The sequence below is a fragment of the Sorex araneus genome, chromosome 10 (genome assembly GCF_027595985.1).
Source record: "Sorex araneus isolate mSorAra2 chromosome 10, mSorAra2.pri, whole genome shotgun sequence".
Lineage (NCBI taxonomy): Eukaryota > Metazoa > Chordata > Mammalia > Eulipotyphla > Soricidae > Sorex > Sorex araneus.
The window spans coordinates 60,743,175-60,884,432 of NC_073311.1; the positions used below are offsets into that span (position 1 = coordinate 60,743,175).

The following is a 141,258-nucleotide window of genomic DNA, read 5'->3' on the forward strand; positions in this document are numbered from 1 at the left end:
CCCATTTTTCTGTACTAAGTTAAAAATATCTCAGGGTTGAAAAAAAAAGAGTATAATTATAGGACTTTCAAGTTTTAGTGCAGTCCCCAAGACACCCTAAGAATTCACAAATGGACAATGAAACCAAATTCTCAAAGCTCAAAATTTGACATACAGATGTTTAGCATTCAGACATTCAGCATATTGAGTATTTCACAGACCTCGCCAGGCGTTTGCCCAGACTATAGGGAGATACATTCCTTTGAACCTCATTCTTTGACCCACAATTTCCTGAGTTGTTCTAAATTTTAACAGTTTAGAGTATTTTGCTCGAGCAGATGCCAGTAACGTCTCCCTCATGAGACTTGTTCAAATCCTAATTCCTACTAGATTTTCTTTTTATTCAGGAAAATTTTACCATCTTTTAAAATTCAATGACCAGTGTATAAATCAGCTGGTTTAGATCCTAAAAGTAATATCCTTTGGATTTGGAGATGCTTAGTGGGCATGCTTACTGCACATGCAAAAAGAAATAACAGACAACATGAATGAGATTGATATATGTGAAGTTCCAAAATGGGTTTCCTTTGTCTGAACACCTTAACTGCAAACACTCAACTCATTTCATTATCCAATTGTTTAATTCAATTACCAATAATTTAAGAGAAATTTTCTATATCAAAGAGGAAACATGAGACTGAAATTAGAAAGTTTCGGGTGAAATTTAAAAACATCTACTCTTAAGCTAGCACTGTAAAGAGATTAAGAAAATGAATACAGGGCTGGAGAAATGTATAGTGGGTAGGGTGTTTGTCTTGCACTCGGCCAACCCAGGTTCGATTCCCAGCATCCCATATGGTCCCTTGAACACCGCCAAAGGTAATTCCCGAGTGCAGAGCCAGGAGTAACCCCTGTGCATCACCAGGTGTGACCCAAAAAGAAAAAAAGAAAAGAAAAGAGAATGAATACACTGAGATGAAATTCATTATCTCTTCCCCCAATTTTATATATAGATATATAGATAGAGATATATACATAGCACCATAGCTATATATCTTTGTCTCATTATACTTAGTTTAAATTTCATCAATAATTTTACTCAAAAATTTCATCAATAATTTTCTCAGCAAAAAGAAAGCAATAGTACTGTTCTGTATCTATTTTCAATACCACATTGTGAGAGCATTGCAACAAGTCATGAGACAACATAGAGAGCTAACGCAAATACACTCAGCAAATAGAGGAGTTAAACATTGGATCACTTATTGAAGGACCACAGGAAAGGTAGCACTGATACCTAGCATTTAATCATGGTAATCAGTTTTTACTAACCTAATAATATTTTTATGAAATTGGTCCAAGCAGAAGAATGTGGTGACAATTAATACCATGGCGGGGCCTCCCCATCTTGTGAGTTTTGTGACTTTATCATTTTACCTGATCTTAGAATTAAAATAATTGAAATCATAGAAATAAAGTAGGTAGGAAAAGAAACGTAATATTCCAGTATTCATCATCATTATCATCATCATCATCATCATCATCCCATTGATCATCGATTTTCTTGAGCAGTCTCAGTAACATCTTCATTCGTTCTAGCCCTGAGATTTTAGAAGCCTCTCTTTCCTCGTCCTTCCCAACGGTGCCACATTCATATGCCCAAACCAGTAATGTTCCAGTATTATGCAGAATAATAAAACCCCTACATGCAACAGATAAGTGTGAGCAGGCTCTGTGCTCAGGGCTCACTCCTGACTGGGCTCAGGAGACTATATGGGGTGCTGGCACTCAAAACTAGGTTGACCATTTGCTACAAATGCAAGCACCTTACCTGGAATACTGTCGCTCAGCTATTATATGATTTTCTAGATAAACATTTGATTCTCCTTCATCTATAACCTACGTATCCTATAACCTATTTCTAAGTCACTCATCTAGCTGTTGGTCAACAAAATCAGTGGGTTACTTCTGTGAAAATGTCCCCTTAACATTTTCATCAATATGATCCGCTTGGTGTAATCTGGCTGGACCCAGTCTTCGGTCCAAGTCTCTGACCCCGTCTCTCTGGTGTTACTAGTCATCAGATGGAGAAGCGGAAATGCAACACGGCCACATGTGCAACTCAGCGCCTGACAAACTTCTTGACTCGCTCCAGCAACAACATCGGTGCCATTCCTCCATCTACCAATGTGGGGTCCAATACTTACGGCAAGAGGAACACGGGTGAGATTTTAAACAGAGAACCGCTGCATTACCTACCCCTGTAGAGGCGCTATATCCCAACTGTTCTTGTCGTCTCGTGTATGAATACTTAGTGATCTCTTGTGTCACTCAATAGTGCCTTTTGACCTCTAGTGTGGCTTTATAGCTCAGTGTGAGTGCCAAGTTTGTGGTGGTATATACAAATCATCATGTTAAGAATTGCTTTAAACTCAATACTCAATAAAGAAACCATTGTTTTAAAAGGTGGTATCTTTTAAAATGAAATATTCTTGCTATAGATATTGAAATTTGCTTAAAAAGTAATTTCTTTAGGGGCTGGAGTGATAGCACAGTGAGTAGGGCGTTTGCCTTGCATGCGGCTGACCTGGGTTCGATTTCCAGCATCCCCTATGGTCCCCTGAGCACCGCCAGGAGTAATTCCTGAGTGCATGAGCCAAGAGTAATCCCTGTGCAATGCCAGGTGTGACCCAAAAAGAAAAAAAAAAGGTAATTTCTTTATAATCAGAGTTTGGGAACAAAAGAGAAAATGGCAGCTGGCGACTTGGTAAACTAAAAACTGAGTGGAAATATATGATTCTAAATATCTGGAAATCCTGTTATTATAAGTTCCATAGCTAAGAAATGACATTTTTACACCAGATTTCTGAAGTGATATTCAGTGATGTTTTAAGATCATAGAATCTTGTACTTGACTCAGTCAAATTATTTTTAAAATTCAGTTCTCTGCTGTGCTTGCTGGTATTAGAAGTAATTTATACCATAAGAGTTTTGTTGTGTGCTATCATGAGTGTGCTTTTATTAAACATCTGTGTCCTTTATCTGCTTACGTGCATTTCAGCAAGCCTCGTGCCTATTCTTAGACAGGACATTTCAAACTCAACTTGTGTATTTGTTATTTATGCCTTGGATTAAAAGACTTTATGGAATCTACATGCTGAATGGAAGTTTATGTTCATTGCTAAACTAATCGGCCCTTTCTGTAGAGGTTACATGTAAACGATGGTCCAGATTTGAAGAAGTTGTGATTGCTTTCGGTCATGTCCACAGATGACACTGAATTTAATCACTGAATCTGTGTGATATGGTTATTGCAGTCATGGATCTTTCTGGAATCATTCCGGGGGGGCTTGGAGGACCCTATGGGATGTTGAGGATCGAATCTGGTTTGGCCGTGTGCAAGACAAGCACCTTATCCTCTGTACTAACTCTCTCTCCAGTCCCTAAGACTGCTAATTTTTTAAAATACTAAAGCAGTTCATCTTATGTCATTTACAGATTGCTTACTGATAGAAACTAAGAGTAAAACTGAATCAATTGATACATGTCATTTTATAGAAGAATGACAGGGATGTCTTTGCTTTCTGAAAGCAGTCACATATTTCAAGTCAAAGGGATTATTTCTTCAAAGGAAAAGGAAAGAAACCCAACCAACTTGTCCAAGACTGTACCTTGAACCAGAGTCTGTCAGACTCCAAAGCCTAGACAATTTCTCCACAGCATATTGTCGCACTGTCATCCCGTTGTTCATCAGTTGCTCAAGGGGGGCACCAGTAACGTCTCCATTGTGAGATTTGTTGTTATTTTTTTGGCATATTGAATATGCTATGGGTAGTTTGCCAGGTTCTGCCTTGCGGGCAGGATACTCTTGGTAGCTTACGGGGCTCTCTGAGAGGGACAGAGGAACCAAACCCAGGTTGGCCGCGTGCAAGGCAAACATCCTACCCGCTGTGCTATCGCTCCAGTCTGGGTGTATAGTAAATTTATAATTTTTAAAAAAAATTAAGCTATAGTTTTCTTATATCTTTGTATATATTTCTTTACTAAGTTGAACATTTTAAGTTAGTTCCCTAAACAGTTCCCAAATTTAAATGTTAAATTAGCTCCCAGTAAATAACACTGTTAAAACACAAAAAATGGAGGCTGGCGTATGGGGCGTGCTTAACAACTGGCCAACCTGGATTCACTCGCTGGCGCCTCCATATGGTTCCCCAAGCACTGCCAGGACTGACCCTTCAGTAGTAAACCAGGAGGAGGAGGCCTGGGGCACAGCCAGGTGTAGTCCAAAAACCATCAAACAAAACCACCAAGAATGTATCTTCTAGGGGCTGGCGCAATAGCACATCGGGTAGGGCATTTGCCTTGCATGCGGCCGACCAGGGTTCGAATCCCAGCAATCCCATGTGGTCCCCCGTGCACCGCCAGGAGTGATTCCTGAGTGCATAAGCCAAGAGTAACCCCTGTGCAATGCCGGGTGTGACCCAAAAAGCAAAGGGAAAAAAAGGAATGTATCTTCTGTAGAATAGCCCTTTGTATTTAGTGCTTAAATCAAACTTATATCGTCATGTTCCTAAGCATACCTAAGCAAAATACGTTTCTCTTCCACTGCTGATTGCTAGGCTCCTTTACCTCAGACGCTGCCAATGCACCTGTCTTCAATAAGGACAAGCAGGTTAGGTCGAAGGATAATAGGACACAAATAGGTTCTTTTAGCAAATATACAGAAGTTGGTTGGTGCTGAGTATAGTCTGTAGCTGGTATGAGATCGTTTTGCTTTTTTTTTTTTTTTTTAGTTTTGCCTTGTTAAGGGCCAGAGAGATAGTACACTGGGTAAGATACTAATTTTGCAGATGGCTAGCCCTACTTTGATCTCTGGCACCCCATACTGTTCTCTAGAACCCCGTATTGTCCCCTGAGCCCTTCCAGGAGTAACCTTCAGCACAGAGCTAAGGGTAGACCCTGGACACTGCTGCATGTAGTCCTAAAACCAGACCAAACGAAGTTTAACTTTGTTATGGTTGTTTTTGTGTTTTAAAATTATTTTGTTTTTTTGGGGGGGGGTATAACTCACAGTTCTTAGGGTTCTATGCTGTTTCTGTGCTGGTTCTATCCTGGTTCTATACGCAGAGATTTCTCCTGGAGGGGCTCAGGGGATAAATGGGGTAAGCGGATGGGTCTGGGTCAGGCACACTTGCATGTGCCTTACTGGCTATACTCTCCCTCCAACCCAAAAGTGATTTTGAAGGTTTCGGAGAAAGTTCATAAAGTCCAAAACTTTCTTTAGCATCTGAAATGAATGAAATCGTTCCAATCCTGAACGACCATGAGTCATTTAGCTGCTGAGCGCCCAAGTACATTCAAGACTTTCCAGCTGAATTTTGACTGAGAGTTTCGCTTCTTGTTCTGTGCATAAACAATGAAAAGTTTCATCTACAATGAAAGGAAACCTCCCCGCACCCCGAGCCCCCGTCCTCCTGCTGTGATGGGAGCTGCATCTGCGCCACCCCCCAGGGCCACTTCCCCCCCACCACACCCTGCAAACCCTTCTTCCTGTGGCTCGCTCACCAGAAGGCTGGGCCCTCGCTGCTTCTCCCCAGGGGCCCACTCTCTGGTTCTGCTCAACGCTCTGTCCCCCAAGGACCTGCTCGCTTCCAGGCTGTCCTCTGTGCCACCTGCTGGCATCAGCACTTCCTCCCTCAACAAGCTGCCAATGTTTTTCTTTCAGTGGACGGGCACTAGGGGTACTTTATGAGTCAGGAGACAGCGCCTGGGCTAAGGTGCCTACCTAGGACATCTCGGCATATGGTCCCAGGGCCTCCCCCAAGCTTCCTGAGCACCTCTTGGGAAACCCCTCCTCCCCTCCCCAAAATAGAATACCTTAAAAACATTCAGCTGGGGAACTGGAGCTAGAGTATAATAGAAAAAGCAGTTGACTTGACGCAGCTAACTGTGCTTCAATCCCAGTACCCTATACGTGGTCACCCAAATATCGCCAGGACTGATCCCTGAGTGCAGAGCCAGGAGGAAACCCTGAACACCAGTAGATATGCCCCGCACCCCGCAAAAAAAAAAAAAGTTTAGGATTTTACTTTCTTCATTGCAAGGGGCACACATATCAGTAGTTGAAGTCACGAGAGGTGGGAACTGAATTCAGGACGTCTGTTCCACCTCATCCCCAACCCCGTAAGTTCCTTTATCCTTGTCCCATGGTTGTCATGCTCAGGGGCTGCGTCCTTGGGGGCCTGGAGGCTACCTGGGAACGGGGTGTCAAGGCCAGGACTGATTGCTGAAAGCCCCCCATGCTTGCCCAGAACAGTTGACCAGCCCCTGTTGGCTTGATCAGTAATAGAATAATGAGTGAAGGAATCAGTGAGTGGAAGTTAACATGAAGTTATGATTTAATATTGTGCAATGCCGTTGCTAGTCTGGCATTTGTAATGGTGGCACAGAGCTGATCAACATAGAGATTCGATAACCGCTAGGAATAAAACACAGCAGGTCTTCGAATAATATCCGTGCTATGACAGTGTCAGTGGAAGGGACCAGGGAGACAGCACAGGGATTAAAGCTCTTGCCTTGCATGTAGACCCCTCACCCCAGGTATGGCCCAAGCCTCCGCCCTCCCCACAAACCCCTCTGGCCCCTCTGGAAATGTGGAGGGCACTTTCTCCCCAGGTCCCTGTCCCTTCTCTCTTGGGACTGCAGCTTTCTCCCAGGTCCCAAAGATCTGTGTGCGAGGTTCACTAGAGGGACTTAGAAACTTAATTCTGGTCTCAATGAGCCTCTAGTCAAATTGCTTTCGGGAGCCATCACTTACTTCATTCCAAGTCCTTGCAGTTTCCCAGAGCCTACCGAGAAGGTGCAGTGAGAGCTCACTGTGTGCCAAGCAGCTGGCACATCCGGGGTGCTGGGTCAGTGTCGGTAATCAGGGTCGCCCTCAAAACTGGACGCAAAGGAATCGCATCCATCACCACAGGTACTTCGTCACTGATACCCAAAGAGATGGAAGGAGTTACAGGAAGTAGGAGGAGATGAAGGCAGGCATGGAAAGTGCTCACAAAACAATGTGGGGGACATTTGCAAGACACAAAGGGAAATGGAATATTGGCAATAACCTCCCCGCATTCGGAATCGGGTCTGCTTCACTCGATACCTTTTCTAATCCCGTGGATGGAACTGAAAAGCGCCAGTCCCTCCAAGTGTATCTAGAATTACAGTATTTTCAGGATGGTTCTGAAACATCCACCCTCTTCCCTGTGGGAACATTCTTTTTGTTATTGAGCACAAAGGTGGTGATCAATGAGAAGAGGCACACAAATCCCGAAAAGGAAATAGCAGACAATACAGAAATCCCACACCTGGAGGCAGACACCTGCTACTGGTAAGCAGATTAGAAGAGAGGGAACAAGTTCTAAGACTCTACAAGGATGGAATTTAAGGAGCCAGAACTTTACCCCATAGGCAATAAACCGCATATTCATAAAGGAAATACCTTTAAAACTGGGTTGCTGCTTGGAGCCGGAGTGATAGTATAGCGGGGAGGGTCTTTGCCATGCACAGTGCTGACCCAGGTTCGATCACAAGCATCCCATAGAGCCCCCCAAGCACTGCCAGGAATAATTCCTGAGCACAGAATCAGGAGTAACCCGTGAGCATTGCCAGGTGTGATCCAAAAACAAAAACAAAGACAAAACAAACAAACAAACAAAAATCTGGAATGCTGAACCGGGTAGGTAATCAAGGGATTACACTTGCCTTGCATGCAGGGACCTGCGTTCAATCCCTAGAACTGCATAGGGTTCCATGGGCCCTACCAGGAGTGACCCCTGAGAGCAGAGCCAAAGTAATGTGTGAATGTAGCGGTGTGACCCACCAAGAAAGTTGTTTTAGCAAAATAAAATTGGAATCACGGATAAGCATTTTTATAAGAAAGTCTAATTCTATCCCCCAAAGTGTGGGTATTATGATTGCTTCATTAAAATGACTTTTAAAACAAGCTCACCCACATTAATCAGGATATTTGAAGATTCTAACAGCTGTCAGTGGCCAAAAGGGGCCAGTGTAGGATTCATCTTCAAGGGCAGAAGAAAACCTTTGGTCTTCGTCAAAAACACTAATGAAAGCTTGACCGCGGCTATTGGGAGACATGACATGTGAAAGGTATCGGTACCTTTGAGATCTCACATCTCTCCAACATGTTGCCCTTCTGCTATTATGATCCATTGCTGAATCCCATAAAATTAATAATGCTCTACTTTAACATCTTAACCCCCACCAAAAATAAAAGATAAACTTAGTCACTGTGACTAGTACTCTAAGATCCATCATTTTTCCATCTACAATACAGGGAAGCATTAGGACAGGATGTCTATGAATTAAAAAAAAATAGTCACGATTTTATAAAATATCAGACCTGTGAGTTAGAATAGAAGTTAAGGCACTTGCCTGGCACACAGCTGATCCTGGTTGATTCCTGGCACCACAGATGATCCCAAAGCCCTGCCAGGAGGGGTCACTGAGCACAGAGCCGGAAGTAAGCCCTGAGCACTGCCAGGTATGGCCCCGTATCCTCCGCCCAACACAGCTACATTTCAGTGTAAGTTTTCATCTGAAATGTTGGCTCAGAAAAGCTGGATGGTATTACTACCTGCAAGCATTTCTTTCTAACCTTTGCTAGGACTATATATTTAAAATGTTATGTAGCCTACAGAAATACCTATAAAAGTGACCAACATTTCTAGCTACAGATGAGAACTATAACAGGCTAAGTGCCACCGTTAACTTGTGGTGATAGTATGGTAAGAGTGGGTAGGGCTCTTGCCTTGCATGCGGCCAAATTGGGTTCAATCCCCAGCATCCTATGTGGTTCCCTGACAGGAGCCTGTTAGGAGTGATCCCTGAGTGCAGAGCAAAAAAAAAACAAAAACAAAAAAAAAACAAAAGTAAAATTTGTGGCTGATCAAAGTCTCAACAGGAAGACAAGCTGGTGCCCTGCTCTGGAGCCTGTTCTGTACACGGAGGATGAAGGTGCTTTGGGGGTGATCCCAGTGTAGTAGACACAAATGTTGCTTTACAATGACACACACCCGAAATATTTGATGCAATGCCATACCCCTAGCAGTTGTGATGAGGGACCAGGAAGAGAGCAGCGCGCAAGGCCCTTGTCTTGGCATGGCAGCTCCAGTTCCATCCTTAGCACCACTTATGGTCCTCTGAGCCTCTCAGGGTTCTGCTCTGGAGTCCTGCGTATCTCCAGGGTGATCCAGTAATCCCTGGCACCATGTTTTAATCTCTTAGAAAGCCAAGGATTCAGGACGCTGGAGGAATAGTGCAGCAGATGGGGCATTTGCTTTGCATGTAGTCAAACCAGGCTCGATCCCTGGCATGCCCTATGGTTCCGAAAACATCTCCAGGAGTAATCCCTAAGTGCAGAGACAGGTGTCACTGAATGTGGCCTCAAAACAACAATAGGGGCCGGAGCGATAGCACAGCGGGTAGGGCGTTTGCTTTGCATGCGGCCGACCCAGGTTCAATCCCTGGCATCCCATATGGTCCCCCAGGCACCGCCAGGAGTAATTCCTGAGTGCAGAGCCAGAAGTAACCCCTGAGCATTGCTCGGTGTGACCCAAAAAGAAAAAAAAATCAATAAAATCAGATTGTCACATCAAAATTGTAATTTTTAAGACAAATTTGTAGATGAGCTATATGCACATTACCAAACTATTTGTTATGAGAGTTTTACCTTAAACATCGTAATCAAGAGTTGGGGAAAAAATTCAAAGGGCTGGAGCATACAAAGACATGGGTTCAATTCTGGCCACCACATGTTTCCCCAATACCACTGGCAGGAGACATCCATGAGGAACACTGAATATGATTCATAAAAAGAATTTATCCATAAACTCTAAGTGTCAGAAGGTAGACAGAGCACCCAAAGATGAATGCAGACTGTGGTGGGTACCTAAAGTGCTGCATTTAATTCAAGAGATTGGCAAGCCTTGAATTTCAGAATCATTAATGTCCACCCAAGGGACAGAATGTAAATTTGTTAGAGATGGTTTTAAAACTTTTCAGTGCAATATGTTTGTAGTTAATGCAGTAATCAAGACATCTGCGTGCAGAGCAGAAGGTATGGAATAGGGAAGATTCTATTCTTTTTTTCCCCCACCGTGCCCACACTGCCCCCATCTCATGCCCCCCCAATCCTACACCACATCTGGGTGCCATTGTGGAGCCCACAAGTCATTGCTGCCCTATTTGACTCAATAGCATCTTTGCTTTTTGGGTCACACCCGGCGATGCACAGGGGTTACTCCTGGCTCTGCACTGAGGAACTACTCCTGGTGGTGCTCAGGGGACTATATGGGATGCTGGGAATTGAATCTGGGTTGGCCACGTGCAAGGCAAACGCCCTACCCGCTGTGATCTCGCTCCAGCCCCTCAACGGCACCTTTGAAGCCCAAATCATCGAAACAGACCTGATGCTGGGGACAGACAAGGGAGCCAGCATCGTGGGAGACTGCCCTAAGTTTCCTAAATCTGACTCCAAGATGACACGCCCGGATCTTCTCTTGCTCCATCCTAAAAAGATGAACAAGGTCTTTCTGCACAGCCCATAGTAAACATGGGCAGGAGTAATGAGCCGGACGTGCCAGGGCTGCGTGTGGCCTGAGTCCCAGTGATGGGCAGCTCTAAGTCGGACTCCCCTGAGTTCCAGAGTGTCCTCATTCAGCCTCGGGAATAGTCACACGAGGCGCCGCTAAGACACTGTCCACTTTCTGACCTTGTTTGTGAAAAGAAAACGACTTCCAAGATGGACGATACTGTCCAAATCCCAGAAATTAACAGGGTATCAGCCTTCATGAATCTCCACCACCAGACGTGTATATCCATCTTAGAAAGGGTCTCTCTGATGCAGGCAGGCAGGCAGATAGGGAAGACCCCCTCCCAGGGCAGCGGCAAATTTCTCTTGGGAAAAATTAACCCCGAAGTTGTGAAGCCTGATAAGACCCTCAACAGAAAAGCAGGAAAAAACAGGAGCCGAAGCCTGATAGGACCCTCAGCAGAAAACAGGGGGGAAAAAGATAAAGAGAAATATAGGAACAGACCCTGAGGCGCCTGGACCCCTACAGAAACCCCATGAACCTCAGCAAAGACAAGGACTTGAAAGTGGTTCACCGGAAACTTCAAAGCTGTTCCTTCGACACAATACTTAATCAATGCCACCTGTCAGAAAGCTCCAGGCTAAGGCGCCTTCGAAAGATTCGTATAAAAGTCAGTCCTAAAGGCCATTTCAAGGCTTCTCCATCTTTGGGGAAGCCCGCATTCTCCCTTGGGTGCGTTATTCTCTCTCTCTCTCTCTCTCTCTCTCTCTCTCTCTCTCTCTCTCTCTCTCTCTCTCTCTCTCTCTCTCTCTCTCTCTCTCTCTCTCTCTCTCTCTCTCTCTCTCTCTCTCTTTCCTCCCCTTCAAACCTCCAATCTGTTTCACTTCACTGCTTGTCTACTCCTGAAATTCTTTTCTGAGAGGTGAGACGAGAACCCAGAAAACCCTGGGTCAGGCCTGGACTGGCCTCTCTTACCAGTCCTGTCCTCCCAGCGGGGCCTGGCTGGTGGAGGCAAAAGGGGAGAAAGTGCCCGTCTTTCTCCTCCCTGATTCACATAAGTCGCCAGTAGGGCCCACCAACATCACCTCCCTTTAGGGGGTGGCCCAAGCACACTGCCAGGCTGCCACGGTCCGTGGCATTTGCACGGCCCAGGAAGACAGGCAGGCCCCAAGTCTCCTACACTCCCAGGAGTCAGAGAACCGCCCAGTTAATGGTGAAGTGTGTGTGTGTGTGTGTGTGTGTGTGTGTGTGTGTGTGTGTGTGTGTGTGTATGTAGAATCAAGGTGACCAGTCACCTAGGGACGCTGGAAGGAAAATCGTACCCTGGTGACTTTCCATTGAGAAGGCCCCGGTCTCACAGAAGCGGTGTGTTCTGGGTCTTTCCGATGGAGAGCGGGAGCAAGAGCTCAAAGGGCTCATGCAGGGACCCGGGCCCATCCCTGGCGGCCACTGCCCGGCAGAGCCCGAGCACAGGAGCAGCCCCTGAGCTTCTGGAGGGTGTCTTCAGAGTGGAAACTCCCCGCTCCGCTCCAGGTGGGCCCAGTCAAGCAACCAGGCTGGGCCCTTCTTCCTCTGTCCCATCATACATGCACTTGGCAGCCTGCCCCCCTTCACATGCTAGGCAAATACGGTTTCAGCCATGCCGCATTCCTCTCTGTCAACTTTCAAGAAAGCACACACACACATATATACACATGCATACACACACACGTACTCACAAACACATGCACACACAAACTTGCACACACACTCACACACATGCGCACAGACTCCAACACACACACACTCACACAGACTTGCACACACAGACTCTCACACACATGCATAGACACTCACACACATGCACACATACATGCATAGACACATGCACACACACTCTCACACACATGTACACACTCATACACATGCAGACAGACTCTCACACACATGTACACACATGCACACACAGAGTCCCACACACTCACACGCATGCACACACTCGCACACTACTCACACACGTGCACGCACACACACGCTGTATCCAGCATTAATACATCTAGTTCCCCTTGACCTTGAGTGAGAGCATCTTGCCTGTCCCCGGAAGCCATCGCCCTACAGTGGAAGGGTTGGTTCCAGGTGGTTCCTGGCCTTTTCGCCCCAGTCCCACCCCCTTGTCCTCCCCTAGAACACCAGGTCCCCGGAGACAATGCCTGTGGCCCACCGCCCTGGCCCCAGGAGAGCGCCCCTGCTTTGGGGTCTGCTGGGACAGCGCGGGGCAGGGAGAGACATCTCCTCCCCACGGGGGCGCCGCCCCTGCTGAGCCTCCACAGACTCCCGCACCACCTCGAGTGCCCTCAGTCTGGTTCCAAATCTCAGGGTGGGGGGTAGCCCGGCACGCCGCAGCCCCTGTTCTGTGGGCGCCCATTTTCCGGACAGAAGAGCCTCCGCCGTCTTTTCCCTCCCTGACATCGGAGTCCGGGGGCCACTGACCAGAGCTCTGGGAGCACGTGTCTCACAAGGGCGCTGCCAGGGCTGGGGGTCAGTGGAGAGAAGGTCCACTCTGTGGAGAGTGGGTGGGGGCAGCAGAAAACGCCTCCTCTGAGCTGCATCCGGTGTCTGCCTGCACCTTCTCCCAGACACACACTTTCCACGCAGCTTCCAGACCCGGCGCCCTCCAAAGCAGCATTGCCCCGGTTCCCGGCACGTGTCTTCCCAGCTCCCCTCCCAGCGGGCACCCCTGCACGCTCGTAGCTCCGTTGGCAAGCAGTTCACCTGCTCTGGGCTGGAGACAGTCCAGGGGGAAGCTGCTTGCCGTGCACACAGCAGACACAGGTTTGATCCCTGCTGCCACGCCTGGTCCCCCCGAGCCCCACCAAGAACGATCCCTGAGTGCAGATCCAGGAGAAAGCCCTGAGCACTGCCGGGTGTGGCCCAAGAGCCAAAAAAATTAAAATATAAAAAGGAAAGAAAGAAAAAGAAACTCACCTCCTGGGGTCAGCCTGCTCTAAAACACCTCATGTGTTTGCAGTGAAGCTTCAAAAACTTTTTTTTTCTCTTCAGACCAGATTGGCTGGTGTATGGGATAAGAACAAAGTCTCCTGCAAAGCCCTCCAAGTAACCAAATGCCCCACGCCTTAGAGAACCAGTTTCATTTGCGGTGCTTAGGATTAATTTTGCTCCCGCTCAGGAAGCAGAAACACCCTCTGATTCAGTAGGTGTGCATTGCAAACAGTTCCTTTCCATCGCAAGCGTAGGGGTTATAATCAACACAAATATGACATTCTCCAATACCCATCAGAAACAAATATGTCTCCAGTGGGCTTGGTGTGAGGGCAGGGGTGCAGGGGGGATGTCTGCATGTAGCAGGTATGTCTTTAAGCCAGAGCCAAGGTAGCCTACTTTATTTTTCAGTTGAGGTACAGTTGGCAGGAAATGCAGCCTCATTGCAAGGCTCCTGGGAATGAAGAAGAAGCAGGTACAACGAGGAATCCTTTGAAAGTCCCAGTGGGAGCTTTCGATACATTTCTCCGAAATTGAGAACACAAATGACTAGAATAACTGGGCAAGTTCCCCTTGCAGAGTTGTATTTGCTCTCAGTAAACTTGAAGGTCTACCCATGAGGTGATTTTTAGTACTGGAACACTGCTGGATTCTTTTTTTTTCTTTTTGGGTCACACCCGGCGATGCACAGGGGTCACTCCTGGCTCATGCACTCAGAGGACGGTGCTCAGGGGACGATATGGGATGCTGGGATTCGAACCCAGGTCAGCCGCGTGCAAGGCAAACGCCCTACCTTCTGTACTATCACTCCAGCCCCCACTGTTGGATTCTTGATTCAGAACTCTGTGGGTAAACAAATCTGGTGGCGCTGCTATCATAAAGCTCTTTCCCTGGGCTCATCTTCCTGGAAATAGTGTTTCTCAGCACGTACCCGGGCAAGTCCAGATGGGCAAGTCCACCCCGAGCCAGTCCCCCATTGGGTTTTCATCTTCTGAAAATGAATCTACCCATTCTTGGCAACTCTAGGCAAAAAGATCTTTCCTTTTTCCAGCTCTCTCTCCCTCCCTCTCTCTCTTCTCTCTCTCTTTCTTCTCTCTCTCTTTTCTCTCTTTCTCTTCTCTCTCTTTGCCTCTCTCTCTCTCTCTCTCTTTATTCAGTTGCACAGAAAATTGATCTCATGCTCCCAAAGACAGTACCTTAATCAATGGGGTAAATCAATAAATGACTTTTAATTGATAGGACTTGTTAAAATCTTAATCATGAAGGGAAAAATAATGGAGACAACCGAGCCTTAGCAAGACAGATAGCATGACCTGGTTGGCATTGAAGAAGCCCTTGCCCCCCGGGGCAGGGTCCTGGAAGGCTGATCGGGTGGTCCTGGAACATTAACTCTCAGACCACAAGGGAGAGGAGGGTCCCAGGGCTCCGTGTGGTCCACCTTTGCTGTAATGTGCTTTACGCCACCCTCAGCCCAGGAAATTTTAACAAAGGGTCAGAACTGTCACCAGCTACCCACCTTAAGATACCAACTGAGTTTCTTGTTTGCCCGTGAAAAAAGTGCTGAGCTTCTTTACTTCATTCTAGGCATTGGCTCTCTTGCTCTTCTCTCTGGAACACCTTAGGATGCCTTTTTCTAAACTTCTAAGAACAGCCTAGAAGTATGCTAGCTTAACTCCCGACAAACCATTTTTAACAAGTCTTTCAGATTTGTTAAGCATGTTTTTAAGCAAAGGCAGTGGAAAATAGACACAGTTTTTTTTTTTTCTTTTTGGGTTATACCTGGCGATACACAGGGGTTACTCCTGGCTCATGCACTCAGGAATTACTCCTGGCGGTGCTCTGGGGACCATAGGGGATGCTGGGAATCGAACCCGGGTTGGCCGTATGCAAGGCAAATCCTCTATCCGCTGTGCTATCGCTCCAGCCCCTCCCTCAGAATCTTTAAGTACTTTGAAGTTCTTTGTAACCCTTCTGTGCGTCTTCCCGTTGCTTTCATCTCTACAGAGTCCTGCATTTTGCATATTTCCAAAAACAGGGCATGCAAACATACATGCATGTGTGTGTTTGATTACTGCAAATTGGACAGTTCCCAGTAACAGTTCTCGGTCTTATCCATCAAGGCCTCTGACAGAGTCTACGAGTCGTTTGTCCCGGAAACGTTCGTCACCGCCTCCCAGAACTTATTTGCTTGATCTCCTCTCAAGGACCTTTTTCCGTCTCCTCTGGGGGATTTTTCCCCTTTTCGCAGGAGCCTTGAGCATTGAACCTCAGGACACCTCAGGACTCAGTCCTGGTGCTCCTCACCCCCACTTTCTCCTCACCTCTCTGCAGGGACTTATCCAGTCTCCTGCCTTTCAAATAATCAACGGACTTCAGACGTGTAGCCCAGACTCATCGTCTACTGAGATTGTTCGTGGGCATGTCAGCCACTTAACATCTACCGGACAAAACTGATCCCCACCCCTATGGAAAAGAGCCGAGAGGCTATAGACACACACACACACACACACACACACACACACACACACACACACACACACACACACAATGAACCAGCTGCACTGTTTAAGCAGCACCCTGGCCGGCAATCGCAGCTCTGTGACGGGCAAACTGAAAACTCTGCCTAAGAGACACCAACAGCCTCTGACCGTGTCAGTTCCCAGAGAGCGTCACGGGCTGGACTTGCAAGGATGAGTCACATAGATGGACACCAGTGTGTCAGGCTTGGACGGCAGGAAGAAGGGAACCCAAGTGTCAGCCCAATTCCTAGATTAGAAGTTGCATCGCGGGGCTAGAGTGATAGCACATCGGGGAGGGCGTTTGCCTTGCACGTGGCCGACCCGGGTTCGATTCCCAGCATCCCATATGGTCCCCTGAGCACCGCCAGGAGTAATTCCTGAGTGCATGAGCCAGGAGTAACCCCTGTGCATCGCTGGGTGTGACCCAAGAAGAAAAAAAAAATAAAAAAAAAAACGGGGCTGGAGCAATAGCACAGCGGGTAGGGCGTTTGCCTTGCACGTGGCCGACCCGGGTTCGATTCCCAGCAGCCCATATGGTCCCCTGAGCACCGCTAAAAGTAATTCCTGAGTGCATGAGCCAGGAGTAACCCCTGTGCATCGCCAAGTGTGACCCAAAAATAAAAAAAAAAAAAGAAGTTGCATCGCATCGTGCCCCTGGGGAACACCCTCTGGTTGGAAGCAGGGCTGGGCGAACTCTGCAAAAGACCAGCTGGGGGGATGGGAACTCCCCAAGCCAGGGAAGGGATCTCAGGGATGAGCAGTGGGGATAAGCATGGCCTAGTGACACGAGGCGAGAGCAACGAGCCGGTGTGTCTGTCCTTGGGTGATCCAGGGAGGAGAGCACTGAGCAACAGAGCACTAACAGCTGCCTGAACGGGCATTTCCTCATCTCCGGTAAAGGCGACTTAGAGCTCGGCAAGACCTAGCTTTAAAAGAAATTTGGCCGGGACTGGAGAGAGAGTGCCGCAGGGAGAGTGCTTGCTTTGCACTCGACTCAGCCGGATCTGATCACCATCATCACGTGCGGTCCCCTGAGCACTGCCAGGCGTGGCCCCTAGGAGTAGAGTTAAGAGTCAGCTCTGAGCGGGGCCAGTGTGCTCACCTCAAAAATATAGCTCAGGGGCCGGAGCGATAACACAACAGGGAGGGCATTTGCCTTGCACGCGGCCGACCCGGGTTCGATCCCCGGCATCCCATATGGTCCCCCAGGCACCGCCAGGAGTAATTCCTGAGTGCAAAGCCAGGAGTAACCCCTGAGCATCGCTGGGTGTGACCCAAAAAGAAAAAAAAAAAAAAAATATATATATATATATATATATATATATATATATATATATCAGTGAAGCCCAATAAAATCTTTCAAGAAGGGTCTTTCAGGGGACCCCCGGGTGTCCCGCAGTGTCCGGGGTGAGGAGATGCGAAGCCCACCCCAGCGGTACTGCCTGAGTAATCCCTGAGTGTAACTTCCTAGGAAGTAACAGCTCTGAAGTCACAAAGGCCAACCTTGCAGGAAACAGGAACTAAGGCCTGGAAAGACCCTCACCTGGCGGACACACCCAGAGGAGGCTCCACCCCGTGGCTATCTCCTTAGCAACCAACTCTGACCTGTGTAGAAGCCCCAGGTAGGGGCAGGTGGGAAGAACCCTATTAAGGCCCCCTTGAACAAATGAAGGGCGCACACATGCGACCTAAGCCCACATGATCCTTGCGCCCACCTGGCCGAGCACATTTGTGTGGCCAGAGCACTTGTGTCACTGGCATCTCCCCTCTGGAGCTGGGGGCTTTCATGCTGTCCTGCCTGATGCTGGGGGGTGTGCAGGGCTCTCTCTGCCCTTGGAGAAGCCGGGTTCTCTCTTGAGCACTTTACTCTCTCTCCCACAGCCTGTCCCTCCTTCCTTTCAAAGACCCTCCAAGTGAAATCTGTCTCACTTCACTGCTCGTCTACTCCTGACATTTGTTTCTGGGGGACAAGAACCCAGTAACACTGGGTCCCGGGTGGCAGACGCCGAATGGGAGACAGTGACTGTCTTTCTCCTCCCCGCTTCACAGGAGCCACCCGCGGGGCCCCGTGACACCAATACTGGGTCAACTCTGTGTGATGCTCATATCCTGACCAGTGGTGCTGGGACCACAGGCACAGCCGGCGGCGCTGAGGGGCCCTCCCAGTGCGGGGATAGCTCCCGGCCGTGCATGCACCCCCAGCGCCTTAGCTAGCTCCCTGCACAAGGCCCTTCAACACCGTCAGCAAACACGAGCTCCCAGCGCCGGGGATGGGGGCTGGAGCCATAGCACAGCGGGGAGGGCATTTGCCTTGCACACGGCCAACCCGGGTTCGATTCCCAGCATCCCATATGGTCCCCTGAGCACCGCCAGGAGTAATCCCTGAGTGCAGAGCCAGGAGTGACCCCTGTGCATTGCCAGGTGTGACCCAAAAAGCAAAAAAAAGAGAGAGAGAGAAAGAGAGAGAGAAGAGAAAGACAGAAACAGGGACTGGAGCAATAGCACAGTGGGTAGGGCATTTGCCTTGCACGTGGCCGACCCGGGTTCGATCCCCAGCATCCCAAATGGTCCTCCGAGCACTGCCAGGAGTAATCCCCGAGTGCAGAGCCAGGAGTAACCCCTGTGCATCGCCAGGTGTGACCCAAAAAGCAAAAAAAAAAAAAAAAAAAAAAAACAGCGCTGGGGATAACTAGGGCGTTGCACGCGTCCCCAGTCGCTGAGCGTCTCCCTGGGAGGCCCTTCCACACCGGCAGCTGCGGCGCATCCTCTGCGGGGGAGGCCAGGGCTGCCCCAGACACGCTCTCTCCACGCTCCGACAGGGCTAAACCTCGGAGCACGTGGGCGCCCCAACTCCGCAAACCAAAAAAAAAAACCACCAGGAAGTCGACCCGCGTTGGAACTCTTGCGGCCACCTTCGCTGTCCCTTTGCCTGGGAGCCTCCCTCTGCACCAGGCCCACCGCGCAGCCCAGCCGCGCGCAGCCCCGGGCACCAGCCAGCAGGGGGCGCTGCGGCGGCGGCGCTGCGCGGGCACCAAGTGTGAGCCCCCGCGGCCCCCGTAGCCCGGCCCGCGGCCGCCGCTCCCGGAAGTCGCCGCGCCGGGCGCTGCCCCGCCGAGATTCCCCGGCCGCGTCGGTGCCGCGCGCGCTCCCGGGCCAGTGCTCGGGCCCCCCGGGCGTGCATGGAGGCGGCGCCAGGGCCCGCGACGGCGGGCAGGTTCGTGGTGGTGGGCGGCGGCATCGCGGGCGTCACCTGTGCGGAGCAGGTAGGGCCCGGGGGGCGCCGGCGACCCTGCCCTGGGGGTGTCACCGCCCCAGGAGGCGCCTGCGACCCTGCCCTGGGGTGTCACCGCCCCCGGGGGGCGCCTGCGACCCTGCCCTGGGGGTACCACGCCCCCCCGGGGCTGCCTGCGACCCTGCCCTGGGGCGTGTCACCGCCCCAGGAGGCGCCTGCGACCCTGCCCTGGGGTGTCACCGCCCCGGGGGGCACCTGCGACCCTGCCCTGGGGTGTCACCGCCCCCGGGGGGCACCTGCGACCCTGCCCTGGGGTGTCACCGCCCCCGGGGGGCGCCTGCGACCCTGCCCTGGGGGGGTGTCACCGCCCCGGGGGGCACCTGTGACCCTGCCCTGGGGGGTCACGGTCCCTGGGGGCGCCGGCGACCCTGCCCTGGGGGGGTGTCAACGCGCGGGGGGGGGGGGGGCACCTGCGACCCTGCCCTGGGGTGTTACGGCCCCCGGGGGCGCCGGCGACCCTGCCCTGGGGTCACCTTCCCTGCCCCTGGGATGTCACTGCCCCCCGGGGGGGGAAACACCTGCGACCCTGCCCTGGGGTGTCACGGTCCCTGCTCTGGGGTGTCACTGTCCCTGGGGGGCTCCCGCGACCCTGCCCTGGAGTGTCACGCCCCGGGGCGCCCCGGGTCCCCCATACCGGGCAGGGCGCTCCGGGCGAGGCCCCAGCTGGGGCGTATACGCCCCTTTCCTAGCCTCTGCCCGCAGGCAGCTCCCGGGGTGTAGCGGGGGCTTTAGGGCCCCCCAGGGGCAGGGACCCCCGAGACCGACGCGCCAGGCTGGGCTGGGGGCAGCGCGGGCCGGGGGTGCTCGTGCCACTGCAGGGGGTCGGGCTGGAGACTTGACTGATGGCCTGAGAAGCGCTGGGGCCCAGCAGCGGGCGCCGGGGATGCGAGCCAGGGGGAGCCCTCGGCAGGGCCGGAGACCCCCCCATCCCTTGCAACCCCCCCCAATCCCTTCTGGTCCCTGAGAGACCCCGTGGCGTAGCCCTGAGCTTTCCTTCCCCCCCCCCACCCAGAACAAGCGAGGAGAGGGCTGTGCTTTAAGGAAAAGGAGTTCTTTTCCCTTTTTTTAAACCTAATTTAGTTTTTAAACTTCACCAGTGTATTTGCACTCCCCCACCCCAACACACACACACACACACACACACACACACACACACACACTATTTAAACATGCGGTTTACAAAGTTGTTCAGGATTTGTTGACATTGAAAAGGCTGTGCTTAAAAGGTACTTCTTTAAAAAAAAAAAAAAACCTTAAATTATTTTATTTTATTTTTTAAATTTTACCTGTGTTTCCACGCCCCCCGCCCACTCCTTTATTTGAACACCACACTTTACAGAGTTGTTCGTGATTCCTTACAGGCATTCACCGTTCCAGCACGGGTCCTGTCACTGTCACCTTCCCGCCACCATTCCCCATTAGAAGAGTGTTTCTTAACCGAAGTAACGCTGCATTATAAATCAGCATTTCCCTTTTCCACCCTTTTTCCCTTTTCTTTTCTTAGGATTTTTTCCCTTAGGTTCTTTTCTTAGGATTTTCCACAAAATGTGAGCATCAACTTTGAAATGGGGGGGAGTGATTCTTATTTATTTGCACTATTTTTTTATTGAGTGCCAGGATGTTCAGTGGTTACTCTAGTCTGCCTGCATGCGTCACTCCCACACCACACCCACACCCGGACAGCCGCTCCCGCCACCAGGGCCCAGTGGCCCCACCTGGGCCCCATGTAAGCTCAGCTCTATAGACAGAATCTTGACCTGTGCTGTTCCATGACTGTCAGCTACCATGTTTGAACTCACCTGCCCATTGGTGTCTAGTCCTTGGGTGTGTCTCCCACATTCTCTCACTGAGTAAACCTTGATGGCCTGGGCACTGTGCTGTAGGGTCAGAGGTCAGAGGCCGAGCCTGGTGACCGTGAGGACAGGCGGGAAATAGGTCCCTTCCCTGGGCTGGCCCTTAGGGCGCCCCGGCTGCCGGTGGACTCGAGTTGGAAACGCTGCAGATGCGTCTGCGTTCCCCGGTGGGCAGAAACAGACCCTTTCCAGCTGGCTCTGGGGTAGTGTCGGGGCTGAGAGCCGCTGAGCCGAGACCCCAGGGCAGGGGAGGTTCTGGGCGCGGACCCAAAGGGAAACGCGGAGACCGGAGATGGTTTCTGAGAAGCAGAGTGCTGTGACCAGGTGGGAAGGCTTGAAGGAGGGACAGTTTCGGGTGGGACCGGGGCCGGGGGCCCATCCTCAGAGCCTTAGAGAAGCTGGGAGGGCCCGTCTAGCCCGTGGCAGGGGCGGGGGGCAGGCGCCCGGCGGGAAGGAGGCGTCTCCTGGAGACACCCCTGGTTCTCCGTCATGTCGGGGTCATCGCCGTGGAAAGGTCCAGAAGGGTGGAGGCAGGGATGGGCGGCGGTCTGGGCAGGGAGCTTGAGCCAGGAAGTGTCTCCAAGGAGTTTCAAGCGAAGAGGCGGGGTAGAGCCCGGCGCGTCTCAGCTTGGCTGACGCCAGCGTGCGTGGGTCTGTCCGCAAGAGGCCCGGGCGCTCAGGAGAAGCGGGACTGACACTCTCGGTGTCTGCACTCAGACTTCGCTGTCGCCTCATCCCACGAGAGCCATGGATGCGTCTCCTGACACGGGTGGCAGTGGGCGGGACAGCAGTGGCTCAGCTGCTGTCGCAGCAGCTTGGGGTGAGTGGGGACGGTGTTCCATCGCTCGTCACGCCCAGGGGCTCTTCACGTGCAGTTAGTGTGTGCAACCCCCTTTTCGTCAGTGTCACGCCTTGCCATCTTACCTTCACACACCAACGCCTTAAGTGTGGGCAGACACGGGCTACTGGGGCCCCGGAGACGCAGACGGGTTTGACGGCCGCATTCCCCCAGTGTCCTCCCTGTCCTGGTTCCCCTGTCACTGTCACGCAAAGTCATCTTTTTCATTTTTTTCTTCCTTCTTACTTTTAAAATCAGCTGGCCCTTCAGTTTCCGTCGGAAGACATCGTCCTGGTCACAGCCTCTCCTCTCATTAAAGCCGTCACGAACTTCAAGCAGGTGAGAGCCTCTGCCCACTATCACACAATTCACGGGCTTGCACAGCAGGGAGCGTCGCGGTCACACTGTACGGGCTTAAAACCACCAGTGTCCTCCTCATCGGTGTTTTTTTTTTTTTAATTACTTATTTATTTATGTTTGCTTTTTGGGTCACACCTGGCATTGCACAGGGGGGTTACTCCTGGCTCTGCACTCAGGAATTACCCCTGGTGGTGCTCAGGGGGCCACATGGGATGCTGGGAATCGAACCCGTGTCGGCCGCGTGCAAGGCAAATGCCCTTCCCGCTGTGCTATCGCTCCAGCCCCTCATCGGTGTTTTTTTTTTAAATCAAAGCTCAGATCTAGAATTCTGCAGGTTGAGAACCAAAAGCTTTCGGAGTGATAGTTGCCTTCTTCCTGCTCGTCCAGCCATACTACATTTGTGAGCATCGTGGTATCTGTGCAGAAACTTAAATGGAAGGCCACGCGTGTCTCTTCTGTCCTTTACAGCCACCGTGTTTATCTCTCTTCCGATCCCCTGGCGGTGGGCTTGCGAGTAGGCTGTAGACGCCTGAGTCCAAGGGTTATCTTTGTGCCTCAGAGGTCAAGCACCTGAGCATCCAGGCGCGAGCCAGACGGTTTGGGGATTGGTGGGACTCGAGCACGAATCCCGGCCCTTGGGAAGAGAGAAGGATCTGTTCTCTGCCCCAGGGCAGTGGCGTACCGTGGCCTAGAGGCGTCTCCCCGGAAACCCCAGGTGCAAGGGCCCTGGGCGCTGCGCCTAGCCCAGCCTGTCGGCCTTGCAGACTTGGTGCAGTGGGCCCAGGCCTCAGGCTGCTGCACAGACGGGGCCTCGTGGCTGGGGTTTCCGTGAGCGGAGGGAGCAGGCCGGGGACTCCAGAGAGCCTCCTTTCCCCGAGACTGACCCGGCGCCTTTGAGGGAGAGGTGGGGCGGTTTGTGTTTCACCCAAGGCCACAGCCGATGTCAGGACTGAATGTGGGCAGATAGATAGCACAGATTTTTCCCCTCTTTATTAAATTAAAGCCAAACAGTAGAGACATTTGGTGGCCGCGCCATTCTCTCCCCCTCAGTTTGGAATTTTCACCAGGAGAATGGGAATCTATACTAGGAGGATAAATTTTCACCAGGACTAAGAGGAATTATTACTACTTTTTTTTTCTCTTTTTTTTGGGTCACACCCAGCGATGCACAGGGGTTACTCCTGGCTCTGTGCTCAGGAATTACTCCTGGCAGTGCTCAGGGGACCATATGGGATGCTGGGAATCGAACCCGGGTCGGCCGCGTGCAAGGCAAACGCCCTCCCCGCTGTGCTATTGCTCCAGCCCCGAATTATTACTACTTCTAAAGGAACCAGATGCTTCAGTCTTTATATTTCTACTGTAGCAGATGTCATCAGCGTCACACAGAAACTCCCCTCGGGGTTCTCGGCCATTTGTGAGATTGGAGGATGCGGCTCCTGCCAGGGCCGAGGCAGGCCCAGGGCTGTGCTCTCCACGGGCTGGTGCTGTGGTCTGTGAGGGTGGTAGGGAGGGGCGGTCGGACAAGCGTGTTTGGGGGGCTCTCCCTGCAGGAGTGCGACACTCCCAAGGAGCACCAGGGTGCCCAGCAGCGCCGGGCTAACGGCACCAAGTGTCTCCAGGCTCGGCCAAGCTGTGCCTGGCACTGAACTCAGGGTTCAAGCCCTCCGCAGCGCCTAGAACGGGTCCTGACTCACAGCGTCTCCCCTGAGTGCCGCTGACCGGCCCTTAGGGCTGGCCAGGACGTGCCTGTGGGCACACACGTGGGCAGGGACCGGCAGAGGTCCGAAGGGCACCGTCTCCCCCAGGCCCCCCTGGGACTGTGTGTCAGAAAATAGCAAAAGGACATATTCAGGCTTTCCAGTGCTGCGTGAAAAAAGTCAGAAGGTGTTTTCCTGATTTAAAATCCCTGGAAGAGGTGTCTTTTCAAGCTACGTCTTTACCTCCTTGATCTGCTACAGGTGTCCAAAGTATTAGAAGAATTCGATGTTGAGGAACAGCCGAGTACCATGTTAGAAAACCGCTTTCCCAACATTAAGGTGGTAGAATCCGGTGTCAAGCAGCTGAAGAGTGAAGACCACGTAAGAATATTTTCTTTTCCTGACCAGTATTTCCTTGTCCCATCTCGGTGAGGTGGTGGCCAGCCTGCGTTTGGCCTCGTCTCTCCACCAGCACCGGAGTTTCCAGGGGTGATACTGTAATGGGACACTGGCTTTATGTGTTTGTGACGCAGTTGATGAGTTACAGGGGCAGCACGTCTGTGTGGGTGTAAAGTGCCATGTGACGTCATAAACCAAACCCGTTTCTCATGGCACAAGTTTATATATTTCTGTTGTCTAAAATCTATTCACTTCTAGATTCTCATTCAACATTAAGGAACAAAAGCAATGAATCTTGCCAGTGAGTCCATGGGGAAATGTATAGTATCACTAATCATCAGGGACACAAATGAGAATCCCAGGAAGGATCTACCTCAGACCTGTTAGAATGACTGATCAAAGAGGGGGGGGAAATACTAGAGTGGGGGGGAGGGACGGTAACGAACCTTGGCACACTGTTAATGAGAATTAAAATTTGTGGTAACAGATAATCAGGTATGACGTGGTTAGACTCAGATCTCCTTATAATTTCTTCCATTGAGACTAGAAGTTTCACCGAGTTCCACCCTGGGACTGTGTGTCAGAAAATAGCAAAAGGACATATTCAGGCTTTCCCGTGCTGCGTGAAAAAAGTCAGAAGGTGTTAGAAAAAAGGCAGAAAAAAGGCAGAATGTTCAGTTGAGAATATCTCAAGCTACCCCAAGGTCGGCATACCCTTTCAGACGCCATTCTCTGCTTAATGAAAACTTTTGCGTGGCTGTCCACCTCTGGGCCAGGGAAGAGAGATTGGATTTCATCAGGGAGTCAGGTAGCCATAAAGTGATTAAGAATCAGGGGCAGGAGCCTCATTCTTGCTGTAACAAAGCACTGGGTGTCACCAGGAAGCACCTTTAATATGTTTTTTGCTTTTGTCTTGTTAATTTTACCTTTTTCCCCTTTGTCATATTAAATTGTGCCCACCGGTCCCTGTCTCCGCCCTGCCCCTCACTGCGTCTATTCCTGCAGTGGCTTCTCACGGAAGACGGCGGCCAGCACGCCTACAAGAAACTCTGCCTGTGTGCCGGGGCTAAGCCCAAGCTGATCTGCAAAGGAAATCCTTACGTGCTGGGGATCCGGGACACGGACAGTGCCCAGGTAGCCTCGGCCGGGTGCGGGGAGAGGGCGGTCCCTCACATGTGTCTACACTTGCGTCATATTGGGCGACCAAAGAGAGAGAAAAAAGAATTAAGTGTTTAATTCTTTTTTCTCTCTCTTTGGGTCACACCCGGCGATGCACAGGGGTTACTCCTGGCTCTGCACTCAGGAATTACTAATTACTCCTGGCGGTGCTCGGGGGACCATATGGGATGCTGGGAATTGAACCTGGGTCGGCCACGTGCAAGTCAAATTCCCTCCCCACTCTGCTATCGCTCCAGCCCCTAAGTATTTAATTCCTAAAGGAGCAAGAGAGAGGTTTCTTTCCTGAACCACAAACCAAAAATATTTGTGGTCTTTTCTGTCTCTCTGGTGGTTTGGTTTCAGCTGATCATTATTTCCTTCATGCTGGTGTCCTAAAGTCTTGCCATATTGATGCTGGATGTCACAGTTCAAATTGTGCGGGACGTTCGAGATCTGCTTTGACTGGGAGTATAGTGATTGGCACCCTGAAAGCAATGACCTTCCCTGCCAACTTCCGACTCTGCACTTGTTCCCTAGAGGACCACCAGGGGTCGCCCCTGAGCACCACTGGGTATAGCCCAGCCCTGTCACCTGCAATCTCTCAAAAGGCCTTTACAAAAGTTCTTTTATTCCAGAGCCATGACTTACAGAGCTACTCATAGTGTAGGCCTGCAGTAATTCCACCCCAGTCCCCCTGCCAGAGTAACCTTCTCCGCCAGTGTTCCCAGACCCACACCACCCGCCTCTCAGCTTGAAGTCACAAAGCTTCAGTGGCTGCAGCTTAGGCCCCGTTGGGTCTGTGTTTGGGGTATGTGCCTCTACCCCTCATTCGTGTCGCTGGTCTAACTGAGGCCCTGGTGCCTGCTCACCCATTACTTCCTGTCTCTCCTCTCTGAACACTGGGGTCGAGGGGGATCTGAGCAGCTCCCTTTTACTACGATCCGTTTCCTCATTGGATAGCCTGTGTGCCACAGATAAGGGAGATCATCCTGGGTTTATCTCTCCTCTCTGGCCGGCTTCACCCAGCATGAGACCTTCCAGTTCCAGCCAGGTGGCAGCAAAGTGTATCATTCCTTGTGGATTTTATCATTCCTTGCAGCCGCGTAGTATTCCATTGTGTATGTGTACCACATCTTCGTGGTATACATCCATTCGTCTGCTGTTGGACACCTCGTTTGATCCATATCCTGGCTCTTGTATACTGAGTGCAGCAGTTAATAATGGTGTGCGCATGTCCCGTTGAGAGTGTTTTTATGTCTCGGGGTAGATGCCCCAAAGCGGAATTGCTGGGTCATGTGGGTCAATTCAGTCCACTTTGAATTGACTTTTGTGTGAGGTGTGAGATATGGACCCAGCTTGAATTTCTTGCATGTAGTTACCCAGTTTTCCCAGCACTGTTCATGTCAGAGGCGCCCTGAGGCCCCGGGGCTGCTGGGTGTTCTGGAAGGTGCCCCCGGAGGACCAGGCTTTAGGCGGGGTGGCTGCATTGTGGCGGGAGAAGCTTCCGGTAGTTGCTGCTGTGCTGAGCTTATCTGCCTCCGGGTACTTAATCCCTTTGGGAACCAGGAGAGGGCAGAGTCGGCGAGACCCTGAGGAGCAGCAGGGAGCCGGGGGCTGGGGACCCGGGACAGTGCCCACCGAGGGCGGGAAGGGACAGGGCCGGGCTGGGGACCCGGGACAGTGCCCACCGAGGGCAGGAAGGGACGGGGCCGGGCTGGGGAGCGTCGGCCCCTCTCGTCTCCCGCGTCACCTGCACCGTTACCAAGGTCATTTCTTTATTTCTCCCTACTTGACAAAAAGCAGCTGGTGGTGGGTGAGTTATTCCCACCCGTGGGGTCTGCTGCCTCTTGCTGATCTAGAAGGGAAGGGGGATTTGCCCCAAGGGCGCTGGGGGGACGGGCTCGGGTGTCCACCGCCTGCGTGGGGGCATACACCCCCCTGGGCGGGAGAGGGGCACTCCTGGGGCCGTGCAGCCCTGACCCTGCTCTCCCTGCCCCCAGGAGTTCCAGAAGCAGCTGGCGCACGCGAAGAGGATCCTGATTGTGGGCAACGGCGGCATCGCGCTGGAGCTGGCGTGAGTGCGGGCGGGTGGGCGGCCCCGCGCCAGGGCTGGTGTGAGTGCGGACTCTTCCCATTCGCCTCCCTTCTGCCGGCCAGGCCAGCCAGAGGACCATACCGCAAAGACGAATGTCCTTGTTTTCCATCCGCTTCAGGGGGTGTAGATCCACTCTCCGCCTTAGCTTTCCTGGGGTCCGCGCCCGCGGCCGTGTCCCTAGACAGCTCAGGGGCCGTTTCCTGTCTCCCGGGCCAGACACGGGCGACACGCGTGGGGGCAGTGCTGAGAGCCAGCGCGCCTGGCCGTTAGGGAGGGTCTGTCGCGCCCACCCTAGTGACACCTGCGTCTCTCGCCGCTGTCACCCCTCTGGCCTGTGAAACACCCAGGGGTTGGTGAGTCTTCTTCCGGGCTGCGTGGTACTCCACTCTTCCTAGGATTTATTCCTGGAAGTCTGGAGACGAAGAAAACAGGAGTTCACACAAAATATTCTCACTTTAAGACAATATTTCCAGTTCAGAGGAGCAAGACGCTGCTGCCACAGAACAGTGCTGCCCGTCCTCTGGGCTCCCGGCCCCTGGCCCACACGCGGGGCCTGGGTCTTTCCCGCCGAGGAGGTCAGGCTGTCAGACAGGAATCTGCCAGAGCTGTCTCTGCTCCCCCACTCCCAGGGCTGAGGGGCCGGTGGGAGCCTGTAAGAGTTCTCCCTTGACCCGTTTGCTCTCTGCGGGGCCCCTGCCAGCCCCTGGTCCTGTCCCCCAGGGCCCTTCGGGACACTCTGCTCACTGGCAGCTGCAGCCTGCTTCAGCTCAGAGCTCGGAAGCTGCAGGGAGCCGGGGGCTGGGGACCCGGGACAGTGCCCACCTCCGTGATGTGCTTCAAGTGCGCATTCGCGACTCAGCGATCCGCTGGCCCCAGTGTCGTGGCCAGCTAGAATCCTTCCGTCTGGGGGTCACCAGCTCTGTCGTAGAAATGGAACATTTTGCTGCATGATGAAAACGGACCAGATAGCCAGGACATAGATGTCACATGTTCTTTGAGTAAACTATTAAGTTCCTTAAATTAGTTTGAAATTTTTCAAGTGCTCGCTATTCTGCGTGGACGGAGGGCCAGAGCGCTTTCGGGAGAAACTGCGTATCAGTGAATGCACTGGGGTTTAGTTTATTATTCTCCTTGAACGTTTTTGGCTGTTGCCGTATTTTGTTTTGGAGCCTTCTGCAGCAGTGCTTGGGGTCCCCCCTGCAGAACTGGGGGTGCTGCTGGGCCTTGCGTGCAGAGCTCCCACCCCGCCCATGCCCTGCACAGCCCCCCTCACGCGCGTCCCCCGCTCGCCTTCAAGGCTCCCGACTCTGCCTGAGGAGTGTCCCCTGCGGTCGTGAGTTCTACGCAGCCCAGCGAGCGGCTGCCCGTGACCGCCCGATTCCCCTAGGTACGAAGTGGAGGGCTGCGAGGTGGTCTGGGCCATCAAGGACAAAGCCATTGGAAACACCTTCTTCGACGCCGGGGCAGCGGAGTTCTTGACTTGCAAGCTCCGAGCCGAGAAGCCGGGGGCCGCGGCCACACACAAAAGGACCAGGTACACGATGGAAGGTCAGTGGGCCCGGCCCGGCCTGGCACTGGGGAAGGGCTGCGAGAGCAGGGGGTCGGGGCGTCCCCGCCCCAGCTGCCTGGGAGGTGTCCCTGGGAGAAACCCCCAGGCTTAAAGTCTTTATTTCTAAACGGTGAAAACTACTGGGGTGATAGGAGTACAGCTCACACTTACTTCTAATTCTTAGTGACTTTGTAGTTTTCCTGTGATCCGTATTATCAGGGAAAATACATAAAACTAGGAACATAGAGTAAATGAAATAAACCAATTCCTCTGCATCTGTTTGAAGAATTTGTTCGGTCTCCCCACCTTAAACTTTTGCCTTATAAAATTCAATATAAAATTTTAAGTTTGGGGAATATTATAAACTGACAATATTTTTTTGGGGGGGTCACACCCGGCGATGCACAGGGGTCACTCCTGGCTCTGCACTCAGGAATGACCCCTGGCGGTGCTCAGGGGACCGTATGATGCTGGGAATCGAACCTGGGTTGGCCGCGTGCAACCACAAACGCACTCCCCGCTGTGCTGTCACTCCAGCTCATAAACTGACAATATTTTAAAAACTTGGCTAATTTTTTAATATGAACCAGTTACTGTTATATCAATTCATTTATCAGCACTTCATATATATGACTTCCCAAACATTCGGCCCTCCAGACACTATTTGACAGGTCTAAGATCACAACGCGTTAGAATAACAAGTCACTGACGCCGTGGATGATGTGGACGACGTCTGCCTGCCCGAGAGCCCCCCGCCCCCGCACTGAGCGAGGTGGCCCGTGCGGAGCAGCTTTCCTCTGTCCTTTGCCTTCCGGCCTGAGCTTACGCTTATCTCCTCAGGAAGCAAAAAGAAATCGCAAGGTGGAGCCGGTGGCGCCCGTGCGGGTCACACGGGGAGCGCCTTGGGGCCCGACTGGCACGAAGGCTTGAACCTCAAGGGAACGAGAGAGGTACGTGCTCCCGCGCCCACGGGAGGGCCCGCACACCCGGCCCCGTAGCCCGCCGTTCCGAGGTGACGGAAGAGGCGTCGAAAACTCACTCCCAGCCTTCTGCCCGTTGGGGGGCGCTGCTCCCAGCCCGCTGGCGCGTCGTTCCCGGGGGAGTTGGAGGCTCGTGCAGTGCCGAGATCGGCCCGGTGCCTGCCACATGCCAGGCGCGACTCCATCCACTGCCCCCTCTCTGGGCCCGTCACCGACTCGCAGACTCCTCCCGGGGAAGCGAGTTTCATGCATCAGCGACAGTGAAAACCCATGGCAGCATCTAAATCACGAGTCACGAGATGCGCCTAAAAAATACCCCTTGACTCTCCTGGGTGGATGCACAGTGGGTGGGCTTGGGCTTGTTTGTGCTCGGGGTTGTGGTTGTCAGTAGTTCCTGGCCTCGGGTGGTCCCGTGTCGCACAGACGCACGCAGCCCAAGGTCCGTGTCTCTTTGCGTGTCGGCTGGCTTCAGGCATAGCTGGTGTCGGTCTGGAAAAGGGCCTTAAGTCGTTGCTTATGGAGCCTTCGGATCCCCAAGTTGAATGGCCTTAGTTTTTGTTTTGTTTTTAATCTTAGAGCTTCAGCAGTTAGCTAGGAAGACACTCACAGCGCATCCCCTTACTCAGCACCTGACTGAGGCGCTGGGCTAGAACAGGTTGCGGACACCTGTCTCCAGGGGCTCCAGTGACCCTAACAGGTGTGGCTTTGAAGAGTTAGTCCTGGGGTGCGCTTCTTGCTTCCGTGGGGCCTAACTCCGCATCCTGTCCTCTGAGCACGGAGCCAGGAGTAACCCCTGGGCACCTCCAGGTATGGCCCAGCAACAACAGAAAATGGCAGAGCAGAGATGTGGGTCAGTGTGGGACGCCCGCCTTGGCCTGTGTGAGGCCCGGGGTTCTGTCCCCGGCAAAACGCGAATATGAATACCTGATGTTATTTTCTGTATCTCTCAGTTATAAGTGAGTCTCATACTCCCTCTCACACAGAAGCCTCTGTGCTTTCTGCCCAAGCAGTGAGCACCTCGGGAAGCTCAGTCTCGGGTTTCCTGCCCTCCCAGGCTGCACGGCGGGAAGAGCTGACTGGGTACCCAGTACTTGCATTCGGGTTTTAAGAATTACTTTCTTCAGTATCATGCTAAGTGAAATGAGCCAGAAAGAGAGGGACAGACATAGAAAGATTGCACTCATTTGTGGAATATAGAACAACAGAGTAAGAGACTAACACCCAAGAATAGTAGTATATAATACCAGGAGGTTGTCTCCATAGCTTGGAAGCTGGCCTCACACGCTGGGGGAAAGTCATTCCAGATAGAGACGGGAACACCAAGTAATATGTGATTGGAGATCCTGCGCGGGAAGGGAGATGCGTGCTGAAAGTAGACTAGAGACTGAATAGGATGACCACTCAATACCCCTATTTCAAACCACAACACCCAAAAGGAAAGAGAGATATCAAATTGAAATATCCTGCCACAGAGGTGGCGTGGGGTGGGGGGGATGGAATTGGGGGGGGTGGGAGGGATACTGGGTTCATTGGTGGTGAAGAATGGACACTGGTGGAGGGATAGGCTTTCCAACATTGCATGAGGGAAAAACAAGAACAAAAATGTGTGAATCTGTAACTGTACCCTCACTGTGATTCACTAATAAAAAATAAATAAATAATAAATTAAAAAATAAAAATAAAAAAATCTTCACATCAAAAAAAAAAGGAAACTCAGCAACTATGACAAAAAAAATTACTTTCTTCTTTCTTCTACACATATCAGTGTATTGTTAGTGTGTAAGTGGATTAGACACTTTGTCCCTTTCATTATCGGTAACTTAAGTCGTTCTTTCCTGATCCTGAGGAATTTTGGTCACCAGTATTTTTATATTTCAGTTCTCCCATAAGATCCACATTGAAACTTTATGTGAAGTCAAAAAAATCTACCTTCAGGAAGAATTTAGAACTGCCGGGAAAACGTCCTTGGCTTTTCCAAGGGGCTGCCTGAATGAATCAGTCACAGCTGACACAGGCAAGTCATGAAAGGGGGGAAGTTGTTATAACTGTACTTAAGGTTTACACATGGGAGGTAAAGCTAAGGCCCCAGTTCCCTCTAGCCCGCCAGAGTGCTCCATGCTGTGGCGTTGGCAAGCGCGGGCTGGCAGTGTGCGGACTCGGTACCTGAGGCTCAGAACAGAGAGGAGCGTCCCTTGGTGCTCTCGGAGGGGAAAGCGAACACTGCAGTAGTCACGGTCTGCGTCCTCGTCCCCGCTTCCCAGGGGGCCATCATCTGCAAAGGAGCACTCAGCCAAACTATGATGAGTGCATTTTTTGAGTTTTTTGATAGGAAAAGGAGTGTTAGCTTGAATATACTCCGTCTGGGAATCACATTGAAAATTGAGAACTTTATTGCACCAAACCCATAGTGGATTCATGTTTATGAGCCTTTAAAAGAAATAATTTATAAAGCGAGAGCCGATCATTTTACTTTGCTAAGATTTCTAAATTTGAAAATATTTGGATTGCCGTCAGTTTGTTAATGGCACCCCAGACCGGAAGCTCATGCCGACCGCGTGCAGTTACTCTAGAGGCTGCCTTATAAACGCAGGAGGCGGTTCAGGGTGATCGTCTCCAAAAGGTGTTGCTTCTAGTTGCAGTCACAGAATGCTACAGACAGCGGTGGTGATGGGAGGTGGCGGCACTTGAGAATAAGACTGTTCTTCCCTATTGTTAGAGCGATGGCCTGTGTACGTGGAGCTGACCAATGGGAAGGTCTACGGCTGTGATTTCATTGTCAGTGCTACCGGCGTCACGCCAAACGTCGACCCGTTTCTCTCTGGCAACAGCGTAAGTCTGTTCCTTTAAAGAATTGGTTATTTATTCTCTTAACTCCCAAGCATCGTTTTGGTGTCAAAGTGAGACACTGCGGCGTGCATGTAGTTGATTGATTAAACTGCTCCGTAGGTCCTCGGGCAGTTCACGTCTAAGCATGATGTACCCCCCGTCCGCGAGGGGCACAGTGGCCAGTTTCTGAGGGTCTGTCAGATGCCGAGACAGGCACCTGGGAATCCTATTTATGACTCTTTCAGTGCAGACTTGATCACGAACCCTGCACGCCCTTGCAGAAGGGAGGGGGCAGGTTCGCTCAGGGGCCGTCATGGCAAGGATGCCCGTCAGGTGCCACTCGGGACAGGGTGAGGGGTGGAAGTGGTCCTTGGAGAGGACCCCTCTTGTATTTCTGTGCTTTTTTCCACTTGGACCGCGCAGACGCAGGGAGACTGGCATCACGGTGGGGAACTGCTGGGGTGGAAAGGACAGAGTCTGTGTGTGGGCCTGTCCGAGTCACGGGAGCTGGACTCCCCGAGCACTGTGCTCCGGGACCCGGCCTCCTGTTCCTCAGCCGAGTGCTTAGGAGGAACCCCCTTCAGTTTGATCTAGGGGAGGACGGCGGCCTGAAGGTGGACGGGCACATGCGCACCTCGGTGGCCGACATCTACGCGGCGGGGGACATCTGTACCGCCGCCTGGCAGCCCAGCACCCACTGGCAGCAGGTGAGCGGGTGCGGCTGGGTGGCGACTGAGCACGGAAAGGGGGGCCGCCAGCAAGCCCAGCTCTGCTCCCTCCCCGGTGCTGCTGGTAAATAGACCAAGCAAGGCCGAGGGAGCGGGGGCAGCGGGAAGGGCACCACCCTGGGTTCAGCCCCCAGCACCCCACGTTGTCCCCAGAGCCAGGAAGGAGCTGCGTCCCGCGCCACGCGGGGTGTGACCCCAGAGCCAAACACAGAATGGCACTGTCGTGCTGTGATGTTCACTGTGTCCTAACAAAACAGAGAGGGCCAGGCGGGCAGGTCGGGCTCTCCTGACCCTTCCGGGGCATCTCCGAGCTGTCCGGCTAAGAGGGGGCGTCCGCGGCTCCCGCCCAGACCCCTCCAACACCACCAGCCACACGAGTGTGCTGGACGCGGCCTTTGGCTGATGTCCGAAGGAACTGACCTGCTCTTCCCAAGAATTTAATTCGAAGTGGCCGCCCGCGGCTTCCCTACTGGAAAGTGCGCTCCTGAATCGGAAAACAAATGCTGGCACAAGCCGCAGGGCTGTGCCTCAGTGCCCGTGGAATCATTACTGGAAAGGTGGCTCCTGAACACCCTCCCTTAGTCGAGCACTCCTCCCAGCCGGTTCCTCCAGCCCTCAGGCTTGTCTGTCTCCTGATGATAAAGCAAAACTACGGCTGACCCGGCACTCGGGATTTAGGGGCCTGCCCACCCCCCAACACACCCCCGTCAGAAATGTGGGACTCAGTCGGCCGTGACAGCTTGCGGGGTTGCAGTGTGCCAGGGCCCGCCCTCGAGAACCACTGTTGGCTCGCCAGTAACCCCTAGTATTTGTTGTGAACAGAGCCTTATCGATAACAGTTAGCACATGTTTATAATGTTATCATGTATGCTTCATTTTAAAGTAATCAAGGGTATAGGCAATGCTACTGGAATGTCAAGAAAAATGAAAGTACAATTGCAGTACTGTTAACAAAAATTCCAAATACGCTTATTTTGTTTGGGGGTGGGGAGGCCATATCGGTGGTGCCTGGGGCTTACTCCTGGCAGTGCCTGGGGAACCAGAGGGGGTGTGGGGAGCAAGCCCAGGAACGCCACGTGCAAGGCCAACGCCCTGCCCGCTCTGTTAGCACTCCGGCCTCTCCAGAAGCAAGTTTCCTCACTCGATTCAAGCCAGGCTCAGACTCAGTCGTTCCCGGGGAGGCTGCCCAGGGGCCGCCGGTGACAAGGGGTGGCAGGTGAGGCAGCAGCTCTGCAGGCCGGCCTGGCCTGAGAGTGAAGTGCTGGGGGTGTCTTGAGGGGCCGCTTCCTTGGTTTTGACCTGCACAAGGAAGAGTTTTGGCGTTTGGGATTTTTTTTATGTCAGGAACCATTGGCTCACAGTACTGGGAATGTTCCAGAACTCCGGGTGCATCTAGCAGCAGGCCACACCCACTGCTGTGTGGCCGATGCCCATCCCTTCCTCTGCCCGCTGCTGGCTCTAGAGCGTGGTGTCTCTGTTTGCGCTTGTTAGTACTCCACACAAGCGAGGCCATGCTGTTTTCCTTCCCGACAGCGTGCGCAGCAGACTGCGCCCTGGCACCCCATCCTTGCGGGCTGCTGTGTCTCTGGAGGCGAGCAGCGTTCTGCTGTGCGTATTTACAGCTTCTGTATCCCGTTGGCCGTGGCATCTTGGCCACTGTGAGGGGCTGCAGTGAACACGTGCACACCTCTGGATGCTCCCACATTCTTTAGAGAGAGATCCAAGAACAGCTGCTGAATCCTCAAGTTCTATTTTTGTTATATTGTTGTGGGTCTGGGGCCACACCCGTCCTGGCTCTGTGCTCAGGAATCGCCCCTGGCAACCCTCGGGGCCCAGACAGGGTGCTGGGGATTGAGCCCCGGCTGGGCGGCCGTGTACAGGGCAAGCCCCCTGCCCGCTGTCCCGAGGCGCCTCCGTCCCGTGGTCAGTGGCTGCGGCAGTTCTCTGCGTGAGGATCAGCCCCGGGTCAGGCACCTGCAAGGCCAGTGCTCTACCCACAGTGCTCTCTCTCCAGCCCACATGCTGGGCTTTAACGAGCACGGAAAGTTAAGAGATTTCTCAGTCATGGTATGACACGCCTATTAGTGCTGCTGATAAGTGTTTCTAAAGAAGGGAACTGGTAAAAGTTCATTCTTGTTGCAGCCCCAAATATTTTAGTAATCTTTAAACGGACGCATCATAGAACCATCTGACAGTGTCGGCCTCTAGGGTCAGTAACGCACGCCACAGGTGGGGGTGGCTGTCATCTTCAGCAGCTGACCCACCGCTCCACAGACCGCCACACAGACGCCGAGTGCCTCGCACAGCCTTCGTGTTCCGGTTGGAACTGCATTATTTTAAAAGTTGTGTGTTCGATGCAACCCTACTTGTGTCTTCATTTCAGATGAGGCTGTGGACCCAGGCCCGCCAGATGGGCTGGTACGCCGCCAAGTGCCTCGCCGCCGATGCTCTGGGACATGCCATTGACATGGATTTCAGCTTTGAACTCTTTGCTCACGTAACAAAATTTTTTAACTACAAGGTACGATGAGCCGATTAACGCCTTCTTAATTCTCAAAGTCCTTCGGGGGGCGGGGGGCAGAGGACGGTGCTGTGCCACACGGGCGCCCCCGCTTACTGCTGGCTCTGCGAGGGCCCTGCTGCGGTGCTGGACTGCCCTGGGCCCAGACGTGTGCAGGGCGGGCACCTTCCCAGGGCCACCTGGCCAAGATCGTTACTGCACAATTGATTCCAAACTCATTTTGTTCAAAAGGAGAAAACTTGACAGTTTGTTTTTTTCATTTTAAGAAAAACCACTTTCCCCATTTCTTGCAAATCTCAGTGCCTCGTGTTGTTTTGAGATTCATCCTCTGAATGGGGGAGTGGCCGTGTCACCCGCGAGAGAGCTAGTGAGCCATCGGCACTGTCTTCGTCTCCTCTGAACTACCCGGGGGCTGTTTTCAAGGAGCTCGCGTACACGGGGAGATGAAATCACTTGCTCCACAATTCCTTACTCTATTTTAAAATCAGGACAGGAGGCTGTACAGAATTGCACACTTGCTCGATGGTTTTTGTGTTGCGATGTCATTTGAGTATTATAGCACCGTCCTCCGTGACAATTTATTTTTATTTATTTATTTATTGCTTCCTGGGTCACACCCGGCGATGCACAGGGGTCACTCCTGGCTCATGCACTCAGGAATCACCCCTGGCAGTGCTCAGGGGACCATATGGGATTCTGGGATTCGAACCCGGGTCAGCCATGTGCAAGGCAAACGCCCTACCCGCTGTGCTATCGCTCCAGCCCCTCTGTGACAATTTAGCTGTGAACCGTGTGGGCCTTCTCTGGGCAGTTCCTGCGTAACAGCGCACTGTTTCCTTTTCCTCCTCACGAGGATGTCTGCTTGACCCCTCTCCATGCAGGTTGTACTACTGGGAAAATACAACGCGCAGGGCCTGGGCTCCGACCACGAGTTGATGCTGCGGTGCACCAAAGGGCAGGAGTACGTCAAGGTGGTCATGCAGAACGGACGCATGATGGGCGCTGTCCTGATCGGCGAAACGGACTTAGAAGAAACGTTTGAAAACTTAATTTTGAACCAAATGAATCTTTCATCATACGGAGAAGATCTACTAGATCCAAATATTGATATCGAAGATTATTTTGATTAAAATAGACATTTCCAGAAATAACACGTTCCAGATAACATACCAAGTAACTGATTTAATGATGAGGACATTGAAGCTAGATATAGACAGAACGATAATTTAATGGGAAAGGATTAAAATTCCAATTACAGCATTGGTTCCAATCACTTTTTTTTTTTTGGGTCACACCCAGCAATGCTCAGGGGTTACTCCTGGTGGTGCTGGGGGAACCTATTTATAGGATGCCGGGGATCAAACCCGGGTCGGTGTGTGCAAGGCAAACGCCCTCCCCACTGTACTATCTCCTCAGCCCCTTCTATTTTCAATGCAAAATTGACTACCTGTGTGAGAACTGGGCCTGGTGAGTAAAGCAGAACAATTCTTTGATTGCGAGGTGCTCAACGGGTCGTGACAGCAAGAAACTGATGTATTTAAAGATGAAACAATTTGTATTGATACCTTATTCTTTCCATTGGCTTCCACAACTGTTTGTATTAACCTGGAATGGCTGCAGTTGAGCCGAAACATAATATTCTGTACACAGCAGGGGAAATGGGGCCGGAGCGGCGGCAGGCAGGGCGCTTACCGTGCAGGTGGCCACCCGCCCTCCGGGGCTAAGACCCCAGCACAGCCAGGTGTGGCCCAAAAGCCAAACAAAAAGAAGGAAAAAAATACAATTAGGTATTTCAAGGCCTAAAAAGTTTAAGATAATTGAGATAACGTTTCACATAAGCATTTTACATTTAAAGAATTTCACACAAAGATTTCGCTTTTCTGCACCCGAGCGGTAATACAGCAGGTACGGCACTTGTCTTGCACGCGGCCAGGGTTTGACCCCGGCAGCCCACGGGGTCCCCTGCGCCTCCAGGAGGGACTTCTGAGCACAGAGCCAGGAGAGAGCCTTGAGCGCGGCCAGGTGTGCCTCCCCCCCGGAAAAAAAGATTTCGTTCCCCCCCTTGTTTTAGACTACATGCACTTTATAGTTCATGATCTCAGGTTCTTCAAAAGGCCTCGATTTGGGGGCTGGAGCGATAGCACAGTGGGTAGGGCGTTTGCCTTGCACGCGGCCAACCCGGGTTCAAATCCCAGCATCCCATATGGTCCCCTGAGCACTGCCAGGGGTAATTCCTGAGTGCAGAGCGAGGAGTAACCCCTATGCATTGCTGAGCGTAACTCAAAAAGAAAAATAAAAAAAAAAGGCCTCGATTTTGTCTGTCATCAGCTTCAGAATTAAGTTTCGACATGTAGTCCCTTGTAGGTAAAGAGTGAAACTGTCTAAATTTCGATGGTGGCAGTTCTGTGCCCCTGCCCCGTGAGTCTCACGCACTGACAGTTTTCCTCTTCTTGGCTCCTGTCTGCTTAGGGGGCGGGGCCGGGTCTGCGGCTCTCTTCTGGGAGTTTCCCGAGTGTCCTTCTCTCTTCCTGTCAGCCCCTTCGGGGTGACCCGCATGGGACGGCTCCGTCTGCAGAACGACAGCAGAGTCGTTAGAGGCCCCTACACGTCAGCGCGGGACGGGAGGGAGCGGCCGGGCCTCTGGGGCGGGTTCCCCCGCTGGCCCCGGGACAGTTCCCCACCCCCAGGGCAGCGGGCGCCACCGGCTGTGACAGCCACGAGGGGTCTTCACACTCCACAGGGTGGGGACGCTAGAGGGAAGGGGCTTGGATACAGAGGGCTGGAGTGAGGCTTTGTTTGCAGGGTCCCAGATTCAGGCCCCAGCACCACGTGGGACCCCCCCACCCCCCACCACGGGGTGCGTCTCCCCCCACCAAAATAAAAACCAAAAGGTCCATCCTAAGTCTCCTGCCTGCAGACAACAAAGGCGTGCTCCTTCCCGCCCCTGGAATCGAAGGAGACCGGACTCGGGTTCCGCTGGGTCTAGGGGAGCAGAGGGATGAGCCTCCCCCAGGCCAGATCTCACTGTTTCGGTCTGGCAGTGCCGGGGGTCACACCAGGGCTCTCGACTCGTAAGGCCAGTGCTCTGCCTCTCGGCCACATCCCCCGGAACGCTTTTTGGATGTGCAGGAATTAGAAGGCGGTCACTTACCCGGAGACAGTTCTGTGCTGGCTTCCTTATCTGCATGGTGATCACATGCGCCGTGTTCTGGAGCAGATGAGCTTTGGGTCCGGTTTTCAAATAGGAAATGGTAGCATAGGCCGTGAAACTGTAATCTTCCCTGAAGAAAGAGTGTGGAGAGGTTGTGCGGGAAAGAGGACATTCATTTTAAAAATTCATTCCTAGTTACTCTTTTTTTTTTTCTTTTTGGGTTGCACCTGGAGATGCTCAGGGCTGACTCCTGGCTCTGCACTCAGGAATTACCCCTGGCAGTGCTCTGGGGACCATATGGGATGCTGGGAATCGAACCCGGGTCAGCTGCGTGCAAGGCAAACGCCCTCCCCGCTGTGCTATCGCTCCAGCCCCCTAGTTACTCTTTTTTGTTTGTTTTTTGTTTTTGGGTCACACCCGGCAATGCACAGGGGTTACTCCTGGCTCTTCACTCAGGAATTACCCCTGGCGGTGCTCAGGGGACCATACGGGATGCTGGGATTAGAACCCGGGTCGGCCATGTGCAAGGCAAACACCCTCCCCGCTGTGCTATCGCTCCAGCCCCCTAGTTACTCTTAAGCCTCTCTGGCAGACTTCTGTCGCCAGAGGAAGTCGTTTTCCGCCGTGTGATAGTGCGCGGTGGCCAAGTTGGGGCTGATTTCACGTCTGATGGCCCGGGGGCCCGGGAATGGCCAGAGGGGCCGCACATACCTGAGGTACTGCTGGAGGAGGCCGTGGACGACCACTCTCTCCATGTCTTCCCGCGGGAGCGCGGGAGGGGCCACGCCCGCCACCCGGAGCTTGGGCGGCCCCTTCCCTGTCCAGGCGTCCAGCAGCTTCAGGGGCGTGAGCCTCTCGTTCAGCCCCTCGGCCTGCTGCAGGATCCTGATGAGGTCCCTGCAGTGCTCGGTGATGTCCTTCCTTTCAGGTGCTGCGGCCAGAGAGGGGCGGGCTCACCTGGCCGCCCCCTCGCACCCACACGCCCGCCCGCTGCTCCTCGGGCTCCGAGTAAGAGGGAGGGAGTCCCCAGGGCCCCTGCACGGTGGCAGACGGAAACACCCTGGTGCCCAGAGGGTCGCGGTGTGCCCAAGGAGCAGGTGCCCAGCTGCACCTGCCCTGAGCCAGGCTGCCGGCACCGCTGCAGAAACTCCTCTGGCCCCTGGGTCCTCGGAGAGAATGTCCCGCAGGGACACCCCTGGCTCTGTTTCCGGGAGTCCCACTCCAGTTCTAGAATCACGTCAGCGCAGGAGCACTGATACGCACTGGAAGAGCTTCACTGGCTGGAAAGCTGAGACTACAGCGCCCGAACTCAAGAGGCAGAAGCAGGCCGGCACCCACCAGACCACTCGGGATTCACCACCGTCTCCCGGGCATCAAACCTCACTGAGAGAAGTCAGCGTAGGCCAGGGTGCGGGGACTGAGGGTGGGGCCTGTGCCCTGCAGGTGCTTGACCCGGGCCCGATGCCCTGCACCCCGTACGGGCCCCTAGCGCCCAGCTGGAGGGATTCCTGAGCACAGATCCAGGGAAAAGCCCTCAGCACTGCGGGGTGTGGCCCCAAACGGCAAATACTGTATTTCTAGTCAGAGGACCCGACTGTTTCCCGTCTCACTATTCCCCAAGCCTGCGGTTTGGTGGCAGCCAGCCACCGTGAACGTGCCTCTCCTCCGTGCTCAGTCCTTGCTCAAGGTGGCCGACAGGTTCTTGGGAACAGAGAAACTCGCCAACAGTCCGCGACAACCAGCGCCTGCTCCTCGCCGCAGGCCTCCAGCCCGTCCTCTGCAGCCCGGCCCTCCTCCCCCAGGCTGGCAGTGATGAGGACGTGGCCCACCCCTCCGACAGGGCTGCCCCCAGTCTCTGGGCTGTGGCAAGCCAAGGCCGGCTGTAGAGGGGACAGGCGACAAGCGGCAACCCGGGACCTGCACTGTTCTCCTCACTGGCCCCTGGCCACCTGCTCCAGCTGCCCGCCCTCCCGGCCCTGGGACTGCTGAGGCTGAGTCACCCCTTGCTTAATCTTTGTCCTCTGGGGGCCACGCGCGGCGGTGTCAGGGCCGACTCTGCACTCAGCACTCAGGGCGGCACAGGGGATGCCGCGGGCAAGGCAAGCGCCCTCGGGGCTGTGCGCTGGCTCCGGCGCCCCACGCCTTCCGCTGCGAGCGCCCTCGGGGGTCCTGTCCTACGGCGCACGCCGCAGGGAACTCACCCGTGTCCTTGCAGCAGTTGTCGCACATCCCGTCGCATTCCTCCGAGTCCCACACCTCGTCGAAGTGCTGCGCAATCAGCGCACGGCGACACCTGCAGGAGAGGCCCGTCCGCAGGCGCCCGAGTCCCGCCTGCTGCCCTGACGGCTGGGGGGAGGGCTGCAAGCCCTGCCCCGCCCTCCCGAGTCCCCGCAGGGGGCAGCCCTGAGCACTGAGCCCCGAGCACCCTGCGGCACCAAGCAGCACCAGGCTGCTGGGCCTGAGCCGCAACCCGAGGGCCGAGCACTGCGGGGAGAGACGCGTGTAGGGGCCTCGGAGGAACAGAACAGTACGGCACGAAGGCCAGGGGGCTAGGCGGGACGCCCGTCCAAGGCAGAGCCCAGGCCTGTGCTCCCATGCCCCAGTGCCCGCCTCTCGGGCTGCTGCTCTGACAGGCTTTGGACAGGCTGGCACCTGCAGCCACACCGGCGTCTGCCCCCCGGCAGTGAGCGTGCGGGCAGGGCGGGCAGGGCGGGCTCAGGGCCAGCGGCCGGGGCTGACCTGCGCATGTCCTGGCAGTACGACACCATCTCGTAGAGCTTCTGCTGGCCCACGTTCTCCATGACCACCATGGAGCTGATGCGGAAGAGGTCCCCGAAGCCGTAGTAGAGGATGCAGTCCGCCCTGAGGTCGTCGCGGCCTGCGGGGAGACAGATCTTGGACTTGCTTGAACGAAAAACATTTCAATCAGGCAAAAAAAAAAAAAAAGTATATTTAAGCTGGAAGTAACATCTAAGATCTATCACCTCGGGATTATTTCAGACGGAAGGTAAGTTTGTAACAGTCGTCTTCAAAAAGGAAAATGAGGGTTGGAGCGACAGCACAGCGGGGAGGGTGTTTGCCTTGCATGCAGCCGACCCGGGTTCGATCCCCAGCCTTGCCTATGGTCCCCCAAGCACCGCCAGGAGTAATCCCTGAGCATCACCGGGTGTGACCCAACAGCAAAAAAAAAAAAAAAAAAAAGATGAGTGAGACTTAGAAAGCACTCACTTAATGTGCCCATGGGCTTAATGGCTCCTGGGTGAGATACGACAATCTTGACTCACTTTTGTCTCAGAAACCTTGTTTGGATCATTTTTAGCCGATTATTCATAACAAGCAATACAAAATGAATTATGTCAGTTCTTCTTTGGGGGCGGGGTTTGGTGTTCAGGATGGAAATATTAGCGATATGGTGGTGGGAAGGTGGAATGGTGGTGGGATTGGTGTTTGAATATTAAATGTAATCAAATATTGTGAACAACTTTATAAAAATTAAATTAAATTTAAAAAAAGAGTTGTCCACAGTCATTTATTGCATTTGATGTTTCAATACCAAACCCAGCACCATTGCCCCTTCCCGCTACCTATCCCTAATATTTTCATCCTTTTTTCAAATTTATCATCAAATTTCATCAAATTTATCAAATTTCATCCTTTCTTCAAACTTATTTCTCATTATTTCCCACCCCCACCCAGGCCTGCCCCACTGGCAGATGCTAACTGATTTGCTCTGTATAGCTTGCCGTGAATAGTTGGAGTCTGGGTCTTGTGTGCTAATATATATATATATGAGTCTGCAATTTACATAAATTGCAGAATCATATATATGTACAAAAAAAATCACATATTCTTAGTTTACTCTGCCCTTAAGGTTATGTATTAGTCCTTTCATTGCATTAAATCCTAACTAATCTGAAAAAAGAAAACTGTGCGGCTCTGCGTGCAGGTACCTGCGCGCCCACTCTCCTGGTAGTAGTTCTCCATGGACTTGCTCATTGAGTGGTGAAGGACGAACCTCACGTCCGGCTTGTCAATCCCCATGCCAAACGCCACGGTTGCCACGACCACCTAAGACATGTGAACGGTTTTCGTGGGTTTTCGTTTTTTGAGTGTTTTATCTCAGGGGGTGGGTCACACCCAGCAATGCTCAGGGGCTACCTGGCTCTGCACTAAGGAATTACTCGGGGGGGGACCCTCCGGGACGTGGGGGATCAAACCCAGGTCAGTCGCGTGCAAGGCCAACGCCCTACCCACTGTGCTACAGCCCCCAGCAGTGCTGAGTCCTGAGCGCTGAGTCCTCTCTGGCTAATCTGGACCAAACGGGCAGGTGGGTCAATGTAAGGCCCGGGCCGCCGCATGGAAGATGACCCGGGTCCAGTGGACGCTCAGGGAACCGGACACCGGTGCCAACAACCAAACCCGGGTCAGGCCCATGCAGACACCCGCACCCACCCTCAGTGCTCATGAGCTCCCGGCCCCTCTCAGTGATGACCGTAGGGAGAACCGGATTCCTAGGGCAGAGAGATGCTTCACCTGGACCTCGTTGGCTGCCCATCTTCTGTGAACCCGGCTCTTGTCTTCGGGCTCCATGTTGGCGTGGTAGGCTCCGGCCCGGACCCCCAGCTTCTGCAAACTCATCGTCACCTGCTCCGAGTCCTTCTGGGAGAAGCAATACACGATCCCTGTGGAGAGCCAGGCTGTCAGACGGGCGTTCCCAGGGGTGGTGCCTGCCACACGCGCGGGGTGCCCCGGGCCTGGGGGTGTCAGCCTGGGGCCCAGCTGGCCTCCGCCCTCCCGCCCCGCCTCGCCACACGACAGGGCAGGGGGCTGTGGGAGGGGCTGTGCGCAGGCCAGAAGGAGCCTTGGCGCGCGGAAGGCAAACTGGCTCAGCCCTCAGTGCTCGCTGGGGCCGTGGGCAGCTGCAGGAGCACAGACGGCTGTGGACCGACTCCATCCGACCCTGGACCCTTCACAGCGGGCACTGTGCCCGCCCAGTGCTGCGACTCAGACTCCGCCGAGGCAGTGCTCGTCCCGTCCTTAGTCACAGGAAGTGCAGACCCAGGGAAGGGCCCATCGGTCTAGTGTGCCCTTGACTCGAGGGCGCCGCCCAGCCTCAGGGGCACGCGGGTGTGGACTGTAACCCCGTCTAAGGCGCGACACACACGGTGCCCCCGGGGCCACTCTCTCTAGGCTCACGGTGCCCCGGGGCCACTCTCTCTAGACTCACGGTGCCCCGGGGCCACTCTCTCTAGACTCACGGTGCCCCGGGGCCACTCTCTCTAGACTCACGGTGCCCCGGGGCCACTCTCTCTAGACTCACGGTGCCCCGGGGCCACTCTCTCTAGACTCACGGTGCCCCGGGGCCACTCTCTCTAGACTCACGGTGCCCCGGGGCCACTCTCTCTAGACTCACGGTGCCCCGGGGCCACTCTCTAGACTCACGGTGCCCCGGGGCCACTCTCTCTAGACTCACGTGCCCCGGGGCCACTCTCTCTAGACTCACGGTGCCCGGGGCCACTCTCTCTAGACTCACGGTGCCCCGGGGCCACTCTCTAGACTCACGGTGCCCCGGGGCCACTCTCTCTAGACTCACGGTGCCCCGGGGCCACTCTCTAGACTCACGGTGCCCCGGGGCCACTCTCTCTAGACTCACGTGCCCCGGGGCCACTCTCTCTAGACTCACGGTGCCCGGGGCCACTCTCTCTAGACTCACGGTGCCCCGGGGCCACTCTCTAGACTCACGGTGCCCCGGGGCCACTCTCTCTAGACTCACGTGCCCCGGGGCCACTCTCTCTAGACTCACGGTGCCCGGGGCCACTCTCTCTAGACTCACGGTGCCCCGGGGCCACTCTCTCTAGACTCATGTGCCCCGGGGCCACTCTCTCTAGACTCACGGTGCCCCGAGGCCCACTCTCTCTAGACTCACGGTGCCCCGGGGCCACTCTCTCTAGACTCACGGTGCCCCGGGGCCCTCTCTCTAGACTAACTGTGCCCCGGGCCCTCTCTCTAGACTCACGGTGCCCCAAGGCCACTCTCTCTAGACTCACGGTGCCCCGGGGCCACTCTCTCTAGACTCACGGTGCCCCGAGGCCCACTCTCTCTAGACTCACGGTGCCCCGGGGCCACTCTCTCTAGACTCACGGTGCCCCGGGGCCACTCTCTCTAGACTCACGGTGCCCCGGGGCCACTCTCTCTAGACTCACGGTGCCCCGGGGCCACTCTCTCTAGACTCACGGTGCCCCGGGGCCACTCTCTCTAGACTCACGGTGCCCCGGGGCCCTCTCTCTAGACTAACTGTGCCCCGGGCCCTCTCTCTAGACTCACGGTGCCCCGGGGCCACTCTCTCTAGACTCACGGTGCCCCGGGGCCACTCTCTCTAGACTCACGGTGCCCCAAGGCCACTCTCTCTAGACTCACGGTGCCCCGGGGCCACACTCTAGACTCACGGTGCCCCGGGGCCACTCTCTAGACTCACGGTGCCCCGGGGCCACTCTCTCTAGACTCACGGTGCCCCGGGGCCACTCTCTCTAGACTCACGGTGCCCCGGGGCCACTCTCTCTAGACTCACGGTGCCCCGGGGCCACTCTCTCTAGACTCACGGTGCCCCGGGGCCACTCTCTCTAGACTCACGGTGCCCCGGGGCCACTCTCTCTAGACTCTCGGTGCCCCGGGGCCACTCTCTCTAGACTCTCGGTGCCCCGGGGCCACTCTCTCTAGACTCACGGTGCCCCGGGGCCACTCTCTCTAGACTCACGGTGCCCCGGGGCCACTCTCTCTAGACTCACGGTGCCCCGGGGCCACTCTCTCTAGACTCACGGTGCCCCGGGGCCCACTCTCTCTAGACTCACGGTGCCCCGGGGCCACTCTCTCTAGACTCACGGTGCCCCGGGGCCACTCTCTCTAGACTCACGGTGCCCCGGGGCCACTCTCTCTAGACTCACGGTGCCCCGGGGCCACTCTCTCTAGACTCTCGGTGCCCCGGGGCCACTCTCTCTAGACTCACGGTGCCCCGGGGCCACTCTCTCTAGACTCACGGTGCCCCGGGGCCACTCTCTCTAGACTCACGGTGCCCCGGGGCCACTCTCTCTAGACTCTCGGTGCCCCGGGGCCACTCTCTCTAGACTCACGGTGCCCCGGGGCCACTCTCTCTAGACTCTCGGTGCCCCGGGGCCACTCTCTCTAGACTCACGGTGCCCCGGGGCCACTCTCTCTAGACTCACGGTGCCCCGGGCCCACTCTCTCTAGACTCACGGTGCCCCGGGGCCCTCTCTCTAGACTCACGGTGCCCCGGGGCCACTCTCTCTAGACTCACGGTGCCCCGGGGCCACTCTCTAGACTCTCGGTGCCCCGGGGCCCTCTCTCTAGACTCACGGTGCCCCGGGGCCCACTCTCTCTAGACTCACGGTGCCCCGGGGCCACTCTCTCTAGACTCACGGTGCCCCGGGGCCACTCTCTCTAGACTCTCGGTGCCCCGGGGCCACTCTCTCTAGACTCTCGGTGCCCCGGGGCCCACTCTCTCTAGACTCACGGTGCCCCGGGGCCCTCTCTCTAGACTCACGGTGCCCCGGGGCCACTCTCTCTAGGCTCACGGTGCCCCGGGGCCACTCTCTAGACTCACGGTGCCCCGGGGCCCTCTCTCTAGACTCACGGTGCCCCGGGGCCACTCTCTCTAGACTCACGGTGCCCCGGGGCCACTCTCTAGACTCACGGTGCCCCGGGGCCCTCTCTCTAGACTCACGGTGCCCCGGGGCCCACTCTCTCTAGGCTCACGGTGCCCCGGGGCCACTCTCTCTAGGCTCACGGTGCCCCGGGGCCACTCTCTCTAGGCTCACGGTGCCCCGGGGCCACTCTCTCTAGGCTCACGGTGCCCCGGGGCCACTCTCTCTAGACTCACGGTGCCCCCGGGGCCCACTTTCTCTAGACTCACGGTGCCCCGGGGCCACTCTCTCTAGACTCACGGTGCCCCGGGGCCACTCTCTCTAGACTCACGGTGCCCCGGGGCCCACTTTCTCTAGACTCACGGTGCCCCGGGGCCACTCTCTCTAGACTCACGGTGCCCCGGGGCCACTCTCTCTAGACTCACGGTGCCCCGGGGCCACTCTCTAGACTCACGGTGCCCCGGGGCCACTCTCTCTAGACTCACGTGCCCCGGGGCCACTCTCTCTAGACTCACGGTGCCCGGGGCCACTCTCTCTAGACTCACGGTGCCCCGGGGCCACTCTCTCTAGACTCATGTGCCCCGGGGCCACTCTCTCTAGACTCACGGTGCCCCGGGGCCACTCTCTCTAGACTCACGGTGCCCCGGGGCCACTCTCTCTAGACTCACGGTGCCCCGGGGCCACTCTCTCTAGGCTCACGGTGCCCCGAGGCCCACTCTCTCTAGGCTCACGGTGCCCCGGGGCCCACTCTCTCTAGACTCACGGTGCCCCGGGGCCACTCTCTCTAGACTCACGGTGCCCCGGGGCCACTCTCTCTAGACTCACGGTGCCCTGGGGCCACTCTCTCTAGACTCGCTGAGGCGAGGCCGCACGTCCCCCAGAGTCTGTCCCCGCAGAGCACGGAGCAGCTGGCCTCCACGAGCCGGGCACCCCTGGGTGCTCACGGCGGGGACTCACTGCCCCCGCGGGCGGGGCGCTGCAGGTACCTGACTGGCCTTTGTATCGGCCGTTGATGAGCCTGACCACGTCCTCGATGAAATCTTCCGCGCTGGAGGGTTTCTGCCGAACCTACGGGAAGCGGCGTGACGGGGAGAAGAGGAGCAACGCGGCCCCGCCCCCCCGGCCCCTGCCACACACGCACACGCGTGAACCCCCCACCCCCGCCAGGGACCGGGCCCCTCTGCCCCAGACGGACGGTTCAGTCCCTCCGGGGTGAAGAGGAAAGTGAACAGCGGCTTCCTGGAAGCCGCCTCCCAACATACGAGAAGGGGGAGAAGCAACGAGTCAGGAAAGCTCAGGAGACGCGGGAAAGCTCAGGAGACGCGGGCCGGTGCGCAAGGGGCCCAGGGAGAAGGAAGAAGCTGCCGGGTTGCGTGTGCAAGGCCCAGAGCACTCCCAGGGCGCCTCACTGAGCCCGTGTGACCGCGTCGCCGGGACAAGAGCAGCCGGAGGATGCTCAGAGTCAACCCCACACCGGGACGCGTGTGCGAAGGCACCTGGGTGGGCATCCCTGCGTCCCCGAGGACCCCCCACGGCTGCCCACACCCCCCCCAGCACCCCCCACGGCCCCCGGCCCCGCCTCCCTCTCCCAGGAGCAGCCAGGGGCCGCACGAGGCCACGCACCTCGTAGAAGAGGTTGGGCCGGTTGAACGACGCCGTGAAGGTGAGGCAGTGCTCCACGCAGAGGATCTTCTGGGCGTCCTTGAGGACGTGGTTGGTGGCCGTGGCCGTCAGCCCCATGAGCGTGGTGTCGGGAAACTGCCGCTTTAAGATGCCCAGGGCCTTGTAATCTGGAAGAGACACACGCCGGCCTCTTCCTCCTCCTCTGCCCGCCAGCTGCCCCCCGGCCTCCGCTCCCGTCGGGCACCGCCCTCCTGCCCAGCTGCAGCGGCTGCTCGACCGACGGGGACGGGCCAGCCAGGACCCTCTGACCCGGTTCCTCGGAAACACAGCCCTGGGGGGCACGGGTGGGCCCCCAGCATCCGAGGCACGCCCCACGGCGACTGCCCCCCGCCTGGGTGTTCGTGTCTGTTCCGGCTGACGGGATGGAGACCCCCGCAAACCCGACCGTCCTGGGCCCCCCGCCCTCCTGTCCTGCCCCCCACGCCGCCAGACTCGCTGCCCAGACGGTCTCCCCCTGAGCTCGTGAGCGCTTCCGAGCAAAGGGCAGGCGCGACCAGGAAAACGCAGAAGAGAAGCAAGTGGCAGGGACGGGAGGGGCCTTCGGGTGGGAGAGGAGGTCTTCAGGAGGACTCAGGGCCTCTGGGAAGGGAGACGGACCCCCTGGGCAGAGGAAACGCCCACACCTGGGCCCGGGCCGAGAGGGTAGGGCTCGGGAGGGGGGTCTCGGGGCGGCTCCGGGAGCGGAAGCCAGACTCCCCGAGCGGTGCCCACTGGGTGCTGGACAGAGCAGGAGCCACGGCCTAGACGGACGTGCCGGGCACAGCCAGTGCCGCCTGCTGCCCCCTTGGGCTGGCCAGCAGCAGCGGCCCCGGCGGCTGCAGAGGGGAATCCCGAGGCTGACGTGACAAGTACGGAGCGAACACGGCACAGACAGGCCAGGAGGGGACAGGCAGAAGGCAGGTGACCGTCAGGCGCCTGGTCACCAACTGGCACTTGGGCTGGCGGAAGAGGAAAGCTGAGAGCACTGGCCTGAGAGCACTGGACCAGGCGGGGCGGGGGCTGGAGGTCTGGGGGTCCATCCCACCACAGTGACTGAGCCCCACGGGGCCTCTCGAGTTAGCAAGAAGTGAGGGACCCAGGGCTGGAGCGATAGCACAGCGGGTAGGGCGTTTGCCTTGCATGCGGCCGACCCGGGTTCGATTCCCAGCATCCCATATGGTCCCCTGAGCACCGCCAGAGTTAGTTCCTGAGTGCAGAGCCAAAAGTGACCCCTGTGCATCGCCGGGTGTGACCCAAAAAGCAAATAAATAAATAAATAAATATTTTTTTTTTTAAAAAAAAAAGGAACTGCGGGACCCGAGAGGCAACGAGGGCCACGGAGCCTGCCCTGCGTGGGGACCCCGGCACCCCGTATGCGCCCCCCAGGCATCCAGGACGCTGGGTCCCAGCGCTGGCACCGCCTTCCGGGATCCCCGGGCCTCAGTGGGCGACCCTGCAGGGTCACCACGACGGGCAGGGAAGGGCCGGGGAGCCAGAAGCGAGAGGGGACAGGGCTCTGCGGGGGCCCAGCAGGCCGCCGTCCCGCCTGGACTGGGAGGGGACACTGGCGTTCAGGCAGTGGCCACGCTCCCCCGTCTCACGCTGCCCCGCTGAACCTCCGGCGGTGAGGGCCAAGACACAGCTGCCCGGGACGCGTGCCCCAGGGACAAAGGCCTCGGCTGTTCCTGGACGGGCTCTCGGCACCAGCAAGGGTCCGTTTGCTTTTTGCTTTTTTTTTTCGCTTTTTGGGTCACACCTGGTGGTGCACAGGGGTTACTCCTGGCTCTGCACTCAGGAATGATGGTGCTCAGGGGACCCTAGGGGATGCTGGGAATCGAACCCAGGTCGGCTGAGTGCAAGGCAAACGCCCTGCCGCCGTGCTATTGCTCCAGCCGCCCCCAAGGGTCTGTTTTCTGACTCTAGACTCTGCATTTCTATAGGCCAAGAGGGGAAACATGGAGCCTGAAGCAGCTGCAGGAGACTGGAGCAGCGGGGGGAGCTAGAGACTCATCTGCCATCCACTGAGCGAGAGCAGGAACCACCAACAGCGCAAGAACACTCATCCCCGCGCCAAAGAGCGGTCTGGAAAGAGCTCCGTGCCAGTGGATGTTCAGGTGCAGTGCGTTCTGGCTGCCGTGCTGTCAGACGCTTCTCTCTTTCGTTTAAATTTCAAATCTCATTTTTCTATGGAAGGTGCGAGGCTCTTCCTTGACTGGCCTTCCACCCCGCACGCTGGTCACCTCCGTGATTAACTGTCTGCGTGTGTCCTTCACCGTCGGCCTGGGGAGAGCGGCCCCGCCTTCCGGTTCCACAGACCACCCTCACCCCGGGGAACGGGCTCCCCGTCCCCGTACCGGGTCTGAAGTCGTGTCCCCACTGGCTGCAGCAGTGCACCTCGTCCACGGCGATGCGGCGGAACCTGCGGGCCTCGTAGGCCTTCTCCAGGCGCGACATGAACATCTTGCTCTTGGCGATCTTCTCCGGCGTCACGTAGATCAGCTTGAGCTGGGAGCTCTTGTTCACCATCTCGGCATGAACCCACTTCACGTGCTCCTAGTGAGAGGGAAAGGCGGAGGCCCGGCGGGGTGTGATCCCCGGCATCCCACACGGTCCCCCTAGCACCAACCGCCAGGAGTCATCCCCGGGTGCAGAGCCAGGAGGAACCTGAGCCTCACCGGGTGTGACCCCAAAGCAAAAACGAGCGAACACGAAGGGCAGAGAAACTCTTCGGAGCTCCTTGGCCAGGGGAAAGCGGGCTGAGGGCAGGAGCTCGCTGAAGAGCCCAGCCTGTCCTCCCGGCAGAGCCGTTCGCTGCCCGTGCGCAAGTGTAGAGGCCACTGGACTGTAGCTGAGGCTCATCTCAGATGTGCTCAAATGTGTTCGTTTATCTTACATTAAACTTTTTCAAAAGCCGCAGAAGCATACCTTTGAGCTAGAGGCATTCAACATGGTGGCTGATACTCCTAACTGCTTTAAGACCATCAGCTGATCTTCCATAAGCGATATCAGTGGGCAGATCACAAGTGTGAATCCTAAAGGAGAGGAGAGAGAAAAATCAACCGACAGCAAGTCATCTGAAACAAAATTTTGAGTCCCATTAGAATACAGATGTAAAAGTAGATGTTACCATTCTAATTTTTAGCTTACTTCCATTTTTTTAACAACCAGTATTGGGACTCTCAGTAAAGCCAAACACTGTCCAGTTCTCTCTCTCTCTCTCTCTCTCTCTCTCTCTCTCTCTCTCTCTCTCTCTCTCTCACACACACACACACACACACACACACACACACACATTCTCACACAAGCACACATTATTTCAAGTTTTCCAAAGAGGACACAGCAACCTGAAAATTAGTAATAGTTGCTTTTCTACTTGTCCACTAGATTAATTTATTTTGAAGTCACTGAGCAGCTCATTGGCAAAATGAAGTCCTGCTCCTAGTTTCCCCTTCTCTCCCGGGGAATTGCCCACAGCCACAGCAGAGATTCAAACACTGTCCAAAATCCTGGGTCAGAGCCACCCCCACCCCCACCCCCACCGCCGCCCTGTCAGCTCATCCATTAGCCCAGCTACAGAGACTCACGATGAGATCTCGAACGAGATCAACCAGCCACAGTCATTTCTCAGAGACCCAGCCCGTGGCCGAGAACTCGGAGGCGACCTTGGCGGGGTGCAGGCCAAGTTCCTGCCCTGCCGAAGCCCCGGTAGCTGCTGTGATGCCTCCGGCCGGACTCCTCCTGAGAGAGGTCGGCGGAGATGCCAAACTGCCAAAACTTGCAGGAACCCGGGGGTTTTACTGGCTGAGATCTCTGGGTCTTCTCAGAGCAGGGGTAGGGGGTGGGCTACCTTCCCCCACTTCCCTGTACTTTGAGAAGCCCCTGTGGCCCCACACCCACAGTCCATCACTGCTGGCACACAAGCTCACTGCCCAGTTAAATACATCTGGACTCTCTGGAGCAACATCTCCAAAATCTATAGTACTATCTAACATCCCAGTAGTAACACACCAGCCTGGATGGGAATCTACTGCAGAAGCCAACGAGCTCGACTCACAAGAACATCGCCACAGGAGGCTTAACTTGCAACAACGGCTTAGGAAACCTCAGACAAGGACTTAGTGTCCCCATGGTGAAATATAACAATTGTCACAGATTCTGTCTTACTGAAGTATTTTTTTTTTTTTGGTAATTCCATTAGCCATTTAGCAGTAACAAGCAATAGAAAATAAATTATTGTGGGCCTGCTAGAGGGGCTGGCTTGAGAGGTGGCCAGAAAAATGGGGACGACGGTGGAAGGAAGGTGGCAGTGGTGGTGAAACTGGGGTTGGAATCCTGATCGCCTGTAACAAATCATCAGGAACAACTGTGTAAACCGCACTGTCTAAATAAGGTGGGAAAAATTAAAATTTTTTAAATTAATTATTTAAAAAATCCTATGCAAGGGACTGGAGTGACAGCACAGTGTGTAGGGCACTTGCCTGCCCCGTAGTTAATCCAGATATAATCCCAGCACCACACATGGCCGCCAAGAAAACAAAGCCAGAAATCAGCTCTGAGCATCACTGGGTGCGGTCAAAAAACAAAACAAAACAGAACAGAACAAAGCCTTGGTGGAGCCTTACGTTTCCAAAGTGGGTTCCTTCAGATAACCTGGGCAGTCGCTTTAAAAACACACTGGCACCTTCTTGTTCACGCGCAAACACAGTCGAGACTCTCCCACTTCGAGCAAAGTCTCCAGAACCAACTCGGGGCCCCTCCCTGCCCGTGACTGTCACTCTTTCAGGCAGTGGCCATTTCCCCGCCCACTTCCCAGCAAATCTCACGGCCGCTGGGGCGGAGGGACCCTCCGACATCTGTGGGCCTCGAGGGCACCCACACATGCTCCCCGGGGCTTGGCCAGCACCTGCGGCCACGGCTGACCTCCAGAGAGACGAGGGCAGCCGGATCCTGTCCTCGCCACTTTTCCCTCCCCGTGCGTTTTCCTTGTATCAGGGACCATGTCAAGAATGACTTAAGCCCCGCCCCCCTTAAATCTAATACCCGCTCCCTCCTAAGGGAGCCCTTTAACTAGTGAGGGAGAATAAATCGCAGTGGACATTACAGACGAGAGCACGGCGACTGGTGTCTGAACGTAGGAGCAGGCCACGTCAGCACGTCACCAGGAACGACTTTGGAAGCCACACTGTTTAAATCAAGCCGGTCAACTTTTCTTCAAAATTAAAAATTGATTGTTAAAAATGCTGTGTGAGGGACCGGCGGGATGGCGCCGTGTGTCCCGGGCCTGGCACGCACCATCGTCGCACAGGGCGGGGAGCTGGTAGCACAGGCTCTTTCCCCCGCCCGTGGGCATCACCAGGAAAACCTCCTTCCCCGACATGGTGGCGTTGATGGTTTCGAGCTGCAGCAGCCGGAACTTCTGCAGCTTAAAAACGTTCTGCAGCACATCCTTCACTTGGCCGGACCACGGGAAATCTGGAGGGAGGAAAAGAAGTTCAGGGTTCCAGACTGTTCCGGATTACAGATGGGACGCACGGAACAGGAGAGACTGCAATGATCATAGAGAGGACTGAGGTTGACTGATCGTAGTTGGGACAGATACAAGCCTTTACTACACTAATGTTGAGCCTAGTTTAACTCACTAAAAGAAAGGAAAGGAGGTAGGGAAGGGAAGGTAAGAGAGTGAAGGGGAGGGGAGAGAAGGAGAGGGAAAGGGAAGGGAGAAAGGGAGAAATAGAATGAGGAAGAGGAGAGGAGAGGAGAGGAGAGGAGAGGAGAGGAGAGGAGAGGAGAGGAGAGGAGAGGAGAGGAGAGGAGGGAAAAAAGAAAGAAGAAAGAAGGAAAGAGATAAAGAAAAAAGGAAAGAAGGAAGGAAAAAAGAAAGAGAAAGAAAAGAAGGAAAGAAAGAGAAAGAAAGGAAGAAACAGAGAGGGAAGGAAAGAAGGAAGGAAGGAAGGAAGGAAGGAAGGAAGGAAGGAAGGAAGGAAGGAAAGAAAGAGAGAGAGAGAGAGAGAGAGAGAGAGAGAGAAAGAGAGAAAGAAAGAAAGAGCCCAATTGTATAAAACAGTACATCAGAAAAAAAAATGAGGGGCCAGAGCAATAGTACAGCACAGAGGGCATTTGTTTTGCACGTGGCTGACCCAGGTTCAATCCCCAGAATCCGATAGGGTCTCCCTTATACCACCAGGAGTAATTCCTGAGTGCAGAGCCAGGAGTGACCCCTGAGTATCGCTGGATATGACCCAAAAAGACAATAAATAAATAAATACATGAATAAATAAAAATCTTAGAAAGGAAAGGAAGAAAGAAAGAAAGAAAGAAAGAAAGAAAGAAAGAAAGAAAGAAAGAAAGAAAGAAAGAAAGAAAGAAAGAAAGAAAGAAAGAAAGAAAGAAAGAAGAAAGAAAGAAAAGAAAGAGAGAAAGAGAGAAAAGGAAAGAAAGAGAGAGAGAAAGAAAGAAAGAAAGAAAGAAAGAAAGAAAGAAAGAAAGAAAGAAAGAAAGAAAGAAGAAAGAAAGAAAGAAAGAAAGAGAAAGAAAGAGAAAAAGAAGGAAGGAAGGAAGGAAGGAAGGAAGGAAGGAAGGAAGGAAGGAAGGAAGGAAGGAAGGAAGGAAGGAAGGAAGGAAGGAAGGAAGGAAGGAAGGAAAGAAGGAAGGGAGGGAGGAAGGGAGAAAACACCTGCCAGGTGAGAATGACGCAGAGAGGAGGTAACTCTGGGCCGGGTCTTCTGCTATTCGGTGACCCCAGGGCCACACATGACGGTGCTGGGATGAAACCTGGGGCCTCTCGCATGCGAGTCACGTGACCTATCACGAGCGCTAGTGCCCACGCTCTTTCACGGTCTCATCTTAACTACAACCTTTGCTTAGAAATAAATGTCTTTCCCCCCAAGCAGGGACTAATGTCGCTCTTTGGAAAAACTACTCAGAAAAGGAAGAGTCAGAGCCCGGTCCCAAAGGCCCCCTCCCCTGCGGGCAGCACTGGCCCCGGGAGGCCGAGTCCCGAGGGACGGACACACCTTCCTTACTCCAGGCGGCGGGCGCGGCGTCCCCGCGGCTGCCCTCCCCCGCCTCGCCGGCCTCCAGGCTCTGCCGGATCCTCTGGCTCAGGCTGCTCTTCCTCTGCAGAAGCTCCTGCTGCCTCTCCAGCAGCTCCTGGATCTGGATGTCCACCGCGTGCAGCTCGCTGGTCACCGAGTCCAGCTCCTCGGTGAGCGCTGGGCGGGCGGGACAGGACGCGGTCAGTGAGCAGCTCCCGCCAGCGTGCCACCTCCCCCCGGCCCTCTGGGGTCTCCCAGGTCCCGCCTCATCGGAATCGCTTCCCGGGTTCCTCAAGTGCTTCTACGATTCCTAAGACCATGGTCGGGGGCCAGACCCTGGGGACAGTGTGGGGCGAGGCCCAGCGTCCGCAGCGTCAGGCCTGTTCAGGTGACCCCGGGGTACGTTCGGCCTGGAGGAGCAGGGCACGGGTCAGTGACAGGAGGATGCACGGTCCTCACCCAGCGGGAGGCCGGAGCCCCGCTGTGCTGCTGAGAGTCCGTCTGAACGGCCAAGGGATGCGGCCTCAACTTCTCCTTCTCTCAGATGGAGATAATACCTGTCTTTGCTCGCACTGTCACACACAGTCAGGCGAACGGGCGTGGGGGGCACGCCACGAGAGGGGGTGCTGGAGGAACACGGTATGCATGAAACTGCGCTACCCCCAACAGTATAAACCAGGAAGGGGCAATTCATGATTACTATGTGATTTTGACCTGTGTAAACAAGAAAATTAAAATCACACTTAAAAATACAATATTTTTTTAAAATGCAGCATTTATAGTAGAGGCCTCGGACATATCACTGTGCTTAAAAAAATAAAAAAGAAAAAAAAAGAAGTTGCTGGTGCCGGAGTGGCAGTACAAAGGGCAGAGCACCTGCCTTGCCCGTGGCCAGGCCGAGCTCAATCCCCGACGCCCCATATGGTCCCCTGCGCCCACCAAGAGTGATCTCTGAGCACTGCCAGGTGTGGCCCAAAAGCAAAACCAAAAATAGCTGCCACTGAGCCGACATCCTACCAGCCTCGGGAAGAAATCCCGCAGGGGGCAGCATGACGCGCCAATCGAATTCCAGGCTCACAGGGTCATTGATGAGAAATGACTAATTGGGTGAAATTATCTGGGTGGACCGCAAGGAAGCAAGCCACTAATGGCCAGGTCTCTTGTGCCCTTCCTCCTCACCTGCTCCCCAGGTGGACGCTGCCCCAGGGATGCTAATCTCCCTGACCTGCCCTCCCCACCACCCCTCGGTGCTTCCTCCAAGAAGTCCTGGAGGACGAGGGACAAAAGAGTGACCCAGGAGAAGGCAAGAAACACCGCAGGAGAGATGCAGAGCCGGGGAACAAACGTGGGAGCAAGTCCTGAGAACCAAGTCAGGACGGACAGGATGCGAGAGGCTAAGTTGACTGATACTGGCCGTTTGACGTTCTAAATTTAGTGTGCCACATGGGCCAAGAATGTCATCAATAATTTTTCTTGAGGGGTGGGGGCGTGTTTGGGCCACAGCTGACTATACTCAGGAATCATTTCTGTTTCCGTACTCATGGACCACGTCTAGTGGATTCGGGGGGGGGGGGGGGGGGGCAGAAGGGATGCCGACATCTACAATGAAACGGGGAGCGGTCTTTAAAAGCTCCGTTACAGAAGGCATGAACCTCCAGGAGATGAGACAAGTGCCCGACACAGAAGCACACTGTCAAGTTGCACTCCTGTGACCATGCCACCAAAACTACAGTAAAAATAAATTAAATTTAACAATCAAATCAATGTACGGTATTCACCTGAGAAGTGAGATTAGAAGTGACTGAACGGTCCTTCTTTCTGATTACTCAGATTAGAGAATTCTCCAAGGATTTTTTTCAAAAATTTGACAAAGTCTTTGTCAACATTTTCAAAATTTGTCAAAATTTTCATCCATCCCCAAGTTGCTGTGGGTTGCAGGTAGGCGTGTAAAGTGGTGCCGTCATATGGAAAACAGCACCAAAACATGACACAGACTCGCCAGGGCACCAGCAGGTCCATTTCAAGGTAATGACCCCACTCGGGTATTTGAAATCCACTCAGGAATTTACACACAGTGTTCGTCATTCTCAGTAGCCAGCTGCCCTATGTGAAACCCTGTTCCACTGAGGAGCGGGTAACCAAAGGCGGCCGACACCTACAGTGAAATGGGCAGCAGGCTTTAAAAGCTCCCCTACAGGATGGACAGACGTGCGGGAGGTGAGGCAAGTGCCCGACACACGAGCACACACTGTCAAGCTGCACGCTGATGAGGTGGAACTCTCCAGAAACAGAAAGCAGAACCGTGTTGCCGGAGATGAGGGTAACGGAGGGACAAAGTCACAGTTTGACCACTACGGTTTCGGTCTGAATTGATGAACATATTCTGAGGACCGATCTCGGTGGTTACTGTGCAGTCACCGTGTGACTGGGGATCCGGCGGCTCTCTCTGGCCACCTGCATTCGGTGGTCTCACGGCCGCTTCCCCACCCGGCACGGCCAATGCCAAGGGCAGACGAAGGAGGAAACAGGGCCAGGCTGGTTGGTGATCAGCTGCCGTTCATTCCAGACTCCCCATGCGCCTGTTCCAGTCTCACTAAGCCCCCCATTCCCGTCTCCTCCTGTCTCCTTTGCTCATCTCTCTGTGCTCCCACTCTCCGCCTGGTCTCTCTCTCCTCTCTCCCAACTCCCCAGCCTTGGGGGTAGTACCACACCCCTGCTGGTAGCACAATCAACACAGGAAAGACCTTCTTCCACTCAAGGGCAAAGTACCTCTTAGACATGTTTCTCCTCTCCTTAGTCCAATAATTTAATTAATATCTTAATTAACATCTTAATTCTACTTCTTAATATTAGTTAATTTGTAAGGACACAGTAAGAGGTACATTAAGCTTGTAGGGTGGCTCTCCTGGGGACATCTTGCATATTTTCAAAGATGACACACCACTGGCCAAGCAAGTGAAAACAGAGATAAAGAAATGGGACTACCATAAACTGGGGACATCTTGCTATACACCTCAGGCTCCAGTGCTCAGGCTGGATTAATCTTTCCTAACCCTAGCAGGGTTCTAATCTAGATGTTACTTTTTGGATCGTGATAGAATTTGTCCATGACCATGCTCTTAGCTTATAGTTAAGTATTATGGTGCTTTGGCCTGGCCCATTTTGATGCCAGGGTACCAGGGTAGCTCACAGTTTGCCCTGGGTCCATCCAGTCCCCCATTGGGACCCTGCTTTTAGGGTGCTAGAAAGTAAGGATAACTAAGGCTTAAGTCAAGAGAACAGAGGCCCAGGACTGAATATCATCCGGAGTCAATTAACTCCCAAGTTACAAAAGCATAGCATTACCTGTCTTCCTGTGCCTATACAAAAAGGACATTGCTCTGAATTAACTATGCAAAGAAGAGAAAAGCAGTATTTACAAGTTAACAGAGTCTGATTAGGAGATAAAGGTGACTGACCTGTTGGGGAAACAGAGCACAAAGAAAGGGTTTACAAATAAACAGAGGTGTGGGAGCACTGTGATAGGAGTAACCCAATAAACCTAAGCTCCCTGTGGCAAGGCAGAAAGGACAAACCAATGTCATCCTACAGTTACTACACAACCATGTCAATTCACTTAAAGCCCCTGAATTACGTAGTCAAAATTTAACTGGCAGTTAAAAGTTTCGCACCGCCTGGTCCCCTGTCCCCTGTGGGAGTGACTTCCAGGCCCCAGGAAGGGTGGTCCCCAAATCCCCCAAGCAGTAACAACAAAACTTAAATAATTCCAGTAATACCACACTCCTTGATATCGATCCCAAGAACACACAAGAAAAGAACTTATCTGCATGTATGTATATATGCACACCCATATTTTATCGCAACACTAGTTGCAGTAATCAAGTCCTGGACACACCCCAACCACAAATAAGTGAGTAAAGAAATTCTGGACTGGGGCGGGAGTGCCCACTCCACACGAGAAAGCCGTGGGGTCCTCCCTGGCACTGCACCATCCCACAGCTCCGCTAAAAGCCGAAATCCCTCGAGAAAAAAAATTGTGATATAAAAGCGCAATAAACGGAATGCTACTCAGCTACAGGAAAAGATGAAATCTTGTGTTTTGCTACGTGACGGCTGGAACTAGAGGGTTCAGTGAAGGACGTCAGAAGAAGGAAGACAACTACGGGACAACGTCTGGCGGGATATACAGCAACAGGAGGGAGTGCGTGCGAGTGAACAGGGCACATGCAGGGCAACTCTGTGTGCATGCAGGAGGCCGGAGTTTCAGCCCTGGCCCTCACGGTCCCCTAAGCAACACTGAGTTTCTTCCCAAAACCAAAGAAAGGGAAGATGCAGAGCAACGGGAGAGATCGTGTCCAGTGAAAGCAAACTCTACACGCTGACAAGGGAACTGAGTTTAGGAGAGGGAGAGGGGGGGAGCAGAGGAGAGGGAACGAGGGAACGAGGGTACGCAGGCCAGGGTGAACGGGCTACGAGCAACATCAGGGACCATTGCTGCCAACCAGGTTACCGCAACGACAAAACAGTACAGGACTTCTGAAAGAATTCCATTTTATTATGTACATTTCGCAATGAAAATGGGAAGGCATCATCTCCATGATCAGAACTTTTAAACAAATACATGCAATCATTTTTGATTCGAATTTTTAAGCATTTAAAGTTCACAGCCATACTGAAAAGGAGGAAAAAAGGTGTCCCCCCCCCCCAGAACAGGCAATTAGAACAAACTCCAAAACATAATCATTCCCACTAACCTGAAACCGACGCCATTCTAACATTGACTTGGAAATCCAAATTTCTTTCTAAAAACAGAAAAATCAGAGTGAACCTTTAAAAATACCGAAGATAATGCTCAATCGATGATGTCACTACTAAGTACTAAAAAGTTAGAAAAGTAGATTATATACTTAGTGACTTTCAAATTAGGACTCCCAAGTTTTTCCCATGCTAATTTTTACGGGGAGGCGGGGCGGGGGGAGAAAAATCTGTCAATTTCACAGAAATTCGCAAAGTCAAGTAGATAAAACAGCAGGTACAATGTCAGTAACACTTCATGAGCATCAGCTACTACAAAATGGTATGTTCACAAGAGCCACAAAACTTTGTGGGCCCAGGATGTGGTCCAGTGGTAGAGGACACGACTCAAATGTGTAAAGCCCAGTACCAACCCACGCCCCCCAAATCTATTTTTGGGGGTTAAATAGCCTTAACGCCAAATTATTGTGTGACTTGAACCAAGCTACACACCTTGTTCCCTTCAGCCCTATCTGGAAGACCGGGATAGGTCCCAGATTGGATACTCCAAACATCGCAAATTAGACAACATTCTGCAACACGCAAATTAGACAACATTCTGCAATACATGACATTCTTTTAGAATTTCCACTGGGCTCCTGCTTTTGAGAGTTAGATTCGGGTTTAATCTTAGAGCCAAGAATCGATATCGCAGGGAGGGGTCAGACTTCACAAGGGGAGACCGTGAGGTCGAAAAGGGCCTTATACACGGTTTGTGTGAAGGGCTAAGACAGGTGCAAGTGGAAAGACATCAGGCTTCGGGCGGGAACTTTGCATCACCCCTAGACCCCAGGAGCTCTGAGGTACACACTTCCAACCCCAATGTAGAATGTTCTCCTCACACAGGTTCAGCATCACCTTAGCCTCCTGCAGCCTGGGGCCTGGTACCCTGCGCAGTGAGCGGAAACATGGGCTCGGGCTTTCTGGGTTACTGATTTGCTTATTTTGTCTTTGAAGGGACTTGGAAGTGCCACTCCCAGCTAAGGGCACTTTGGTATGCTTGTCTCTTCCCTGTATCATGTCACTACTTCAAGGAAATGGGAATTCTGCTCTCGATTGCTGGGGTCTCCAGCTGCAGGGCAGAGGGTCAATCTCTCCAACATGTGAATGTTATGCGTTCACATAACCTAGCCGAGTCCTACAACATACAGGCTCGGGCTGCTGAGACTGAAATCAGAGGGTCTCTGGTCCCTTAGGTGATAATTCCATCTTCAACCACTTTCCACTCTATTGCGAACGACCCCTTGGATTATGCCCCTTCAAACAAACAAACGGAAGCTTCTACAGGGCTGGGGTAGAAAGCTCAAGCTGCTGAGCGCAAATTCTGCAAGCAGGTTTGATTCCCCAAGGTCTGCTGGGAGTGAGCACAGAGCCTGGAGTAGTCCCTGAGCTCTGAAGGGTGTGCCCAGCCCCCTCAGCGCCCCCCTACAAACACACATACACACGCATGTGCGCGCACACACACCAAAGCAAACACTACAGAGCTTCTAAGCTCTTTCACCAAATGATGTGGCTTGATAGTAAAAGATCTCTCAACTTCATATGTGTTCGGAAATTAGCGGGCGTCATACACAAACACAAGCTAAAACCCACAGGGGAAGTGCTGGGTCACAGCTAAGTATCGAGGTGCTAACATCCACTTTGAATGGTAAGTCACAAACACCGACACATACATACATACACACACCACACCCCTAGTTAGAAAGAGGTGCAAACATACACTTTGAAGACTACGTCAGTCAGAAACAGACACACAGACACACACACCCCACACACACACCCCTAGTTACTAAGGAGCAAACACACACTTTGAAGGCTAATACACAAACACAGACACACACACCTAGTTAGAGGTGCAAGGACACGCTTTGAAGGCTAAGACACACACAGACACAAACACACACACACCTAGTTACAGAGGTGCAAGCACATGCTATGAATGCTAAGACACACACACACACACCTAGTTACAGAGGTGCAAGCACACGCTTCAAAGGCTAAGACACAGACACACATACACACACACACACACACACACACCTAGTTACAGAGGTGCAAGCACATGCTCTGAAGGCTAAGCCACACACAGACACACACACACACCCCTCGTTACAGAGGTGCAAGCACATGCTTTGAAGGCTAAGACACAGATACACATACACACACACAGAGACACCTAGGTATAGAGGTGCAAACGCACGCCTTGAAGGCTAAGACACACACACAGACACACACACACACATACACACCTAGTTACAGAGGTGCAAGCACACGCTCTGAAGGCTCAGACACACGCAGACACACACAGACACACACACACCTAGTTACAGAGGTGCAAGCACACGCTCTGAAGGCTCAGACACACACAGACACACACACACACACCAAGTTACAGAGGTGCAAGCACACGCTCGGAAGGCTCAGACACACACAGACACACACACCTAGTTACAGAGGAGCAAGCACACGCTCTGAAGGCTCAGACACACGCAGACACACACAGACACACACACCTAGTTACAGAGGAGCAAGCACACGCTCTGAAGGCTCAGACACACGCAGACACACGCCCGCTCCTCCCTGCCCCGAGAGGCTCGCAGCCTCCCGGCCACTGAAGCTGCACAGGCGTGCAGGCCACTCCACGGGCGGGGCCGGCCCCGGGCTCGGTGACCAGCCCCTGCGTGCAAAGGCGGGCAGGGGAAGGGGGGGCGGGCAGGGTAAAGGGGGCGGCGGGAGGGCCCACGAGCCCCTCCGAGGCCGGGCACCGCTGCCCCGCGGTGCACGCCGGATGCAGACAAGGGCTGTCCTGCCTCGCCGCCGCGGGCCCTTCGGAGGCAAGCACGTGTCCCGCAGGGCCTAAGCGCCACGCCCCCTGCCGAGCGGCCCCGACCCCCCACCCCGAGCGCCGGGGTCCGGGCCACTACGCACCGCCTCGCAGCAGCTCTGAGACAAAACTTCCCGCCAGGAGCCGGTCCCGGCGGCCGGGTCCCCCGCATCCACCCTTCCGGGTCGGGCCGCTCGACCAATCACCGGCCCGCCTCTTCGCTGATTGGTCCGGGGGTGTGGCCGCCCGGCGCGTCACCGAACAAGACCCCAGCCCATTGGTCGATACTGGGAGCGGGTTGGGCCAATGAGCAGCCGCCCTGCGCCCGGGCTCGCGGTGGCTGCGTGTTTCCGGAAGACGTGGCGGCTCTCGCCTGGGCGCTCTCCCGGCTCCTCCGCTCGGACTCGCCTTCCCCGGCTCGGGCCCCGACGTGCCGGCCCCGGCGCCCCCTCGGCCGCAGCCATGATCTCCCTGACGGACACGCAGAGTAAGGCCCTGCCCGCGCCGCCCCCCGCGCCCCGCGCGCCCCCGAGCCCGCCCGCCGCCGCCCGGCAATGAATGGGGCGGCCTGCGCGGCCGGCGGGCCGGGGGCGGGGCGGGCGGGCGCGGGGGCGCGGGGACCTGGGGACCCCGGGCGGGGGGCTGCCCCGCTGTGGGCGGACGGCACGCGGACACACACGCGCACACACACACACGCAGCCCCCAACACGCACACACACGCACACACACACTGCCCCCAGCACACACGCGCAGCCCCCAACACACACACACAGCCTCCAACACACACACACAGCCTCCAGCACACACACACAGACTCCAACACACACAGCCCCCAACACACACAGCCCCCAACACACACAGCCCCCAGCGCACACAGCCCCCAGCGCACACACACAGCCCCCAACAAACACACACAGCCCCCAACACACACACACAGCCCCCAACACACACACAGCCCCCAGCACGCACACACACAGCCTTCAACACACACAGCCCCCTAACACACACAGCCCCCAACACACACAGCCCCCAACACACACAGCCCCCAGCGCACACAGCCCCCAGCGCACACACACAGCCCCCAACACACACAGACAGCCTCCAACACACACAGCCTCCAAACTCACACACACAGCCTCCAAACTCACACACACAGCCTACAACACACACACAGCCCCAACACACAGAAGCCCCCAGCACATACACAGCTCCCCAACTCACATATGCAGCCCCCAACACACACACAGACCCCCAACACACACATACAGAGTCCCCCAACACACACAGCCTCCCAATACACACACAGCCCCCCAACACACACTCACACACACCCCGCCTGCGCTCCCTGTGTGAGCGTGCTTGCTCTGGGGCTTTGGGTCTGGCCCTCTGCCACCCCGGAAGCCGCCTTTGAAACTCCCCTTCGAAACTCCCCGGGGACCCTCTCCGGGTTTCAGGTTGCAGCCTGAGAAAAGCCCATCCGGGCTCACGGAAGCGCTTGCTTCCGTTGCCGGTGTAGACGGGGCTTTGTTTTCCCGACTTGAGCATGTGTTTCCGCCTCCCGGCCCGCGCGTCTCTAAGCTAGACCCCTGTAGACCCCTGTCCTCTTCTGCTGCTCCTTCCCGCCGCTGTGCCCCCTCCCGGCCAGCTTGGCTTTCCCCCACCCTCAGCTTCCCACCGATTCCGGGTGCTGAAATGGGTCTGGGTCTGCTTGGGGGTTTTTCCCAGCGCCTGTCCCTTTACCCACTCACTTCGCTTTCTGTTAACTGAACTTGAATTTCTCGAGATGTTTAGGAAAAGTAAATAATCGAGGGGGACGGAAATGGCACTTCCTTTCCAGTGCCCTAGAGTGTAGTCCCGGGGCTGGGTGCACAGACCTGCGGCTCGCACCGGGCGCAGCTGCCCAGGGCGCCTGCCCACACGCGGATCCGCAGTCGGAGTCCCTCCCCGCGGAGACCGGGGCTGCCCGAGAGGCGCTCGTTTTTATCTTTGGCCTCGCCAGTTCTAATCAGAAAAAATACCCGTGTTGCCCTTTTGTTGTTGCCGTGCTGTTAGGATGAGACTCACAGTTGTTCGGAAGCCTCTTTTATTTTACCGAGTAAAACCAATTCTGCATTCATAAGAGCCCTGTGGAGGGCAGGTGTATCTGACTTTGATACGTTACTCGACTGACAGAATAGTTCCGAGTCTGGTCATAAGGAAAGTGAGAGAAACCAGGCTTGTTCCCATGTTGGCCGACTTTAAAGATCTTTGTTCTGCGCACTGTTTCCAGCTAGCCTCTAAAGAGGAAACTTGGTAGAAACGTTGAGATCAGCCCCAGAATGATGAAATTCTTCCTTAGAATAGAAGGCTGTGGCAGCGAATACCCACTGCTTACCTGTAGTATCAGGCATCAGCTGGTGACGTGAGAGGTTTGTGTGGGATACAGAGAGCTACCTTTTTGTCTTTATGGTACACAGAGCCGTATTCTTTATTGAAGCCCCAAATGGAAATTAGATTGTCCAGGGAAATTTTAAGAATTGTGTGCCCAGTTGCTTGAATTTATTTCAGGTTCTAATTACTCAAAAGAAGTATGTAGTCGCTATATGGTTTTCTAATCAAATATTAGAGTAATTCCACCTGTCCTATCTGATTATGTTAATATTACATGTAAATAAATGACTGATGGGAGGCAGAGGAACCGTACAGCAGGTGGGGCACTTGCCTTGCACGTGGCTGATCTGGGTTTGATCCCCCGCGCCCTGGAGTGATCCCTGAGTGCAGTGCCGGGAGGAAGCCCTGAAAACAGGCGGGTGTGCCCCCTCCCCCCCAAAAAAGAGTAATGGAGCCTGGAGAGGGTACGTAGGTAAAGCCCTTGTCTTGCACACCTGCTGTCCCCGGCTCCATCCATGTATGGGCCCTGAGCACAGAGCCTGGAGTAGCCTTGAGCATCACTGTGTGATTCAACCCCCCCCCCCCCTCCAAATTATAGAGTCAGGGATATCGCTCAAGTGGGATCTGTGGCTTGGTTCCCAGCACTGGGCGGGGCACGGCCACTGGGAGTGTCCCCACAGCTGACACCGTGAAGTCAGTTCTGCATCCTGCGCATAGGAGACTGCGCTGTGGCCATTCTTAAAGGGACAAGTGCCTGGTTTCTGTCCTTCCGGAACCCCCAGGAAGGAGCTTGGCTTAGACTCTAGGCCAGATAGGAATGTTTTCTTCAACTCACTCCATTGAAAGGAAGATGAAATTGTCTCTTTGTACCTCTCTTGCCAAAAGTTGCAGGAGCAGTTGATTAGGATCCAGAGTGATGAGTGAATTGAAAGCTCTTCGGATTTCAGAAGGTGTTTGTGGGTGCATGTAGCACGGGGAGTGGCCATCAGCCCAGATGTATCCTAAGGCTCTGGCTCCGGGGGACGAGGGCTAAGCACTGGTCAGAACGGAGTAAAGAGAAATGAGTGCTTGTTTTGAGGGAAGTCTGTAATAGCCCCTCCCTGAAACCTACGTGCACCCATTTTTCACTTGAAGGTGCCTCTGAACCTTTCTAAATCGTTATGTAACATTGCCTAAAATTCTGCCATGACATTTCATTGAATTTAGTTGACACTCAGTTCAGTTCTTGATGACATTTTATGTTTTCTTTGCTTTGGTTACACCCTGCGGTGCTCAGAGCTTATTCCTAGAGGGGCTCAGGGGGACCGTATCTGGGGCCCCGAATCAAGCCCTGGTCGGAGTATGCAAGGCAAGTGCCTTACCCACTGTATGTCTCTCTGGCCCCATTTTGTGGTTTTTAAAGGCAGTAGTACGAAAGAAATGCTGTTTAGCAGTTTTTTAAAAATACAACACCCAAATGTGAACAGTGATTAATCCAGGGTCGCCGGACTAAGCGTGTGTTTTAAAGGCTCCCTGAGCCCGTATGTCTCAGCCAGGTTAGCAGGCCGTGCTTTTACAAGCTCTCTGCTTGGGGCTGGAAGAGATCGCCCGGGATCTCGGTGCTTGCTGTGCTGTGGCCGCCCTCGATTTGACCCCCAGCACTGTGGTCCCCACCGAGCACCCCCGAGCAGAGCCCAGAGTACCCGCAGGCCCTGCCGGGTGTCGCCCCAAGGAAGGAGCATGAGCTCCGCTTGCGTGTGCGCACCGTGTGTGGACAAGAACAGAAAGGGGTTTCCCAGCATGTAGCTGGGGGCGGGGCTGCTGTGTGCGGGCCTTTCGCACCCGCGCAGGCGCAGGGAAGGGCCTTGTGCAGATGAGGGGGCGCCGAGGGGCCCCGGGGAGGGGTGGGCCCCGGTGCAGCTCCGCGCTGGCAGTTTGGGCAGAGATGCCACGGGCCACTCCTGCGGGACGCCAGGGATGGAGTCTGACTCCCGCTTCCCGAGGGGTGGTGGGACGCAGGGGCAGGACCCCACGGCGAGCCCAGCCTGACCCCACCCCACACGCCCCACAGATGCCCCCACCGCTGAGCAGGGGTCCGGCCCGGACTCTCGGCTGAGGCTTTATTTGCCTTCCACGTAGAGAGCAGATGGGCTTCATGGGCAGCGCCAGCCGGGAAGCCAGACGCCCTGCCTCTCCCCCCTCCACCCCTGCCCGCAGCACACACGGCCCGTGCTACTCTTGACCTTACAGTTTTGAGAAAGGGATTCAGAAGATGTTTCTAGAAAGGCTTCATTTAACCCAAAACCCTCCTCGGACATTGCTCCTCTCTGCGGCAGTGCATGTGTTGTTTCAGCACGTCCTAAGCCAACGGAACCGACCGCGGGCACTCGCCCCAGATGGCAGGGAGAGGCCAGTGGCCCTGGGTGTCACTTAACCAAATACAACCTGGGGGGGGGGGAGGCCTTTGGAGCAGCAGGGTGGCATGTGGTTAAGATCGCGGACTTTGGAATCAAATACAGCTGTTTAGGTGCTCACTCAGAGGCGGGACTGGAGGCAGAAATTAAGTCCGTCGCCGTTTCCTCCAGCTCTGAGATGAATGAGACTGACTTTGCAGTTTGCCGGGAGGGTTCCGTTGCTGAAGGTCTGGAATGTGCCTCCCAGTGGCTGGCGCTCAGTGCCCCGTCCTGACGTTCCTCCAGAACGTTCTTTCTCACCGACACGCTTCCCCTCAGCCATCTCCGGCGGCGTCATTTGTGCAGATAGAAATAAGCAGAAGTGACTGCTCCCAATAATTAAATCCTGACCGGTAATAGTTCCTTAGTGGAATGTAACTCGTTCTTTCATCTATATTCTCCCTTGGAAATGAGGTCTGCCATCTGTAAACAATTATTTTAGTAAATTCTCTGAAGGCATTCAAGCATGCAAGTATCTGCGTCATGTGTCCATAAGAGTTTGTGTCTGTGGGGTACATTTTCCAGGGGATGTGTAGGTGTGCGCCTGAATTCTTTTTGATGAGCCGTGGGGGGAAAGGCCTCTGCAAGAGGAGACGGTCGTTGACTATCAGTTGAGGAGGCTGTACGAAAAGGTTTAGGCTAGAAATTTTCAACTTCTCAGAACATTTTATATGGCTTAAAATATTAAGAATCTGTGACCTAGATTTTAGCTTCCTGGAACCGAGAGGAAGTTAAGCAACAAATGAGAAATCACTAATGCCGTATTTTAAAATTGTGTTTCCTCAACTACGGTAGTTTCTGCTCTGACTTATTTGCAGGTAGTGCTCAGGGTAAGGCACAGACTCGTGGCTGTCACTCTGAAAGCGGCGCTCAGCTGACCGGGGATGTGCTGTTTGTGCCCTGAAACTCTGGCCGTAACCGCGGCCCGGGCTCAGTCCCGGCAGTGCGTGGTGTAGGGCACCCCCACGGGAAAGACAGAGGGCGGGAGACTTAGGAAAGGACCGTAGCGTTGGCCCCGTGGTCGGTTCCAGTGGGCGGGGGCAGGCTTCAGAGCTCCCAGAGTCCATAGTGGCTGGCGTCTAGGAGTTGGTCTTCTTGTTGTTCTTGGGTTTTGAGTGAAAGATAAAAACCTGGAGTGTTTCTCCTAGCTGAAACGGTCCTCGCTGACACTGGGGCGAGACGTCGGGTTTCCGGCTAAGGGTGCGGACAGTTGAGGTGGATCTGGAGGAGATACAGCTGTAATAAGCCGCCCAGAAGCTTGGAGTGTTTCCTACCGTTCTGCAAGTTGAATTCTCAGAATGATCCTTATTCCTTGGTGGGGAGTCACACCAGTGCGTGGAGTACCCTCTGCTGACCTAGCCGCACTGTCGTGGGTTCGAGAAGGAATTGGCTTTCAAGGGAACAAAGGGCTGCACACAAGCCGGATAGTGGACTGCGGAAGGAGATGATTAGTAGAAATAATCCCTGTATCTGGGTCTGAGGCCAGAGGGACTCGTGGGAGGGAGGGAAAAAAATAATAATCAGAAGTTTCGGATGCTGACCGGTCTATCTCTATGATGGGTATGTTTCTTTGTGATAAATATTGCCAAGAATTCAGATGAGAAATTTCTCTTTCTGTTTGTTCTTAAGTAAATTTGCCAGTGTTAACCAGATTTTGTTAAACAGGTTAATGGATGTCATCATGTTAAACTTGCCGTGTTTGGAACCTCTTTTTCTTTATCAGCCCACGGGGGTAGTAAAGATAAGCTTTAGTGTCTGCAGCTCTAAATGTAGCTTTCATTTTGTATCTCCCCTTAACTATGTCGTTTATATTTGCAGAAATTGGAATGGGATTAACGGGATTTGGAGTGTTTTTCCTGTTCTTTGGGATGATTCTCTTTTTTGACAAAGCACTACTGGCTATTGGAAATGTGAGTATTTTTCATACGTATTTTAACAAAATGTATAAGGAAACGCTAACTACAGATCAGTTCTTGCCTACTGTTAAATTTGCGGGAAGTTATTCACACATGTAAAGATTCCTATTATTTCTTGTTTCCCTGTAATGAAAATCTTTCCGGATGCATAAAAGATGTGTGCTAACGGCGGTGCTAATTCTTAAGTTCTCTGGTAAAGGTCTGGTAGGCGATTTTGCAGTGGGTGAAACATAGACCGCCTGAGTCCGGGGGAGAGGGAGAAGGCTTGAGGCCGAGGGGAAGGGACAGGGCTTAAGGCACAGCATCTCAGGGCTCTGTCCTGGGGGCCCTGTGCACCTGACACCCACTGCAGTCCCAGCACCCCTGCCTCCCAGCGTCTCGGGGCTCTGCCCTGTGGACCCTCAGCACAGCTGACCATGGCCCTGGGGCCTTCGTCCTCCCGCTTCGCAGTTTGGGGGCCACCCAGGCAATCCTTCGTCCCGGGCATTGTGGGGCAGGCCCAGGTGCTTGCATTGACCCTCCCGAGCCTCTGGCCTGTTTGGCCAAGATCCCCCGCGGAAGGGGCTGCTGGAAGCCCCCAGGACTGCTGGTCTCTTTATCTGGACTTCAGACTTCTCATTTTTTACAGTTGATTCAGTGGCATCGAATAAGCAGACTTAAAAAAAAAAACCTTCAAACCTTTAAGGCTTATATCTCATCTGTATTCATAGTTGACTTGGAAAGGCGAGTATGTGGTCCCCTTGGAATGTGCCCCTCAGACCAAAGTTTTAGGAATTACAACCTTTCCGAGGGAACGTGGGACACTGAGTCACGATGAAACATATTGATGTACCCTTTACTTTCAGGTGGGAATTGGGAAATAAAATGGATGATGGAGGTGTTCCTTACTGATGCTATAAGCGTCGGTCACATAGACTGTCCACCTTAACCATTACGCTCCTTATCTACGGGGAAGGTTCTCCATGTGGAAACACTGGCGGTACTTGGGCACAAGACCAGGGGGCCATCCCTGCTTGGGTCCGACATCCTCCCTTGTCCGAGACGTGCCGGGCATGTGGACACTTGTGCGCCCTGGACTCCATATTTCTTGCGGTGCTGCCTGCAGCTGCCCCGGCCTTGCTGGAACTAGGTCTAGCCCCCCTCTCCGCGGGGGTGTCTGCTCAGCCCGACCGCGTCCAAGTTTTTCTCCCACGCATAGGAACCCCTGTAGCCTGGGGAGCCGCCGGGGTGGCCTGTGCACCCGAGCCAAAGCGGGCCCCGCAGGCGTCGGTCTTGCTGAGTCTTTGCTTCTCGTCTGGAGCATGAGGTGCACCCTGCGGCCTCGCCCCGCGGCTCTCTGGGCTGTGGCTGGCTCTGACCCGGCTCTGCGGGTGCCTGCTGCGCGCTTAACTGCTGTTTCTACTTGTTTTTGTGTTTGTTTTTTTCTCTCTCCCTCCCAGGTCTTGTTTGTGGCTGGCCTCGCTTTCGTAATTGGTTTAGAAAGGACTTTCAGATTCTTCTTCCAGAAACATAAAATGAAAGCAACTGGGTTTTTCCTGGGGGGCGTGTTTGTCGTCCTGGTGGGCTGGCCGCTGATCGGCATGATCTTCGAGATCTACGGGTTCTTCCTCCTGTTCAGGTAAGGCCGTCCTCTCACGCCTTCTCTTGCAGTACACCAGGCAGTTACGCATTAAAAATACACTTGTGGGGGCTGGAACTGTAGTACAGTGGGGAGGGCGTTTGCCTTGCACACAGCCTGCCTGGGTTCGATCTCCCCCAAGCACTTCCAGGAGTGATTCCTGAGTGCAGAGCCAGGAGGAACCCCTGAGCACTGCTGGGTGCAGACCAAAAAGCCAAAAAGTGAAATAAAAGAAATATATATATATACATACATATGTGTTTGTATTGGCAAGAGTAAGGAAGACTTATTTTCTTAAATGAATTTTTGTTTACACTGACTTTTTCTTTGCAGCTTAGTAAACCCAACCAGCTCTAGAATCTCTCCCAAATGCCCATGAGTGCCCATGCCAGGGCAGAAATTTCCCTGGAGAGTATTTTCAGTGCATAAACTGCCTTTTCGCTTCTTTATTAACTACATAGCCACAAAAAAGAAAAAAAATAAGATGGAGTGTTTTTTTCAGGCAGGGGGTGTGGTTGGGTGGGGCGTCCCGAGTCTTGCTCAGGAGGGCTGGGGGCCTCACAGCCATTCCTGGACACCCAGGGCCCACTCTGCAGCGCAGGGGCCCCAGGAAATGATGCCGGGGAAGCCTGTGGCGCTCAGACTCGACCCCAGGTCGGCTGCACGCTGAGTACCTGTCCTAATTACTGTCCTCGCTCCTGGCCCCAACGGAGCCTTCCGGCATTTGGATATGTCGAACCTGGTGCTGTATGAATACTTCCACTTAGTAACAACGCCCTTAGTTTGCACGTGCGCGTTGGACATGCCCTTCCAAACACAGGGTGGGAGAGGGTACTCGGCCCTCTGCCAGTGTGCCGAGCTTCGTGAGTGATGGAACCTGATATGTCCGTACCAGTTACCAGACGAGCAGTGGTGTGCAGGAGAGACCCCCCTGAGTCGGGGCGGCGTAATGCTTTATTCTGAAAATGGGCCCTTTGTCTCCTGTCTCCCACGCACCACGTTCTCTACTCGAAACAAAAATGAGCCAAGTGCCAAGTCTACCTCAGAAGATTCCTCATGTCTGCTCTGGGAAGTGGGCTGTGAAGTTCCCAGTAGGGTGGTCGTAATCCTGTTACAGACCTGTCTCCGGAGTAATATCGGAGCGTGCATCAAGAAGGGGCCCGGCGCAGGGAGAGGGGAGGAATGTAACTGAAGTGGGTGGTCAGACCTTGGGGTCAAGCCGTCCAGACCCTGGGGGCTGCAGAAACGTGCAGGAGGAGCCTTGCACCGCTGCCGCAACCCTGGTTCAACCCCACTGCCACCCAGAAAGTCCCCGAGTACCACACAAGGTCACTCCTGATCACGGAGCCGGAAGTAGCCTCTGAGCAGCGGCCGGAGTGGCCCAAGTCCCCATCCCGTCCCCTCCAGTACTAAAGATAAAACGTCGCCCTTTTGTAAGTCACCGTGAACTACAAAGCTATTCCTAGCTGGGTTTCCGGCTGACGGTGTTTCTGCACCAGCCCCACCACCAGCCTCAACTTCCCTCACCAGTGTCCCCCGGTTCCGTCCTACCCGGAGTCTGCGTCCTTGAGGCACGCTTGTAAGTCTGGTTGTTGTGGTCAGGGTCTCCTGCCCTCGGTGTTGCCAGTAGACAGACCACAGCTCTAGCTCCCACCGTCCGAGGTCCCGGTGCCACTCCTCTTTCCCCCTGTCCTCAGGTCTAGGATCTGGGGACCAGGGTGACCTAGAGAGCCCAAAGCATCAAAGCATCACAGATTGTAGCAGGGTCCACTCACCTGACCTGGCCGGTGGGGGGCTTCCTGGAGAATGTGTGAATTCTGAGCACTTCCCCCCTCTGCAGGGGCTTCTTTCCTGTGGTGGTCGGCTTTATCAGAAGAGTGCCAGTCCTGGGATCGCTCTTGAACTTACCTGGAATTAGATCAGTAAGTAACCCTGTATTTGGCACGGTGCTTCCTAACCCATCAAAATAAAGACTCTTAGATGCTCATCTAGAAATTTGAGTGATTGATGACTGATTTAATAATACCTTTCTCCTTCTGATCTAAACGACACAGACAAGATCATGCTTACCATGAAAATTGGAGAAAATGTCAGAGCTGAAGCTATAAAATCTGCATTTTCTTTGACCATCTGACCACATCCATTTTTGATCTCGTTCATTCTGTTCCACTCTAACACCAATTGCTGTGCTGTGCCACCTTTCTCTTTCAGATTTCAAGACACTCTTCCAGCTTTCTGTGACTAGAAGCCCCACACAAAGAGGACAGTAGGATTCTTATAAATTCTGTCTTCTGCCGTTTTGGCAAGTGGATCCCGCCAGGGAGTTAACAAAGCGCTGTCAGCGCTGGAAGTCGGGTGATCAGATTCCATCCCGAACTCTGCCTGCGGTCTCGGCAGCCCTGCCAGGTCTCTCCGAGACAGGGCAGGCCGCGTCTGCTGACAGTTGCTGGAGATTGTTGTAGACGTTTCTAGAGAGATGGTCCATAGCATCTCTTGAATTCTCGGAGAGCGCAGGGGTGACTTCCCTCCTGGCGTTCGCCATCCTTTCCCTTCCCAGCCAGTGTGGAGCCAGACCGCATCGATACCTGGCGCTGCCTTTGGAGAGGAAGTGTCTTTCTCTCGACCTTAACTTTCCTTGAAAATGCTCATGAATCCATAAATACTATCCAAGCAGCACGTACTGTCACCTACTTGTCATAATACAAAATTTCAGAGCCTGGGCTTATAAGGGGCATATTCTGGTTTCCTTTGCACTAATCTCCAAACTCAGTTTATATCATTTCAAACTTAGTATTGTTTATATTTTAAATGGCTTCTGAGTTTGCAGAAACTACGAGTTTTAAACCTACAATCATTACTTGTTTTTTTTTTTCTTTTAAGGATTCTTCTTTATGTACATTAATGGACACTCAATGTTATAAATTGTTTCCCAGTCTTATTAATATATACTAAGTAGTGTGGATGGTGAAATAAAAGAGATTATTGTTATATGTTGATCATTTTAATACCTTCACTAATAACTTTGTTTCAAGATTTGTGTATCCATCTGGAATGCTGAAGAAAGCCCTGTTACTCTATACCAGGGGTGAAAGTAATCAAATGAAGCCATTTACATTCATGTTTTTTTAAATTTATGCTCAGTACTTAAAAATTGATGCTTGCATTCATCATCATCCCGTTGGTCATCGATTTTCTCGAGCAGTCTCAGTAATGTCTCCATTCATCCTAGCCTTGAGATTTTATTTTATTTTTTTTTTTTTAATTTATTTATTTTTAATTAGAGAATCACCGTGAGGGTACAGTTACAGATTTATACACTTTTGTGCTTATATTTCCCTCATACAAAGTTCGGGAACCCATCCCTTCACCAGTGCCCATTTTCCACCACCCGTAAACCCAGTGTCCCTCCCACCCTCCCCAATCCCATCTCCCCCCCACCCCACCCTGCCACTGTGGCAAGGCATTCCCTTCTGTTTTCTCTCTCTAATTAGCTGTTGTGGTTTGCAATAAAGGTGTTGAGTGGCCGCTGTGCTCAGTCTCTAGCCCTCATTCAGCCCGCAACTCTCTTCCCCCACATGGCCTTCGACTACAATGTAGTTGGTGATCGCTTCTCTGAGTTGACCTTTCCCCGGAACGTGAGGCCAGCCTCGAAGCCATGGAGTCAACCTCCTGGTACTTATTTCTACAGTTCTTGGGTGTTAGTCTCCCACTCTGTTATTCTATATACCATAGATGAGTGCAATCTTTCTATGTCTGTCTCTCTCTATCTGACTCATTTCACTCAGCATGAAACTTTTCATGCCCATCCACTTAACTACAAAATTCTTGACCTCCTTTTTTCTAACAGCTGCATAGTATTCCATTGTATAGATGTACCAAAGTTTCCTCAACCAGTCATCCGTTCTGGGGCATTCGGGTTTTTTCCAGATTCTGGCTATTGTAAACAGTGCTGCGATGAACATACATGTGCAGATGTTGTTTCGATTGTACTTTTTTGCCTCTCTGGGATATATTCCCAGCAGTGGTATTGCTGGGTCAAATGGGAATTCAATATCTAATTTTTTGAGAGTCGTCCAAATTGTTTTCCAGAAGGGCTGAACCAGTCGGCATTCCCACCAGCAGTGAAGAAGGGTCCCTTTCTCCCCACATCCTCTCCAACAGCGGTTGCTTTTGTTCTTTTGGATGTGTGCTAGTCTCTGTGGTGTGAGGTGGTATCTCATGGTTGTTTTGATCTGCATCTCTCTGATGATTAGAGATGTAGAACACTTTTTCATGTGCCTTTTGGCCATTCGTATTTCTTCCTTGGTAAAGTTTCTGTTCATTTCTTTGCCCCATTTTTTGATGGGGTTGGATGTTTTCTTCTTGTAGAGCTCAACCAGTGCTTTATATACCATTGATATCAACCCCTTATCTGATGGGTATTGTGTAAATATCCTTTCCCATTCTGTGGATAGTCTTTGTATTCTGGTCACTGTATCTCTTGCGGTGCAGAAGCTTTTTAGTTTAATGTAGTCCCATTTGTTGATCTCTGTTTTTACTAGATTGCTTAGTTCCGTGTCACCTTTGAAGATACCCTTATCTTCAATATCGTGGAGGGTTTCGCCGACCTTGTCTTCAATGTACCTTATGGTTTGTGGTCTAATGTTGAGGTCTTTAATCCATTTTGATCTGACTTTTGTGCATGGTGTCAGGTCAAGGTCTAAACCCATTTTTTTGCATGTGGTTGTCCAGTTGTGCCAGCACCATTTGTTAAAGAGGCTTTCCTTGCTCCACTTCACTTCTCTTGCTCCCTTATCAAAGATTAGATGGTCATACATTTGGGGTTGTGTGTAGGGATATTCCACCCTGTTCCATTGGTCTATGGCTCTGCCTTTGTTCCAGTACCATGCTGTTTTAATTGTTACTGCTTTGTAGTAAAGTTTGAGGTTGGGGATGGTGATGCCTCCCATCATCTTTTTCCCAAGAATTGTTTTAGCTATCCTTGGACGTTTGTTATTCCATATGAATTTTAGGATTGCTTGATCCATTTCTTTGAAGAATGTCATGGGTATATTTATAGGGATCGCATTGAATCTGTATAATGCTTTAGGGAGTATTGCCATTTTGACAACATTGATTCTCCCTATCCACGAGCAGGGTATATGTTTCCATTTCCTCATGTCCTCTTTGAGTTCATGGAGTAGCGTTATGTAGTTTTCTTTGTAAAGGTCTTTTACTTCCTTGGTTAAGCTGATTCCGAGGTACCTGATTTTCTGGGGCACGATTGTGAATGGGATTGCTTTTTTCATGTCCCTTTCCTCTGCTTCATTGTTTGCATATATGAAGGCCCTAGCCTTGAGATTTTAGCAGCCTCTCTTTACTCGTCCTTCCCAACTGTGAGGCATTGGAGGCTCTATCAGGGCCAGGGGAATGAGACCATCATTGTTACTGGTTTTGGCATATGAATACGCCACTGGGAGTTTGCCAGGCTCTCCCATGGCGAGAGATGCAAATCAAAAACAACGAGAAGCCATGTCACAGAACAGAGGCTACTAGTAAATCCAAAAGAACCACAACCCAATGTTGAGGTAGATGTGGGGGAAGGGATCCAGCCACTGCTGGTGCAAATGTCGACTTCTCATGCTTGCATTATTGAATTTATTTTTAATGTCTTTGCTACTTCAGTCTGAAGTTCAAAATACACGTTTAGTTACTAGCTACTGTTACTTACTGAACTTAATGGTTCAGTCTGTTTGTCCAAAGACCAAATAGGCCCAGAAGAGATGCACAGTGATGGTCAGTTGAAATATCTTTTTGGGTTTATTCATGCATGATTGGCTGACATTACAGCTTTTTCTTTTCTTTTTTCTTTTCTTTTTTTTTCTTCTGGTTAAGCTAGCAGTGTTTAACTTCATTTTATCCAATATTTTGATTGTTGTGTTGCGTTTCTCATGTTGCACCCTTAAAGTCATATATATAACATTTTATGTAAAAACAGCTTTTAGAAAAACAAGTGTTTTAGTACACATTCAGGTGGCGGAATATAGTGGTAAGTAGCTTCAGATTAATCATTGTCAATCGTCAACTTTTCACAAGCCTCTTACAAAGCTGGTCTTTCAAAGCAACATGTAAGGCTTGGTTACCATGTTTTATACTATAGGTGGAGTAATTACCTCTCTGTCTTCTCCTTGCAGTTCGTAGATAAAGTTGGAGAAAGCAACACTATGGTATAACAGCAGTGACTAGAAGACTCATTTAAAATATTGTGTTATTTATGAAATCCTTTGAAGAATACTCAGCACAAAATTAAGTTACATGAAATAGCTTGTAATGTGCTTTACGGAAGTTTAAAAACGTGTAGCGTACAACGTACCAAGAGCAGTTAACAAAGACGCAGTGAGAACGGGATTCTAATCAAGTCATCTATGAAGAAGCAAGAAAGTGAAGGCGGTGACGCGTGTGTCCCGACGCATGTGGGAACTCTTGAGGGTGACTTTGGTCTCCATCATGCGCTCAGCACGGCCCTCCCTACAGCGCAGTGGCGCCTGTTCCTTTGTGTTTGTGCCGGAAAGGGCAGCAGTGCCCAGAGACGTGCTTTTTAAAGACGTCCACTGTGCTGACAGAACTGTTTCCAGTTGCGCTGTGTTGCTGCAACTGACACATGAATTAGATTGGATTTGTCTCTTCAGTGGATTAAAACCAAGGAAAACCCAGTATTGATGTAGGAATCACAGCCACCCCCTCCTCCCGCCCCTTTTGGGTAAGCATAAGGTTTCAAATTAATTTTTTGTAGTTCTTATGAATTAGTATTTTAAAACCAGGTGAAAATCTGAACTGCATAGTGTGTTGGAATATGCGAAGGTCATTCTTTATTAGCACGTAACTCTGGATTAGAGCTGTCCCCCTCTCTGAGTCAGCAGCGTGCCCTCGGGACACCCCCACTTCCTGGGACCTGACCCAACTGTCCGCATCATTTGTTACCCGGAAGCGCTTAACTAAAGCATTCTTGGCCATGACTTAGTCTGTTACATAGCTTGTTTCATGATCTTTTATTTAAAATATTAAATGATGCAAACCAAATGGATTTTTTTAATGCCATGACGTTTTCCCTTTTTTTTTTTTTTAATTTTGCCTTTTTTTTTTTCTTTCCATAACGTATCTGTTGGTAACATTTACTTTTTAGGTATGATATGTGAAAAGGTTAAGTTGATAGCTTTTTGTAAGGGCTATTCATGTAAACTGACTTTTCCCTCATTTTCAGCCTTTTCATCAAAAATCAGCATGCAATGGCTGCTTGCATTATCTGGTCACTCTTCATTTTGGGTTCAAGGTGAAAAGACCTGAGTCTCGATGCTAAAGTTATTTTGCTGTAATAAAACTAATGGTAGTTTCTTGAAAACAAAACACTAAAATAAAGATGATGTTGTGTGTGTTTTATTTTTCTACCATCACTGCTTGCCAAGTTGTAAGAATCAACGGTTGTTTCTCCATCGGATTGTGTTCTGAGACGGCAGCTTTTTGTGATAGACGTTGGAACACATCTCACCGGCCATAGTACTATTTGTTTTACCACTAACAATTGCATTATTTACTTTAAAGAAAGAAAAGGAAAGGAAAAAAAAACCTGTTACACAGCTTTTTAATGTTATAAAATCATCATTTAAAATTTGTGATTTTTATTTACAAACACGTCTGCAAAATAGGTCCCAACTTCAGTTATTAAGTTAAATCTCTTTGTGTGCAGAGAACTCCCAAATTCGCTCATCTGAAGAAGCAAAGATGGTCTGTAGCTAATGGTTCTGTCTTGCGGGTCACGATTTTGTTCTTTATTGGGGGGAGGGGGGGAAGGGTGGTGCTTTTTGGTACTAGCATTTGACTTATAATCTGTGAAAATAGATGATATTGACTAAATGAGACTCCTACCTCAATAGTTCATGGAATCACAAGAGACCTATTGTTGTGTCTAATGTTCTTCAAAAAAGTAATATCCTCACTTAGAGAGTGTCAAGTATATATATATACATATATATATATATATAATTTGGGGGGTTGACTGTACAAGTTGCCCTGTAGAACTCTGTTACATATATTTTTGACTAACCCATCTTATTTACATAGCTAGGCAATTCTACCTTTATAGAGCAAGAATAATACCTGTTCATATAAGGAACATCTGTATTATTGAACTCTTTTGTAGACATGACTTTCTATCAGAACGTCCTTTGCACTCTTAACAGAGATCTCTTTTCAGTTTTATTTTAGAAGCCATTATTAGAAGCACGTAGAAGGGTTCCATAACCTCCCGGTCCTTGTACGCTAAGAGGCTAAGCAGATTTTAGTTTTAAGTGAGTCCCCAGTTCCTCTCAAATGTGAACTGCGTGGCAGCATTGCACGTTTCTCACTCAGAGCCATTGATCGGGCTCTGCTGTTCAGCAACTGAGTCTTCCGACAGAAAGCACTGTACATCCCATGGTTTCTTCCTTTCAAAAACGAGCCTTCTGTCTCCGTGACAAAATGTACTCTGATTCTTGCTGTAAAGATGGAGGGAAAGGTCTAGTACTCTTAGCCTTAAGTGTTTTTGGCATTGTTCAAATGTATTTTCTGTAATAGAAACCGATTTGGAATGTTTTTCTTTTCTCCTTATAAAAAATCATAATTTCCGGAAAACTGCTGCTTTAAAAAAAAAAAGTCTCACAGATTATATGATCTAACGAACTGAATATTGTAAATACACTTGTCTTACTTCTCAATAAAAGGGTACTTTTCTATGTATCGGTGGTTTTCTTAGCTGCTGTCATGAAATTCCACACACTGCACGCCTTTCGCAGGATTTGTCCCTCACAGTTCTGGCTCTGGACAGTCAACAGTCAGGTCACCGGCAGGTTCCGTTCACAGTGAGGGCACTCCTCAGCGGGTGGTGGCTGCTCTCTTGCTCTGAGCTCGCATGGTGGACACACAGGGCCCTGGACCCTTAGGAGGTCACTCAGCCCCTCGCCTCAGGAAGGACCGTCTTCATCACCTCCTCTAGACCTGGTGACATGTCAGAGGCCTGCAAAGACCATCTTATTGGGGTTCAGGGCTTCCACATGAATGTGGAGGTCAGGGAAGGGTACACATCCTCCCGTATATATTATAAAATTTTTAGAATGTTTGAAGTATTTGCACATAATCCACCTTGGTTTTTTAAAAACAAAATAGCCACCTATGCTGGTTTCTTTTCTACAAAATGGCTATCACCTCTTTGTTTTGCAAGTTGTTTAAAGGTATCCAGTCAAAATCCAGAGAGACTACAGTGGGAAAGAGTTTGCCTTGCATGTACTCTCCCAGGGTTCGATCCCTGGCACCTCATCTGTCACTGTCACTGTCATCCCATTGCTCATCGATTTGTTCAAGTGGGCACTAGTAACGTCTCTCATTGTGAGACTTACTGTTTTTGGCATATCCAATACGCACAGGTAGCTTGCCAGGCTCTGCTATGCGGGCTCCATACTCTCGGTAGCTTGCCGGGCTCTCAGAGGGGCGGAGGAATCGAACTCGGGTTGACTGCGTGAAAGGCGAACACCCAACCACTGTGCTATCACTCCACCCCGGCACCCCATAATGATCCCCAAACACTTCCAGGTGAGTGCAGAGCTCAGAATAAGCCCTGAGCACTGGCAGGTGTGGTCCGAAAAACAAGGTTTTCAATCATAAATTTGAAATTGGACCCCTCAAAAATTGTGAACTTAGTAGATAGGTGCTTAAACATCTCTTAGAATAGAAGAAATCTATAATACGGAAGCAAAAAAAAGTCCCCAGCCCAGTCTACTGCCCTTTAAAGTATCCGGGAAGCAGGTTTGGAATCCTATAAGGGTGAAGACCCAGGAGATGAGTGAAACTGGTTACGCACCAGCGTGTCCTTCAGGCATCCCTCCTCCTGTATCTGAGGAGAGTGGACTTAGAAATGCACGCAGCAGGGGCCAGAGAGAGAGTACCACAGCTAAGGCGCTTGCTTTGCACACAGCTGACCCGGGTTCTACCCCCACACAGCCTATGGTCTTGAGCCCTGCCAGGAGTGACCCCTGAGCACAGCACCAGGAGTAAACTGGGTCACAACTGCTTATGGCTCAAACAGAAAATGAAACAATATGCCCCAGATCTTAAACTGACATACACTACCTCAACTTTCCCTTTGCAAGATCCCAAGACCTTAAAAGGTTGACTTCTACTGGTGTCACAGGCATAGTACAGCGGCTAAGGCATTGGCCGACATGGTTCAGTCATCCCCAGCATCCCATATAGTCCCTTAGCATCGGCCAGGAGTAATTCCTCAGCATCACCGAGTGTGACCCAAAAAACCAAAAAGTTACCTCTACCTGACTGTTCTTGAATCCCAGGCCAAAAGAGCTGATTCTCCCCTCATCCTTTCATGGAACTACACATTTATTGTCATTTATTTGGTTATGGAAGAGATTCTTGGGGCCCAATGTCTTAAGTAAAAGGCAGGTTGTAAAGATGATGGCCAGTGAATGGGGGAAGTTTTGTTTGGACGAAGCCTTGGTGCTCCTAAGGCTCTTAAAGCTTTCACACCTTGGGAGAAATGGTTCTTTGCCTGTTGGTGACACCAAGGGCTTGGAGTGGGGGCCGGGAACAGACTCACCCTCGAACAAGATTAATCCCAACTAGAAGTTTGAGCCCCACAGACTCATTCATCTGACACCAAATCCTCTGTAATCTGTCATTAAGGAGGGAAGTCGAATATTTTAGAATGGCAATAGTCACACTGTCCAGGTAACCTTACACAAGATAAAACCTGTTTTCTATGTCAACACAATAGTTGCAGACTGCGTGAACGCAGTTTAAACAGTGGCAGTCTTTTTTTGTGTAACAGAGCACCTTCCAGACAGAAGAATTCGGCTAACATCTGAGGCACAGGCAAAAGGTCTCCGAGTACTGTTCAAAAGGCTCCGAGGCCTGGAGTAGAGCTCAGTGGTGGAGGACTTGCCTTGCTGGGCCAGGCCCTGGCTTTGTCGCCCAGCGCTGCAAACAAACACTTAAAAAATGACAAGGTTTGGGGGCTGGAGCAATAGGATAGCGGGTAGGGTGTTTGCCTTGCACGCGACCAGCCCTGGTTCGATTCCCAGCATCCCATATGGTCCCCTGAGCACCACCAGGGGTGATTCCTGAGTGCAGAGCCAGGAGTAACCTCTGTGCATTGCCAGGTGTGACCCAAAAAGCAAAAAAAAAAAAAAAATGACAAGGTTTGCTCTCTGCGTCCTGGGCCGGGTGGCGGCAGGGTGGCTAAACGCACCAAGAAGGTGGGGATCATGGGCAAGGACGGGACAGGACGAGTTACGGCACCTCCCTCCGGAAGATGGTGAAGAAGATCGAGATCAGCCAGCATGCCAAGTACATGTATCCCGTGCTTCTGCGGCAAGACCAAGATGAAGAGACGGGCCGTGGGCATTTGGCATTGTGGTTCCTGCGTGAAAACTGTCCCCAAGGGCGCCCGGACCTACAATACCACTTCTGCTGTCACAGTCAAATCTGCCCTCCGAAGACTGGAGGGATTGAGAGACCAGTAGATCTGCCGTCTGAAGCTTTGCTAGCCTGTAATAAATGGGTTTATTAAAAAAAAAAAAATTACAAGGTTTGGGATCCGGTTGGTTCAAGGCCCACTACTTGATTATCATGTCAATAAAATTCAGTAATTCAGCTGATTTTTATCAAATATCTTTTCCTAGCCCCTCTTAGGTTTATCCGGGTTTAAAAAAAAAAATCTTTACAATTTTGTGATAAAAACGTTGTAGAGCCTGGAGAGGGAAAAGCAGGAAGGGCCTTGCATCTGGCAGACCCAGGTTTGATCCCTGACCTCCAATATGGTCCCCCAAATCCCACCAGGAGAATTTTTAAGTGAAGAGCCTGGAGTAACCCCTGAACATCGCTGGTTCTGCATCACCCCACCAAAAAAATTTTTAAAAAAGCATTTTTGGGGGAATCAGTGCTGTTTTAGATCAAAATGTGGGCTTCCAACTCTTGACAATCAGAGTGCAGTATTGGTCATATGTCAAAACCATTCTCTTGGTTCCACTGAAAACGGCTTTTGTGTGAAAGTTCCGCTTGTATATTTATCACCTACACTATTATGACTAAACCACATCCCTTTAGTTTTCCTGGAAATTGTAAACCCAAAGCAGTTTTGTTCACAGCTCATTTTCTGTTCCTCTTTCTAAAGCCCCTTTGGTTAGTCTAAAGAAAAGGAAACAGCATTTAGCTTGTTTGTTAGGTAACCAATACCTGGGCTTTCATCTTTGAATTCATTTAAAATAAATACATCACACTTTATTTTATTGCTCCTGGAAAGAAATCACAATATCCCAATACAAAATAGTCCAAGGGCAACTAAAATTGTATTCAGATCCTGTTCATGTTCAACTTATGATCTACCTTCTGTCCCCCATCAGATTCCTGGCACCATGTACATTTTCTTGGCTTGTGTCAAGCACTACCATTTAACATCACTGAATATTCTGACTTCCAGAACCTTCTTCCAAAGCCTCTTTGTCTCCTGGAATGTCTCCTTTCTCTGTAAGAAAAAAATTGCCTCAGAATTTAATCTCACCATTCCTGCCTTTAGAAGGAAAATATTTGGGGGTGAGGGGAGTCACACCCGGCGATGCACAGGGGTTACTCCTGGCTCATGCACTCAGGAATTATGCCTGGTGATGCTTGGGGGACCATATGGGATGCTGCGAATTTAACCTGGGTCAGCTGCTTGCAAGGCAAATGCCCTACCTGCTGTGCTATGGCTCCAGCCCCTAGAAGGAAAATCTTGAGATTCTTGTTCTTTATACAGTTTTGCACTTCCCATAGCTTATTGCATATGCCTTTCTGGTTGTCAAATATACAGTTCAGCTGTAGCATTCCAACTGGTAAACATTTTAATGGATTAGAAAATCTACCCAATTTCGGTCAATGACTTCATTTTTCACCTAGTTAGTGCTTAAGTTCAGGATGTCCGAATCCCCCTTGATTTGCTTTTCTCAGACTCTCATTTCCTTCAAATCCTACATTCATTCTATACCTTCAAAATGTATCTCAGATTCCTTAGAGTATCTTTTTTCCTTTTGAGCACCACTCTCATAGAAATCTTAGCTTTTTTAACTGAGGAAAAAGTTGCAGGGTCATATACGTGAATCTGGAACCCATGGGGGGGAAAAATTGGCAAGAGGAAAAGATTTCTGAATGCACAAAGACCAAAAATTAATTGAAAAATCAATGTCGTAATAAATCTGAGGTGATTCTGACAGCTTGCCAGACACATTTCTCAGGGAAAGGGTTCAAGCAAAAGTGGGAAACATCTGAGAAGCGTTGGTTGGACTAAATCATGACTGACCACTTCTTTCCCTCAGTACAGAGCACCCCTTACCCTGACCTTGCTCCCCACGTGACCCTGGCTCCACTGGCCTCCTTTCTGGTCCTCAAACAAGCCAAGCTTGTGGCCGTCACAAGATTTTGCTTTCAATCCTTCTGTCAGGAGGAGCTGGAGCACTCATTTTCACCCCAGCTTCTCTGAATTCACCCTTCCAGAATCTTCTTTGCCTTCCCTAAAGTAGCTCACCATTGACTTCGTCACCTGGCTTCCTTTCCCTTTGTAAAATGTAAAATATTCCAGAGTTACCTGGAGCACCTGTGAGCATTTCCGCCCCAGTGAGAAGATGAACCGAACAGAAGCGGAGACCGTGTCATTTTAATGCGTGACCGTGTCCCAAGCAACAACAGTACAAATGTCTGACACGCGGGCGACCTTCGATAAATACTGGTTAAATAACGGAATGAATAATGAGGCGGAAGGCTGTCGTCAAGTTCCAGTGAGAGCCGCTAACCTTTTCATCCATCACACCCAGTGATTCATCCTTAGTCACCGGCGAGGGCTTGGGGCCAGTTGTCCGAGACAGGTTTGACTCTATGCATTTATTCATCCTACCTGGGCTACCTTTGAGGATGATGACAATGCTGGTAACGCTGGTGGCATGATAATAAGGGCCTGAGCAGTACCTGGGAGGGCAAAGGCAGGATGCACAGACACAGGCGTTATTTCTGGTCCATGCCGTCAGTGTCCAAACAAATCAGGCCAGTGCTCATCCATCAATCACTCCTGGAGCCTAATGACCCGAGGGGAGAACTCCCACCTCCTCACGCTTGAAGACTGACAAGAAATCCCTGGGGGCACTCTAGCATCACTGAAAATGGGGCGGCGGGGGTCTGGGCACCAGGTATTTAAAAGCCCCACCTTCAGAGCAAGGCTCAGGAACTCGGAGGCAAAGTCACCCTTTGCCTTTTGTCATCCTCGCCGGCTGCCAGCTCTGGAGAGGAGCGGACCATGAAGGTAAGGAACGGTTTCACGCCTTTGAGTCCAGCTGTTCTCTAAGAAGCTTTCCAACTGTTGATTGATCTAGTTTCTACTATTTTTTGGTTTGGGGGTCACACCCGGCGGTGGTCAGGGCTGACTTCTGACTCTACACTCAGGGTCCATCCCTGGCAGGAACCAAGTTATCGTATGGGATGTGGAGGATGGAACCCAGGTCAGCCTGGGGAAGGCAGGCACCCTGCCGCTGAGCTGTGACGCACGCACCTCTGCTTTCCGTTGAAGCAACGTTTTAGAACCTAAAGGATATTGAAGAAGTCTAGTATTGAAAATGGCAGAATCATTTTGCGAAGAAAAAATATATTCCCTTATTCACCCAATTTCTCATTGGGGAAGAATGAGAAATGAGTAAGAGAATAATAAAACTAAGGTGTTAACAACTATCTTGTAGAAGAGAGGCCTTTGGGAAGGAGCTCCACGGGATCTTGGGAGTCTCTGAATCCCCCAGCAAGTGAGGGACAAAACAGGGCCGGGGTGGAGGGGGTTGGGGTGGGGAGGGACAGGGAAGGACGCGGTCCTGACCCGTGTGTTTCCGCAGGGCCGGTTGGCGGCCACCCTCACGCTCTTCCTGCTCTGTTCGCTTCTGGGACACCCCGGGGTGGCTCCGCAGGTACGTGCAGGGGGCGGGGAGGCTGCAAAGGGGGGGGGCTCCTCCCTCGGAACCCCACATTGCTGGAGACTGTCCCCTGACCCCTTCCTCCTCCCAGGAGCTGGCGACTGTCCCCTGTCCCCTTCCCTCTCCCCGGACCTGGTGACTGTCCCCTGACCCCTTCCTCCTCCCCGGCGCTGGTGTCCACCCCCTTGCTCTTCCCGAGGGCCGAGGCGTCCCTGACCGCCCTCCGCTCCCCCGCAGCACCCCCGGGCCCCCCGGAACTGGACCCCCCAGGCCATGCTCTACCTGAAGGGCGCGCGTGAGTGCGGGACTGGGGAGCAGGGGCGCGGGACTGGGGAGCAGGGGCGCGGGGCTGGGGGCATCCAGGGAAGCCCAAGGGGCGCTTGGAAGGAGTCCCGGTGCTGGGGGCGGGGGCTCCTGCAGGGCGGGGGGTGCGCACTGGGGGTAGGAGGCGGGCTGGGCGCCCCCACCTCCCCCACCCCTGGTGCCTGCTGACCCCGTCCCCCCCCCCCCCGCAACCCCGCAGAGGGGCGCCGGTTTCTCTCCGACCAGAGCCGCGGGAAGGGCCTCTCGGACCTGCCGCCAGGTGAGTGCGGGTCTCGCGGGCGGGAAGGCCGGGGTGGGGTCGGCAGAGGCTTCCCGGGGCTGGGGCTGGGACGTTGCAGACCCGCGCCCCAGGGGGACCTGGAGGCCAGTTCCGGTGGGAGCGGTGTAAGGGGGGGTCCCTGCCCACCCGCCCTCTGCTCTTCGCCCAGGGCATCCCCTCAGAGGGGAGGTTTAGTACTTGGGGACCACTGAGGGCCTCACCCGATGCTCCCCAGAGAAATAAGTGCTCCTGCGCGTTTGCGGAGCGCTCCGGTGCCAATGCAAACACGCCCGCCCGAGAGTGCAAAGATTGCACTCATCCGTGGGATATAAAGTTAAATAACAGAATAGGAGACTCACACCCAAGAATAGTAGAGATAAGTACCAGGAGGTTGGCTCCAAGGCTTGGAAGCCGGCCCCACACGCTGGGGGAAGGGGCAGCTCGCATAGAGAAGGGACCACCAGGTAAAGTGTGGTTTGAGGACCCTCACGGGAGGGAGATGCGGGCTGAAAATAGAATATAGACCAAACACGATGGCCACGCAGTGCCTCTGTTGCAAACCACAACACCCAAAAGGAGAGAGAGAACACGGGGGAAGGCCCTGCCACAGGGGTGGGAGGAGGGGGTCAAGTGGGGGCTGGTGGGGGGCAGGGGAGAGGGGGGAGGGATACTGGGAATATTGGTGGAGGGGACTGGGCACGGATGGAGGAATATAAACAAAATGCAAATATGAAAGTTCACAAGTTTGTAACTGTAACTCATGGTGATACACTAATAAAAAATAAATAAATAAAATAAAATAAAATAAAAAAAGGAAACCCCCTGGGCACGAGGCTGCAGGTCCTCCCAGCTCCTTGGCTTCCTGCGCAGGTTGATTTCCCGTCTCAGTTGCCCTGAGTTTAAACTCAGGGTTGACGTTAACTCCAGATGTTTTGTCTTCTGTCTGCTTCCGTGGGGACCATCTGTGATTCCTGCCACCAAATAATGCTCGAGCCCTGGTCTCCCCGCACCCACGGGGATATAGACCCGGGGGAGGTATGTGAGCGGAGTCACTCCCAAGTCACAGGGGCAGACTGCTTTCCTTTTGTCTTTGGGTTTGGGTTGGTGGTGGTGATGGTTTGGGTTGGGAGCCACCCCCAGCGGTGCCCAGGGGTTACTCCTGGCTCTGTGCTCAGGGGACCATGTGGGTCTGGGAACCAACCGCAGGTGTCCTGTGTGCAAAGCATGCGCTGACCCTGGGAGTCCTCTCTGGCCCTGCAGGGTCCGAATGGGCTCTCTGTCCTTACACTTGGGACATTGGTATTCACCACGGGCTTGAGATTCCTTCCTACTCTAACACACAGTGGTGGTCAATCTTTTTGCACTCGAAGGCTGGTGGAAATTGGAAAAGTATTTCATGGACTGCTGAGGCAGGATTTTTCAAATATTACTTCTAAATAAGCATATCTCCACATCAATATTTGTAACAGTGCCCGTGACATGACGGACATATCCTGTGCGGTGACCGTCTGAAGGACTGGCCGGGCCTTCCTGCACACCGACCCCAGGCTGTGGGCATTTGGTTGAAAACCTCTGCATTTTGGTATTCACCACAACCAATTAATTTTTAAGTCACACCCAAGGGAAGTACAAAATATTTCTTTGAGGAGTTTAAAAATTAAAAACAAGAGGGCTGGAGCAATAGCACTGTGGGTAGGGCATTTGCCTTGCACACGGCCGACCCGGGTTAGATTCCCAGCATCCCATAGGGTCCCCCGAGCACCGCCAGGAGTAACTCCTGAGTGCAGAGCCAGGAGTAACCCCTGTGCATTGCCAGGTGTGACCCAAAAAGAAAAAAAAATTAAAAACAAGAAAGTCTTCCGTGTTTTAGCCTTGTCTTTGACTAAGGGATCAGGACTCTGTTTCACAAAAGTATTCCCAGGATTGCCTCAGGCTGGACTGGGCTTTCTCCACAGGAGCGTTGTAATCTGATAGACGGTGTGTATATGTGTTTGGTTCTCCAGACCGACGAAGCCCCAACCCGCAGCCGCTAACTCTCCCGGAAGTGGCAGCGCTCTTACTGGCTTCCTTGCAGAAAGCGCAAGAAGGTAGGGACACGGTGACTTTCCTCCTGCTGGATGGGGCGGGGGCCTCGGCTACTCTGGGACATTTGTATTTTGTGGCACAGAGTTGCCTTGGCTTACTCCTTCAATGCCGCAGTGCTCAGGAGCCCACCCTATATCACCTGTGGGGACCGATCCCCACACCTCCTTGGGCAGGGCCTGAGCTCCAGCCCTTCGGGCCATCTCCCTGGGCCCAGCTGGGCTCCCTCTCGTAGATCTGGGTCAGTTGTGACTCCCAGCCTGTGTGACTTTCACTGCGTTCGGAACTCCTCCCATCTCAGTGCAATGCAGGGCAGCCACTGCGGCCTTGGCACGAGCTCAGGCGTCCAGGGAAGAGAGGCCCCGAGCTCGCTGCATTGGAGTGGGAGGAGGACAGGCACGCCAGGCATAACAAAGGCCCCAGCTGGCACTGTGTGCACCTGCGTCTGGGTTTTCTTGCTTGTAAGCGAGACCACGGCGTTCCCCATCAGGTTGCTCAGGCGCTGAGGCAGGTGGCTGTGACTTTTAGTACAATTCCCAGTCGAGGTCTCAGAGCCCAGCAAGCAGGCCTAGAACTTTCCTCTCCAAAACTGCGGGGAAGGGCCCCGGCGACGGGACACAGACAGGAAGCCTGGAAGGTTGCAAACTCTGCTCCCATCCCTGGCACCGCATGTGGTCCCTCTTGCACCTCCAGGAGGGACCCCTGAGCTCCCCTGGGTGTGGCCCCTGCACGCCCTTCCCAAACAAGGGAGGGAGGCTTCTTTCCTGAGTCAGGTGACTTAGAATGCAACACGCGGGCTGGGGCACATAGTTTGCGTGCAGGAGGCATCAGGCGCCGTCGCAGTAAGACGTGGTTCCTCCATTCCTGCCCCAGCAAAGGGCCGGGAGTAGCCCCCAACCACCACCTGGTGTGGCAACCCCAGACAGAAATGTGGCGTGTCTCGAAATGGCAGTGGTGTGGGGCCCACGAGGCAGGGTGCTGGGCCCACATCGTGACCCTGCCAAGGGCAAGAGAAGAGATTCTGTGGCCCCAGGAAACAGTCAGAAGACACTGGCTTTGGGGCTGGAGCGATAGCACAACGGGGAGGGCATTTGCCTTCATGCGGCTGACCCAGGTTTGAATCCCAGCATCCCATAGGGTCCCCTGAGCACCGCCAGGGGTAATTCCTGAGAGCATGAGCCAGGAGTGACCCCTATGTATCACTGGGTGTGACCACACACCACAATGAAGACACTAGCTTTGTGGCTCGGGTAGCGGCTTCAGTGTGGAAATATCGCTGAGCAGCAGGTGGAGGAGGGGAGGAAGACGGGAGGCTCTTGTGGGGGAGGGGGTCAGCACCCCTCCCGCTGCAGGGCGGCACTGCGGTGTGCAAGGCGGAGATCCAACAAAGCCAGGGCTGGGGGTGCATGTCCACAGCTGCCCACACGCTGCCTGATGCGCCAGCGGGGTCTTGGATGAATACTGGGCATCCTCACGCCCCGCCCCCCAGGATGCAGCTCACTCTCCTTGCAGGACAGGGGAAGACATGGAGACCCCGAGTGCATGAGGCTGGTGGGCTGCAGCTCCTCTGAGAGCCAGTAAGCTGCCCCCTGACTTCTCAGCAGAGCGAGGTCCCCAGGGCGCCCTGGGAGGCAGGAGGAGAAGGTGGTTAAGGACCCCGGGAAGGGGGTTGGGGGGCGGGTGCATCTTATCTGGAATCTCAGAGATTAGGAAAAGCGCTTTGCGACATCCTCTCCCTACTCCATTTTTGTCCGCCCATCTGAGAGACCCAGGACCCTAATCATCAAATTTGGTTCTCTCTGCCTTGGGGGCTGGAGCTCAGTGGTCATGGCCACTCGGCTGCCAGGATTCCTTCTCATGTCACGCCCTCCCCAGGCCTCTAGTTCCGCTGAGAAGAGAAAATGTACCTGAGTGCATTTTGTGGGGGAGGGGGAGAAAGACGGGAGCATCCTTCCAGAGCATCCTTCCCGGGGGAAAAGTGCTCCAGCCAGAAACTGATGCAAGTGAATGGTCCTTAGGGTGGTTTTAGACACGGACGGACAGACCTGAAGCGAGACATGTGACCTTTCCAATTTCCAGTAGACGGGGCCAGAGGAGGGGGCTCAAGGGCTAACGCACAAACTGCCTGCAGGAAGCCCAGGTTGGAGCCCCAGAACCATTCCCCACCCCCACCCCCCAGCACGATTGGGGGCAATTCCAAAGAATAAGTTGGAGTTGGCAGGACCTGGGATGGCCCCCACCATGACACCCCCCCACCAGGCAAACTACCCTAAATTTCATTCATTATAAAGGGAAAAGTGTGAATTCCCTGAAATGCCCCAGGATGGGGGAAGGCGTCAAAGTGAAGTCGATCCAAATTTGAGTTGGGGCATTTTCAGTAAGAGAGTAAATGAGTTAATGGAAGTCTTGACGGAGCTAAATATTTGTATTCCAACTTGTTCTTTCCAGTGGAGCTACCTCCCCACCCCCTCACCTCTTATGCCCCAGGAGGCGTGTTTATTTTACATCATTTTTGTCTTTTTCAGTTAGAAAAGAAGACTGAGGAAACCAGGTTCCCGGAAGACACTCCATGACAGCCCCTGTGCTTGGGGACAGGATTCACGTGACTCAGAGCCTCCGGCCCTTTTCCTTAATTTGTTATCTTGGCAACATGAACTGCTAGTTGTGTCTTGTGATTGCTGTTTTGTTTTGTTTTGTTTTGTTTTCCAGAAACCAAAGTAGAGTTCTTAGGTGAAAGGTCAATATCATCAGGTTGTCTCGCCCTGTGTGCTTTTAAAGCATTTGTAACACAGCCAAAGACGTGATCTTCCTTTCTGTTACAAGTCCCTGTGTTGATCTCAAAATGTTTTGTTATTTTTTTCATTTGCCCTGTCTGTCATTCCACAGCCACTTGCCCGCCTCTCCCCCGAACCTTGCTGGTCTCCAAGGAAGACTTGGGGGAAATGACGGGAAAGAAAAGAGTAGAGGGATTCTTAGAACAACTCTTCAGGATTGTGGGGACTAGCAGGATAGGACAGCGGGGAAGGCACCTGCCTTGCACGCAGACAATCAGTGCTCCATCCCTGTCACCTGGGTCCCCAGGAGTGAGCCCTGAGCACAGAGCCAGGAAGCTCTGAACACAGCTGGGTGTGGCCTCAAAACAAACAGAAAACCCATAAACAATGCATTGAGGACAGACCAGTTCTCTTTAGGGACAGTGGGAAGGGGGTGACAGGTGAAAAGCCCTCAGATTTCAAACTTCAGTGTAAGAAGTGACTCCAAAGTTTTCAATTCTGCGGAGAGACGGGACTGCAGCTGTGGCTGGCACTGATAGAAGGTCCCTGTGCATTTGGGGACCTGAATTCGCTCTAGGAGCCTGGTGGAAGTTACTGGGAACTAAGCAGGTAGAGACACCCTCGGCTCCTGGGGATACTGGATGAGCCTGTTTTTCAGAGGTGACTTGTTCTCCAAGACACAGACTCAGCTAATTGACCACCAGTGCTCCAGGCTTTGCTTGACATGAAGGCATCCAGCAAAGCAGTCTCAGAACACTAGTGCATGGCAGTTCCTAAGTTTGTTTCTTTCCAAATCTTCTTGGGTGAGAGTTCTGAAACACACACACACACACACACACACACACACACACACACACACACACACACACACACACACTTCCAGCAAGTATTGGAACACTGATCTGGAGTTATGATATAATGGACCTGTGGAATACTTTCATTATTTTCTATCGTTACTGATACATGTGTCATTGTGGAAAGTATTATTTATATTATTGTCTTTTTTTTTTAATTAAGTTCATTAGTAGCTAAAAGTACCTTTCTGTAAATGTGTCTGTACATTGGAATTATAATTTCTCTGTGTTACAAAATCAAAATCCTGTAAGACTTGTCTCGGCTTTGTTTCATAACTGCATAATGAAACATGCTCAAGTTAATGCAACAATGCTCTCTGCCCCCAAAATGATATGCGCATTAAAAACTATGTGGCATTATTATAAGCATGATAATTGTTCATGATAATTTGGTTTTATAGTGGGTTTTCAAGACAGTGCCTATAACCCATCCATTGAGCTTTATTTACTCATCTGATAAAGAGGTACATTTTGACTAAATATTAAGTCTATTCTAAGAACATTTTTTTTTTTTTTTTGCTTTTTGGGTCCCACCTGGCGATGCTCAGGTGTTACTCCTGGCTCTGCACTCAGAAACTGCTCCTGGTGGTGCTCAGGGGACCCTATGGGATGCTGGAAATCGAACCCGGGGCGGCCACGTGCAAGGCAAACGCCCTACCCGCTGTGCTATCGCTCTGGCCCCCTAAGAACACTTTTGAAATCTTTCATTTTGACACAATTCTTCCTACTACTAATTAGAACAACTCGTGTATTTCACATGAAAATCAAACTTTTTAAAATGACGAGGACTGGTTTGACTAGTCCCACTGCGACATGGTCTTAGTGTCCTAAGCGTAGCTGCCTCGACTGTTCCCGGGCCACCCTATGTGCTAGCGCAGCATTGCCTGGACCCTCGCTGCCCGTTGGCCTCAACTTGCCGTTTCCCTCAGGGTGTCTGTGCAACTGGCCTTTCAGGACTGGAATAAAGGCACTGGCCAGTGGGCAGCTCTTTCCACACTGTGCTTCTAAGTGCAGAATTTCCCCTCCGGTGCAGACCACCAGTGTCTGTGGGGGCGGGGCGAGGGGGCGTCCCCACCGCTGCCATACACCCGCTTTCTACTCTTCCGTCCAGTTCCTGCCCCTCTCATCCACCCCTCCCTGGGGCGGCCACTGCTCCGCTGGTTTCCCCACTGACGGTGCCTCCACCTCCCGCGCCACTGGGCTGGCTCTGAGAAAGGATTGGAGGCGCGTTCAAGGCTGCTCCAACCCGCCTCCCGTCCTTAGCTCGCAGTGTCCGACGTCGGTGTCAGGAGACGGACAGGAGGGTCGGGGATGTGGCTCGCCGGTCTCCACAAACTGGACTGTGAACTGCCGCAGGAATTTAGCAAGAATTCATCACTAATTCGGTTTGTTCTTTCAAACCACTTGTGGAGGGGCGTGACTTCCACTGTCGGGAAGGAAGGAGGGGCTGCATGATGCAGTCAGGCCATGCATGGGCACACATGCATACACACAGACACAAACATACACACAGGCACACAGGCAGACACACACAGATACAGACACACAGATGTGAACATGAACACACAGAGACACACAGGCACACTCAGAGACAGGTACACAGATGAACACAAACACAGACACACAGGCACAGAGAGACACACACAGACACACAGAGACATACATGCTCAAAGAGACGTGTAGACCCATACAGACAGACACACAGACATATATAGACACAAACAGGCAAACAGAGACATATACAGACAGACACACACATGGGCACAAAGAGACATACAGAAATAGAGAGACAAATAGACCCACACACAGATACACAAGCACACAGACACACACAGTGACAGAGACACACAGACATACACACAGAAAGACACACACACAGGCAAACAAAGATACACACACAGAGAGACATACACAGACACACAGGCACACACACACACATAGAGACATATACACAGACAGATACAGACACAGACACACAGACAGACACACAGAAAGGCACACACAAGCACACATAGGCACACACAGACACATACAGATACACATACAGACACAAGCATGCACACACATGCAACCATACATGTAGGCAGATAAACACACAGACAAATACACAGAGACACCTCTACAGAATCACAGACTCATATAGACACAGGCACACGCACACGCGCAGTTTCTCCAGCTCCTGGTGTCCACCACAGGAACTGCGCATTGCACCAGCCTGGCCTCCTGCGGACACCACTCACTCCCGCTCGGGGAAGCAACCCACGCACTGGGCAGGGTCACCAGCTCACGGGCTGATTTGCTGCTCCTGGCCGGGCCTTGTTGATCTTGAGGGAGGGAAATTCCAGGTCAGAGACAGGGAGGGAGTGAGAGGCAGGAGGTGTCTGGAGAGGCCCCCCCACCCCAAACTGTCATTCCCACGGAGACCACCTCCCATCGACAGCCAGTCATTTACTTAAAACACTTTCACTTTTAAATGCTTTAAAAGCCCTGCTGTGGAGTTCCTACTTCCAAGGGGACAGCCAAGAGTCTCGTTTGGACACCCACATGTCCCCTTTAGTACCTAGGGGCTACACTTTCATCCTCTATGGAACCCCCTTTTCATCATGTGCTCTTTCTGGCCCTCATCAAAGGATTTTCCCCACCAGTGCTGGGGATCGAACCCGGGACCTCACACACCAAGTGTCCTGTTTTCTGCACTGAAACCCACATGCATGTCGTACTGTGTTCTGGTCTCTGATGCAGAGCTCTCCAAACTATCACGTGTGGATTTCTTGGTCTCCTCCTAGGTAATTCCCTCCTAGGGAAATTTTCCAAGGGTTAGGTTTGAGGAAATTCACTTCCGGTCTTGCCCTGCTCTAAGTGAGGTTCCCTGCAGTCTGCCGGGAGTTCCCGAGGTTCCTCAGCTTCTCCTTTAACGGGGCAGCAGGGCCTCGGGGCACTCAGGACACCGCCATCGTTACCTTTCCTCCTTGCGATCAGCACCCGGCACTGAGCACTCCCCAAGCCCGTTTAGAGCCTCCAGCAGCCCAGACCACCTGACACGCCCACCATCTTCCCCAAGATACAAAGGTAACAAAAGTCACTGGGGAGGGGTGAGGGGGAGGGGAATCCCGCATAATTCTTTCTCTTCTTGGTTTCATTTTCTAATCAATTTAACTCTAATTATGTGTAAAACATAAATCTGTTCATTATATTCAACAATGCCTTCAGGAATAGCACTAAATATGTTAGAGACATTGTTATAATAATTAAGTAGACTATTTAAAGATACTTTTTGCTAATTTTTCTAAAAGGTATCACTGCATCACTGTCATCCCGTTGCTCATTGATTTGCTCAAGCGGACACCAGTAATGTCTCCATTGTGCGACTTGTTGTTACTGTTTTTGGCATATTGAATACCCCACAGGTAGCTTGCCAGGCTCTGCCATGCGGCCGGGATACTCTCGGTAGCTTGCCGGGCTCTCCGAGAGGGACAGAGGAATCGAACCCGGGTCTCCAAGTGCAAGGCAAATGCCCTACCCGCTGTGCTATCACTCCAGCCCTTTTTTCTAAAAGGTAGTTTTATTATTTGTGGGTACCTCCCAAGCACTGTTCGAAAGAGGTAGGGGGCACCGAGGTCTCTGCCCAATTTCCAGGCCACCACTGTGACCTTCACAGAGCCTTGGGGTGCCAGGAATTGAACCAGGTAAACCACATGCAAGGCTGGTTCCGCACAAGGTCATCTAAAATGTAATTCCTCATCAAGCACTATTCTATGACAGGTGGTTTACACATAGTTAACTAGCAAAGAGATTTTTTAACAAGACATTCATTGTCAATGACAATTAAATCTTTAAATGTCAGTTCATTTATTCATTTGGATTCACTAACTTAATAGCAATGGAAGACTGACCAAGATCTCAAAAAGATTCCCATTTAAACAACAGGATTACAGAGTCAGCTGGTCACATCTTTTTTTTTTATCATTAATATATGAAGCACCTTATAAATATGCATTATTATGCTTTCAGATATAAATCTAGGAGAACTATTTTCTTATGAATTTTGATTGCCCTCAAAACTAGATATAAACCCATGGTTCTGGCTTGTGAAAAATAAAATTAGCCACTAAATACCAAATTATTCCAAATATATAGGTAGTGCTGGTCTAAAATTAGTATCTTTTGGGGTGGGGGATAAGATACTACTTGGTATGGCTTAAAAATTGTATAAATACTGTGACGGGTAAAGTGATGATAATTATTTAAAGTTGTGAATTAAAATTCTTTGAATTAAACATCTTAAATGTGCTCTTTCTCTTTTCTTGTTTTTTGCTCACACCCAGTGGTGCTCAGGACCTACTTCTGGCTCTATGCTCATGGATCACTCCAGGTGGGGCCCAGGGACCAAATGGGATGTTAGGAATGAAACCCAGCTAAACTGTGTGCAAGTCAAGTACGCACTGTACTATTGCCCCAGCCCCTCTGTACTGACACCTGGCCCCTCTAATCTTCTTTTTTTTAAATGAATCAACAAATTTTTTGGCTTTTTGGGTCACACCCTTGTTCTGCACTCCGGAATTACTCCTGGTGGTGCTTGGGAGACCATATGGGATGCCGGGGATTGAGCTGGGGTCAGTCCTGTGCAAGGCAAATGCCTTACCTGCTGTACTATCACTCCAATCCCTAATCTTTCTTTCAGTGAATATTTTCCTTCATGCTTTATCCTATGTTCTTGAAAGAAAGGAATTAGGGAAAATGACTTGGATTCTTTTTTCTAAATTATGAAACTTTCATTCCTAATCTCCAGTTATAGGCAGAGAATAAATTTCACAAAATACTTGGGAGAAGAAAAATCAAACTTGGGACATTGTTGTTTCCTTAAATAACAACTCTCACCACCTTCCTACTAAGTTAACTTTGTTCCACGGCATGTTCAGTTCTTGTATTCACCATGCAGCTTCTTCTTCCCAAGAGGAACGGTCCCCAGAGAAAACGGCGACTTAATATTTAGCCGATCTCTCTCTGCCTCCTCTTCCTCATTGTATCTCTCATCCTCATCATCATCCTCCGCATCACTGCTTTGAAGGCTGGAGACTTGAGAGCCCGAGGGGGAAGGTGGCACCGAGGAGGGCCTGGGGAATTTAAATCCTTCTGTCTGCCAAAGACAAAAAATGGAATAAACATGATTTTCAATGATGCAAACTCTCTGCATGGGACGTGAAGGAGGAAAAAACGTGAGCAACTTCTAAGGTTTGTTCAATGAACCAAAAGGAATGTTTTATTTGTTTTGCTTCTGGTACCACCAAGCTCAAGATTTATTAAATAAGTAGATTTATGGAGCATTGGAAAGTGCCAGGTGTCACACACACACCACACCCTACACACACACACACACACCACCACCACCACCACCACCACCACCACCACCACTACCATATAATCTTCCACCCACTGTGATAAGTGAGACCAAGGCTTTGATGACTAAATCACCTTTAATCCCAGCCGCCATGTCACACTGATACTAGCAATCTCTGAGTCATCCTTCAGATATGTTCAGTGGACATAGGTGGCCTAGACATGTCTTGGGCAGTGACCACTAGAAAGAATTTTGATAGCCAGCCCACTTAGTTGACCATGAAGTCCCACCAGTTGCTATTATTTCCAGTAGATATGCAGTTATCACTGTTTTTTTTTTATCTTTTTGGGTCATATCCGGCGATGCTCAGGGGTTACTCCTGGCTTTGCACTCAGGAATTATTCCTGGCAGTGCTCGGGGGACATATGAAATGCCAAGGATCAAACCCGGGCTGACTGCATGCAAGCAAATGCCCTATCCATTGTACTATCAGTCCGACCCTTATCACTGGATATTTTTTCCATTTATGTTTCTACCTCAGTTTCACTGAATGAACTCACTTGGTGAATATGGAGGGAGCACCAAAAATGGATCGGGCACCACCACGCCACTCAGCCAACAGAGATCCCAAACATGATCCCTCCCCTAGCGTCCATCTGCTTAGGCAAATTGCACAAAATTCTAACAGCATTTGTCACTCTAAGTTTCAGGGGTGTTGACATTAGTATGTCATACACATGCCTTTCCTTCAGAATTCATATCCTTTAACTAAAGCAGTAGAGCGTAGGATCAGCTCAGAGTGGGTGCTCAGAACTTAAGTAGATGAATGGATGAAAGAGCTGAGCTGTTATCAAGTGGCGCCTCCATCTCTAAATAACTAGCCATTAACACTGGGTGCAACCACTGGAAATGTGGAAACTGGAATTGTAGAGGAGAGATTAAGGACACTCTTCCACTTTGGTGGTGAATTTGAATTCGGTCTAATCAGTCTGTTTCCTCTGGGTGCCTGGCGCAGGTAGAATGCAAATTGTATTACCAAGCAAAGCTGTTTTTGGTAGAAATGACACTTGAACTCAGTAGGACCATAGATACTTGATGAGGATCCCTCGCTTTGGGGAATCCCTACATGAAAGAACTCCTGTGGGCTCTTGTGTATTCAAAAAGTAAAATATCAAGGGCCTCAGTGGCTCTCTCTCTCGCACCTCTGTGGTCTCGCGCCACTTCCCCCACCCCGGGGAGGTCAATGACGAAAGCAGGATGAAGGAGAGAAGGAGGGCCAGGCTGGTTGGTATCAATTGCAGTTTATTCCAACCTCATCTCCATTCTCCTCTGATTTTCCTGTTTCTCTCTCTCTCTCTGGATCCCCCTCCTTCATACTCTCCCCTGGGTCCTGCTCCTTCCTCCTTCTCCTTCCTGCTTTTGCCTCCCATCCTTCTTCATTCTCCCTCTGGATCCCCCTTTATTCTCCTTCTCCTCTCTCAGCCCACTCTTACAGCCTAGTTAAGTCCCCAAGCATGAGGGGTTGGGGCTTACACACAGGTGTGGTCAGACAATCAACAGAGGTAAAGTCCTTCCCTCGGGAGAAGCTTTTTCTAGGAGAGATTCTCACCCAGCAAGACTACTCTCCCAAGACTGAAATTCCAATTATGGGTGTGTTTCTCCTTTCCTTAGCCCAACAAACATACATGTATAATATTAGTCATCTTGTATGGACACAGTAAGAGATACAGTAAGCTTATAGAATTGCTCTCCTGGGGCCATCTCCCTATAGATTTCAGACTACAGTGCTCAGGCTAGATTAGTCTTTCCTGACCCTAGCAGGGTCCTAATCTCATTGTTGCTTTTTGGATCATGACAGAATTTGTCCATAACCATGTTCTAACTTATAGTTAAATATTATGGCACTTTGGCGTGGCCCATTTCAATGCCAGGATAGCTCACAGTTTGCCCTGGGTCCGTTCAGTCCCTCGTCAGGACCCTGCTTTTGGGGTGGTAAGAACTAAGGGCAACTGAGGCTTAGAGAAAGCAGATGCCCAGGAGTGAAAATTATTCGAAGTCATTTAACTCCCAAGTTACAAAAGCATAATATTAACTGTCTTCCTGAGTCTATAGGAAAATGACATTGCTTTAAAGTAAACTATGCAAAAGGCATAAGGAGAGGAGAAAGGCAATATATAACTTACAAGTTCCGTGTCCTTAGAAATATCTGACCTCACAAGTTAACAGAGTCTATTAGGGGGAAAAGGTGATACACAAGCTGGGGAACAGAGCACAGAGAAGAGTTTACAGAGAGCAAAGGAATGGGAGTGACTCAGGAGCACTGTGGTGGGTGTAACCTGATAAACCTGAGCTCCCTGTGGCAAGGGGAGAAAGGACAAACCAATGTCATCCTACAGGCTCTGTTCCGGGGTCCCCTTGCAAGCTTGGCTGTGGAGACTGACATGAGACGCTGGTTCTGGTGGGACATGGAGCCCCAAAGCTGATAATGGGTCTACAGGGTCACTCTTTCTTACACATAAACTGTCCCCAAGTAGACATGATACCATGAGGAAAAGAGAGGTACCCTCGTGCTGGAATTCACTTTATATTGCACACATATATCCATATGAACATCACTGTCACTGTCACTGTCATCCCGCTGCTCATCGATTTGTTCAAGCGGGCACCAGTAACGTCTCTCATTGAGAGACTTATTGTTACTGTTTTTGGCATATCCAATACGCATGGGTAGCTTGCCAGGCTCTGCCATGCAGGCTCGATACTCTCGGTAGCTTGCCGGGCTCTCCGAGAGGGGCGGTGGAATCAAACTCAGATCCGCCGCGTGAAAAGCAAATGGCCAACTGCTGTGCTATCACTCCAGCCATCCATATGAACATATATAGATTATATGTATGTACATATATGTCACATATTAATCAAACAGGTGATCATACAATACTTTAGGAGGCCAGCGCCTTACCCAATAGGCTACTGGAGAGCCTTGTATTTAATACTTCCTTGAATAGTGAATTCATTTCCTATTACGCTCATAGGATTGTTACTCAACAATCTCAAAAAGCCGGATGTCCAATGGAGCAGCTTCAAGCAATAAGACAAAGAGCACTGTAGCAAAGAGGTGCTTCTTCAGTAATGCAAAGCAGGGGCCTGAGCAATAGTATAGGGAGGGTGTTTGCCTTGCTCTCAGCCGACCTGGGTTTGATCCCCAGCATCCCACATGGTCCCCTGAGCACCACCAGGAGTAATTCCTGAGTACAGGGCCAGGAGTAGTCGCTGGGTGAGGGCCCCAAAACAAAAACAATAATACAAAGCGACTAGCTGCACATTCTGAAATAAGGCTCACTTCCGGGTTTAAATCAGTCTAGTTTGTCAGTTCTCTTAGCCTTTGACAAAACATTTATTGAAGAGTATTCTAGTGTGTGTTCTTAGGTGTCTTCAAATAAAAGGTATCTCTTGGACTCGTTTTAATTCAGAAATTTAGTTTTTAAAATGAACAATACATAGATATTTACCGTTGGTGGTGATGTGGGTTCCATATGGAATTTGTCTGGAAAAGCTCGGCTTAATGTCAGGTGCCTGGCGTGCTGATAATACTAAAATAGAAAATTAATTCACAGGTATTAAAAACAGGCTTATAGGTCTTAATTCAACCAAGTTATTATATACCATATCCTCCTAGCTATGAAATGGACTTTATAAAAGTGTCATGCCCAATTCACCAGAATCAGAAAACAAAACCAGTTATCATTTCATCCCCGTTCTGGGCACAGATGAAGAAATGCTCTCAGAAGCTGGAAGGAAGCTCCGAACTAGCCTGACTGAGTTCTGAACGGATCACTTAAGTCACCAAAAACACAGTACGTAGAGATTCTCAGCCAATGGGAACAGCTGTCACTTGGGGGAGCTGAGTGGTCTCCCTGAAGATGACATGTGAAGACAAAGCTGACTCATTTTATTTAATAATCCGGTGCAAGATATGTGAGCATCTCAATGTAGATAAATGCGATGTGCATCTGAAAGGAGTTGTGTCTTGGACAGAGCATGATGCAAACACTATTATTTCCTGTATCCCCAGTATTATTACTCCCGGGAGCTGAGCAGTGTGATGGCATTGTCTTCCTCAAGTGAAGCTAGACAGGGACTTCTGCTCTTTCCCGCAGATTCCTCAAACACTCCCGTGGTCCTACAAGGACACCTAGAACCAGCCAGATCCCACTAGGGCTCGCAGGAATAGGCTCAGGCTCGATGTGAATTTAAGTCTTGGAATTTAGGTCTTGGAAAATTTATCTTACATAAAAAAAAGTCTGCATGGAAACGTCACTGAGACACGGACAGTTACGATCCTGAGCTGACTTGACAGCTTCGCCCAGGAGGCTTTCGCAGGTGTTTCTCTGCAAATAGCACAGACTTGCTTACTCTGCCCAAGTATCTCCAGTCCAAAAGATCTGAGAGCCTCTCGGTCCGGTTTCTTTGGATGATTCTTTGGCGGCGTGACTGTTTGCAAAACCCGTAGAGAAACTGAGTCAGCTGATTGCAAGAGTCGTCTGGTGAGCGGAAGCGCCGGTCCACAATGTAGATACCTGTCAAGGCACAGAAGCAGAGACGGTTGGGAGCTGGGCTCCCCTGGAGCGCTTCCCCGCGGCTTCCCATCACGGCCTCTGCCTGGGGCAACCCCCGATTCTCCCGCTGCCCTCAGCTTGTGTTTCCAAGGCTCTGCTCTTCCTGCCAGCTAAACGGTTTACAGCTGCAAGGACACGGAGAAGGGGTCTTGCTGAAAGCCACTGGCAGTGGAGGAATATAACCAGCATCTCTGGGATGACGCTTAAGTATCAGTGATTTTTTTTTTTTGGCTTTTTGGGTCACACCCGGCAATGCACAGGGGTTACTCCTGGCTGTGCACTCAGGAACCACCTCTGGAGGTGCTCAGGGATGAGCCTGAAGGTGCATATGGGATGCTGGGATTTGAACCCGGGTCAGCCGCGTGCAAGTCAAATTCCCTACCCGCTGTGCTATTGCTCCAGCCCCGGGCATTGGTGATTTTTAAGGTCCCTGTGGTTCCGAGGGAACAGGATAGTGACAATGTTCTTTGAAGACCAGGAAACTGACCTTGTGGGCAGACTCTATCCCATAATAACTTTCCTTAATGGACATATATATGTATATATATATATGTATATATATATATGGGGATATGCAAATTATCCTGCCATCTTACAATAAGTTCTTTCTGCTAACATGGAACAGAGCTTTTAGATATTTATGCTAACCAATATTCAGACTCAAAGGTGAGGGTGACCACCGCCGGATCTCAGAGGGCTAGCCCAGGTCAGGGAAAGGAGCGAAGGGTACGAGAGTTTTGTCCAGACTTAACCTTCCTTTTGTAACGGCCTTCAGGCAATAGCTCTGATGTCGAGAGTCTTTCCTGAAGGCCACACAGGGTCACTTTGAGTGAAACAAGAAGCATACACAGTATCATCAGGACAGCTTCAGAGTCAAGCTCCATAAAGACCCTTCTCAACGAGTTAGATTAATGGGGAGAACCTTACCGTACGCAGTAGGGTCAGCCACGTGCTCTTGCATGAAGCAGCCGAAGCCAGAGAGGTTGGTCGTCACGCTGGGGATACCCATCACGGTGCATTCAGCTGTGGGGGAAGGGACAAAGTTCAACCTGCTCTCTCTTAAGGACACCGGGAGAAACGAGCCCCCAGCCAAGTGGTAACAACAATGCTTAGTACCTAAGGGATGAAAGTGGAATAAGGTGCTTGCCTTGCCCATGGCAGACCCACGTTCAATCTCCAACACCTCATATGATCGCCTTAGCCCGCCAGGACTGGTTTTGAAGCACAGATAGAACCTGGGTGCGGGAGATTGAACCTGGGTTGTCTGTGTGCAAGGCGAACACCCCACCCGCTGTACTAACGTTCCCACCCAACACCAGATATGTCTTAAGGAACATTTCTGGACCCAGACACTTTCCTTTAAGGCAGCTGACCCCGGCTCAATCCCTGGCACCCCATGGTCCCTGAGTACCGCCAGGAGTGACCCCAAGCGCCCCTCTCCCCAAAACTAATATTCCTACTCTCAAGAATATCTGCATTTTTTCAAGGTGCAATCACAGACATTTTCCCTTTTTCTTTTCCTTCTTAATGTTTCCCAAATTTTTTAATTAAAAACTGTCATTTCAACCCCCACCCCCAGTCTGCTTCTATGCCACTTTTCTCCTCTCTCTTCCTCTCTCTCTCCATTCCTCTCTCTCTCTCTCTCACACACACACACACACACATACACACACACACACACACACACACACACACACACACACACACACACACCCTCTCTCTCTCCCGCTCTCCTTTTGGTAATTCTGCAGTGGGGGGGGGGGTGGAAGGAGGGAAACTGGAGACACTGGCGGTGGGGAATGTACACTGGTGAAGAGACAGGTGTTGGAACATTATATGACTGAAACCCAATCATGGACAACTTTGTACCTACTTAACTCACAGTGATTCAATTAAAACATTTTAAAAATATGACTTGCCATTTTTTAATAAGACAAAATACTAAAGTTCATTTTAAAATTTTTGCATATTTAACAAGAATTTTTTTTTCTCTCATCACCTGCGTTTGATGGTCTCGGGCCGCTTCCCACACCCTGAATGGCTGATGCCAATGGTGATCAGCTGTGGTTTATTCCAATCTCGTCTCCCTCTGCCTCCTTCCAGTCTCACCGTCTCCCATATTCCTACCCTATCCCCCTCGATTCTCCTCCTCTACCCCCCTCGATTGCCCTTCTCCTGCCCACTCTTACAGCCTTAGATATATCCCCAATCATGAGGGGTTGGAGTGGCAATTACACAAAGGTGTGGTCATACAATCAACAGATGTAAAGTCCTTCCCTCAGGGGAAGCTTCTTCTAGGACAAATTCTCATCCGGCAAAATGACCTGCCTAAGGGGAAAATACCATCAAGGGGTGCATTTCTCCTTTCCTTAGTCCAACAACCATTTAAACATGCATCTTAATTCTACTTCTTAATAATATTAGTTATTCTGTATGGACACAGTAAGAGATATATTAAGCTTATAGGGTGGCTCTCCTGGGGACATCCCACTATAGATCTCAGACTACAGTGCTCAGGCCAGATGAGCCCTTTTTAACCCTAAGTGCTTGTCCAATTGTTTCTCTTTGGATCATGACAGAATATGTCAATGGCTGTGCTCTTAACTTATAGTTAAGTATTATGCCTCTGGCCTGGACCGTTTCGATGCCAGGGTAACTCAGAGCTTGCCCTGCATCCATACAGTCCCTTTGTCGGGACACTAATTTTGGGGTGCTAGGAACTAAGGGCAACTGAGGCTTAAGTCAAGAAAATACAAAATTTATGCCCAGGAGTAAATGTTATTTGGAGTCAATTAACTCCCAAGTTACAAAAGCATAGCATTAACTGTCTTCCTGTGTCAGTACAAAAAGGACATGGCTCTAAAGTAGCTATGCAAAGGACATAAAGAGAAGAGAAAAGCAATATTTCACATACAAATACAAATCCAGAGTCCTTAGAAGGATCTGACCTTACAAGTCAATAGAGTCTGATTTGGGGATAAACGTGATTGACCGGTCAGTTGGGGAAGCAGATCGCGGAGAAGAGGTTAAAAACAAAGACAGGGGCTGGAGCGATAGCACAGCGGGTAGGGCGTTTGCCTTGCATGCGGCCGACCCGGGTTCGATCCCCGGCATCCCATATGGTCCCCCAAGCACCGCCAGGAGTGATTCCTGAGTGCAAAGCCAGGAGTAACCCCTGAGCATCGCTGGGTGTGACCCAAAAAGCAAAAAACAAAACAAAACAAAACAAAAACACAGAGGAATGGGAGTGCTTCAGGAGCACTGTGATGGGTGTAACCCAATAAACCTAAGCTCCTTGTAGCCAGAGAGGAAGGACAAACCAATGTTATCCTACAGTGGTGGAGTAAGAAAAATTACCCATGAAGAAATACCCATGAAAATTACCCATAAAAAAATACCCACGAAAATGCATCAGTGAAATTTTCCCTGATTCACAAGAATTTCCTTTGTATTCTTAAAGAATATTCCTATTCTTTAGCGAGGAGGGAAATGGGACAGGGGACTACTGACCTATTATACAATCTGACATGAACTCTGAAACTACCTCTTGGACAACTCTGCGTCAATCTGTGCACACAAAATCTCATCCACAGAGCCATGGAAGTTCACCGATTCTTATTTTTATCAAATAGTCACTAATACACAAGTAGTAAAATGCCAGGTACCATTTAAGTGTGTCTCCACATGTTCAGTCATAAATTTAATAAAACAGTGCTTATATTCATCAAATTTTCTCAAAACACAGACTTTATTACTTTCTGGGAGAATCATACATAGCATCGTGTAAAATATTATTTTAAAATTAGTTATCTAATGTGGTAATACAATCAAAGGTCTCCATTATTTCTGGAAATACAGGTTAGATGACAAGTGTCCAAGTTCTGGTTAATTTAAAACAGAGTAACTCATTTACTATGAAGTTCTTATCTTAAAACATGAGATATACTCCCCTTTATCATTTCCTGATAACTTTAATTTTGTCATATAAAAGGATAGTTTGGTGAAAAGTTGGCTGCAAGTTGTATAAAATTCTCTTTACTCAACATAAAGTACTGCCCAATTTTCTCAGTCATTCATGTCTTGATTTAGGCAGCTCTATCCTTGAAATATTCTTGACAATTAGGTATGCGACTTCCTTGAAATAACAAGAAAAGGGGCCAGCGATGAGGTATGAAGTTCATCAGTGATGTATGTTTTATGTTTCTCAAGTAATAAAGCTCCATTATAGGTAATGTGGGATAATTGTGTGGGCAGGTCATTAAAAAAGAGATACCACATCACAAAAAAAAAGTGGAATCGATAAAGTAGCAATTTTTAGAATCACAGAAATGTCCTTCCTTTCTCTCTCTTTTCAAATGGTGGGTATTGAACTCGGTTTCTCATAGATATCATCTACATGCTACCACCGAACCATCTCCCTGCCTCTTCACCACTTCTCCATATCAGGTGTCAAAATAAGACTGCCTATTTACACCAAAAGTTGTAATTTTTTATAGCTTCTGGCAAATTGTTTTTAGTGAAACCCAGATATATCAAATTGAACCTAATGACACAAAGACACTGAGGGTTCCAGTCACTTCTATTGCATCATTGGTAAGTTTACCCATAAGACACAGAGAATTTCTAAGTGTTACATTTAAAATCCCAGGATCAGAAGTCAAAGATTAGCAACATCCTTTCCACAAGGCACTCTGTGATTCCCTAACCTTGACCTCTGCCTTCCCTTACTTGGAAAATGATAACACTGAGATTTATAGAAGGCAAAATTTGTTCATTAAAAACAAAAGCACTTTTACTACACTTGATCTTAGCCAAAAGGCCAAGAAGCGATAAAACAAAAGCACTTTTGCTTTGTTCTTTAAAAAATATATATTGATGGGGAGCCAGAGAGACCGGATAATAGGTAAGGCACTTGCCTTGCACGTGGCCAACCCCAGTTCAATCTCCAGCAACACATATGGTCCCCCGAACAACTTCAGGAGCATAGTGTCAGAAGTAAGCCCTGAGCACCTTTATGTATGGCAAAACCCCAATATTAATATGATATTAAATAATAAACGGAGTCATATTCAAGCTGTAATGAAAATAAATCTCTGATTGTACAAGAAGAGATGGAAGTTCAGTATAGTATCTACATTGGTATGCACTTAAAAGTGTTTCCTTTTTAATTAGGCATTTCAATACAAATCCAAATCAATCATTCTTGATGCCAAGAAATAGTGGATCCTAGTATCTATGATCTGTTAAAAATAAGGAAAGTGGGAAGGGTGGGTCAGGGTGGTCACTGATCACAACACCTACCAGTGAGTATTTTATTTAAGATAAAACACTTTTTATCTTAAATAAAACACTCACCTCTCTCGAGGGTAGGGTGTGAAGAAGATATTTTATTTCTTATACTATTTGATTTTTTACATTTTTTGTTTATTTTTAGACTATTTGATTTTTACCCTATTGGATTCTCTATTTTTGCTCTGTTTTGTTTTTAGACTATTTGATTTGCTATTTTTGCTTCGTTTTGTTTGGGACCAGACCGTGTTGACCACAGAGCCAGGCTTACTCCTGTCTCGATGCTTATACGTCACTCCTGAAGGTGCTCTGGAGTCCCAGGGGCTGAATCTGGGCTACATACTAAAAGTTAAATCTCTCGGTCCAGGAAAATAGCACAGAGGTCACAGGAGCACACATATGTGGGACCAATCCCTGGCCACAGCATGGACCACCAAATACCACCAGCAATAGCATTGAACGACCCATCCCAGTTGACTGGAGCCAGAATCGCTCCTGGCCTTCCTAAATACTGCTCAGAAGCACCCACCTCTGGTTAAAATTAAACAGAACTCTTTTTAAAGTATTCTGAAAATTTTGGAGAACCACTTTGTTGGGAATTGTTTCTTATTATAACTCCACTTGCAGAGTCACTTTCTCCCGACATTTGCAGATGGATTGTAAATATAAATGAAGTTAACTAAACTATGTATAACCTTTCCAAACATTCTTTTTCTTTGGAATGCAGTTAGGTGGTAAGTGCTAAAATATGCCCAACCATTTCCTGGTATATTTACATAATCTTTGTCCTTATTCTTAGGTCAGGATCGACAGAGCATAAAATTAACTTCTGAGCGATATCCAGCCAAAACCACTTTGAACACAAAGTGCAAAACTGAAGCCTTGGTTGGTGTTACAGCTCAGCACTGGGTATTATATCCACATGTGTAAAAGAAAACGATGATGAAATTCAAAACATTTCACTGTCGGTACATGTCACATACCTGGAGTATAACCCCAGGGCTCGTAGTACGATGGAAACACTCCGAGATGACAGCCTCGGACAAACTCTTCATAATCCATGGGTAATAAGGGACTGGTGGAAGAGAGGAACTCAGGGTGTAAAATCACCTAAAAATATAGAAAGAAAGAAAAAGAAAAGTAAAATTTCAATGAGGAAATTCTAATTTCTAAAATTGTAATGTTTTGCATGCAGGAGCCCTGGGTTGGAGCCGTAGAATTGCATGATTCCCCAGGGCTGCCAGGAGCTCCGGCTAGCTCAGAGGTGAGAGCACTGTCACTGTCACTGTCACTGTCATCCCATTGCTCATCAATTTACTCGAGCGGGCACCAGTAATGTCTCCATTGTAAGACTTCTTGTTACTACTTTTGGCATATTGAATATGCCACGGGTAGCTTGCCAGGCTCTGCTGTGCGGGCGGGATACTCTCAGTAGCTTGCTGGGCACTCCGAGAGAGGCGGAGAAATCGAACCCGGGTCGGCTGCATAAAAGGCAAAGCCCTACCCGCTGTGCTATCACTCCAGCCCCGAGCTGAGAGCAGCTCTTGAAAATTAAAGTAAAACAATTACCTACAATTTGCGGAATTGGGAGGAATTCTAGATTTAGGGGGGATCAAAAGAGACAAGAAAAAGGGGTTAGGGAGATAGTACGGTGGGTAGGGTGCTTGCCTTGCACACGGTGACTGGCATTCAGCCACCTGTCCATCTGGGTTCAACAATTGCACCAAAAGTGCTGAGGCAAGATTGGAAAAGTTGCAGAGACTGAGCATGTGTGGGTGCAGGGAGCATGTGGGACCCCGATACTTTCTGTGCAATGTCAAACAAAACCAAGGTCCTCAAAGCAGAAAGTCTAGACGACAGAGAGGACAGCAGGAAGGAGACGTGCCTTGCACAGAGCTAACCTGGGCTCAATCCCTGGCACTGTATGTGGGCCCCAGGGCCCTGCCGGAGGGATCCCTGAGAGCAGAGCCAGGAGTAAATCCTGATCACAGCCAAGTGTGGCCCCCAAGCCAAAATAAAACATTTTCTACATAAACATGTATGTTACTCCTTCGTGTAAATTCTCTATTGATTCTCCTAAAATGTTTTCATTCATGTTTGCTAAGATCTTGTATTTGTAACTGGTTTAAGTTGATGACTAAATGTAGCTCTGAGTTAGTGCTGGTTATTCCTTTGTTAATTAGTAAAAGAAAGGAAATACAGAATAAATGTCAGTATTTCATAGCTTCATCAGTATCAGCAATACGACTTCTACTTTTTGGGGTGGTGCAGAGCGATGATCACCCCAAAAAGTAGAAGTCATATTGGGATGCCGGGCTGACCCTGGTGATGGACCAGGTTTATTCCTGGTTCTGTTCTTAGGAATCACTCCTGGCAGTGCTCAAGTGACATATGTGGTACCAGGGGTCAATCCAGGGTGGGCACGATCAAGGCAAGTGTCTTTTTTTTTTTTTTATTGAATCACCATGTGGAAAGTTACGAAGCTTTCAGGCTTAAGTCTCAGTTATCCAATGCTCAAACACCCATCCCTTCACCAGTGCACATATTCCACCACCAGGAACCCCAGTATACCTCCCCACCTCACCCCACCCCCCCACCCCCGCCTGTGTAGCTGATAAATTTCACTTTACTTTTCTCTTTACTTTGATTGCATTCAATATTTCAACAAAAAACTCACTATTATTGTTTGGAGTTTCCCCACCACCAGCACAAAAGTCAGACCTGTTGAAAAGGAAGCATTTGATAATTTGTTTTCCATTGCTGACAATGAAGAGATATGAGGTCACGTGGCCACAATAGCGGCCGCGCAGTTTTGGATTTCTGTATTTTAGTAACTAAGTGCAGGGAAATTTCTGCCAGAAATTGCATCACTGCAAGATCGTACCTCCCTTTTGTGGTTGTCATAAAATGGCGGCTGGGGCTCAGTTCACAGTCTAGAGACATTTCTGCAAGAAGCTGCTGGTGCCCAAAGTAGTTTAGCTGGGCTCCGGGGCCGCGGTCGTGCAGCAGCAGCCGCCGGGCTTATATCTCGGTGGAGGGCCCAAGGAAAGTGGCTTAACCCTTTCATTATCTCTCCAGTGCTTGCTTGGACATTAGTTTTGCACACTAGAAAAGTATGCAAAGTATATAAAAGTATACACACTAGAAATTTTATTTCATTAATCTGTTTTTTTTAATTTGGTGGTACCTCAAGGTTGAAGGGTCCTGTCAACTCTGGCAATTTCAAGCCCTTTTGTAGTCCTCCAAACCTCGGTCCCACTGTAGAACATGAAAACATCAGGACTCATTTGTTTTGTCCCCAGCCAAGCAGAATGACAGCATAGCTAAAATAAGAAAGCAGCTGCTCTGGGTCCAAACGCGACAGTCACAGGGGTCGGGGGAGAGTGAAAAACTAGCAGAGGTCAGGCCAAGGTTGGAGAGAGAGTCCAGCGAGGCCTTTTACAATGATAAGTTGCTTCCTAAACACACCACACACACACACACACACACACACACACACACACACTCTTTCTCTTTTCCTCTTTCTCTTTTTCTTTCTTCCTCTCCACTCACTTCCTTTCTCTCACTTCTCTCTCCTCTTTTTCATTCTTTTTCTCTTCTCTCTCATTCACTCTCCTTTCTATCTGTTCTCTCTCTTTCTCTTCTCTGTCTTTCTCTCTCTCACACACACATACACACAGAAAAAAGACACAAACACACAGACACAGAAGCACACACACACACACACACACACACACACTTGCTCACTGTGGACTCTAGATCAGTAGGGGAAACAACAAGTAAACACCACAAACCTTGTCTAACTGTGTTCAACCAAGAAGTTAGCTGATTTCACAGGTGACCTGGAATCTGCGGACCACACACTTTTTTCTCCCTACCACACAGCGATAGCACAGTGGGTAGGGCATTTGCCTTGCACGAGGCTGACCTGGGTTCGATTCCTCTGGCCCTCTTGGAGAGCCCGGCAAGCGACCGAGAATATCCCACCTGCACAGCAGAGACTGACAAGCTACCCGTAGCAGATTCGATATGCCAACAACAGTTACAGCAAGCCTCACAATGGAGACATTACTGGTGTCTGCTCCAGCAAATCAAGGAACAACGAGACGACAGTGCTACAGTGCTACCACACAGACAAGGCAGGATACAAGATTATGCCAAATTTAAACTCATCTGCGTGGTGCTGAGTCAAATGGCCATGATCAGAGAAAACCGTGTCACCCTTCCACAATAAGAATCATGAAGGCATGATTGCTCTGTATTCTGTAACTGCACAGGAGGTCAAAAAGGCACTTGCAGGAACAGACCCCGAGTTCGTCAAAACTTTCATTTTTCCTTCTTTGAATTTTGTAATTTTTATGAATTTTTGTTTATGTATAGGCCATACCTGATGGTGCTCTAGGCTTACTCCTTGCTCTGTGCTCAGGGATCACTCCTGGCAAAGTTCATGCATGTGGTGCTAAGGGTCAAACCAAGTTGGTGACATGCAGGGCAAATGTCTTACCCGCTGTAGTAGCTCTTCGACGTTTAGTCAAGTTTTTAGAAGATAGAGTTTTAATGAAATACTTAATTCAAAATGACTTTTATTTCAGTGGTTCAAATGTGTATTGTTAAAAAAAAGGGTACTCTTCTAAAATTTATTATGTTTTTATTTGTTTAAGAAAACCATCAGTGAGGGCTGGAGTGATAGCACAGCGGGTAGGGCGTTTGCCTTGCACGCGGCCGACCCGGGTTCGAATCCCAGCATCCCATATGGTCCCCTGAGCACCGCCAGGGGTAATTCCTGAGTGCATGAGCCAGGAATGACCCCTGTGCATTGCCAGGTGTGACCAAAAAAGCAAAAAAAAAAAAAAAGAAAGAAAGAAAACCATCAGTGAGGGGCCAGAGAGATAGGACAGCACAGCAGGTAGGATGCTTGCCTTGCATGCAGCCAATCTGGATTTAATCCCAGCACCCACTGATATAAGTGACCCTTGAGTGCAAAGACAGAATAAGCTCTAAAAACATGATGGATATGGACCCAAACCTGAAAGAATCAGTGAATATATCAAGACATACGTGAGTTGAAGTGCCTGTTTAACATAATTGGTGTCAGAGAGCTTCTCCAATTGCTTGGCATTACACTTTCATATTCCCGGGATTTCCATTGCATCTGCTGCTTCTCCAGTCTGCCGAACCCTACCTCCTGTTACCTGTAGAGCCAGCTGCCACTCATATGTCCAGACCCAGCATACAAGTCATATTATGCACAGAATATATTATAATGTTTCATCCTTCTACTCAATCAAAATACTACTCATCCTTACCTTCTTTGGGGGATTTGGGGTAGGTGTTCAGGGCTTACTCCTGGCTCTGTGCTCAGGGATCACTTTTGGCTGGGCCCGGAGGGTCATACATGCTGCCGGGGGTTGAACCCAGGTCTGCAATGTGCTAGGCAAGCGCTCTGCCAGCTGTACTATCTCTCTGGCCCCACACCTCACTTCTTTTGGGTTCTATTTTGCTTTCGGGCTCTGTTTTGGTGGGAGGTTGGGGCACACTCAGCTTGGGACCTACGCCTGCTGTGATGCTTGGAGATTCCTCCCAGTGGTGCTCAGGATCTCTGCGTGTTGGGGATCAAACCCAGGGCTCCTGCATGCAGAACATGTACGCCAACCTCTGAACTGCCTCCTGAGGGTAATTTAATATTCATCACAGGCTATGTACAAATTAAAGCAAACATTTACTAGGCACTTACTAGGTGCCGAATGCAGTATTAAGTGTGAAGCTCATTATTGAATTAATTTCACAGTGGTTCTCAGAATAAACCAAATTTAACACCATTTTACAGATGAGAAGACTGAGGTCCTTGCAGATTATGTAAACATAAAAACTGATTAACTGGCCGATACCTAAAGCCACACGATGTAAGTAAGGAGAGTCTTCCAATACAGTATCTGCCTTCTCTACAGTTACTGCTACCTTCAATGTGCCTCTCACTTTTCTTTCAAGAGAGCCTAGCCCAGGAAGCTTGACGGATAGCCCCTTTGTCTGCCCTGCTGACCCACCATGGCAGCTTCTGGAGAGAACTGGCAGGGCTGGGTATGAGTGCCAACCCACTCTGCCCAGCAGAAGATCCTTGGACCAGGTACCTTTTGTTGAGAAATCCCTACTAGCTTTATTGGTTCCCTTTAAGAGCCGTGGCATTTGATTGTTTGAAGAATCAGGCACCTATTTCTCTAAATAGATTTCTCACAATCTAAAAAGTTTTGGAAAGAAAAAGTTACATATCATGGTAAACATTTTTTAAGTTTGCTAAATATAGGAAAACAGGGCAGGTAGTAATAGATTTAAAATATGTTGGGCTGGAGAGATAAGACATAGGTATTTGCCTTGAGTGTGGCCGGTCTGGGTTCAAACTGTGGCATCCCATATAGTGTCCCCTGAGCACTGCCAGGAGTAACTCCTGAGTGCAGAGGCAGAGGTAAGACCTGAGCGCTTGCCAGGTGTGGCCCGAGAGACAAACAAAGATACATATAATAAAATACGTTAACTAAACAAAAACACATCTTCTGTATGAGCGAAGACAACCCTGGAAACTGATTCCGTATCTGTGCTGTCTGCAGGTAGTGGCTCGGTTCAAGCCCTGGGTGTGTTTCTTCAGGTGCTTCAGTGGGCCTGGAATGTGATTTGCTCCTGTTAGCTGACAGGTCACGTTGCGTGGTCTTGCGCCACAGATTTATGAGTTTCAACGATGACTATGACATCTGGTTATGTGATTATGCAATACTTGCATGTGTGTGTTTCATGGACCTGCTAATTCTGTTTGCAGAGGGGCAAACACGAGTGGTGCTCCCACAGTGCTAGCCTCCTGTGCTCAGGGGACCGAGCTATGCACCAGGCCAGGACGGAGCCTGGGGTTTCTGCATGCAAAACATGTGCTCCAGTCCTTGGATTAATGGTTTGTTTTTGTTTTTGGTTTTGTTTTTGTTTTTGGATTTTTGGATCACACCTGGCAATGCACAGGGGTTACTCCTGGCTCTGCACTCAGGAATCACTCCTGGCGGTGCTGGGGGACCATACGGGATGCTGGGAATCGAACCTGGGTCGGCTGCGTGCAAGGCAAACGCCCTCCCCGCTGTGCTTTCACTCCAGCCCCTCATGGGTATTTTTAAAAATTAATTCTCTCTTCCATTCACTTGTTTGGGGGGGGCCATACCTGGCATTCCTCAGGGCTTAGTTGTGACTCTGAACTCCGGGATCACTCCTTGCAGGGCTACGGGGACCATATGAGGTGCCGGGGATCGAACCTGAGTCAGCTACATGGATGCCAAGGCTCCTGTTCTCTGGATGACTGCTCTGACCCCTAATTCTCTCTTTTAATGAATTACATGTAACTTTTCTTTCTATTAAAGTATGATATTGGGGGTGGGGGGGCTGGAGCCATAGTACAGATAGGGCATTTGCCTTGCATGCAGCCATCCCAGGTTGGACTCAAATCCAAAGGCATCCCATATGGGCCCCCGAGCACCACCAGGAGTAATTCCCGAGTGTAGAGTCAAGAGTAACCTCTGAGCATCGTCGGGTGTGACCCAAAAAGGCAAAAGAAAATAAATTTTTTTTAAAGTATGATATTTGGGGGGAACTGGGTCACAGCCTGAGGCTGTCTTTTCTTTCTTTGAGTTTTTGAGGTCATGCCAGCATGGTGCTCGGGGGACCAGGCAGTGAGGGGAATTGGGGCTCCAGCAGGTCAAGCTGAGCCCCAATCCTCCAGCCACCTCTGGGCCCCATCCCAACCACCCCCCTCTCATCTAGCTGCCCCTCCCTGCCTGCGCCTGCTTTCATCTGCCATGTCCTTCACCAAGGATGTTCCTGTCCAGTTCTCTCTGGGCCTGTTTCTCAGAGGATGCCTAGATCAAGGGCAAACCAGAAGATGATGAACAAATTTTAAAAATAGGCAATCTGGTCCTCAAAGTTTTTGACAGAGAAGAAAAGGAAAAGCAGAAAAACTTTTTTAAAAAATCCTGCCTAAAGGAGATAGGATGGAAGTAAAGTGTGTTTTTCCCATGTGAAGAAACGTAAGCAACACGGGCAAATCTCTATGGGATGAAGTGAGTAAATCCACAATTTCAAAGAGTTATAAAGCAAGTTCCCTCGAATGAGGGAGAGAACGGGATCCTTGAACTGCCCTTAGAACTAGGAAAAGAAAAGTATGCAAAAATACAAAATGATCTCTCTTACATGGGATAGAAAAAAAAACACAGTAGAGGAATAATGAACGTTCCCAAAGGCAATAGGAACAAAGATGAAGAGAACCTGTGTCCAGCCGGAAGCTGACCACTGGGTGGGGGGAGGCCAGGGAAGGCTACATTAGGACATTGGCTGCAGGAAGTGGTCGGAAAAGGAAAGAGTGCTGAAAGGAGGTGTTAAGTGCCGACCGCAGAGGCAGGTTGGGGGTAAGAGGGTAACTGGGGTCCCTGGGGGACAGAAATAGACACTGGTGAAGGGATCGGTGTTGTAGCATTGTATATCTGAAACTCAATCATGAATAAATTCATAATTTTGTAATTCATGGCGATTTTATTTTTTGAAATCACTTGTATCACTTGTCTTCCCATTGATCTTCAGACGCCCAACCCTACCCAAGCCAGATAAATACCCCACCAGTCGACCCCTGCTACATCCACTACCCAGCCACTGCCATGCTCCAGGCCGCTCTCCGGACACTGGGGCCGAACCTCACGCACGAGTGAAGCCCCACAAAACCAGGTAAGCAGAACTTTGCAACCTTGAACTCTAGGCTCAATGAGACCCGGAAACAAGATCCTCTGTCTGCCTCCTCCAATCTCCGGCACCTTAGGGAGGCGGGTCAAACCCATTTTTTGAAAATGGCAAAAAAAATTTAAAATCTCTATTTGAGGGCCAGAGAGATAGCTCAAAAGACTGAGCACATGCTCTACAGGCAAGAGACCGGGGTTTAGTTACCAACACCGCATGGTCATCTGAGCGCCACCAGGCACAATCCAAGGAGCACAGAACCAAGAGTAGTTCCCAGAGCACTGCCAGGTGTGTCCCCAACACTGCGCCCCCAGCAACTCTCTACTGGACGGACAGTGAGGGAATCCACCCACAACTCTGTCGATAAGGGAGTCAATGAAAAAAGAGAAAGAAGAGAAAGCGAGAGGTGGGTACAAAATTGCTGCCACCTTAAGACACTTTGGCCTTAAAGACTAATGGGTAGAATTGAGCAAGGGTAAAGAATTTGCTAATACAAAAAATTTGCCCATTAGCCCTAGCCCCGTGCCCAGAACACAAGGCTCTTAGCAAACACAGAGACAGAGCTCCCGGTAGCGAAAGCTGTTTCACTCACTGACGCTGTGCCTTGTCAATCTAACACTCGATCAAAGGAACGAACTGGTCCAGAGAAAATTATACTAAAGCATCTCAGCCACCTTCCCTGAAACTGGAAACTTCCCCTCTTACCTCTTATCCCTGTAAATTGAATTTGTTTTTTTTTTTTTTTTGCTTTTTTTTTTTTTTTTTTTTGCTTTTTGGGTCACACCTGGAGATGCACAGGGGTTACTCCTGGCTCTGCACTCAGGAATTACTCCTGGCGGTGCTCAGGGGTGCTGGGAATCGAAACCGGGTCGGCCACAAGCAAGGCAAACGCCCTACCCGCTGTGCTATCGTTCCAGCCCCTGTAAATTGAATTTTATCAGGAAACATTCGTGTTCATCTTGGAGACTCACTCATTCAATATTTCAAGAATATATTTGTATCATGAAAATTTAAGAAATTCCTTTATGCTTGCTACTAGTTAGATGCAAAGAAAATATTTATGCTGACTGTAAGAGGCGAAGAAAACAATGCTAAAATTATGACACAGACTCATAAGTATCCTTCAGTTTTCAAGAATGTTACTAAAATAGTCATTGGACACATAGTACCGAAGTCAGGAAAGAATTAATTTTCATTGTTGCTGTTGGGGGCAGTGCTCAGGGGCTATTCCTAGCTCTGCTCATGGCTTGCCACAAGGGCCCAGAGGTCAAACCCCGGCCCCCTGTGTGCAGAGCCCGAATTCAACCTACTGAGCTATTTCTCTAGCCCAAGACCATCTTCTCTTTAGAAATGTCATTTGAAATGTTTTAAACAGATGTCAACAGGGATTCCTGAACTTCTGTGGCCCACCACACCCTCTTCAGAAAAACATTGTTTCGTGTCCTCAGGAAATCTACCTTTAAGTGAATGACCAAAACAATGTCCCCTCCCTCTACTTTCTCCTGCAGTTCCTGCCACTGCCCGGATGGTTGCAGCTCACTTTCCCCAGGGTGGTAGAACCCACTTTAGAAAACACAGTTCCAGTCTGTAAGGAAACCTGCTCCAAAAAAAAAAAAAAAAGAGAGAGAGAGAGACAATGGAGGGCGGGGGAGTTTGAGCAAGGGCTGGAGCTCATGCTTTGCACACGGAAAGTGATGATGATGATGATGATGATGATGATGATGATGATGATGTGTGTGTGTGTGCGCCTGCGCATGCAGGCGGAAAGGAGGGGGGGAAGTGGGGCGTGGACAGCACATCACCAGGAGTAGCCCCAGGGCCACGCCAGGAAAATAACTAAATAAGCAGATTCCGTGTCACGTGCCCGCCCCCGCCCGGCGCCTACCTTGACTCTGTCCGTGCGGCTGTTGAACAGCCCGATGCGGCGGATGGTGCTGAGGATGGGGTCGGTGGAGTCGTCGATCATGTTGTGGGTGGTCACGGGAGGCAGGGAATGCCGCTGCAACCAGAGAGGGGAGGACGGTCGGGCTGTGGCTCACCTCGCCCACGGCTCACAGGTGGCGCGGCCCCGCCCCCACTGTTGTGCTGAGACAGCAGGGACCCCGCCAATGACAAGGGTTGGAGAACTCTGAATGCAGCCCCCCGGGAGGGAGGCTTTGACTTCCCACCTGCAGCCGCTGCCCGAGATGCCCAGACCTCTCACTGCTTCTGGGACTCAGGTGGCCCCGGGAGTCAGAGTGCGGGTTTCAGGATGGGGTTGCTCCTGGTTCCCTTTTGCAATTCTGCTCTAAGGCCTGGTTCATCCCATGACAATTCCAAGCAAACCTTCAAGAGCATTTACCACTCTTTTTGAGTCGTAATTACATATGACGAGAAACACAGTTTTGCAAATTCTATGCTTTTTGAAGAGTTTCAGGATGATATGCACAAATACAAAATGTATCACTGGTATTACTGTCATCCCGTTGTTCATCGATTTGATCGAGTGGGCACCAGCAACGTCTTCATTCGTCCCAGCCCTGAGATTTTAGCAGCCTCTCCTTACTCATTTCTTCAACTGATTGGAGGCTCTTTCAGGGGAATGAGACCTGTTATTGTTACTGTATTTGGCATATTGAATATGCCATGGGGAGCTTGCCGGGCTCTGCCATGCGGGCACAAAATGTATATATTATATTATATTTATATATGTAGTTATCTTTGTAATCATAGAAATTTTATATATAAAGATAAATTTTATGAGATTTTTTAAAAGAAGTTCTGAAAACCACTCATACGAAGCTGTTATTCAGGTGAATATTTTAAGAGCGCCTGTTCTTACTCAAGGTTTAAAAATGTCCCAAATCCATTCCTTTGAATAAGTCAAAATGATGGTTTAAGTAAGTTTAACCACTAACAGAAGAGGTGGGCACTTCTGCCATTATTACCTGAGTTGAAAAGATGGCTCTTTTCATAATTGTTAGATCATCTCGATCCAAAATATTGTTCATGTCAGGGACTTCTCCTCTGTGGGGAAAAGAATCTTAAGAATAAATTCTCTTAAAAACTAGCTGCATGTTCCCTAACGGGATATCAGAGACCATTTCAAGCACCTTTCAAGCACCAACATACTTTTCTAATGAAATTCAAAAACTCCTACTGTGTAAAAAAGTTTGATTAAAAAAACACACATTTGACAGAATGAAAAAATAAAATTCATTTTAATTATTTATTATTGTTACTATTATTATTATATTATTTGTTTCTTGGACCACACCCGGTAGTGCTCAGGGCATACTCCTGGCTCTGTGCTCAGGGGATCACATGCCTTACTGGGAATAGAACCCCGATCAGCTAGGTATAAGGCCCTACTTGCTGTACTATATCTCACTGGCCCCTTGAAATTCCATTTTAAAGTACTGATGTTGACCATCAGGGGGACTCTCGCATGGTATTCTGCTTATTCCTGAGGGCTCTGTTCTGAAGAAGCCACAGTTATCCATCTATGTTATGCTTTATAGGTAAAAGAAAGATATATATCAGACTCCTGGGCCAGAAACCAAAACAATCTCTCTAAGGTCACATATTATGAAGAGAGCACTATAATACATTATGATTTGATTTAATTATTTAGGTTTTATTCATAAATTTTATTTATACATGTAAGTATCTTTTATTATAATGAACAAAGTTTGCTATTTAGTAAGTAAATATAATACTATTCACAAATGGTGTTAATATAAATGTTCTATATAAGAATCAAGGCATATTTAACTTGAAATAACGCTCAGGAGATATTAACTATTGACAAGATTTTCCCTGAATTCGAACCTGTCTGCACATACAAATATTTTCTGGCAACTATTTACAACCAGTTATCAGACAGAAAGAAAGGGAGGAAAGGAAACCTGGTCACATGATGTGAGGCATCTGCAAAGACCATAAATTTCTTTTTTTTTTTTTTTGCTTTTGGGTCACACCCAGCAATGCATAGGGCTTACTCCTGGCTCTTCACTCAGGAATTACTCCTGGCGGTGCTCAGGGGACCATATGGGATGCTGGGAATCGAACTCAGGTCGGCTGCATGTAAGGCAAATGCCCTACCCGCTGTGCTATCGCTCCATCCCCGAGACCATAAATTTCTTAGTATTTGAAACAAAACAAATATATATTTGTGTCTACACTGTGAGGTCCCTGCACCTACCTTAATAATGCTTCATAGAGCTTCTTCCCAAACTTTTCCTTCAGGGTATGTGCAGTGTCCCTGTACGAAGAGAAGGATTTACAACAGAAACAGGACCACAGTTTCAAATTCATTAGCTACGACAATACTGCTTCATTCGTGGAAAGCCCGATCTCTTTTGCACGGTCTCTTGTAATGTTTTCCTGTTCGTTTCCATTCAAACTTGATTGAGTTCAAGTTCAGTTTCAATTCGAACCTTTGTCTTTTCAATCCACTGTCTCCTCAGAGCGAAGAGAGTGGGACACTCTGGATGGATTAACAGGGGCTCAAGGGGGGCTTGATAATCAGGGGAGAGTGCAAGGCGCAGACGGTGAATAGATGGAGGCACAGACAGAACAAGACTGGAACTGACTGGTAATTACTGAATCTGGGCTGGAGTCGTGGAGGGGGTGATACTAATCTCCTTGCTTTGGCATATGTCTTCAGATTCCCACAATGAATGAAGAATACCACCCACTGCGTTGGAATTACGTGCATGCAAAATCATTATTGATGATATTACAAATGACAGATTCTCAATAACAGATCATTTTTAAATAAGTAAAATTAAAAACTAAAGATTCCTACAGTGGCCTTATCCTTCCATGTTAGGTCATTTCCATTTTTTTAGTAACATTGTTTCATAAGGCATTAGATCATCATTGGCCATTGAGAAGAGAACCCAGGAGTATTTGTGTGGTGACAATCTTTTCTTTTTTGGAGGGGGGGACAAATTAAAGAGCTACATCAGAAATCATTCCTGTAAGAAACAGCCCTTTCCACTCCCCGCTAGAGAACGTTTACAAAATGTGACGTTACCACAGCTGCTTGCGCACTGCCTGGCCTTTCAGAGTTTCCACATTGAAATTATTTGTCTTGGCAGGCATAATAAAAAACACCACCACCGTGACGTCATTTTTATGCATCTAGTGAGGGATCAGAAAACACAACAGAATCAGTTATCCAAGAGAAAAATTTAAAAATGGGTCACAAAAAAACCCAAATATGGTGTTTGTAAATATTTTTGAGTGAAAAAGAATATTTTATGATTCACAGAGAAATTATGCCCCACTTACTATAGCTTTCTTTTCAGACTAAGTTAAATCTGGATTTCAATCAAGATCTTTCCAAGAAATCCAAATTTCAGACCTAACATTTATTTTTCAGCACCAATCACCTACGATATCTTAGAATCACTACTGATATCACTGTGCTTTTTTAGGATTTAAAAAGGAAAACAAATCAAAACTAATATAGAACAAGACCCAAATCAGTTCTTGCAGTTTTTAGATTGACAATTAAAGGAGGGTTTATTTTTAGTTTGTTCTATTTTTCCTAACTTACTCACATGATTTGCACAGATAGATCATTTGCATTTTTACGTAAACATCTTTATGCTCATGGCATTTTGTCTGTTGAGTCCTAACATCACGCTGCTGGGGACTGGTATTGGAACACAGAACTCCTGAAATAATGGCATGATGAATAACTCTGTAAACCACAGTGTTAAGTAAAAGTGTTTTAAAGAGGGGCTGAAGTGATAGTACAGCAAATAGGGCGTTTGGCTCGCACGCAGCCGACCCAGGTTTGATTCCCAGCATCCCATATGGTCCCCTGAGCACCATCAGGAGCCCATAAGCCAGGAGTAACCCCTGAGCATCGCCGGGTGTGACCCACATCTGGGGTTACTCCTGACTCTGCACTCAGGAATCACCCCTAGTGGTACACTCAGGGGACCATATGGGATGCTGGGAATCGAACCCAGGTCGGCTGCTTGCAAGGCAAACACCCTACCTGTGGTGCTATTGCTCCAGCCCCCCCCCCCCGCAAAAAAAATGTTTTAAAGAGAACAAATGTATGGTAAAGATTTTTGTTGTGGCAGCCACTGCCCAGATACTTTAAATCTATAGGGGACCAAATCTCAACAACCATGCACTGTTGCCTTCAATCTTCTCATTTCTAAAGTCAAAGGAAGGCATGAGTGGTTCCACATTTTCTCCGAACGTCTGTAACAGGCTCTTTGTAAGAACAGTAAGAACATACCAGGTCATGTTTGCTGGAACACAACTTGGTATGTTCTTACTGTTTAGGGCCAGAACAATAGTACAGCGACTGGGGCTGGAGCGAGATAGCGAGATAGCACAGCATGTAGGGTGTTTGCCTTGCACGTGGCCAACCCGGGTTCGATTCCCAGCATCCTATATGGTCCCCTGAGCACTGCCAGGAGTGATTCCTGAGTGCAGAGCCAGGAGTAACCCCTGTGCATCACCGGGTGTGACCTGAAAAGCCAAAAAAAAAAAAAAAAGAAATAGTATAAAAACTGAGGTATTTGCCTTGCATGAGGCTCACCCAGGTTTGATCCCCGGCCTCCCATAGGGTCTCCCGAGCCCTGAGCACAGCTGGGTGTGGCCAAAACCATCCTCCTACCCCCAAATAAATTAAAATAAAGCCTGTGCTTTATTTTACTCCTTCTGAAAATACTGATGGTCCACATTTCTCAGAAGGAAATGACGTCAAGCTGCTGTGGGAAAGAGGAAATTAATGCATTTAAAACTGTGAACATAGGAATTCTCACATATTCTGGCAATGACCATCTGCAGAGTGAGTATTATCTGTGGACTTTGCACTCTATGGCTTGACATTCTCTTTCGAAAACAAGTGTATCAAATTTTTAGAACAGGAAACCCATCCCGGGAAAGCCAAAATGCAGTCAAAAAACACAAGTACAATGTGAAAAGAGAACAGCTTTCTAGCTTCTGCAAGTGCTGTAATGACCCTCAGTGCCTAAAATGATAGTAAATGGCATTTTTTGTGCATCTAAACTTAAATCCCAAGCGAACACTTAATAAATCTATAAACCAATTTATTGATAATGTCCCTAACTATGATACATGTTGTGTGGTAACAATCTTTGGGGGTGGGGGGAAATCAAAGAGATACATCAGAAATCATTCCCTTTATAAAGTCTAACAATATGAAATAAGATTCACTGTCACTGTATCATTGTCATCTGGTGCCCATTGATTTGCTCAAGCGGGAACCAGTAATGTCTCCATTGTGAGACTTGTTGTTACTGTTTTTGGCATATCGAATACACCACGGGTAGCTTGCCAGGCTCTGCCGTGCAGGAGAGATACTCTTGGTAGCTTGCCGGGCTCTCCGAGAGGGGTGGAGGAATTGAACCCAGGTAGTCTGCATGCAAGGCAAACGCCCTACCCACTGTACTATCCCATCTTATTACGGAAGAATCTTTCCAATCTTATTTTGCAAGTTTTGTTTTTACTAGTGTGTTCTTTTCTTTTTTGGTTTTTAGGTCACACCTGGGCTGGAGTGATAGCATAGCGGTTGGGCTTTCGCCTTTTACACGGCCAACCCGGGTTTGATTCCCGGCAAGCTACTGAGAGTATCGAGCCTGTGCTGCAGAGCCTGGCAAGCTACCCGTGGTGTATTCGATATGCTAAAAACAGTAACAAGTCTCACAATGGAGACGTTACTGGTGCCCACTCGAGCAAACGATAAGCAACGAGATGACAGTGACAGTGAGGTCACATCTGGTTGTGCTCAAGGCTGAGTCCTGGCTCTGAGCTCTTAGTCCTGGCAGGGCTTGGAGCCCCTGGGAAGCTGGTGATGGAAGCCAGCTTGCTCGCGTGCAAGGCAAGTGCCCTCCCCACTATACTATCGCTCTGGCCCCAAAAGTGTTGTTTTCTTATTAATGTGACTTTAATAGATCTTTTCCTCTACTTAGTCACAATGTCTGCTCCACCTATGTACAAGAAATAAAAATAACTACAGAGTTGCACCGACCTTAGGAATGCTTAGATAGTCTAAGTATTTCACTAAGATTAAAATTTTACAATGATCTGCAGTATTTTATTATTTATTGTACGTCCTTATGTTAGTATAAACTGGTATCTTTAGCCAACTTGTGTAACATGGCCGTTTTCTAGTTATTCCTATGGACATAGTGTGTGTGTGTGTGTGTGTGTGTGTGTGTGTGTGTGTGCGCGCGTGTGTGTGCGCACATGTGTGCGTGTGCACACACATGTGTCTGTGCACATGCAGTGCATGCTCTCTGGATTAACCGGAAACCTGTTGAAAATCACATCTTCCTTAGCATAACATGATCGGGGAGTGAAGTACCAAGTTTCTGGAGGCGATGTGGCTGGTGACTTGGGGGAAGAACAGAGTTTGTCTGTATCCGGCAGTCCCACGAGAATAACTACCTGGCCGTCAGCCACGGTGCTGAGTGCTCCCCCGAAGGCCTGTCTCGTGCCCGTGGAGCACGGGGAGGGTGGGAGTAGAAAATACGTGTAATCACCTGGTTCTGTGTTAAGAATTCTACCCCTACGACACACACAGGCCACCGAATTCAATATCATCATTATGGGGTTTTGAAAAGGTGAAATTTTGTGTCCGTTTGCTGGCGTCCTGTTATCTTTCAGTCGGGTACAAGACCTTGTGGGGTAAGGAGAGGGGATGCTATCATGTCATCTTTAAAAAGAGCAGATACCATCAATAAGCTTGAGGCTCTCAAGCAACATAATAGGCACCATGTGACAACCTCCAAGTGTACAGAGAAGAACTGCGGGCCCTTTTTACGCTTCACAGCAGCCAAATACACGCTTAGGAACTATATAAGAAAGAAGCCAGAAAGCTCTTCACTTCCGTGGAAGCAAGTCCTTCACAAAAGCCGCGTCCTGAGTCCTGGAGTTTTCTTACCCTCAGCAGGAAATTGAGCCTGGATAAAGATTCTAGGAAGATGTCCGCTCCTTTGTTTGAAAACTCATACCTCCCAGCAATGAAAAAGAACAAGGTCTTCTCCAGATCAAAGTCCAGGTGACTAAAACAAAACAAAACAAAACAAAACAAAACAGTTTCAGGAGAAACAGCGAGACGGCAACAAAGTGTACAAATGTATTCCCTTCAAGTCCAGAAGGGGAGGAAAGATAAACATTTACCTGTTTCTCTACACCAGAAATTCCTAAAATCACATGGCAGTGTTTTTGTGTGTGTGTTTAAAGAGTAGCTTACCCATAAAAATGACCTCGAACAAAATCTTGGATCTTGGCTTTGTACATGGCGTGGAGATTTTGGAACTCATGCACGGCTGAAAATTTCTTAACACTCAGGCCGTTTGGAGTAACCACATCTAGAAAAGAAAAAATAAATCATCACAAAAATTCTTTAGAGAGAATTTTTCTTTAGAATATCATTGTAGAAAGCATTGTTTTTTAAATGTATAACATGAGATGTCTAGTAATGTTTCTATTTTATGACTATCACAGATTTGAACACTCATAAAACTTCACAAATGCATTGTTGGAATAAGAAACCAGGGGTCCTGGGGCTGGAGCAATAGCACAGCGGGTAGGGCGTTTGCCTTGCACGTGGTCGACCTGGGTTCAATTCCCAGCATCCCATATGGTCCCCTGAGCACTGCCAGGAGTAATTCCTGAGTGCAGAACCAGGATTAACCCCTGTGCATCGCCAGGTGTGACCCAAAAAGCAAAAAAAAAAAAAGAAGAAACCAGGCGTCCTTTTTAAAAATTTATTTTCAATTTTTCAAAACTATTTGATTTTTTAATTGAATCACCGTGAGATACACAGTTACAAAGTTATTCATGGTTGAGTTTTAGTCATACAATGTTCCAACACCCGTCCCTTCACCAGTGTATGTGCACCGTACATTTGCATGTGCACCAGTTGTACATTTCCCACCACCAATGTCCCCAGTTTCCCTGCTGCCACTGCCCGCCCAGCAACCAGCCCAGGAAACCAGAAGTCCTTGGCTAGAAAAATTAAACTCAGTGATTGGTACAATGGAATTGTTTTATTCATAACTGTAGCACTGTAGCACTGTTGTCCTACTGTTCATCAATATGCTCGAGCGGGCACCAGTAACATCTCCATTGTGAGACTTGTTACTGTTTTTGGCATACCAAATACACTACGGGTAGCTTGCCAGGCTCTGCTGTGTGGGTGGGATATTCTCGGTAGCTTGCCTGGCTCTCCAGGAACAGAGGACTTGAATCCTGGTTGGCAAATTCATGATTATTATACTTTCTATTTTTTTTTTTGGTGGTCTGGGGGTCACGCTATTCTCTGCTCTGTGCTCAGCTGCTCCCTTTAGAGCTCAGAGCACCATGAGGTGTGGGGATCAAACCTAGGGGTCCCACATGCAAAGCACGCGGGTAGTTCCATCCTGTTGAACTACTTATGACTTCAGTCCCTAATTTTCTTCTATTGGTTACTTACTGTGCACCAGGCACGGCTTGATGTACTTAACAATGTAACCCATTTCGTCCTTGCAAAGAACTACGGAGCATGTGCTTTTATCTATATTTTCCAAGGCAGAAACTGACACTTAAGGAAGACATGCAAGATGCAGTATTCCACAGCTAGTTAAAGGTGAGATAGTACCACTCGCCAACAAAACGGATGGATGTCGGAAAATTATGCAGAGGGGCAGGAGTGATGACGTAGCAGGCAGGGGCCTTGCCCCCGTGGCTGACCCAGGGTCGACCCTGACACCACATAGGGTCCCTGGAGCATTGAGTACTCTGTGACACCTGAGTGCAAAGCCAGGAGTAAGCCATGAGCAATGCCAGTGGCCCCAAAGCAACAAAACAACAAAATAAATATTATGCTTGGTGAAGTAGGTCAGAGGGAGAAAGATAAACAGTTTCATTTCACTTACATGTGAGAGATGAAGAAACCCAGCCACCAACAAAACAAAGCAAGAGCAAACAATCAGATTCTGAACCGTTTCGAGTCTAAAAACAGGATCACTGTACCCCGTGACCTTCCTGCGAAATTACTCACTGGCGAGTGTTTGTTTGGGTCGGCACTAAGTTAAACGTCAACTTTAGCTCACTTACCTGACTCACCTTAATTTGACATTACAAACCCTGTATTATTGTTGTTGTTGCGGTTGTTGTTGTTGCTGCTGCTGCTGCTGCTGTTGTTGTTAAGGTGATATACTATACTCGTGTTCATGTTTATAGTTTTGATGTACAGTTATCACACCTCACCACTCCAAAAGTGCTTGAGACCCTGCACGACTGTCTTTATGTTACTTCTAGTCCTCTTTCTCCCACACTCTCTTACTCAGTACCCCCAGTTTTCCAATTCTAGGCCAAGTACAAACCCTATATTAAGGAACATTCAATCTTGTAGAGTTTAGACAAATGGTACACTTCTGCAAAAGAGTCAAAATAGTCTTAAATTACATTTACTCTTCTAGTTAATTACATCTCTAGACACAATGGAATGGTTCTATACAGAACCATAGAATCGTGCCTTCAAGTGTCTCACAAGGACAAAATAACCAAATGGTAAAGGGGACCATTAAGTGACTTTATAGGCTATGTGAGCGCATAGGCTGCTGTTGGATTAGAATTACGCACTTGTGAGAATTTTTACTGTTCCCAAGTAGAATAAAAACTCCTTAGTATATAGTCCAAAAGGGAAGTTGTTTTGGTGTATGTCATATTCAAGATTCAAATCAGACTTTGTATTTAGCAGGGTATTTGTAATCAGTAAATTTAAAACCCCATTTTTTTTTTTTTTTTTTTTTTTTTTTGCTTTTTGGGTCACACCCGGCGATGCACAGGGGTCACTCCTGGCTCATGCACTCAGGAATCACCCCTGGCGGTGCTCAGTGGACCATATGGGATGCTGGGATTCGAACCCGGGTCGGCCGCGTGCAAGGCAAACGCCCTACCCGCTGTGCTATCACTCCAGCCCCTAAAACCCCATTTTTTTAGATATATTCAACAGCATATATACATCCTTCCCAAATCTGAAATGATTTGGAGTTGAATTTATGGGCACAGCACAAGAATATAGTCATAAGTAGGCCTTTGGTAACCAGATTAAATATATCTGGTTCATTTTTTCACATGTGACTGACCAGTTTTCCCGGTACCATTTGCTGAAGAGGCTTTCCTTCCTCCTCTTCAAACTCTTACCTCCTTTGTCAAAGGTTAGATGATCACAGACTATGGGACCAGAGCAATACTATGATGGGTATCATGCATGCCTTGAGGCAGCCGACCTGGGCTTGATCTTTGGCATACCGTTTGGTTTCCTGAGCCCCATCAAGAGTGACTTCTGAGTGCAGAACCAGGAGTAACCCCAGATCTGGCCACCAAACCAAACCAAACAAAGCATCATGGGCATTTCCATAAAGCACTCAATCTGTCAAGTGCTTTGGGAAGACTGCCATTTTCACTCAGACGCTTTTCTCGTAGCACAAAATCAGTTCAAGATGGATTAAACACTTCCCTTCATACCCTGAATCCATAAAAAATATCAAGGAAAATATAGGTACAACCCTTCATGACACCGAATATAAAAGCATCTTTAATGATTTAATGCCATCAGCCAAGCAGATGGAAGCAAAGATAGGCAATGTATGAAATTACTACAAAAGAAACAACCAGAATACAAAGACACCCTATAGATGGAGAAAATATATACCCACCTAGTATCCAAAATATGTAAAGCACTTGTAAATATTAACAAGAAGGAACAATTAGCCCCACCGAAAGACAGGAAGAAAAGATGAGCAGAAGCTTCCTCAAAGAAGACATACAGGTGGCCAATAAGTATATGAAAAAATGCTCTGCATCACTTATTGTTAGGAAAGTGTAAATCAAAACAATGATGAGCTATCATGGCAGAAAGTCTAGATAAGAGATAGTAGTAGCCCACGATGCAGATAAGGAGCAGAGAGCTTCAATGTTTACAAAGCCACGCCCCTTATAAAATATGTTCAACGTCAAACAGGTCCTGAATTCAGGTAGTTAGACAAGACATAAAACCCACACTTCTCACCTCTGCATCTATCTAAGTTAAATACCAACAGTTTAGTAAATAAGTGTATAGGGAAACAGGATCTGGAATATTATCTTAGAAAATGCCTGCTTTTAGTGGGAGGTGACATGCGTTTTTATTTTAGAACAGGAAAAGACAAGGCATTTTCATGAACAGGACACCATAAACAGAAGACAATGAAGGTCCAATAAAATAAACATGCATATTGTTGAAGTAGACACAGAGGCACAAGATTTAGAATTCAACTGAATCGAACAGAATCTTTTGAAAGAAAGAAAGAATACTTAGGATCCTTATGAGGCCTTTATTCAAGTTGTTTGAATTCTCTTTTTAAAGAAAATTATCTAGCACTTTGAAATAGGTATTTGAAGGAAAGACAAGTAAAGCCAAGATGATAGGGCTTAAGCAAGAGGAATATAGTAATATGAATAGTTTGATTATAATAAACAGAAATGTACTAAGTGGCTTAGTTGTAATAATGAGGAATTTATTAACAAAATTCTATCGGGGAACTGGAACAACTGCATTAACAGCAGGTAGGGCGCTTGTCGTGAATGGGAAAGACCTGAGTTCGATCTCCAGCATCCCATAAGATTCCCCAACCACTGCCATGAGTAATTTCTGAGTGCAGAGCCAAGAATAATCTCTGAGCATTGCTGGGAGTGACCCCAAAACAAAACAAAAAATAAGTAAGAAGCTAACAGGGCTTAGATGTTGCTCTGTGAACTTGCTTTGCATGTGTGAGACCCTGGGTTTAAAAACTAATAATAATGATGATAACAATAAACATTTAACTACATGTCAGGAATCTATTTAAGTTATGATCTAATGGAGAATCTGAAAAGTTGCTCCATTAGATCATAACTTAAATTGATTCTCTGTCTGTCTTTCTTACTAAATAAAAAATGGACACTACAGGTTTCAACACATTTCTGTTATGCAAGAGGGCATATAAACCGGAATTTATCTATTTAGAATCTTTCCTGTGGAGTGAGGATTTTGATTGGTGTGACTTATGTCACGTGTCTGCCTCTGGACCAATCAGCTCTAGGAATATGAATATCCCTCTTGGCATTGCAACCTTTGCATGGTTCTGGAGACAGTTCTTGCAAAAACTTGCAAGGAAGTTGTGAAGAGAACTAAAACAGGTCTCAAATAGGATCAGTGAGTCCTGGTTACAAGGTGTGTTGGGTTGTTTTTTTTTTTTTGAGCCACACCTGGTGGTGCTCAGGAAATACTCCCAGTTGTGTTCAGGAGACCATATGGGATGCTGAGGATCGAACCCATGCCGGTGCATGACAAGTACCCTATTTGCTGTCCTATCGTTTCAGTGTCAGACAGTGGTGGTTTTACGTAATATTTGCTGTACTTTTCTTTTCTTTTCTTTTCTTTCCGTTTATTTTTAGGTCACAACCGCTGTGGTCAGAGCTTACTCCTGGCTCTGCACTCAGGGATCACTCCTGGCAGTGCTCAGGGGACTATATGGGGTGCTGGGAATGAACCCAGATGCATGTAGGAACATGTAACACAAGAATCCTACCAGTTGTGCTATCTCTCTGGCCCTGGACTCTGGTTTTCTCAATACAGAAGACAGCTCCACATGTTAACACCCAGAGAACAAGTCACTGTGAAAATCTAGCTTCAATCCTGCAGCACTGTGAGCCCAGCCGGTTTATTCTCTAAGCTCAGACTGAACAATACTATGTTCCAGCTAGCGCCTGCTGCTTTTACTGAGAATCTACGGAAATTGAAAAAATTTAAATATGTAATGATTTGGGACATAATAATAAATGCATTTTTCCAGTAAAAACTAATTAACTATGCACTGGGCCCAGGTACAGAAGTATCTCTAGGTGTATAGTGGTGAGCCAACCAAGCACCGTTTCACCAGCTCAGCATCTAGTGAGTGAAACAAAGACCGAAGGACTTCGTGTGTGGAACTGTGTTCGTATCTATAAGGTTGGACAGCACACAGCTCTATGCTTCAGCCTCGTCCACTACGAACATAGAATCCTCTTCTTTGTGAAATTGAAAAAGGAAATTTTTAATTTCAGTAGATTCTCAGCTTTACTTATTGTTTTAATAATGTCAGTGAGTGCAATGTTTCCCCAATCATACTTTTTTTTAAAACTATCATCAGTGAGTGCAATGTTTCCCCAATCATACTTTTTTTTAAAAAAAATATTTGCTTTTTGGGTTTGGGAGTCCTACCTGGCAGTGCCTGCGATATAGTCCCGGCTCTGCGATCAGGGATCCAGCCTGGCAGTGCTCAGGGGACCCTAGGTGGTACCACGGACCAATCAGGGGTCAGCTGTGTGCCAGGCAAGTACCCGGACTGTCTCTGGTCTCATCCTTTTTAGTTTAAAATTTTCCTGACAGCTCATGTCACTTTGAACTGGGAGGCTGGCGCACACACGGGGACAGAACTCACCAGGCTTTCTCTTCAGCATATGCTCTGCCTCGATGGCCGTTATTTCCGAGACGGTGGTGAACACGTGGGCACAGTGCACAGACGCTCGCTCCATGCAGTACCGGTGGTAGATCTGTCTTTCTCCCGCCTCCTTGTCGATGTTGAACTGTTAGAGACAGAGCACAGCACGGGCACACTGGCGCGGGGAAGAACATGCCACGCCTTCCTCCGCAGGCTCTCGGCAAGACCCCGAGAAAACGCAGCACCGCAAAAAGGAAATGATACGTTGATTTCATCCGATTGCTAAAATGCGTACTTCTGAGCAACAAACCTGCCTGGTAAATCCTCAGACAGCAACACCACTGTGAGATACAACCATGATCACAGATTGACTCTTGCTGATCGAATTTTGGTAATTCCATTGGCCTCAGTGTTGTAATAAATAGCACTGTAGCACTGTTGGCCCAATTTGCTCAAGCAGGCACCAGTAACGTCTCCATTGTGAGACTCGTTGTTACTGTTTTTGGCATATCGAATATGCCACGAGGAGCTTGCCAGGCTCTGCTGTGCGGGAGGGATACCCTCGGTAGCTTGCCGGGCTCTCCGAGAGGGACGGTGGAATCGACCCCGGGTCAGCCGCATGCAAAGCAAATGCCCTACCTGCTGTGCTATCACTCCAGTCCACTGTAATAAATAATATAAAGTAAATTTGCTTGTTTCTGAAAGGGGCAGGGTGAGTAGTGGGGGGGAGGCTGGGAGTACAGGTGTAGGGAAGGTCACCCTGGTGATGGCATTGGTGTTGGAACAGTTAATGCCTGAAACAACTAGATTATGAACAATTTGGTAAACCACAATGTTACAACAAGAAAAAAAAATTGCTTTAAAAGAAGGTGTTACTTCTGTGAGATTAGTTTGGGGCTCTTCACAGAAATGAGACCTCGGGGTGCTTTATTTCTACACTATTCTTTAATTGCCTTCTCTCAAGCCAATATTTCCACTTAGCAAGGATCACACAGATTTCTTGATTTTTTTAATTCAAAATATATTTTTACGTATTCCAAATTTTCGTCTGACTTAGAACTGAGCCAGAGGTCAGGAGCCTAAGTACAAAGGCTAAGGCACTTTCAGTCATTTGGCTTTAGATATGACCCTGGTTCGAATTCCAGCACCAAATACACAGAGTACCACCAGGAGTGGCCCCTGAGCACTGTCAGGTGTGACCCCAAAACTAGAATACACACACACACACACACACAAACACACACATTCCTTGGTCCAGAGAGATAGAACAGGGATTAAGGCATTTATCGTGCACAAGGCTGGCTGTAGTTCAATGTCTGGCACTGCACGTGGTTCCCCTGAGCACCACCAGAAGGGATCCCTGAGCACAGAGCCAGGAATAAGCCCTGGGCACTGTTGGATGTGGCCCAAAACACCACCACCACCACAACAACAATAACATAATAATAATAACTTAGGAAAAAATAAAAATTCATCAAATAATTGTCTATGGTTTCTTTTAGCGTTTGGTAATCCTAAACAACCCTGTCCAGACTTTTGTCCAGAAAATTCTCTAGCCATCAAGAAAAGAGAGGTTTAAGTACAAGCAGCTTCTTTAAAAGCATTAGTTATTTGGAGAGAAAAGGACTTCTGTGGTTAAAGGCAGCACTCACCAGTCACCAGACTTAGAGGGAAGAACTTGGAAACATCTTTATGGAGGGTCTTCCAAAATTCACATATGGCTAAATGCGGTTAAAATACTATTATACTGGCTAATAAGTTTAGATAAAAATTTAAACCATTATTAAGGTCCTTGTGAACTGGTTGCCAAGAAAGAGTGGTTTTATGGCTGGAGAGACAACATGGGGTGAGCCTCTTGCCTTGCACCCCACTAACCACAGTTTAAATCCCGGGGCCACATAAGCTCCGCTGAGCACTGCCAGAGGCCACTCCTGAGAGTCAGGCGCAGCCCTGAGCACTGCTGGGTGTGGCCGAAACCACCTCCCCAACCCCCAAGAAGGAAAGAAAAAAGCGCTTTCATTAACAACTTGAGTAAAATAGTTCCGATATTTCTTCTTTAATAAAAGTTGAGAATTTTTATTCTCCCTCCCTCCCCCACTCTCTTTTCTTTTTTGTTTTTGGGTCACAGCCGGCAATGCTCAGGGGTCACTCCTGGCTCTGCACCCAGGAATCACTCCTGTTGGTGCTTGGGGGGCCATATGGGATGCTGGGGATCTAATCCAGGTCAGCCGCATGCAAGACAGCCCTACCCACTGTACTATCGCTCTGGCTCCAAGGATTTTTTATTCTTATAGCTCCATGATTATTCGTCTAAGTCAGACTTGTGCAGAGGTCTGCATCAAAAACTAAATTATGATCACGATCACAATCACAAAATCCCGTTAATCATTGATTTCTCGAGCGGACTCAGTCACGTCTCCATTCGTCCTTTCCCTGAGATCCTAGAAGTCTCTCTCCACTCGGCCCTCCCAAAGATGTCGCACTGGAGGCTCTTTCACGGTCAGGGGAATGAGATCCAGCTTGTTACTGGCTTTAGCATATGCATACACCATGGGAAGCTTGCAAGGCTGTCCCATGTGGGCAGGAAACTCTAAGAAGATTGCCAGTTTCTCCTAGACGGAGAAGTAGGCTACAAGATATCGCTTCTGGGAGCTTGCTTTTAAGTCTCTGGATGTTGGCAGCTGATGGGATTACACACACCTGGGTTCCTCTGCCGGTACCTTCATGCATGAGGCCTGTCTGAACGTGTGGAGAGGGGCCTTGAGTATGGCTGTAGCTAGGTTCTGGTGGTCTTCGGCCGCCGAGAGCTCTGCTCGGGGTGGGGAGGGAAGCTGGAGCCCATCCCCTCCGAGGGGCCAGGGGAAGACATTCTATACATTTCTTATATTGAACTTTCATTGTCACTTGCATAACTCTTGTGAGCCCCTCACACTCTAAGGCCAGGGTGAGTATGGGGTCTGCTGGGAAAAATGAGGAGTTAAGCTGTGGTCAGCTGATCACCTCCTACCCTCTGTGCTGGGAGGAGCACTGGATTCCAGCAAGGAGATGCGGGCTGACTCAGCAGAATATCCCCCTCACTGTACGACCTTCAGCTGGGAAAGACAAGATGACGTTTGAACAGACTAAGACACAAACTCTAGCCCTTGATGGACAGGGTAAGCTGTGATGTGTAATGATATTACACCGTTAGGGTCCAGTGTCCATGATTTCCCCCGCTCCAAACGGCACGAAGAGTTCAGCCAGGAATGCAACACACAAGCGGAGTTTATTAAGCCAGCTAGCCGGGGTCAAGCTTCTAGGCATGCAGGCCCAACAAGACCCTGAGCCAGGGAGAAGCTGCTAGTTCTGTGGTTAGTGCTTACATCATAGCCCGCGCTTACAGATTCAAACAGAAACGTGAGTGAAAATTGCAGGTTTCACTACTCAGCTCCAACAGTACAAACAGTTACAGAGGGTCACTGTGACATGTTTCAGACCAATCTGGCATTTGTCCTGCCCGAGTCTAGGTGGCTTCTAGAGATAGCGGCTAGCGGTGATGAAGCTTTTTGCCAAGGCTGAGTTTCCAGTCTGACTGTACTTCCCTCACAGGTGGCCAGGGGAGAGAAGCGGGGTTTTAAGAAAAGCAAAAAAGGTTTAAGTAAAACAAAACGTGAAGCAGGAACCAGGCATGATGGAGTCGCTCCTGCCCCACGCCCTGTCCAACAACACTTGCTCCTTCAAAACTGCTAAATTAAATGGGGAAAGAGCATAGAAATAAATATAAATGTACTTGCTTATTAGAAAAAGGGGGCACGTAGTATCGTTCAGGGACTACTCCTGTCTCTGTGCTCAGGAGTCAGTCCTGGCCGTGTTTAGGGGTCTCATGTGACATGCCGAGGGTAAAACCCGGGTCAGCCTGAATGCAAGGCAAACACCTTCATATTTGTGCTGTTTCCATCCTTAAATCCAAATTGTGAAAACAAAATGATATAAAAATAAAATAAGTTATAGTACCTAATACATGCTCAAGGCCACTCTCCACGAAGGAACCAGTAGAGAAACCCAGTGTGTGGGACCCGGGGCGAGATCTCCAAGGCTGCTCGCATCAGACTAGGCCTCTTTCACCCAGATTCCCCATTTTCCAGTAGTTAGGCAGTCACACCCAGAACTGCGCCCCCCCCCCCCCCACTGCAGCCCTTCCTCGCCGCGCTGTGTAATCCCATCAACAGCCAATATCCAGAGACTATAAAACCAAGCTCCTGGACAGCCTAGTTCTGATAACTTAGTTCTCCCTCTTGGAGAACCTGGCAAGCTACTGAGAGTTTACTGCCCACACAGGGGAGAGCCTCGCAAGTTCTCCGTGGCATATTTATATGTCAAATACAGTAATAATGGTGGGTCTCATTCCCCTGACCCTTGAAGAGCTTCTAATGCGGCACCATTGGGAAGGATGAGTAAAGAGAGGCTGCTAAAATATCAGGGCTAGGATGAATGGAGATGTTACTGGACCCACTCGAGCAAATTGATGATCAAAGGGATGACAGTGATACAGTGATATAGTGATACCTAATAACATGAGTAGTTTTGAGTCGAGAAAATACAGTGCTCTTCAGAACCAGAAGATCAGTTTCCCCACAAATGTCCAGATAGGTTTTTTTCTGAGATGTATGGAACAAGCTTTCCCCAGCCTATCCTTTGACAAAGGGGGGCAGGGGGGGTGTCGGGCAAGGTCTGGGGCAGCTCTGTAGGCCTCAAGAAGACTCAGCACTACCTGAGTAGAACGAAGACTGCACTGTGCTGGGTTTCCTACTGTTTTCTGCATTTTCTGGGTTTCCTGCATCCTCGTCCAGGGCACAAAATTTCTCTTACAGATAGGACTCTGCCTTATCTCTCGCAATCATAAATGAAACTATTTACTACACACACACACACACACATACACACACACACACAAACGATGATTCCTGAGGTTCCAGGTCTTCGCCAGAAATCATCCTTCATCAGAGAAACCTATGCTGAGGAGGGCTTAGGTGAGGTGTAACACTGGGGTGTCCTCTCACCTAAAAGCACCAGGTCCCTTTCCTAGTCCTAAGGTCCAGACAGATACGTGCAGAGAGGTCCATCCCTCTAGATTCACAGTCATGTTGAGTCTCCCTACATATGCAATTAAATTTGTTTATTTTTTCCCTCTGGCTAGTTTGCCTGGTGCTCCTGAGAAGGACCAGAGAGAAGAATTCTCCCCGGAACCCCCAGAGTACTCAGAAGTGAAATATTCAAGAAGTCTCTCTAATATTTTCATTCAAAATGTCAAAGTCAGCTCTTGGCGAGGAAATGACAGCTCAGCTTACCACAGGTCACTGGCTCGCCCTTATTAGTCTCCCTGCATCATTGCTCAGAGGAAATGTCCCTGGTCTCTCGACTTTCTGAATTCCCTGGTGACTTTCTTTTCAAAGGTCTTATGTTTACAATTTGACCTTTGCGGTAGACTGACATCTGGAGAGGAAAACTCTCACGTGGACCAGCCATTGCTTTGCAAATGCGAAAGTTTGTCAGAAAGAACTTTCCTGTGTGGGTGTCTCTGAGAGGGAAACAGAACTTCCCACCACCATTATTTAAGCCACATCCATGCTTTACACACAAGAACAGACTGAAACTTTTCAACACGGGAGATTCCTTAGAAATCAGTATTTCAACTTCCTAATGATCTTGCTAGTGAAACAATATTAAGATGCTAAATTGGTTGGATTGGCAAGATAGACAACAAATACGCAGCGACCTTGACCTTAAGGGTACTCAAACACTTTGTTGATATGTTTGTTTGTTTGTTTGTTTTAGGCCACACCCAGAGATGCTCAGGGCTTACTCCTGGCTTTGCACTCAGGAATCACTCCTGGTGGTCTTCTCAGGACCATATGGGATGCCGGGATAGAAACCAAGCTGGCCATGTGCAAGGCAAGAGCCCTACCCACTGGACTATCATTTTGGCCCCTGTCGACATTTTTGATGTGAGGAACTAAAAGACTTCTTTCTTGTGCATCTGAATTAACTGAGGGCAAACAGGAGAAATCCAAACTGAATGACAGATCCTAGATCCCAGCAGCCTTCCCAGAGAGTCCTGCGCAACCTCATGGCATGGACCTACCTCTTTGTTTTGTTTCTTGCTTTCACAGGGCCTAAATTTGAACCTAGGACTTTCCACATGGAAGGGACGCACTCTGCCTGCTTCTGAGTCACCCACCCAGCCCCATATTGCTCTGTTTTCAGGTAAATTGTTTTGCTGGAACCCCACAGAAACTCTTCTATACACTTGCAAAGCACTTTGGAGAAATCCATTCACTTGGAGGCTGTGGGGAGGCAGGCTCAGCCAGCCTACTGTTCTAGAACCATCCATTTGAAGAGGGGGAGAGTCAGAGCAAGCCCCAAGCCCAGCTTCCATGGGACCTGGGCCCCTCTGTCCATTCAGGGTCTTAGCCCCACCGTGCCCACTCAGATTCGGATCTCTGGTGGGGAGGAACTGCACAGCTGAACGGTGTGGGCCCGCTGTCCCCTCCTGGGAGGCTTGTCACGAACATCAACCCGCTCAAAGGGCACCGCTGTCATCTGGCTGGCAGGTGAAACGCACAGATCAATACATCCCCGCCGTCTACGCCAAGGCTCAGGAAGGTGGGGAGGCGGGGAGGGGGAAAGCGGGTGCTTACCTCATCGAGATGGTTGTAGAAATCGATGTTCGCTGCGCACAGATACCTCCCGAGCAGTGTGGCGTGGGTGGTGAATATTGTGGCGATCGGAAGCTTCCGGGCTCGAGACAGGATTAGTCCGGTCCCGGCCTGCCACTCGTGGAAGTGGGCGATGACGTGTCGCCCGTCTGCGTGATCTGTCACCTACATCAGGAAAGGAACATTCGGAACAAACGGGTGGTGATAGATATTGGCTCTTGCTTATGGCCCCAAACAATAGCTATCATACCTGCAAATGATCACAACTTGAAGGGTCTACATGTGGGGCACATCTGTGTGTTATTAGGACTCCAGGGCATGTTTCGAAAGTTTATGTATTTTTTATGTGTTAATTCTCACTTTTGGTGGTGAATCAGATTTACTTCTTTTATTTGCATGAGCTTGGGGATGCCAAAAATAACACCCAATAAATATTCATGGACCTGATGACAAGTTATGGTGATAACAATGTCTTAAGGTCAAGAAAGTAGCTGTAGCTCAGTGGAAAAACACATGTTATGTATGTACAAGATGGCCTGAGCTTCATCTCCCGTCCCATCCTCCACAAATATTAATAATAGCATCCTTGAAGATGCTGAATCAATGGGGACTATCTAGTTATCTTTATACATAAGCAATAAATGACCCCAAATTTGGAGTCAGTCTTATCTGAATTTTTCTATTCCTTGAAGCCAAAAATACTTAAACTGGTATTAATAATGTGGGATTAATACCAGTTTAATATGGGGGGCCAGAGAGATATCCCAGTGGGTAAGGCGCTTGTACTGCATGAAACCATCCCATGTTCTATCCCCTGCATCACATAGTGAGCCCTGAGCACAGAACCAGGACTGAGCCCTGAGTACTACTGGGTGTGGCCTTAAAACAAATCAATGAAAAAAGAAAATAGGATTGTGGGAGGAGCCAGAGAGATCGTACAGGGGTTCAGGCTTTTGACACGAGTGATTTCGAGCATAGAGCGAGAGGACCTGCTGAGTGAGCATTGCTGGGTATGGTTCAGCTCCCACAAAATAAATGTTTCCCCACAAAAAAATGGAATTGGGGATAAAGAGACTAATAAGTTGCACAGAAAAGGAATTTGTAATTTAGTAACACACGGAGAACCATGTCTAATGGAAAACCAGGAAGGGTTTAGTGTCTGCCTTAAAATTGTCTTGGCCCACCCTTACAAAAAGTTAATATTTACACTCCACTCCCCTTACAACTGCTTCCTCCGTGGGGAGCAGCACGGGTAACGCAGGACACTTGTGTTCAGGAAGTCTGAGTGGAGGGAGAACTGGGAAGTCTGGAGAATTCACCCATGGCAGTAGTTCTCTCACTTGGCCCACATCGGAATCATCTGGAAAGCTGGGGGACACTGAGGTCTGCATCCTGCATCTCAGGAGGCGTGAGAGAGTGCAGGTTTGACTCAGAGACTTACGAGAGTACAGATTTGATTCATTAAGCAAGGTCTGTTTCCAAATGTCCCAGTTTCTATTTTTTTTTTATCCCAAGAGGATAGTTTACCTCTCCAGACTCCAGCCGTTGAGATGACGTCAGTCCCATACAAGTGATTTAAAAAAAAAAAAAAAACTAAAACTAAAAAAGATCTCGAAATAGCACTAGTACTCACACATTTAAAACACACACACAATCGCATGTGCACCCACGCATGCATGCACACATGGGCCAGAGAGATAACACAGTGGACAAGAACTCACTTGTCTTGCATGTAGCTGACCCGTGTATCACATACAGTTCCCTGAGCACAGAGCCAGGAGTAAACCCTTTCATTAGGCGTGACCTCCAAACCCTAACAACTACAAATAATTCAAGTGCTTTTCTATTCCTGAGATTCTAAAACTCACACACATAGGCCATGACGTGTGCCCATTCCCCCCCCCCGTAGATTATTGTGTATATTATGGCAGGCATTGTAACTGGGTGTTGTGTACACATAGTGCT

At 50.0% G+C, this 141,258-nt stretch overlaps 6 protein-coding genes and 2 pseudogenes across 7 annotated transcripts in view; 5 read left to right on the forward strand and 3 right to left on the reverse strand.

Moving 5' to 3' along the window:
* IAPP (islet amyloid polypeptide) overlaps positions 1–3,132 on the forward strand; it is a 6,413-nt gene extending 3,281 nt beyond the window's left edge. For both annotated transcript variants that reach the window (XM_055118511.1, XM_055118512.1), the window contains one exon: positions 2,057–3,132. In XM_055118511.1, coding sequence (XP_054974486.1) covers positions 2,057–2,246 — 190 coding nt within the window. In that variant the 3' untranslated portion in view covers positions 2,247–3,132. The remainder of the gene's footprint in view (positions 1–2,056) is intronic.
* A 16,035-nt stretch (positions 3,133–19,167) lies between these two features.
* PYROXD1 (pyridine nucleotide-disulphide oxidoreductase domain 1) lies at positions 19,168–37,635 on the forward strand. Its single transcript, XM_055118252.1, has 12 exons — positions 19,168–19,344; positions 22,323–22,403; positions 24,383–24,502; positions 25,526–25,654; positions 27,679–27,752; positions 29,161–29,321; positions 30,163–30,272; positions 32,181–32,316; positions 33,019–33,131; positions 33,713–33,835; positions 36,240–36,377; positions 37,259–37,635. Exons 1-12 carry the CDS (start codon positions 19,261–19,263, stop codon positions 37,505–37,507), a joined length of 1,518 nt encoding a protein of 505 aa, XP_054974227.1. The 5' UTR covers positions 19,168–19,260; the 3' UTR covers positions 37,508–37,635.
* Positions 37,636–38,775: 1,140 nt separating this feature from the next.
* On the reverse strand, positions 38,776–63,662 carry RECQL (RecQ like helicase). Its single transcript, XM_055118251.1, has 15 exons — positions 63,605–63,662; positions 60,637–60,684; positions 55,862–56,059; positions 54,141–54,320; positions 51,774–51,880; positions 51,203–51,401; positions 48,810–48,976; positions 48,173–48,254; positions 44,062–44,210; positions 43,479–43,596; positions 42,268–42,406; positions 41,730–41,821; positions 40,240–40,459; positions 39,529–39,658; positions 38,776–38,946 (listed from the first exon to the last, which is right to left on the reverse strand). The coding sequence occupies exons 2-15, from the start codon at positions 60,650–60,652 to the stop codon at positions 38,803–38,805; spliced, it is 1,941 nt and encodes a 646-aa protein (XP_054974226.1). The 5' UTR covers positions 60,653–60,684; positions 63,605–63,662; the 3' UTR covers positions 38,776–38,802.
* A 180-nt stretch (positions 63,663–63,842) lies between these two features.
* Positions 63,843–80,585, forward strand: GOLT1B (golgi transport 1B). The gene is made up of 5 exons (XM_012933383.2): positions 63,843–63,987; positions 70,121–70,212; positions 71,658–71,836; positions 73,677–73,758; positions 78,010–80,585. Exons 1-5 carry the CDS (start codon positions 63,963–63,965, stop codon positions 78,046–78,048), a joined length of 417 nt encoding a protein of 138 aa, XP_012788837.2. The 5' UTR covers positions 63,843–63,962; the 3' UTR covers positions 78,049–80,585.
* A 268-nt stretch (positions 80,586–80,853) lies between these two features.
* LOC129399104 (60S ribosomal protein L37a-like) lies at positions 80,854–83,379 on the forward strand (annotated as a pseudogene).
* A 2,674-nt stretch (positions 83,380–86,053) lies between these two features.
* SPX (spexin hormone) lies at positions 86,054–93,445 on the forward strand. Its single transcript, XM_055118518.1, has 6 exons — positions 86,054–86,183; positions 86,761–86,832; positions 87,076–87,133; positions 87,362–87,421; positions 89,425–89,508; positions 92,029–93,445. The coding sequence occupies exons 1-6, from the start codon at positions 86,178–86,180 to the stop codon at positions 92,043–92,045; spliced, it is 297 nt and encodes a 98-aa protein (XP_054974493.1). The 5' UTR covers positions 86,054–86,177; the 3' UTR covers positions 92,046–93,445.
* Positions 93,446–97,301: 3,856 nt separating this feature from the next.
* The window catches only part of GYS2 (glycogen synthase 2), a 57,453-nt gene continuing 13,496 nt past the window's right edge, over positions 97,302–141,258 (reverse strand). Inside the window, exons 4-16 of the mRNA XM_012933382.2 lie at positions 139,276–139,458; positions 132,599–132,743; positions 126,361–126,478; positions 126,049–126,169; positions 122,149–122,255; positions 121,312–121,371; positions 120,056–120,134; positions 119,014–119,127; positions 109,358–109,484; positions 104,013–104,108; positions 102,883–103,046; positions 101,979–102,059; positions 97,302–98,268 (exon numbers count right to left, since the gene is read on the reverse strand). Coding sequence (XP_012788836.2) covers positions 98,047–98,268; positions 101,979–102,059; positions 102,883–103,046; positions 104,013–104,108; positions 109,358–109,484; positions 119,014–119,127; positions 120,056–120,134; positions 121,312–121,371; positions 122,149–122,255; positions 126,049–126,169; positions 126,361–126,478; positions 132,599–132,743; positions 139,276–139,458 — 1,617 coding nt within the window. The 3' untranslated portion in view covers positions 97,302–98,046. The remainder of the gene's footprint in view (positions 98,269–101,978; positions 102,060–102,882; positions 103,047–104,012; positions 104,109–109,357; positions 109,485–119,013; positions 119,128–120,055; positions 120,135–121,311; positions 121,372–122,148; positions 122,256–126,048; positions 126,170–126,360; positions 126,479–132,598; positions 132,744–139,275; positions 139,459–141,258) is intronic.
* On the reverse strand, positions 107,819–107,916 carry LOC129399260 (U2 spliceosomal RNA; annotated as a pseudogene).

What these genes read in the sequence shown, in the direction of transcription:
- PYROXD1 (XM_055118252.1), top strand. Translation starts at nt 19,261, where the DNA reads ATGGAGGCGGCGCCAGGGCCCGCGACGGCGGGCAGGTTCGTGGTGGTG. An exon ending in GCGTCACCTGTGCGGAGCAG is followed by an intron (nt 19,345 to 22,322) that starts GTAGGGCCCGGG and finishes TTTTAAAATCAG; the next exon opens with CTGGCCCTTCAGTTTCCGTC. An exon ending in CAAAATTTTTTAACTACAAG is followed by an intron (nt 36,378 to 37,258) that starts GTACGATGAGCC and finishes CTCTCCATGCAG; the next exon opens with GTTGTACTACTGGGAAAATA.
- GOLT1B (XM_012933383.2), top strand. Translation starts at nt 63,963, where the DNA reads ATGATCTCCCTGACGGACACGCAGA. An exon ending in GGGTTCTTCCTCCTGTTCAG is followed by an intron (nt 71,837 to 73,676) that starts GTAAGGCCGTCC and finishes CCCCCTCTGCAG; the next exon opens with GGGCTTCTTTCCTGTGGTGG. An exon ending in ACTTACCTGGAATTAGATCA is followed by an intron (nt 73,759 to 78,009) that starts GTAAGTAACCCT and finishes TTCTCCTTGCAG; the next exon opens with TTCGTAGATAAAGTTGGAGA.
- SPX (XM_055118518.1), top strand. An exon ending in ACCCCGGGGTGGCTCCGCAG is followed by an intron (nt 86,833 to 87,075) that starts GTACGTGCAGGG and finishes GCTCCCCCGCAG; the next exon opens with CACCCCCGGGCCCCCCGGAA. An exon ending in GCTCTACCTGAAGGGCGCGC is followed by an intron (nt 87,134 to 87,361) that starts GTGAGTGCGGGA and finishes GCAACCCCGCAG; the next exon opens with AGGGGCGCCGGTTTCTCTCC.
- RECQL (XM_055118251.1), bottom strand. An exon ending in TGAATGCCTCTAGCTCAAAG is followed by an intron (nt 51,402 to 51,773) that starts GTATGCTTCTGC and finishes CCCTCTCACTAG; the next exon opens with GAGCACGTGAAGTGGGTTCA. An exon ending in GGCCCAACCTCTTCTACGAG is followed by an intron (nt 48,255 to 48,809) that starts GTGCGTGGCCTC and finishes CGCTTCCCGTAG; the next exon opens with GTTCGGCAGAAACCCTCCAG.